Here is a 144,179-nt window from a genome sequence, read left to right as displayed (position 1 = left end):
AGCAGGCAGCACTGAAGGATGAGGCTGATTTATACCTACTGAGGACCCTGGGCGGCATTGATATCCACCCATCTGCCCATTTATGGGCAGTGACATCATCCCAAGAGGAAGAATAAGAATCCACTGGGATCCTCCAATGTACCATTGCCCATAAAGTAGAACCCCTAGGGGATATTGTGGAGAAGCATCAACTTCTTCAGATACACACGAAATGCACACGAAAACTCATCCCAATAACAAACTTAGTTGGTCTTTAAGGCGTGGGTGGTGCTGTGGGTTAAACCACAGAGCCTAGGACTTGCCGATCAGAAGGTCGGCAGTTCGAATCCCCGCAACAGGGTGAGCTCCCATTGTTCGGTCCCTGCTCCTGCCAACCCAGCAGTTCGAAAACATGTCAAAGTGCAAGTAGATAAATGGGTACCACTCTGGTGGGAAGGTAAATGGTGTTTCCGTGCTCTGCTCTGGTTCGCCAGAAGCAGCTTAGTCATGCTGGCCACATGACCCAGAAGCTGTACACCGGCTCCCTCAGCCAGTAAAGCGAGATGAGCGCTGCAACCCCAGAGTCGGCCACGACTGGACCTAATGGTCAGGGGTACCTTTACCTTTACCTTAAGGTGCTACTGGAAGGAATTTTTTTATTTTGTTTTGACTATGGCAGACAACACGGCTACCTACCTGTAACAAGAAAATAGGAATCCATTTTGACTCCTGAGTGGAGTACCAAAAATAGCAAATGTTTGCCTTCCTCTAACTCCATCCCATTCAAACTAGCATTGTGAAAGTTTCTTCTTCTGGAGTATTGCAGTGTAAGATTCCTTTCGGAGTTTCGCAATATAAACAGTGCAAGGCAAACAGGGGTGCTATCACTTAGGCCATTTTAACAGATAACACCACCATAATATCTTTTATGGCACCTCTTTAGAGGGTCTGGGACGGCAAATAATGCAGTCTGTTGACTCATGAACTGCAGTGCTGTGACTGCTATGTCAAAGGATTTTAGACTGGAAATTATTCAGAGTCAAGGATCTCTTCCCCTTTATGTCTTGCATAACGCTGATCATAGCAGCAACATCTAATAATACATCCCTCTGCAGACCGATATGGAGGTTAATGCCAAGCAATTCAACATCGTTTATACAAATCTCCTTTACCAGCGAGACTTAACTTAGCCAGTATCTCAGTTCCATCAGATTGCAACGTCAGCTCTGGAGGACAACAAAAATTACAATGCCGCCATCAACTCTGGAATGAGATTAAGGGACTCTGGAAACAGATGCCACACTGATTTCACACAGTCATCGGGCCAGAGGGGTTACTGTTAAATCTATTTTATGATATACTGAAAGGCTTTTTGCCAATGTCAACATCTCTGTTCTTCAAGTCCATCTATAATATGTGCAGTGCTCGTTTCACTCCCCAAAACCTTGACATAGCCAAAAACCAAGCATTGCTTACTCATCTCATATGATTAATTACTATTAACAATTATATCAGCCTACTAAAAATTTTAGTTCACCATCTGCCTTTTAACTCAAATAAATTAGTCTGTTAAATTTAAATACATGTGTATAATAGCAATTTCTCATTGTAGGTGCCTTTTAGATATATTAAAAGATGCTTAAGATTTATATGTAATTTAGCAAGCAAAAGTGACTTCTAATCTTTAGGTGATGGTTAATATTTACTTTTCATTTCCCTACTGGAGCAAGGCGTCAGATAAAAGCAGCAAAGACTACAGCAAATAAGCAAGTCTTATCAATTAGGTTTCAGGTTTCACTTTCCTGCTGTGAGAGATCTGGGTTTCCAGGATGAGTCGTCAATTCGCCGAAGGACTGAAATGGAAGCACCCAACCTTTTCTGCCGCATTTGCCAAAGTGAAACCTCCCATGCAAACTGCAAACTTTTCTTTACAAAATGTTTTCAAACACAATGCATACAAACATTGCATTTTATGCATATTAACTTATGTCTTTAACAGGATAGAAAGGAAAGCATAAGACACAACAGAGTTCCCTCCCTTGTGCCATCATCATTCATCCTAGATACCTTCCAATTGTTAGGAGCTGGATGGCTGTTGCACAGAGCCTCATCTAACTCATACATTTTATGCTGCAGAAATTTAGTAGCTCGTGGAGCTTTACCCTTTTATATATACAATATACCAATTTTTTGCACATAGTAAGTCAGTTTTAAAAAAAAAAAAACAAAAAAACAAAACCAGCAATCCAACAATGCATATAAATAGGGACCGGACACAAGATGCAGCCCTGTGCAGGAAAAGCTTGATGGGCCCCAAACCATGTCCGTGTCCATTGAAAATGGATTCCACCTAGTAACATTAATAATAATAATAATAATAGTAATAGTAATAATAATGGCATCAATCACATCTGTATGGATCACAATGAACAGGGAACATTTCACAAGCTAATACTGAGCAGCCTATTTTTCTCCTGGCCAATTACTGACGGAAAAGCATCTGAAGGGAAGTAGTTTTTCTTTCCCATTAAATTCTGTCTAAATACAAAAAATATTGCACCATTACCTAGCGAATTGTTTTTTAACATACAGCAGTTCATCATCAGGCAGATACTGTCATGGCTTGATGTTTGAGTCATTATACTTATGAGATTTAATTTTTAATGATGCAAAAATTATGCATGGTACACAGCTCCTTTTCTTCACACCGAGAGACTGTGATCTGATTGCTACCAAACTACAACGTAAATCAGAGTTAGCCAACTTTCATATTCTCAGAGACTATTCGATTCTTCAGGCACTCGTCCTCCTGGAGCCAAAAGCCATCTGACCCCATTGTGGATGGTGAGCTTCCGTTATATAATATACGGCCTCACCTAGCAAGAAGGGCATCAGGAATGCATACAGATGGTGTTAAGGCCATCAATTGATGGAGCTTCCTGAGAGATCTCCTTCGGCAAGTGGCAAAATAAGCATGTGAAGGCTTGTGGGCTGCAACCTGAGTGTGGGCCAGAAGTGAGCTCTGTAAGGAATATGCTGCTTTTCCATTGTTTTTCCATTATAAATGATGCCTGATAGAACAATAGCATGCATAGAATCTGATAAGGGTTGAAAAAGCTGAGAATGTGTAAAAAGTAAAGGTAAAGGACCCCTGGACGGTTTAGTCCAGTCAAAGGCAACTATGGGGTTGCGGTGCTCATCTTGCTTTCAGGCTCGGCACACATGTGTGACGTCACACATACGTGTGACACCAGCCCCAGCCCCGCATCTGCCTCATAAGTTGGCACATACTGTATGTCTCTCATGCAGGAGTGGGGAACATTTTTCAGCCTGGTGGGCAACCTTCCAGGTGTCATTATTCCTGGGATGCAGTAGATTATCCTAGAGGGCTCTGTGCTGGGGGGGAAACAAAAGCAAGGGCCAGTCAGCTGCTTCTAAGATTCCACCAGTTTAGTGACAGTGCAGCATCATGTTGATATTTGAGAGACCTCACCAGTGTGTGGCAGACATCTGAAGGCAGCCCTGTACAGTGGTATCTTGGTTCTCAAACTGAATCCATTCCAGGAGGCCGTTTGACTCCCAGAAACGTTTGAAAACTAAGGTGCGGCTTCCGATTGGCTGCAGGAGCTTCCTGTACTCAAGGGGAAGCTGTGTAGGAAATTAGGCTTCCAAAAAACCTTCACAAACCGGAACACTCACTCCTGGGCTTGTGAAGTTCGGGAGCCAATTTGTTTGGCGAATAAACCGTTCGAGAACCATGGTACCCCTGTACAAGGGAATTTTAATGGTTGATGTTTTATTGTGTTTTTAATATTTTGTTGGAAGCCACCCAGAGTGACTGGAGCATCCCAGTCAGATGGGTGTCATGTTGTTGTTGTTGTTGTTGTTGTCTTTGTCATTGTCGTTACCGTTACCGTTACCCAACTGAGGCTTGTGCCAGCGTCATTCTCCATAGCTGGGACTGCATGTCACAGCATGGAAAGCTCCCAGTGACTCAACCTCTCTCTCTGAGGAGATCTATTCTGAGTCAGGCTGTATGAGTTGATGAGAACTTATTCCAGTTGGCCACTCCGATATAAAACACACTTTGTTTTAAAGGAAAGTGGTGTTTGCTAGCATGGGAAAGTTAGGGACTTTGCATTGTCAGAAGCACTGCTTTTAGGACTTCATAGGAGCCAGACGCTATCAAGAACAATTTTCCTAAAGAGGTTTTTGGCAATTTCCCTGGCCATTTTGCAAAAGCGATATGAGACCAGCATCTTACGGTTTGCAGAAGAAGGCCTATGTTCAGCTGCAGGGAGAAAGAGATTTTTTCAGGTTTCGAAGTATGCTGAACAATGATACTTAAGTATTACAATATGGCTTGCTAGTGAAGAACTGACCTTTTATATATAACTTATATGTGCTTTGAATAAGTTAACTTAGACAAAGATATTAACACCAGACGTCCAGGAGTCCATCAGCAGGAAACTGGAATTGAAGCTCTCCTGTCCTGCAAATCCCATCTGAAAACCTTCTTCATCCTGGACAACTTGGCTTAACAGCTTAGTTGACCACTTCTGATAGCTGCCATTTTGTTTCTTTTCTCAGAAAGCGTCGTTCTGTGCCAGGAGGATAGCAGCAGATGGAATAGCCATTGCCAATGGGGCTGCCCTTTTTTTGGCCACCGTTTTCTATCCTGTAATGACACAAAGTCTCAGGATTACATGAAAACAAAATGCTGGCCGCTAAGAAATACTTGTTCTACTGCTACCAGAAGGAGAAGCGAAAAGCTCAGGGCCCCTCCAGACATTGGGAGGAATTCAGCATAGTACTTGGGTATTTGTTTCATCCGGGCAAGCATTTCAACAGGACTTCTGCTGATGAGACTCATCGGTTGAATCCCACCCATTATTTTTATTTTGCATTTAGGATGGTATCAGCACGATTAGATGCAATCCTTTCTACACCATTTGCACCTTAAAATGTTTTGAGGCAGGAGCATGGCTCCGTTTGCAATAAGTTCACATCCCATAAAGTCCTGTTGAAATCCTCTAACTTTTTGTTCTTTCCCCCCCTCACTTTTATTGGGCTACAGTGCAAGAGTGGCCATTCAGTCAGCAATAATGCAATGCGGGGAAGCATCTAATAAAGGGGAATGACGTGTGGACATTCCAGTATAAATCCTCTGTAAATGAAGTATTATTAATACACCCACAAAAGACACACACCAAACCACCAGGTTTCAAGACAAATGTGAGTACTGAGACAAATGAAACACTAGCTAATGGATGAAATGTGAAGCAAATGAGATTTTAAAAAATGAAACACAAAGAGAAGGGGCTTCCGGTAACAAAGATGAATGGGATCCTGAAATGTAAAAGACTTGCGCACTCCTAACAAATGCATCTCTCTAAAGCACTTGAGCATTGCTCAGTTTATTGAATTTAATTTGGTTTTTTGTGGAAATGGTTGGGAAAAGAAGTCAATCAGGAATGCTTCTTGGACATGCAGTTTTGTGGCTTCTTGGACATGCAGTTAAGATAAAACAAAAGTGTTCACTTCTTTAGTGACACCACAGAATACATCTCCAAATGTTTGCAGACTTTCTATAGAAAATAACATTGCCTGATCCAAGGGCCAACATGCAAAGAAACAGCACAGTTCATGCGACTTCTCCAGACAGTTTTAAAATTGAGGCTCTGAAGAACTTACATGCCAGTGTGCAGTGTGAATCAGACCGAAATAATGTGTAAATTCAAATTTCAGTTTTTTACCTATTTGAAATGTGTGTGTATGAGATTATTATAGTATACTAAAGTAAATAAGGAAGAAGAAAAAGGAAAGAACAGAAAACAAAAATAGAGGAAGAGGATACATAAGGGGAGGGGACATGTTTAAACGAAAAACAGAGCGAAACAGCAATAACAAAATAACCATAAAATATAACTAAGGCTACAAAACACTATATGTCATATATGTAGTTGGATAAACTTTTTGTTTCCCTCAAGTATATGTTAATCCATGTGTCACTATGGTTTCACAAATACATTCCAAATAACATTAAATTTGTCCATGCATAATCACCGTTTGAAGACCATTCATTCAGGGGTTGCAAGAGTTGTCATATTGTCTATCCATTGATCAAAGGGCGGGGGGCATATTTTTGTCCTTCCAATGTATCAGTAGCAATCTTTTTGCAGATGTGAGAGCATGGAGAATCCATTTACCAGCTGTCAGGCCCCATATATTAGGTATATAATTTAAGATGATGCTATCTTCTGAAATTTTTAGCTCTTCCCCCACAATAACATTTATACAGCCTAATACTTCTTTCAAAAATTTTGACAATACCAGACACTGTGTAAACATGTTTCAAGGAATTTCCCGCAATGCAACTCCAACAGCAAGTTATTATTGATAGACCATGTTTTATGCAATTGTGATGGAATCCAGTACACTCAAAATAGAATCTTTCATTGTATAAAATGTGGTTTATTATCTACCGAAGGGAGCAAGATTTCTCAGCAGCAGTCAGAGGCAGGAAACAACCCCTGTGGTTCCTGGCCCTACCTTACTGCTGCCAGCGCTCCATCTCGATCCTTGGCTCTGTGATCATCTGGATTCCCTGACCTCTGGGCTGTCTGACTTCGTATGTGGATTCTGCAATGGAACTAGGACATGTGGGATGTGATACATAAGTAGCAGTCAAGTACAACATTCCTTGTTTTCCTAGAGAAGACATGCAGGGGAATGTTTGGTCCAGCTAGACGAAAACTTCCTGTTTCCTCCTGGCCTGGAGCATCCTTCCTCTTGCTTGTGACTAGAGGTGGGCGTGACCTTACCTGTTCAGGTAACAAAAGGGCAAGGCACACAGCACGCTTCCTTCTTTTCGACTCTTCTCCATCTTCCTTTCGTCGCGTGAGCTGCAGTGACTGCTAGTCTGCAGTGACTGGGATTATCCCCCCCCCCCCCATATGGGGTAGATCCAAATGTACATACTTTGTAACTAAGTCTGCCTTCAGGATCCAACTGTGAACTGATGGTGTGAGTAAACTTCTTTTATATACTTTACACAAGATTGTGGCGTGTTCACTCTTTGAAGAGGGATATACGGGAACTTACCAGGAACCTAATATTGAGAGGCTTAAACAAGCCTGCAACCAACTACCCGCTATGCATTTAAAAGAGAAATGTAAAACTCTGCAAAGTTATAGAACTTGCTAGCGCAAGTTAGGAAGTATATTAATAAACAATATATCCTCTCCTGCCTCCCTGAACATTCCCACAGGACAGGGCTACGACATGAATCTGGGACCTTCTGCAAGCAAAATATGCCTTTCTTCCCTCAGCTGTTGTCCCTCCAAGTTCACATGCTTAACTTTCTCCTTCCTTCTGTGACATCTAGTAGAAATTCTACAAGTCTTGATGTCTCATTATTCCACTTGTCCTAACCTATGCCCCAAATCATTGACTACTCCTACCCCCATAATGATGCCAAAATACATATACAGTCGCACCTTGGAAGTCAAACGGAATCCGTTCTGGAAGTCCGTTCGACTTCCAAAACATTCCAAAACCAAAGCACAGCTTCTGATTGGCTGCAGGAAGTTCCTACAGCTAATCAGAAGTCGTGGCTTCCAAAAACCGTTCAAAAACCGGAACACTCACTTCCAGGTTTCGATCAGGAGCCGATTTGTTCGGGAGCCAAGGCGTTCGGGAGCCAAGGTACAACTGTACATATTTACACTACAGAAGGGAGAACCTACAAGGCCAATGGTCAGGGATGATGGGAGTTGTAGTATAGCAACATCTAGAGGGCCACAGGTCGTCCATCCCCTGCTGTTTTCCATGGCAATTGTGCATTTTATGTAATATCTAGTGTGGGGAGAGGGGTTCACAGACAAGTTTGGGTTAAATTCCTTTGCCCCTTTACAAATCCATGGTTATTTAGGAAAAGAGAAGTTCTCGACTCTAGAAAGCTATGTTCTTGTTTCAATCACTCTTTATCACATAGCTTGAACGGCACAATAATTAGTTCTAAGGTTTCCCCCCCCCTCCCTTCTTTCCTTCTAATTCAGCCCCAATAAAAAAAAAGTTTACTTTATGAAGGCTCCTGATATATAACATTTAATATTCCACAGAAGGTAGCTTATTATGGGGCAGTGCATTACCGTATATCCTTGAAGGCTCCTGACAGGCAAAGAAATGTAGCGTCCCCATTGTGAAAACAACCAGGCTGCTATCAATTTTGGTTCCTTCAGCGCTTACATTTCAGTGATTAAGCAAGTGAAGCAATATTAGGTCACTGACCCTATAACTCTCGGTGCCTCTTTATTGCATTTCCTCATCAGATCTTTCACATCCTTTATATGAGCCCATCAACAGAAATACAGCAGAGACTCTTCCTCTCTCCTCCTCCTCCTCATAAAAGGCTTGTACAGGAGAGAGGAAATCCCTCTGCTTTGGTAGATATTCCTCTAGGGCAGGAAAGCATGAAGACCATTTCTCTTTGGAAGCCATAAGATGCTGACTGCTCCCGTTGCCGCTTAATTTCTTCCATGTTTTTATTTGCGGGGGTGGTTGGGAGGAAATATCTGTGGGTCCAGAAGCGCCTATAAAAACCAACGCACATCACCAGTGTTCACCATTAGATATGGCTAGGTGGTGATGACTTCACTGAGGGCAAATGAAGTCAATTGATGGAGAGGGTAAGAGAGGGCGATTGAAATGCAAAGGAAAACAGGGAATGCAAAGGAAACTTATCCCCCAAAAGTGGGACTGTTTAAAACTGCAAGACAGTGGTGGCTTTCTATCTTGATCGACTACAACTCCCTCATCCTTTCCCGCTGGCCATACTGAATGGGGATGATGGGACTTGGAGACCAAAAACATCTAGAGGGCCAGAAATTCCCCACCACTGCTGTAGAAAGCGTCACTGAAAAATTGTGTGTGGTTTTCTCTCAACCCGCAAAAGAAGTTGGAAGTTCCATGAACATGAACCTAGATGTTCCAGCCCATTCCTACTAAATAATAATAATAATAATAATAATAATAATAATAATAATAATAATAATATTTATACCCCACCCATCTGGCTGGGTTTCCCCAGCCACTCTGGGCAGCTCCCAACAGAATATTAAAAACACAATAAAACATCAAACATTAAAAACTTCCCTAAACAGACACAGTGGTACCTTGGGTTACAGACGCTTCAGGTTATAGACGCCGCTAACCCAGAAATAGTACCTTGGGTTAAGAACTTTGCTTCAGGATGAGAACAGAAATCTCACGGTGATGGTGCAGCAGCAGCGGGAGGCCCCGTTAACTAAAGTGGTACCTCAGGTTAAGAACAGTTTCAGGTTAAGAACGGACCTCCAGAACTAATTAAGTTCTTAACCAGAGATACCACTGTATCTTCTAAAAGTCAAATAGTTGTTTATTTCCTTGACATCTGATGGGAGGGTGTTCCACAGCGTGGGCACCACTACCGAAAAGGCCCTCTGCCTGGTTCCCTGTAGCTTCACTTCTCGCACAAAGGGAACCACCAGAAGACCTTCGGAGCTGGACCTCAGTATCCTGGCTGAACGTTGGGGGTGGAGAGCTAGGGTCAAACCACACTCCTAACAGAACAGACCTTGCTTTCAAAACCTACTGAAGGAATTTCAAGGCGGGACATTCGAGGAAGTTCCCTCTGCAGTTAAGAGCAAACAGCATTGCCCTAGAAGCAACGCGAGTGGTAACCCTCAAGACTCTTCTTTCTGTGGCTTTGACGCAATTTTTGTCACTGCAGCAGAGGTGGAGGGGGTTGGGGATCCAGTGCTTTATGATAATGACTTTGGGTGATAAGCAGGCTGCTTTTCTGATTATTTCCAAAGGCAACGAACAGGTTCAAAGTCTTACATTATTGAACTTTAATTAGGAGCCTAGTTTGCATATATTTTAAATGTTAATCACTGTTCAGCCAGCCAGGGAATTTTGATGGGTCACAACCCGCCTGCTGTAGGAATCGTCTGTAGCTTTCAACTGGTACTTGTGCCCACAGCCAAACAAAATAGTCTGTGCATGGATAGCAGTGAGCCCTCTGCAGCAATGAAGCTTTGCTAGAAAGAAAGAAAGGAGAGAGATTTCTGAAAGACAGGAATTTAACTAAGGGCCAAATGACACGTTGCATACAAATGTGTGATCGCAACACTCCATATCTACCTTGTTTGCGGAAAAGGAGATTCAGAAGAGGGAGACCCAGGGTCAAACCATATTTGGGCCCTTAAGTAGGGGGCAGTTAAGATAAATTGATAGCATGTGGAGGTGGAGGTCTGGTTTGGGACCCTACTATAGGGAGGTAGGAGATCCTAGTTAAGATTCAGATCAAGTTCCCTATGTCACAGATTTGCACTGGGGGGAAGATCTCCTAATTAAGCAAGAGAAAATTGCCAGAATGGGGGACCCAATATTTTGGAGAGTCTATGGTGTTCAAGGGTGCAGAGTTGGCAATCCCTGTTTCATTTTAATTTTTAAAATAGTTTTTATTTGGTTTTACAAATTCATTCACACGTTCACTGTAAAAAAAATTCACAAGATTCTTCTGAATCTCAAGACTTCCCTCCTCCCCTCTGTGGGTTCTTTAAATAACTTTTTAACTGGAAATTATAAGTCCGTCCAAATTAAAGTCCTCCATTGTATCCAAAATCTTTGTATCATTGCAAGAGTTATTTAAAACCTGCCAAAGAGTTCAAGTGTTTACAGTGGTCTTTCAAGTATAATATAAATCTGCCCCATTCTTTGGTGAAGTTTTGATCCTTTGGGGTTTCTGATTTTCCCGGTTAGTCTTGCCATCTCTGTGTAGTCCAATAGTTTCATCTTGCCAATCCACCCTGCTAGGTGTCTTCTCGTCTTTCCAAATCTGGGTGAGAAGCATTCTTGCAGCTGGGCAGTCCCTGTTTTAAAAGTCGTTCCACTGAAATCGCGTCATGCTATTCAGCCGCAGAATGTGGCTCCCACATTCCACCTGCTACCAACTTCTTTGTCCTCCAGACTCTTCACTTTTTAAATCAGAGACAATTCTTCAAACAAATGTTTCCACATTTCTTCACTCCCACCCCCCGCCGACAACCACCCCGACAATTTTTATGAGCAAGGACAAACACTCGAAGAGCGCAGTTACACCGAGTGCTTGAAGACAGAAATGATTTCCTTAAAGTGGTTAATCATGCTTTCGAAAACCTACTTTCTCTGGTGACCTAATCACATAAATCATAGCAAAAGGTTAAAGACGAAGTTCAATTGCACCAAATTACGTGTGGTGCTTCTCCAAAATGGATTACTTCCTATTAAAAAGGGAACATATTTCACTAAATATCCATATTTTTTCAGGCAACTTCAGGGTTCTGGCCTCTAAGGGTCAGACTAGACGTGACGGCGCGGCACACCTAAACCTATGTTATTATTATGTAATAATAATAATAATTTAATTAATTAATTAAGTAATATACCGCCCTATACTTGGAGGTCTCAGGGCAGTTCACAGAACAAAATCAAAATATAAAATCAAAATAAGAACAACAACCTAATAACCCCCACCCAAAAAACCCACCACATTTATTATTATTATTTATTGAATACACACATACACACATACACACACACATATATATGTGCTGTATCTATAAAAAGCAGAGGTGGGTGGAAGGTATTTAAAAACACAGCAGAGGGACAGGGCCGGCCCTATTGTCAGGCATAGTGAGGTGGCCCCCTAAGGCAGCTTCCTGGGGTGTCATGAATGATTAGTTATTTAATATATTATGGATATGTTTGTTGCCAGGAAGAGGCTGTTTTCCAACTGGAGCACTCATAGGCCTGTGTTTCCCAGTTGTTAGTGTTTATATTACCTTTTTTTAGATTTGCCTTGAGAGAGTCTTTGAACCTCTTTTGTCGACCACCAGCATTACGCTTTCCATTTTTAAGTTCGGAATAGAGAAGCCCCTCATGGAGGAACTCTAGGATGTTGGAGCTATTCCTCACTGTGGGGTCTTCTTTGCTCTGACTATGCCACACTAGGTAGACCTTCCACATTGAACTGTTTATTCTGCATGTTGATGCCTTGCATGAGGCCAGGAGTGTGTCTCATGCTTTTAAGCAGGTGCTTGTTATCCTAGTATGAGACTTGTGGTTGTTGTTGTTATGGTTGTTACTGTCGTTTTATAATGTTCTCCTGTTTAAATATCCTGCTTTATTGTTATTTTAAAACTACTGAGAAGCCATGGGCTGAAGAATAGGGGCACAAGAGCGCTAAAAGCAAAACGAAATGTGCTGCGTGCTGTAAGGAAAAGCAAAATATGCACACACAAAAAACCTTGCAATTACCAGTGGATAATTGCCTGAGGGAGGATTCCTCCCCAGCCCCAAATATTGATGGTGGCCTAATGCTCTCTATAAACTGAAACGTCTCTGTAAGTGAATAAGCAATATTGAGGAGCTATATACCCGATTAATATTCTTTCCGTTCCAAAATAAATACTCATAACTCAACAGCGAGTGGTGACAATTTTATGGCAAGCAAGGTTAGCTGCCTGCGTTGTTTTAAGATTTACATATGAGAAGGTGAAAGGTAATCCTTTAAGGACAGGCCAGTTACCAAAGGAATTGTCACACCAGCTGACTGTTGCTACTGCTCCTCTATCAGATGGCACCTCCTTGGTAAAAGCTGCATCAAACTTGGAGGTGGAAAAAATAGCTACATATTTGGTATATCTGTGCATGAGCATTACATGTTTTCTCTACACTTGGTTGCTACATACTTGATAGGGACGTTTGTGGCGCTGTGGTCTAAACCACTGAGCCTCTTGGGCTTTCCGATCAGAAGGCTGAAGGTTCAAATCCCTGTAACGGAGTGATCTCCTGTTGCTCTGTCCCAGCTCCTGCCAACCGAGCAATTCGAAAGCACACTTGTGCAAGTAGATCAGGGGTCAGCAAACTTTTTCAGCAGGGGGCCGGTCCACTGTCCCTCAGAACTTGTGAGGGGCCGGACTATATTTTGGAGAGAGAAAATGAACGAATTCCTATGCCTCACAAATAACCCAGAGATGCATTTTAAATAAAAGGTCACATTCTACTCATGTAAAAACACGCTGATTCCCAGACCGTCCACAGGCCGGATTTAGAAGGCAATTGGACTGGTTCTGGCCCCCAGGCCTTAGTTTGCCTACCCATGAAGTAGATAAATAGGTACCACTGCGGTGGGAAGAAAAACGACATTTCCATGCACTCTGGTTTCCGTCACGGTGTCCCATTGCGCCAGAAGCAGTTTAGTCCTGCTGGCCACATGACCTGGAAAGCTGTCTGTGGACAAACGCTGGCTCCCTTGGCCTGAAAGCGAGATGAGCGCTGCAACCCCATGGTCGCCTTTGACTAGACTGTCTAGGGGTCCTTTACCTTTACCTTACATTCTTGATGTCTAGCAGTATCATACTTTATACTTGACTCTGTGAACTGACTGGTGCTGGAGGAGACTCTTGAGAGTCCCGTGGACTGCAAGAAGATCAAACCTATCCATTCTGAAGGAAATCAGCCCTGAGTGCTCACTGGAAGGACAGATCGTGAAGCTGAGGCTCCAATACTTTGGCCACCTCATGAGAAGAGAAGACTCCCTGGAAAAGACCCTGATGTTGGGCAAGATGGAGGGCACAAGGAGAAGGGGATGACAGAGGACAAGATGGTTGGACAGTGTTCTCGAAGCTACCAGCATGAGTTTGACCAAACTGCGGGAGGCAGTGGAGGACAGAAGTGCCTGGCGTGCTCTGGTCCATGGGGTCACGAAGTGTCGGACACGACTAAATGACTAAACAACAACTGTGAACTGACTCCACTGGGAAGCATTGTTTTGAGTTTCATGATTATTTCATGAGTATTAGAAAATCTTCCCATAGGTCCAAGATGACTGGTGAGCCCGGCCCTACAGGAAGACAACTATTGGGGAGCTATAAGTTCCAATGACTGTGTGCATTAAAAAGCTGATTTACTTTGTCCTAACTTTGCAAAGAAGAGAGATCCCTCTGGTCGAGGTTAGTCTCTCCCCAATCCCCTGACAAGTCTGCTTAGATACAGATTTCCATTTCTGAGTTTTACCCTCGTTATTGTATCATCAGATTAAGCTTTGTTTAAATACGTTTCTTTTGCCAAGTCACAAAAACCCTCAGAATATTTGCAGTCCTTTATGGCATCCAACTGTCAGGGCAATTAAACAGAATCTACCATTCTGCATACCAGTATCATCCAGTATTGTCGGCGAGAGGTTTAGAGGAGTTATAAATATATATTCATTATACCTTTCAATTTTGCATCTCATGACCTGGGAATTGCCTGCGTTTAATAGTTTAATGCATCTTGCAGCCATTGATGTAGAAAAATTAATGTAAATGAAAATAAATTGGGTATTATGCCCAGTAGGGAAAGCCCCCTAAATGATATCCCTCATCTAATTCATTGCTACAGCCAAAGAGCAGCATTCTAATGCAATGCAATTTGTTCAGAGTATAGTACAAAATGCATTTCCCATTAACGATTTGCCAGAGAAAGGAATAACCCATAGCACAAGCTCCACTTGGAAAAAGCATTATCCTCTTTATGGATATCGGACACTTTCGGCTAGGATAGCCAAAATATGTGGAGCTTTTTAAGGCTCAAGTCATAGATGCTAAAAAAAAAAATCCCTCACAAGGAGTTGTCCTGTTGTCACAGACACAGTGCTGAATTTATGTATAAGCTAAACAAGCTAAACAAGCTATAGCTTAAGGCCCCACTCTCTTGGAGGCCCCCCCAAAAAATTAAAGGGAAAAAACTGGGTGTACATTTCCAAAATATAAGATAAAAAAAACAAATAAAATAAAGCAACAGTGTTTTGTGTTGTGTAGGCTCCTATGTTGTAAGTCATGGACCCCGCCTGCTAGCCTGCTCCCTAAAATATCACTGGTTTGCTCATTTCTATATATAGGGTGCCTACATTTTGCATGGACTGGTTGCATGGCAACATGGGCCAATGGCTTTAGATACCTATTAGGTCCATAAATTGCCATATAGCATATATTCAACACACAAAAACAGCAGCAATTTGTTGTTGACAAAGGACAGCTGGACATGTAAAGGGCCCCATTACCTTCAGTAGCTTAGGGCCTCATCAAACCTAAATCCGGCCCTGCACAGACACATGGAGGTAGCAACTAATGGCCAGAAGAAACATGCAGCTTCTCAACAATTTGCATGAGCACAGAGTGAACATTTGCTTTCGGTGCCTGTACAATGCACTGTGAGGAAGCTGAATGGCAGCTTTGCCAGAAGTGGCTTAGTCATGCTGGCCACATGACCCGGAAGCTGTATGCCGGCTCCCTCGGCCAGTAAAGCGAGATGAGCGCTGCAACCCCAGAGTCAGCCACGACTGGACCTAATGGTCAGGGGTCTCTTTACCTACCTTTAAGGAAGTGTGGGACATTCTGGGATCAAATCAGAAACCGGGACAGCTTCTGTAAATCTGGGACTTGGAAAATAGGGACACTTGCAGGGTCTGCAAATAAAAATGCAATAAAGAAATATGTCTTGCACTGTAAAATAAAGTCTCGGTTAGATTGAAAGCTTCTTGGAGTGAGGCTCTGGCCTTTTTGGATATACCCCAAGCATAGGTCCACTGATGCTGTCGTATAAATATGAGAGTGACTAACATGCTATGATTTTACAAGAGGTACCTCGGAAGAGAAAATGGCAAGCAAAGCTGTCCTACCACTGCATGAAAACAACACAGAACAAAGACCCTTTATTTAATTCAGAACTATTTTTAAAAAACAAAAACACCATCCCCACATACACTTCTGAAAAGCGCATATTAAAGTTTCCACGATACCCCCATGTTGCTGGATTCCTTCATTAAAATTCTAGTCCTATAGAGTTTAGTGACCTTATCCGCAGACATCTTATTCAATATTGAAATTGATTTTCTTCACCTTCTCATACAAAGACCCAGGGGCATATACTATGTATTCTCAGCTATACCTGTGTAAAACTGAAGTAACGCCGCTGAAATCTGTGGGAAGAATCCCCGTTTACACTGGTAATTAGAACTGAGTGTGGCCTTTGGAGCGGCCCGGGATGTGAAAGGTAAGCCCCGATGGGATTTTTCTACAAAGTGATACAATAAATAATACGAGCATGAACTACAAAATGGAAAGTTTCTCCTTCCGTTCCCTCTTCTTCTTCTTCTTTTTACTTTCTTCACAGGATTCGTGCCTAAGCTCATTACCAAAAAGCTAAAGAAAATAAAATAAAAAAGTAAATACCTACAAGAAGGTTTTATGCTGGTGGTCAGCAGCAGATGTAAACACACACATAGTTGGTGGCATTCGGTGAAGTTTAACTCAGACGAGACGCACTGAAATTAATTGACATTTTTGAGGGTCATTTTAGTGAGTCTACTTAGTGCCATTTTTTCTAGAAAAAGAGATGCTGGAATGCACCTTGTTCTCTTATAATGGCAATGGTGCCCACCTGAGATGTCTATAGCATAAAGACTGTTTCTTTTTCATCCATCGTTTTCAGACACAAGTCTTTAAGTGAAGCTAACATAATATAGACAGTGGTGCCTCGGTTTTCAAACGTCTTGGAAGTCGAACATTTCGGTTTTCAAACACCCAGAAGTAAATGCTTCCATTTTCAAACGCACCTCAGAAGTTGAACGGCTTCCACTGAGTCCCCCCCCCCCCAGTTTTCTCAATTGAATTTGCAGGCTGCCCTTTGTGCCTCAGTTTTCGAATGTTTGAGAAGTCGAACAGTATTCCAGAATGGATTACCTTTGAAAACTGAGGTACCAATGTGTGTGTGTGTGTGTGTGTGTGTGTGTGTGTGTGTTTATGGCTATTCTAAAGGTGAACTGTTTTGAAAACGGGGGAATTTGTAAAGCTGCACACCAAAAAGTTTGCAGCTGGGCACTTTTAAGATTTTAAACATTCATTAGGCTGATGCAGAGACTGTATTTCCAGGTGTAAGTTTGTCATGCAGAGTTCCTGCTGTTGGAAAACAATTCATTCCATGTTCTGGTATAACCTTTACATTGATTACGAATATTCACCTTGGTGAATATTCTCTTAAGATAAGCGATGAAAGAGCATGCTTACTAGTTTAATAACTTCTGTAACTAACCTTGGACAATGCATTAAGGAATTGTGACCTTCACCTTGTTGCCTGTTGATGTTCTCAGAGACCATGCTCTTGTGACATGGAGAAGGGGAGTTGGGTGAAATTGTGGCATGGAGACATAGCACGACTAACTTCCGCAGGGAGGTCAGTAGGTGGGAATGGAAACAATGGATTGGCAGCAGGGCCAGATTTAGGTTTGGTGAGGCCCTAAGCTACTGGAGGTAATGGGGACCTTTATATGTCCAGCTGTCCTTTGTCAACAACAAATTGTCGCTGTTTTTTTGTGTTGAATATATGTTATATGGTAATTTATGGACCTAAGAGGTATCTAAAGCCATTTGCACATGCAGAATGTAGGCACCCTATATATAGAAATGAGAAAACCAGTGATGTTTTAGGGAGCAGGCTAGCAGGTGGGGCCCGTTACGTACATCATAGGAGCCTACACAACACAAAACACTGTTGCTGTATGTAGGTTTTATTTTATTTGGTTTTTTATATTGTATTTTGGAAACGTACATCCAGTTGTTGTTTCTTTTACTTTAAATATTTTTGGGGCCCCCAAGAGAGTGAGGCCCTAAGCTACAACTTGTTTAGCTTATACTCAAATCCAGCACTGACTGGCAGGAGTCAAAGGAGGTCAATGCAGAATCAATAACACAGGATTACTTCAGAACATTTTTTGGGCGCAAGAGGAGGAGCCAACAGGCCAGGACAAAACTGCTCCAAATGAACACTGACTCTCAAAAAGCTTGTTGCTACTTACATTTAACTTCCTATTACCCACATTGTGTTGTAGAAAGTTTCTATTTGATTATGTAATGCTCCGGTCTGTAGGATAAGGTGATTTTTTTTAAAGTTACTTGAGACATTTTGCCCCTCTGTTTTAATAGTCAACATATATATTGATATATGTCACTCTGATGTGGACTGTGTTACTAATTCCTGGTTATCATGGAGGTCAGTTTGGTTTTCCTTATCAATGTGTTTGCTCTATGCTCCAGCTTTTAAGGAAGGTTATGAAATCAACCTGTCTTATGTATTGCTTATGTATCAGTTTCTGCAACCTCTATTTAACAGTATATTTGCACGATATTTTCTTTTGCTTCCCTTCACTGGACCGTGTGAGAGTTTTCTACATTGCTACTGGCATTTGACAATATGCTTTTAAATATATCTTTTAATCTAGTCTAGAAGCGTTCGTGAGTTTTTCACAGTTTCTCCTTTCCCCATATAACTTTTTGTCAGTATTTATTGGAATATTATTAGGGGCTGGTAACCAAAATTAAATTGAATTTCCCCCTTCTCATATCTTTGCTTTATATGCTGTCCCTTACAAAGCAACATGGTGCTTTTAAAAAATAAAAATCCCCACGGTGTTTATTTTTTGAATTGCAAACTGTTTGGAAGCTGCTGTCAGCTATGTCCCCACACACAGATTTTATTTTTTCTTCTCTTTTTTGCTATCACATTCATAGTTTTTCTTCTTCCTCACTTGGTATGCAGTGGGCTCTAATCCACAAAATGCTAAGTCAATTTGTCTCCAGTAGAGTCCTTTGGGCTGATAGAAGTCACTTTGATCATGAAGAGGATTTGGAAAGGGAACAAAGAAGGATGCAATTATCCCCAATTCACCCTTAAACCCCTATTACATCTCCGCCACTGTTTCAGAGGGTCCCCCCAAACATTGGCATGGTGGTGGGGACTTAGGCAAAAAGCGGCAGGAAAGTGGCATTTCTTCTGCTTCATCTCCCAATCTGCCAGCTCAGACAAGTGTCTCATAGTAGGGCCGGGCTCTAATATAATAATACAAATGCCTTTAAAAATAACTCTACATGAATATAACTCTACACGAACTTTCCAATTTCCACTTCAAACAAAGAAAAGTAGACAGCGCATTAACCGGATGGCACTGAAGAAAACATCCAACTTTCACTTCAGTTTCCATTGCAAACACAAAAAGATAGCTTCCACTACGTGAGACGGAAGAGCTTATTTTGATTCGTATGAAAGAGAGTGATTCATTTGAACACCTATGGCAGCCTTGATCCCCATTCATCTTGAGGCTTTAAGACAGTCAAATGAATGACTCTCTCCTGTTTTCATTTCTTCAATTAAGAGATTACATCTCCGATCCAAAAGATTTTTAATACAAATGTATTCATTTTTTTCTTACTTTTTTTTTTTTAGTTTGATGGGATTTCTTTTCATAAAAAAATGATTAAGTTTCAGTCATATTATTTGCAAGTAATGGATTGGGGTTTTTATTGCGATTGAATCATTGTTCATATTATTATTTTTCCTTCTCCACTGTATAAACAGCTTTCTTCTTATTCTGTATATACACCAACCTCATAACAGGCAGCTGCAAAGCTATCCCCTTTATATTACTACTACTACTACTACTACAGTGGTACCTCTGGATGCGAACGGGATCCATTCCAGAGCCCCGTTCACATCCTGAAGCAAACGCAACCCGCGTCTGCGCGTGCGCGGGTCGCGATTCGCTGCTTCCATGCATGCGTGTGAGATCATTTTGAGCATCTGCACATGCGCAAGTGGCAAAACCCAGAAGTAACGCATTCGATTACTTCCGGGTCGCCATGGAGCACAACCCGAAAACTCTCAACCTGAAGCATATTCAACCCAAGGTATGATTGTACACTTGTAGCTGCTGCCCCTACCTGCTCGTCTTGACCGTTGACCCTTGACTTCCTGACGAAATGTACTGGGAGCCAGTGTCCTGGCAGCACTTCCCAGTTTCAAGGCATAGGTATCTACCTTCGACCCATGGCTGCCTAGAAGTTAGATATAGGCTGCTGCAGAGGAAAACACAAGGAACATAATTGCACTTAAGAACTGATAGCTGGTTTAAATTATCCTTTTGTGCATGCTTGGTTGGGCCCATCACCCGATTAAGACATTAACAAGGTCTTAGTATTTGGCATTACTAATTTTGTACAGGACCAAAGAAATGCCCAGCCATAAAATCAAGACATTTGTAGAATGTTAATTCAACTCCAATGAGCTATTTATTTTTTTTAAAAAAAAGTATTTTCTTGTGCGTGAGACATTTCAACATTTTCTCAATCACAGCAGAATGCCTCTGAAATGCCAGAGTGGTTTTAGCTAATTGCACGAATAGGATTCTTCTGGACTTTTTCCTCTCAGCTCTTTGCAGAAAGATTTAGTGAGAGTTAGAAAAGAGAACATTTGCTAGAGCTCGATGAGATATCGGGGATGTTTTCCAGGGATACTTCCCTATATTATATCGGCATCACATTGATTCACTGTTCTATTCAGCCGGAGAAATATACAATGGGTGGCTACAGTTTGAAAGTGGAATAATTTTTCCCTGGACCTTAGATTACATCTTATCTGGCAAAAGCTGGTTTTTCAGGCACACTGGACTTCCGATTGCGTCTCTCAGAAATGCATTGCAATACATACACTGATGCCTGGTGGTGTGGTGAGGCATGGAGAACATTAAAATTTATTGTTTCAAAAGTTGGGTGTCCCCCACTCTCTTTGCCGAGCGGTAGCAAGAGTTCAACGGCATCTAGGCATTCCCCCAGGTCTGCGTTCCTTTGGTTTCCCCAGCCACTCTGGGTGGCTCCCAAAAGAATATTAAAAACAGAATAAAACATCAAACATTAAAAACTTCCCTAAACAGGGCTGCCTTCAGATGTCTTCTAAAAATCAGATAGTTGTTTGTTTCCTTGACATCTGATGGGAGGGCATTCCACAGGGCAGGCGCCACCACCGAGAAGGCCCTCTGCCTGGTTCCCTGTAACTTGGCTTCTCACAGTGAAGGAACCGCCAGAAGGTCCTTGGAGCTGGACCTCAGCATCTGGGCTGAACGATGGGACTGGAGATGCTCCTATTTTGTACCTTCCCCATCCCTAGGCAGAGTCGGCAGAATTGTCATCCGTCTCCAGCCTGTGTTCTTAACTGGTTGCTAGGATTAAGGAAGAATAAGTACTTTCCCTCCCTCTCTCTTATGCGAAAATATTGCTCCATTGACATTCAGATGTCACATTTCCCGTTCTGATATTTCATTCTGAAGCTGAAATATATTTGGGGCTGTGTGAGATCTTATCTACACAAATCTGTTTTCTTTTTAAGTTCATTTTCAAATGACGAGGAAAGACGACCATTTTTCAAGCAGTAAGTCAGCAACTGTCTCCTTCCTGGTGCACTGCAAACTCAAAAGGGGCTTGGGGTGGGGGGGACCTATGCCAATTGCCATCTTTTTTATTATTACTCTTAAAGATGATCAGCAATCATTATGTCACCGTTACTCCTTACTCCTTTCCGGTCCTCCCTCCTTCCCCTTACTTTCTAAGAACGATGACATACCCATAGAAACTCAGATATACCGGATTTATTAACCTGAGCCAGAAATGCTCCCATTCCACACACATGTGTGAGCAATATTCTAGGGACATTATAATTCTGTGTCCAGGGCAGCTTTCTACGCTGGCTAAAACCCTACCTGCCTGTGCATTGTCTTGCCAGAGTGGTGCATGCTCTGGTTATCTCCTGCTTGGACTACTGCAATGCGCTCTACGTGGGGCTACCTTTGAAGGTGACTCAGAAACTACAACTAATCCAGAATGCGGCTGCCAGACTGGTAACTGGCAGTGGCTGCCAGAACCCTATAACAATGGTCCTAAAGAATCTACATTGGCTCCCAGTACGTTTCCGAGCACAATTCAAAGTATTGGTGGTGGGGTGGTGGTGGTGGTGTTTAGTCTTTTAGTCGTGTCCAACTCTTCGTGACCCCATGGACCTGGGCACACCAGGCACTCCTGTTTTCCACTGCCTCCCACAGCTTGGTCAAACTCATGCTGGTAGCTTCGAGAACACTGTCCCACCATCTCGTCCTCTGTCATCCCCTTCTCCTTGTGCCCTCCATCTTTCCCAACATCAGGGTCTTTTCCAGGGAGTCTTCTCTTCTCATGAGGTGGCCAAAGTATTGGAGCCTCAGCTTCAGGATCTGTCCTTCCAGTGAGCACTCAGGGCTGATTTCCTTCAGAATTGATAGGTTTGATCTTCTTGCAGTCCATGGGACTCTCAAGAGGTTCCCCAACACTGTTCTAGGACAATGATAAACTGGAAGGCTGTGCATTTAGAACTCTGTAGCATTCCAGAGGCAGCAGACAGGTGTGCTTCCCTTATTCCTGGGATCCCCACACTTTTCCCAACATGGCTTCATTGTTAACTGTGATTAGTTCTTAAAAAGGAACAATTCTGTGTGCTTATAAAGGGTGCAGATCTTTAATATCATGGTTGCATCCTGCCATACAACACAGGCCCTCTGCTATAGTCCTGTGTGAAACTTCCCTGGAGCAAATAAAAAACACCCCACCACTATTTTGAGAATGATTGCAGACAAAAAGGAATTGCAAGGAAAGCTGCAAGGACAATAGGATTGTAGCCCCAAGCAATAAGGCAACAGAAAAGAGGAAGAAGACAAAAGAGAAATGCAGATATATCTCTCATCTGAGAGCTGTGCATTTTATCGAAACAAAGAGAGACTCATGACAAATCATTCTTCATCTATTTCCATGGGCACAATGCATGCCTAATAAATTTGCTCACCAATCTCCTGCAGTTACCAAGCAGTAGAAGAATATACAGTCTTGTGGGGGGGGGGGCAAAGTCAGAAATGCCTTGCGACTCTTTTATGCAGGTAAGAAATCTGTTTTATATTAGAACAAACAAACAGAACCCAACATCAAAAAGAATTGCATTACTGCTTTGTTAACAATAAGCCTTCTTTGGGCGTTGCTTTATGCGCACGATTACAAATCACTGTGACGGGAGAGATTACACAGGAAAGTGAGGAGTCTGAATCCTCCGATTGACTTAGATTTCCAGTTCTGCACCTGGTTTACCAATATACAACTGGTTAGTTAACCTTTCGACTCTTCCCGGTTGCTGTACATGAAACATGGTTTGGGTTACACCCCGTGATGTATCTGACGGAGCGTCTCCAGCCCCATCGTTCAGCCCGGACACTGAGGTCCACCTCCGAGGTCCTTCTGGTGGTTCCCTCACTGCGAGAAATGAGGTTACAGGGAACCAGACAGAGGGCCTTCTCGGTATTGGTGCCTGACCTGTGGAATGCCCTCCCATCAGGTGTCAAGGAAATAAACAACTATCTGACTCTTAGAAAATATCTGAAGGCAGCCCTGTTTATGGGAAGTTTTTATTGCTTGATGTTTTATCGTGTTTTTAATATTCTGTTGGGAGCCACCCAGAGTGGATGGGGAAACCCAGCCAGATGGACAGTGTATGAATATGTTGTTGTTGTTGTTGTTGTTGTTGTTGTTGTTGTTGTTGTTGTTGTTGTTGTTGTCGTCATCATCATCGTGATAAATCAGGGAGCTATTTACAGAGGGTTATTGTGACTGTGTGAGGAAATTGGAATAATCAGAGAATTCAAGTAACCAGATTCTGGACAGCTGGCATAGCAGGATTCCAGTGTTATAAAATGAGGCAGTGGAGACCTTATTCAGTCTCAAATGTTGAGGTGGTGGACAAGTGGCCATCCAGATGTCAGATTCCAGTTTCCATAAGTCCTGCTGGCGCATGGCCAATGGTTGGGGATGATGGGAGTTGAAGCCCAACATACCCTCCCAACATTTCTCCAATGGAAATAGGGATGTTCTATTCTATTATTATTATTAATAATAATACTAATAATAATAATACCGCATCCATCTGACTGGGTTGCCGCAGCCACTCTGCACAGCTTCCAACAGATATAAAACATAATAAAACATTTTTAATAACTTCCCTATGCAGAGCTCCCTCCAGATATCTTCCAAAGCTTGTATAGTTATTTATCTCCTTGGCTCAGGGGGTCGCATAATTCCATACCCTCCCACATTTCTCCGATGAAAATAGGGACATTCCAATATCAAATCAGAAACTGGGCCAGCTTCAGTAAATCCAGGACAGTCCCTGGAAAATAGGGACCCTTGGAGGTTCTGGTCCAAAAGCAACCAGGGGACCTCAGCTTTCCTATCCCTGCTGTAAAGTAAGTAAATTCCAAACTGAGTCTTGGTTGCCCTGTGAGAGTCTTGCTTAGAATGCTTAGTAGGGTTATCAGATGTTAAATGTGACAAATATTATGCCTGAGTGTATCCTTTCAACTTGACAGCTCAGGGAAGTCACCTAGCTTTAAAAATATTATAAAATCAACTCCTTTGCCAGTTTCCTCCATTCCAAAGCTATTTTCCCCTTGAAAGAGACTCCAGGAAGTTACCAGAGGTGACAATTGCTGAGCTGATTGTTGGCCAAGGAAAGCCTAATCCCATCACCAAACTTGCCAAGGGGCCAGACATGCAAAGGAAGTTCTAGTGTACTTTGGGTGGTGGGACTTCCGGAGGTATTTGCCTATGCTAATTTTATACCTGAGTCTTGCCCTGCCATGTCTGCTTATGCTAATCTTGTACCAAGGACTTGTCTGGACATGTTTGCCAAGGTTAAACTAGTGTAACCCCTGTCTACCCCTCCCCTTTTGTGACATGTCAGTGATGTAGCAATGATGCTGTATGAACTGTATTCTGGGATATGGTGGGAAAGTTTGAAAAGTCTTTGTCACCCCATCCTCAGGGTTCAAAATTCCTCTTTGAACCTGTTGCGCAATAAACTTTGGTCTACAGCTATTTGCTCCAGTTGGTGGCTGGACTCCTTCCTTTATTCCGCAGGGACCCGCGGGCTCTGCCCGACGAGCTGGGTGACTGAGCAGCCTCAAACCTAGATTTTTCCATAACAAATATTAACATCTGATTGTTGATCATACAAATGAAAAAAGCAGGGAGACCATTCTGATCAGTTTTGCATTCACATTACTAATCTGATTGAAGCAGGAGCTGCTGTAAGCCACATGTGTGAAAGATCTCTGATACTCAGAGCTATTGGGTGATTTCTTTCCTGTTTTGCTCCAGAGTCCTCGCTCTGCTCTGCTTCATATTCGACTTCTGAAAACCTTGCTTTTAAACCAGATGGAGAGAACTCTTGAACCTTGTAACTGCTTTTGAATAATGAGCTCTGAATATTATGTTCCCTTTAATCCCCTAATTAGAATCCCATATGCGATCAATGAAGGCATGTTTCTTTTGCTCTTTCCCCCTTCCCCACGCTTTACAGTAGTATACAAGGCACTTTCTTTTAACACTGCTCTGTGAAGAATTTTCCTGATGCTCCAGCAAACACAAGGGTGAATGCTCAGAGTACTACAGGCGAGGTGCAGGGACTACTTTGCATAACAGTCTTCTTCCAAGTGTGTAGATCCCAAAGTCTAACCAGGAGCCCTGTCAACAGACGTGAATAAACTCTCAAGTCCTAGCAAGTGAGACAAGAGATCTGCTTTCCTGCAGCTTGTAACATGGGAAGACTGAGGGGGGGGGGAGAGAGAAATTAAAAATGCTTCTCACCCCTGAAGCTTCCATTATCCAAGCTGTTCATCAGAGCCAAAGTTGCTGTGTAAAATCAGCTGTGGATTTCTACAGAAGAGAATCAGCTCACTCAGGGCTAAACTACAGTAGCTGTGAAGTTAATTGCATTAATGTCATTAGCATGGCTTGCTGTTGTTGCTGTTGTTGTTGTTGTTGTTGTTGTTGTTGTTGTTGTTGTAATTTAATAGCAGCCAGGTAAATGCTTGAGCAGTCTCTGGACCTGGGGTGGGGGAAAAGTTTAACTCTTTTTCTCCCTGTCACAAAAATAGTCTCTCCTGAGCTGCTTTTTGCATTTCAGGGGAGTCTCTGATGGGAATTTCCTCTGAAATCCGAACAGCTCCTTCGGATAATAATAATAATAATAATAATAATAATAATAATAATAATAATATATTTCTATCCCGCCCATCTGGCTGGGTTTCCCCAGCCACTCTGGGAGGCTTCCAGCAAAAGATTAAAAATACATTAAAACATCAATCATTAAAAACTTCCCTACACAGGGCTGCCTTCAGATGTCTTCTAAAAGTTGTGTATCGTTTATCTCCTTGACATCTGATGGGAGGGCAATCCACAGGGTGGGTACCACTGCCAAGAAGGCCCTCTGCCTGGTTCCCTGTAACTTGGCTTCTCACAGTGAGGGAACCGCCAAAAGTCCCTTGGAGCTGGACCTCAGTGTCCAGGCAGAACGATGGGGGTGGAGACGCTCCTTCAGGTATACTGGATCAAGGCCATTTAGGGCTTTAAAGGTCAGCACCAACACTCTGAATTGTGCTCAGAAACGTACAGGGAGCCAATGTAGGTCTTTCAAGACCGGTGTTATGTGGTCTCAGCGGCCGCTCCCAGTCACCAGTCTAGCTGCTGCATTCTGGATTAGTTCAGAGAGGCACAGCCTCTGTATGGGCGTACCAGTTCACACAAACAGCACTGCCTTTGCAAGTGTCTCCCGGCTGTGGCTTCATTATTGTCCCACATGGATGCCAGCCAGAGGTAGTTGCTCTGCATTTCTTACATTAGCCTTCAATTTGGGGAAAAGCTCAGACCCTCCAAATGCCCCTATTTTCCAGGGACAGTCCTGGATTTACAGAAGCCATCCCAGTCTCTGATTTGACCCTGGAATGTCCCGCTTTTCCTTAGGACGTCCCTGTTTTCATCAGAAAAATGTTGGGGGATATAGAGTTATGGAACCTCCAAGCCAAGGAGATAAGTAACTTTTAGAAGACATCTGATGGCAGTACTGTATAGGGAAGTGGTTTTTTTATGTTTAATGCTTTCTTTCTTTTTGTTTTTTGGCTTTTCAGAAATATTTATTGGTGCAATTGCATGCCACTCAGAATTTGAGCTTCTGGAAAAACCATTTCTTCTTGCCTGTAAGGTAAAGGTAAAGGGACCCCTGACCATTAGGTCCAGTCGTGGCCGACTCTGGGGTTGCGGTGCTCATCTCGCTTTATTGGCTGAGGGAGCCGGCGTACAGCTTCCGGGTCATGTGACCAGCATGACTAAGCTGCTTCTGGTGAACCAGAGCAGCGCACAGAAACGCCATTTACCTTCCCGCTGGAGTGGTACCTATTTATCTACTTACACTTTGATGTGCTTTCGAACTGCTAGGCTGGCAGGAGCAGGGACTGAGCAACGGGAGCTCACCCCGTCGCGGGGATTCGAACCGCCAACCTTATGATCGGCAAGCCCTAGGCTCTGTGGTTTAACCCACAGCGCCTTTCAGAAATATTTATTGGTGCAATTGCATGCCACTCAGAATTTGAGCTTCTGGAAAAAACACTTGTTCTTGCCTGTATCTCTCCTCAAATTTCATTTTGGCCTCTTGCCAGGCTTTACAATTCAGCGCAGGGTCCCTAAAGACATCCTTGTTAAGCCTTTTTGCTAGGTATTTTAGGTCAAGACATACCAAAATAAATAAGGACTTTATTTATGTATGCCACTACAGCAGCAAGAATGTTGATTGCACAAAATTGGAAGACTGGAGAAATACCAACTAAAGAACAATGGCAAGAGAAGTTGATGAACTATGCAGAACTGGCAAAAATGACAGATAGATTAAGAGAAAAAGACAACAGCAACTTTGAAAAAGAATGGGAACCATTTATATTATATTTGCAGAAACAAAGAAAGTCAATAGACTTGATGGCAGGATTTAAATAAACATTCACATTATTAGTATTAGAAAATGTTTAGAAAATAGTGAAATATTATAGTGTATTTACTTTTATTGTTATGTTTTTAGGCTTGATGTTATGTTATTAATAACTTTTTCTGTTAGGAAAACACAAGAACTACCAACAGTGGAAGATTGGCAGATGAAGATGATGGACTTTTCGGAGCTAGCTGATCTGACTGGAAGAAAGAAGAGGAGTTTCAAGAGGACTGGAGGGAATTCAATGACTATTTGAATAAATATTGTAATATAAAAAATTAGAAATTACTTGAAAAACAAATAGGCCTAGGATTAAATTAAGTTTGTTTGTTTGTTTGTTTGTTTTAATAAAGTTTTTTATTTATACAACAAGATAAAAGAAAAAAAAACACAAATACCAAATTACAAAAATAACCATAGACACATAATTTTCTTAGCAAACAATAAAACATCTATTGGTCTTAACACTAAAGACCCAACCTCCCGTCTATTCCATATTTCAAATTCATATTACTTATTGCCAATACACACTTTTATCATAATTAAACTTATTCTCAATAAATCTAATTTCTTGCAACTATTACTGAAGTTCCTCGAATGCTGCAACAGAATTTAAACTACTATATTAATTTTTCAGATATTCTTTGAAAACCTCCCATTTTCAAACAAATTCCTGTTTTGATTTATTCTTTATTTTTTCTGATAAACCATCTAATTTGGCACATTCTGTCAGCTTTTGGATCCAATCTTGTATAGAGGGGATTTCATTACTCTTCCATTTTCCTACAATCAAAACTCTAGCTGCCGTTGTCACATATAAAAAGATACCCTTCCTCTTTTGTGGAACATCCAAATCTGTTATTCCCAGGAGATAGGCCTCTGGTTTTTTATTGAAAGAGATCTTTAGCATTTTTTGCAGTTCTGCATGGATACCTGTATTTTCCTACATATCCACCACATATGGTAGAATGTCCCTGAGTCTCCGCATCTCCAACAATTACTTGACACATTTTTATACATTTTTGAAAGTTTCCATGGTGTTAGATACCATTGATGTTGCATTTTTTGAAAGTTCTCTCTAATCGTGTAACAATTTATGAATTTCCAATTGATCTTCCATAAATTTTCCCATTGGGCCATGGTTATTGAATGGCCAAAATCCTGGGACCACCTCACCATTGCCACTGTTACCTCCTCCTCCTTGACTGTCCAGTCAAGGAAGAGTCGGTAAGTTTTGGAAAGAGTTTTTCTTTTAGAATTTACAAGATCAGATTCGAATCGGGAAATTTCTGTTGAGAACCCCTTTTGTTTGTCAGATTTAAATTTTTCAAATAACTGATGGTATTGGAACTAGTCTGAAATGTGTTCTCTTATTTCCTCAAAGTTTTTTAAATTTTATTTGGTTATCTTCATTTTTTAGAAGTATTTTATATGTTGGCCAGCTTTCCTGAGTATTTTTCCGTTTTACTGCTATGGCTTCTATTGGAGAAGTCCACCACGGGACTTTAGACTCCATCAGGTCTTTATATTTTTCCCATACAGCAAAGAGTGACTTTCTTATTATATGGTTGGTAACATTTTTATGAATTTATGCTTTTCCATATATCAGGTAGGCGTGCTATCCCCAACGGTTGTCAAAACCTTCCAGGTCCAGGAGGTCCGGATCCTGCAACGTGCACCAATCTTTTAGCCAGGTGAAACAGGCTGCCTTGTAGTAAAGTTTTAGGTCGGGTGGGGATCTCATCTGATCTCGGAAGCTAAGCAGGGTCAGGCCTGGTACTTGGATGGGATTAAATTAAGTTATAATCAAATAAATGGGATTTAGAATGTTAAGAAAAGTGAAGAAGATGGACTATAATTGAAAATTGTTTTAGTTTAATAATGATATTGGAAAGCTGTTACTTTTAATTACAAGGAAACTCAGAAGGGAGGGATTTGAGGAAGTCAACCAAGATATTTAAAAGGTTGGATTTGTGAAGAATTAAGTTTGTTGTTATTGTTTATCTGTTTATTATTTTCCCCCTTTCCCCCCTTTCTTTCTTCATTTTTCTTTTTCTGTTTTTGTGTATTATTTTGCTTTGTGGCTTGTGTTATCACTGTGGAAAATCTAATTAAAAAATTATAAAAAAAATAAAAATAACTTTTTCTGTTAGGAGATAGCAAAGTGGGTGAAAAGAGAAACAAACCAGAAGCGGAAGTTGGGGGGAGACCTGGAGGGGAGGGAGGGAGGAATATAGTAAATGTTATAGTAAATGTTAAGAAATTGAGAGGTATTTAATGAAGAAGAAAAATAAATAATTTTTTTAAAAAAAGACATCCTTGTTGACAACGGTCTTGTCAAGGGGACAAGGTTGTAATTGTAGACCTTCACAAAGGACTTGATCTTGGAACACTTGGCAATCTTCTTCTTGACCATTAAAGCCCTTTGTGGCTTAGGGCCCTTGTATCTACGGGACCGCCTCTCCTGGTCTGCCCCGCAGAGGACCTTAAGGTCCATGAACAACCATAGTTTAGAGGTCCCAGGCTCTAAGGAAGTCAGACTATCCTCCACCAGGGCCAGGGCCTTTTCACTGATGGCTCTGACCTGGTGGAATGCTCTGTCCCTTGAGACCAGGGCCCTTCAGGATTTAACATCCTTCCGTTGGGCCTGTAAGACAGAGCTATTCCACCTGGCCTTTAATTTGAATTCAGCCTGATCTTTTATTTCCCTTCTCTTCCCTCCACCTCCCCTTTTATGAAGATCACCCACTCTGAGACTCCACAGCTAATTCTCCCCTGGCCTCCTTGCTGGCCCAAGTAGGACCAATTCAGCCAGCTAGCCTGGGGATTATCTAATTGATTTTTGATTTTTGAATTTTATTGTTATACATGTTTTTTATACTGTATTTTATGCTGCTTTTATAATTAAGTGTTTTAAGTTTGTTGTTAGCCACCCTGAGCCCGGTTTTTGAACTGGGAAGGGCAAGGTATAAATAAAAACAACTTCTTCTTCTTCTTCTTCTTCTTCTTCTTCTTCTTCTTCTTCTTCCTCCCCATGCTGGCCATCACTTTGTGTGGGTAGCGATCAATGCCAGCCAGCAGAGCATGCCTGTAAGGGCAGTCAGAGGTGCCACCATCCATATTATTAACAATAACAGCTTTGCGTCCAGAGTAACACCCAGCAAGGACAAGGACTACTTTCTTTGGTTTCATAAACTCACCCATCTTGGAGCTGCAGCAGCAATAGCACCCACACCGGAAGAGGAAAACATGTTTCATGCTTTCTTATGTTTTAATACATGTTGGAAGCATGCCCCATATTGGAACATATATGCACATGTGGTGGGAATGTGAAAAGATCACAGATTTTTGGGACATCATTTATAACGAGTTAAAGAAAATGTTTAAGATCCCATTCCCTAAAAAACCTGAGGCATTTCTATTAGGACTTATGACAGTAGAAATTAAAAAGAAGTTTAGACTATTCATGTATGCATCAAGTGCAGCAAGGATTCTAATAGCAACAAATTGGAAGAGCAAAATCATTCCTCCAAAGATTGAGTGGCAAGCCAAAATATTAGAGTACTTACAACTAGCAAGACGTTAATAAGGAATGGATAATAATTAAGGAATATCTCAAAGGGTACTGTGACAATAAAAGATTCCTGGCAGATATTGAATGAGCCATGCAATATAAAATATTTGTTGGAAAATGTCAAATTAGGTCAAAGAAAAAAAACTTTGTGTAACTGTCCGACGCTTCGTGACCCCATGGACCAGAGCATGCCCAGCACTCCTGTCTTCCACTGCCTTCCGCAGTTTGGTCAAACTCATGTTGGTAGCTTCGAGAACACTGTCCAACCATCTCGTCCTCTGTCGTCCCCTTCTCCTTGTGCCCTCAGTCTTTCCCAACATTAGGGGCTTTTCCAGGGAGTCTTCTCTTCTCATGAAGTGGCCAAAGTATTGGAGCCTCAGCTTCACGATCTGTCCTTCCAGTGAGCACTCAGGGCTGATTTCCTTAAGAATGGATAGGTTTGATCTTCTTGCAGTCCACGGGACTTTCAAGAGTCTCCTCCAACACCGTAATTCAAAAGCATCAATTCTTCAGCGATGAGCCTTCTTTATGTTCCAGCTCTCACTTCCATACATCACTACTGGGAAAACCATAGCTTTAAGATGATGGAATAGGGCACCCCTATTTTCATCAGAGAAATGCTGGAGAGTATGAAAGCTAGATGTGGGAGAAAGCAACCATGATGAATGCAAAAGAGGCTGACGGAACACACCAGCAGCTGTGCCCATCTATAAAGCGAGATTGCTGCGAACAATTTGGCTCCGTTAACTGTAACGATTGGAGGAAGCCCCCCATTCATTCATCTTTTGGTGCTTTCCCACCAAAGAGGCACCCAGCACTAGAAGTGTTAAACTAAGAAACCCCGAATGTTTAATCTGCTAGAAACATACGAGAAGAGCAATCATATCTGGGATAAGTAGCTCAGAATGAGGTATGCCTGATTGCTTTAGGCCATGCTGTTTGTCAGTCTTTTAAAATTCAAGTCATTACCAGATGCTGATCTGCTATAATATTGTGATATTTTATCTGATTACATTTATCTGATTGTGCCATATCTGCTATTTGCCTCCCCATTTTTCCATGTATATTAAATGCAGGTGGTTTTATTATTCCGAGAGCTGGAAAGTGTTGACTGCTCTGAATATAAATGGGGATATTATATCATTAACTTGCTCTGAAATGCAGGCCCGTTCAGTGTGTAAATCACATGCAAGGTACCTTGCGGAGACACAATAAACCATAATGTCTTGAGAGAGAAAGCAATGAGGAAAGGATAAGGAGATAAAAATTTAAGGCATTGTTAAAGAAGGATAATCTTCATAATCCTATTTAGTTCTTTCCAGCTACTATTTGTTGATAATGGAACCTTTTCTATTCAGAACTCCCCCCCCCCCCCAAAGTTCATTAAGCATCTCTTGGCAGAGTTGTTGCTACATGGAATGTTATCAACAATATGATTGAAGAAAAGTCGGTCTTGGTGGACCATCAAGTGGCTTTCCGAGCTTACTAAGAAGATTGTATCACTATATGCTGGGATAATATATAGACAACAACCACTTGGAGTCTTCCTGGCAGCCTGTATTATGTCTGACTCCTCTTTGGCATCATTGTGGATAAAATGTACAGTCATACCTCGGGTTACAGATGCTTCGGGTTGCGCAATTTCGGGGGGGGGGGGATTGCCCAGAGTTGTTGAGCTTTTTTAGGGGATTGCTGAAAATCGCTCACCCACATGACCTGCACTGCCACTCACGTGCGTTGCAAAAGGCACCAATCGTCAATCCCCACACTGGCAGAAGCCCCCAGTTGCCCGCCCAATAGCCACAGCGACAGCCAATCAACACTAGCCCTTGCCGCAGCAACCAATAACACGCCCAATAGCCACTGACAATCTCAGGCTCGCGGCAGCAACCAATACCACGTCCCCCTTATGCACTATCCATGTATAAGACAACCCCAGATTTTGAACATAGTATTCTAATAAAAAACCCTTGTCTTATACAGTGGTACCTCGGGTTACAAACACTTCAGGTTACAAATGCTTCAGGTTACAGACTCCGCTAACCCAGAAATAGTACCTTGGGTTAAGAACTTTGCTTCAGGATGAGAACAGAAATTGTGTGGCATTAGCAGCAGGCCCCATTAGCTAAAGTGGTACCTCAGGTTAAGAACAGTTTCAGGTTAAGAACAGACCTCCAGAAAAAATTAAGTTCTTAACCAGAGGTACCACTGTACACGGAAAAGTATGGTATATCCTGCTCAAGATAAACCTTGAGTTCAACATGGCTTGTTCTTGGTTTACCACTCATGGTTTGTCTGGTGGGTTCAGGTGAAACACTAAGCTCAACCATGGATTAGTTAGGGTTGCCATATGCCTGGATTTTCCCAGACATGTACGGGATTCCAATGATGGAATCCCTAGATCAATCACTTGTTATTGTTTATTTAGAGAATTATGGTTTAAATAAGCTGGCTGTTGGCCGTAATTGATGGGACAGAATAAGCTTCGGGGGAGGGGAGGATTTCAGGAAACGTCTAGGTTTTTGAAACTTTCCCAAACAAAAAATGTTGAACAGGACTAAGGGAGGGGCAGCTTCACTCTGAGATGTCACACATTTGCTTGCTCACACTCAGCCGCAGTGAAAACTGGTCCATGAAAACTCTTTCCCTATTAAGTATAGTGATTTAATTCACTGAAACTAGGTATGTTAAAATGCATTGCTGTGTGTTTAATTCTGGAATGTTCCCCAGGAACTCTCGTGTGATTGGTTAATTTTGGGGCACATGGGAGGTATCTTAATCACATTTTCCATTTTGTTTTGTGTGTGAGTGACTTGACTGTAATGGCTGCATCTCCCCGAACACTGAAGAAGAAACAGTGTTAGATAACTCTCCCTCTCTCAATGCAGTTGAGAAGAGGAGTGCTGATGTTTCTGTGTGAATGTATGTGGCAGAAAGAAGTTGATGCTCTCCCAAAGAAGCAGTCAGGAGAAGTCTGCTGGAAGGAGAGAGTGGGAACCTCTCAGAAGGAACTGCATGGTCCGGCTGGGTCATGTGCAGAAGGCTGAGAGCAAATACTGGAAAGAGAGAAAGACACGGTTTATTTGAAGGTTTAAGGAAGAAGCTGTCGTCTTCAACTAAAAAACGAAGCCCGTGCTTAGATAGTGTGTGAATGCAAACACTTTGCATATACAGTGGTGCCTCGCAAGACGAAAAGAATCCGTTCCGCGAGTCTCTTCGTCTAGCGGTTTTTTCGTCTTGCGAAGCAACCCTATTAGCGGATTAGCGCTATTAGCGGATTAGCGCTATTAGCGGTTTAGCGGCTATTAGCGGCTTTAAAGACTTAAGGGATTAGCGGATTAGCTGCTAAAAGGCTATTAGCAGCTTAGTGCCTTAGAAAAAGGGGCTGGGGAGCGAAAAATCACAGGAACTTGCAAGACATTTTCGTCTTGCGAAGCAAGCCCATAGAGAAATTCGCCCTGCGAAGCACCTCCAAAACAGAAAACCCTTTCGTCTAGCGGGTTTTCCGTCTTGCGAGGCATTCGTCCTGCGGGGCACCACTGTATTCTTCTTCAGCTAAATGTTCTGCAAGTAAAAGCTGTTGAATATTTTAACAAGTGTTTGGACATTGTTTCAATTCCAAGAAAGGAGTCAGCATTGCACATGACGTTGGCTTCCCAGCTGCAATTTAGCTACTCTGCTAACATTTCCAACATATCCAGGTCTCCCTTCTAACAAAGTAAAAGTCAATGTTTTGTTGTTGTTTTTAGTGCGCAGTTGGACCCTGTGAGAAATAAGACCTCAAATGTAGAGTAGGGTGGAAATGTGCAGTTAAAAAGCTGGTAATGTGTGATTTGGAAAAAATGGAGGAGGGGAACTACCATATTTTTCGCTCTATAAGACGCACCCACCATAAGACACACCTAGTTTTTAGAGGAGGCCACATGACCCGGAAAAACTGTCTGCAGAGCAGACAAACGTCGGCTCCCTCGGCTTGTAAAGCGAGATGAGCGCCGCAACCCCAGAGTCATCTGCGACTGGACTTAACTGTCAGGGGTCCTTTACCTTTACCCTTTTAGTTGATAAGAACTCCTGACTCCTGTCAAGAAGCCACCACTGATACAAGGTGTAAACAAGGAGCAAAGTGTGCTTTGTGTTCCTGTTTTGCTTTGCTTTTTAGGTTGTCTGATCAGGAATTTGTACAATTGGAAAAAATCTGCTTTAAAAAACTGTGGTCAAGGTCCAATTTTTTTATTGAAAGCAATACAAAACATTTCTGACCCACTGGTGACAATTGGTAGTGCCCACCCCATGCAAACAAACAAACAAATGTTTGGATGACTTGTTAAAATGTGTGTTTATCTTGCAGGAGCTTTAAGGAACACAGAGGTTTAAAAATCTGTATAAATACATCTATGGGGCCCAGTCATTTATGCACTCTTTTTTCAAGCATTGATATGAGAGTTTAAATTTTCATTATTCTGTCCCATTGTGTGGCTAGGAAATGAATAAGGGATTCTTTGGACTGAATGCCATTCTGCTGCTAAACACTGCAAAGGAATGAGTTCCCAAACACATATGGTTTATAACCTATTCCGATGAATTCACATTAGAAATAGAGCCAAACCTTCACCTATACTCCTTACAAAAGCCCTTTTAGCAAGTCGTTCATGAATATCCGGCTTTACTTCATTGGAGGAAATTACATTAGCTGCAAAAATATCTTCACACTATTACTCCATTATCTGTGTTTATTTATATGCTAATGTCCTTCGTAATGTTTACGCTGTAAATACATCTTATTTTAGTTTTCCATTGTCGGTAGTGAAGTAGAAGGCTCCTGAACTGACCTCACATGAAGTCCATGTGAAAATTCATTTAAATGATAACGTTTATATCGTTGTGGCCGTACAGCTACTCCAGACATTATCGATCAATTAATGATTTACCAGAATGCACCTAACGCGATTGCAAAGACACAAACTGGATAGCTTTTCTGCACCAGTGATATGAGGAAGAGCTTTTATAGCACAGGGCACAGTTTCTTCTCTTGCCGACCAAACTCACAACCTGATACCTCACGAGGTGAAGGATATCTCGTAAAAAAAAAAAAAACAACATTCTGCAGGCTAAGTGGCTGAGCACTTGTGGATGTCAGATGTCAGCTGATGGCAACATCATTGTGGTTTGTTGGCTCTGAGAACTATCTTAGGAGATTGTCAAGAGATCTGTCAAGAGATTGCGATCTACTCCCACTAGAAAAGACTGGCAGTGATCTACCAAAGTTTTTTAGGGAGCCAAAGTTGTTGAGCTTACAGTTATACCCAAATTAAAGTAACCACCAACCCCAACTCAACAGTTTACCAACCTCAACCCAACAAACACTAAACAGAGGAATCAAAATTAAAAACACTGTAAAACATTTTAGCCAGTTGCCCCAACACAAAAGTCATTCCAGCATTGTCCCTCCGGCCTCCCAGGAGTCTCTTCTAGCTGTTCAAGGTGAGTCTGGGCTCCCCCACCCCCCAGGCCAGGTGGAAATGGGCCTTGCCCTCCCCTCACTTTCACAGGAGATGGACGGTCCCATTTTCAGCCCACCCTTAGCATTAATTTGCCCAATCTTTCTTTCTTTCCTTTTCCTCAAAGGCATAATAAGGCCTGAGGCCATCACCACCTTTTGTGTCAACAAATTCCATGTGTGATAAGCATGCGTTGTGAGGAAAAAACCTCCTGATTTTTTTTGTTAATTACTGCAAATTTTATTTATTCCTAGTACTTCTGGGCCTTTAAAAGGTCCGTTGTAGCTGCAATAAAAGAAGAAGAAGAAGAAGAAGAAGAAGAAGAAGAAGAAGAAGAAGAAGAAGAAGAAGAGATTGTTACACTATTAAATATTTCTCCTTACTAGGTGACAAAAGAGAAGCTCTCTCTTAACTTGATGGCAATGAAAGACAGAGGATGAATCATTGCTTGGGGAAACCAATTTATTTAGTCACTCTGTTCTGCTGTTATTTATTACTTGTCAGCACATGCTGTTAGTTCAATTAAATATAAAAACTCTGATGTTCTCGGCTGGCCCTTCCCCTGTCTCCCCCTCCCCTTCCCAATGCCTCTTTTTTTTTTAAAGCCCCCATACCAAACAAGAAAAATGACACAAATATGCAATACTAAAGCAGAACCCTTTGGGTTTATTGCACTTGCCTTGTTTTAATTAAGCATTGTTTATTAAACCTTTTGCAGCGGAGGTAAGGAGATTATTAATCTTTTTCACTAGCTGGAGATAAAAGTTTGCAGGACATTATAAAAAATATAGTTTAGAGTTCTCCGCCGAGATAAACACGCGGAGCGGGGGGGGGATTAAAATGAGGCCGCAAGACGAAGTGTTGATTATAACACTTTATCAATACCAACATGAGAAACCACAAGAAGTGAACCGCCGTAGTACAATATATATCTATTGCTTTGAGTATGTAATGGTGTGGGGGGTTTAAAAAACAGAATATGCCATTTCACTTTATAGAGGGGGTGTCAAAAGAAGGGGTGTTTTTTTTGTTTTTGAGAGAGGGGTTCTGTTTGTTGTGGGGTTTTTTTTAGAGTACTCTGATTAATGATGTCTATTTCTTCCCTACTCTTTCCAAAAGGGATTTGCAGGGGGAGGGTGTTGCAATTTATATAATTCCTCCATGTGTTCCCCAAGGTGTAGAAACAGATGCCCCAGTCACAGCCACATGGAAACATATTTCTTAAGAGGATGAGGAACTGAAGATGCAGAGGATGTTTTTGCAGTCCATTCCAGCCACTGGGATTGCTTCCAAGATAACTGGCAAAATCGGTATTTCCTTTTGACAGGGAGTAGAAAGTTTGCAGACCCTCCAAGTGTCCCTATTTTCCGGGAAAGTCCCGGATTTACAGAAGCTGTTTCCCGGTCTCTGATTTGATCCCGGAATGTCCTGCTAAGGCAGACTTAGTATATACATGTGGGTCTGTCCCATATGGGAATAGTCCGTTTGTCATCTGTTGGCTAAAAGCCAACAGAACATCTCTAGCTAAAAAGCTGTTGGTCCTACGATGGAGGAAGTCAAAGAGAGAGAGATGGCTGTGTGCCTTGTCCTTTTGTGTTACCTGGACAGGTAAGGTCACGCCCACCTCTAGTCACATGCAAAAAGAAGTATGTCCCAGCCCAGGAGGAAACAGGAAGTTCCGACTGGCTGGACCAAACATCCCCTTGCATGTCCACTCTAGGGAAAAAAGGAATGTAGTACAGTGGTACCTCGGGTTACATACGCTTCAGGTTACATACACTTCAGGTGACAGACTCCGCTAACACAGAAGTATTACCTTGGGTTAAGAACTTTGCTTCAGAATGAGAACAGAAATCATGCAGCAGCGGCGCGGCAGCAGCGGGAGGCCCCATTAGCTAAAGTGGCGCTTCAGGTTAAGAACAGTTTCAGGTTAAGAACGGACCTCCAGAACGAATTAAGTACGTAACCAGAGGTACCACTGTACTTGACTGCTACTTATGTATCACATCCCACATAGGGGAGGTGGGAACTACTTGACTGCTACTTATGTATCACATCCCACATAGGGGAGGTGGGAACTGCCCTCATGTGTTACAATCATACTGAGATCTCCTGGTCAAAATCTGGTGGAACTTTAGCACTATTCTAGTATCACTACAGGGAGAAAATTTGGATCTTTTGAGTGATTTCCGCTCTTAATGTTGAAATAACAAGAGTCCTGCCACACACAGAGACAAAGAAGCACATTTCGGTTGTTCTTGCATACCTAAGCTTTCTTAAACAAACAAACAAAAAATGCCAGCACAATTTATAGCCTCCACAAAGGGATTTGCTGTTCACTTTATTCATGCCAAACCTAAGGTCTCAGGCGAGAAGTCTGCAGTTGAAAAAAAAATGGTCTGCATTTGCACACATCACTGGGGGGAGATTTCTCCCACCCTGACTTCCTTCCCCCACTCCACCCATAAAAGCTCTCGCCTTTCAAATCAACTTTCTCATCAACTTTATACGTTCAATGTGTCGAACTCTGCCCACTAATTTGGGGGGCTTATTAGAGCATTCAATGATAAACGTATATTACACCTCAAACAGCTTTATGAGGCCTGCAGTTCTTCATCGACCATAGATCTTAACCCTGCCATGTTCATTCCCTTCGGCCTATTGATATTTAATGAACACTAGTGACAACATTATCTGCGTTTGCCGCAAAATAGGGGGAAGAAGTGCCTCTGGGTGGGCATGTAAGCTCTCCTGTCTCCTTCCTCCCCCTTTTTATTTCCTTATTTAAATAGGGTGGGAGCATCACCAGAAATCCAGACAGGACTCGTCGGTAGCACATCCCCAAGGAAAATACAGTTTCACCTCACCACCTTTAAATGCTTTTCAGGTAAGGAGGCTGTTTCTGATAAATGCACAGCAAAGGGCTTAGTGAGCAAATGATGGATTTCATTAGATATCTTATGCAGGGCAGTTAATTAAAGGTGAATATGTTTTCCCCAACATCCTCAAACAATAGGAAGTTCCAGGGGCAGCCTTTTTGAGGTATTTATAAGTTTTCTATAAGAACATAACTGGGGGTAAGTGTCACTGAACTCAATAGCACTTAGCCCTATGTAGAAAATGCATCGGATTGAGCTGGTAGGTTTCTCGGCAGAGAAAAAGAATACTAGATACTTACAGTGCTTTTTTGACATTTGCAGTTTTTCCAAAGATCAAATCTAATAAAGGGGAACAGATAGATTTCCAGGAAATAACAGCATTTTAAGGAGAGACTCAGCAGACCCTCTGAGTGTCCCTATTTTTCAGGGACAGCCCCGGATTTACAGAAGCCACCCTGGTTTCTGATTTGATCCCGGAATGTCCCACTTTTCCTTAGGACATCCCTATTTTCATCATTGAAATGTTGGAGGGCATGGAGTTAACCGACTCCTGAGCCAAGGAGAAAAATAACTATACAACAAGAAGACATCTGAAGGCAGCCCTGCACAGGGAGGTTTTCAATGTTTTATTGTGTTTTTATAGATGTTGGAAGCCACCCAACATCTATATATATATATATTATTATTATTATTATTATTATATTATTTATATATATATATATATATATATATATATATATATATATATATATATATTATTATTATTATTATTATGGAATAGGGTTCCGTAGTTCCACTGGAGAGTGAAAGTAGATAAATAGGTACCACTGCGACAGGAAGGTAAACGGCGTTTCCATGCCAGTGTGGTGTAGTGGTTAAGAGCGGTGGACTTGTAATCTGGTGAACCGGGTTTGATTCCCTGCTCCTCCACATGCAGCTGCTGGGTGACCTTGGGCTAGTCACACTTCTTTGAAGTCTCTCAGCCCCACTCACCTCACAGAGTGTTTGTTGTGGGGGAGGAAGGGAAAGGAGAATCCTAGCCGCTTTGAGACTCCTTCAAGTAGTGATAAATAGGGGTATCAAATAGGGGTATCTTCTTCTTCCATGCACTCTGGTTTCCATCATGGTGTCCCGTTGAGCCAGAAGCAGTTTAGTCACATGACCTGGAAAGCTGTCTGCGTACAAACGCTGCTCCCTCGGCCTGAAAGCGAGACGAGCACCGCAACCCCAGAGTCGCTTTTGACTGGACTTAACCATCCAGCGGTCTTTTACCTTTACCTATTTTCATTGAAGAAATGTTGGAGGGTATAGGTTATTGGATCCTCTTCCGTCAGGCCCCTTCTTGTCTCCCAGACTGCAAAACTCAGGATATATATCTTATGTTGGCAAAGCATGTTCTCCATCATGGAGAACACGTGTTGTGGTGGGGGCAACCAAGACATCCCTCTTTTGCTGGGTGGGTTAGTATAGATGGCCACAAATCTGATTGGGTACCCCTCAGTCATTGGGGAGAATTTGGTGTAGCAATTTTATGAGTGACTGTTGAGGGGCTGTTTATTCCCTGTGCGCAACATTGAGCTTCCTCTTTACACTGCGCTCATCGGATCACCCGCCCACCCTCCCTATATTTAGGGCTGTGCGTTGACCTTGCTATGCCTGCCATGGGGTCGTCTGCTTTGGGGCAGGGGCCTGGTAGGAATTTTGCCATTTGGCTGATTGGCCAGTGCCATTTGGTTTTTGCCTACTGCGTAGCAAATCATCGCAACTTGTAAGGTTGCGTTTAGGTATTGGTTCAATTTGGTTGGTGGAGGGGTAAGGATAGCTTGTGTGCATGCACAATCATTATTTACGGTGCTCCTCCGACCCAGAAGTGCGCCGGAAATAGCGTGTGCACACACGTATGGGCATGCGCTTCCCCGCCCTCCGGCCCGCCACACGATCGGCGCTGGAGACACCGGCCTGAGGTGCGGTAAGTTTGCTGACCCCTGCTTTGGACACTTGAACTACAGCTGAGGCAACCCTTAGCTTTGTATCTTCTCTATGAGTTTTAATTTTTCCTGCGATTAAGGCACAATACAACACCCTTATGTCAATCTGTGCCTGCCCCGTCCTTCTCTCTTTTCCTGCTAATTTCATGGAAATTAGAAAGGGTTGGGGGTGGCTTTTTCAATGTCCCGGTATTATAGTACTTAGCATTCATTTACTGCTTCGCTTGTTCAAAGTGTTTTTTAAACAGTCCTGTGTTTCCCGTGAAGTGTTGCCCCTACAGAACAAGGCAGGCTGGGTCAGTGGTAATTAAAGAGATTTTTACGTCACCTTTTGACTAATAAATGCCCTTGTGATTCATTTCTATTGATCTTGTAAGCACATAGCAATAATTAGACAGACAACAAAAACACAAATGGGGAGCAAGGACAGGCGTAAATTTATAATGAAATGCTCTGAAAAGCATGGGAAATCAGGACAGGCTTAAGCTGGCAATTAAATAATGGCAATGACAATTCGAGGGAAACTTTTCGACAGAGGTGGTTCCCACAACTGGGTTGCCACCAAAGAAAATGAATCTCTCTCTCTCTCAGCTGCAGACGGAAGAGGCACCTGGAGGAGGGCCTGAGATGATGATCATAATCAGCAGGCAAGTTGATATTATTACAATATTATATTATTACAATGCTCCCTTGGTTCTCAAACGCCTTGGTACTCAAACAACTTGGAACTGAAACACTGCCAACCTGGAAGTAAGTGTTCTGGTTTGCAAACATTTTTCGGAAGTGCCACATTTCCGTTTTGAGTTTTATGGTAACCCTGACCCTGATCCTAACCCTAGTGTTTTTGCTATTTATTTTGCTTTTTTGTTTCTGTGGCTCTTTTTGTTTTGTTTCTGTGACTGTGTGGAACCCAGTTCAGCTACTGATGGATTGACTGTGTGACTGCAGTACATTGTTTATTGCTTTCATTTTATGGATCAATGGTCTCGTTAGATAGTAAAATTCATGTTAAATTGCTGTTTTTAAAAGCCTGAAACGGATGAATCCATTTTGCATTGCTTTCTATGGGAAAGTGCGCCTTGGTTTTGGAACGCTTTGGTTTTGGAACGGATTTTCAGAACGGATTAAGTTTGAGAACCAAGGTACCACTGTATTATATATTATTATATTATTAGAATTAAATTTTTAGAATTGATTTATTAAGCGCCTTCTAAACCACCGTCTTAAGGCAACACGTAAGTAATTAAAAACTGTTAAAACCACAAATGCACATGGGCATAGCATGGAGAGGGCCTGGGGGGGCACAGTCCTGGGAGCATGGCTTGGAGGGAGCGTGAGCCAGGTGCCCCCATGCAAAGATCCCCGCCCTGACTGCCGCCGGAGGTCTCTGGAGCCCAGAAGATGGCAACATTTAGTATTTTTTCCTGTTTAATTAATACCGAACTTGGTTGTTCTGCACATATTTTAAGGTACCATTTTACACCCGGGAACCAATGGGTGGTAACAACTTAAGCTTTATTCAAAATAGATTCACAGAAATATTTATTTATTTATTTGTACCCTGCCCATCAGGGATGCGGGTGGCACAGTGGGTTAAACCACAGAGCCTAGGACTTGCCGATCAGAAGGTCAGTGGTTCGAATCCCCACGACAGGGTGAGCTCCCGTTGCTCAGTCCCTGCTCCTGCCAACCTAGCAGTTCAAAAGCACATCAAAGTGCAAGTAGATGAATAGGTACCGCTCTGGAGGGAAGGTAAACGGCGTTTCCGTGCGCTGCTCTGGTTCGCCAGAAGTGGCTTAGTCATGCTGGCCACATGATCCCTCAGCCAAAAAAGCGAGATGAGCAGCACAAGCCCAGAGTCGGTCACGACTGGACCTAATGGTCAGGGGTCCCTTTACCTTTACCTTTACCTTACCCCGCCCATTTGGCTAGGTTTCCCCAGCCACTCTGGCCATGGACTAATCTGGACCCTGAAAGCATCATCTCAGGCCCTTCTTTGTGTGCCTCTCCCATGAGAAGTCTGGATGGTGGCAACACAAGAACAGACCTTTTCTGTGGTGGCTCCCCATTTGTGGAATGCTCTCCACAGGAACCTCATCTGGCACCTTCCTTGCTTATTTTTAGGTTCCAGGCAAAAATGTTCCTCTATAACTAGGTCTTTGTTTGATTAACAGCCATTTAAATGTGTTTGTGGTAGAGTGCTTATCAGTCTGTTTTTCTGTTTGTGCTCCTATTTTTTATTTTTATGTTGTGAACCACCCAGTGATCTTCAGGTTGATGATATACAAAATTCAATAATAATAATAATAATAATAATAATAATAATAATAATAATAATAATAATAATAGGTTCATTAATTTCAGTGGGTTTACCCTAAGTAAAACCTACTTGAATATCACCCATTGTGACTGGATACTTAAAAAGAACCACCTAACATAAACCCCATTAAAAAAGATATGCTTAGGATTAGATGCGCATCAATTTAAATAGGGAAGAGTTAACTAAGCACCTGCTTCACTCATTTGAATAAATAAATCTCCAAAGTGCTTAAATTTGGCTGGATTCTAGACTAAAGTAATTCATCTGAACTAGCCTCAAATGTTGATTCACTGAAGGTTTATCCTAGATTTGGGGAGAGGAGCCTTTAATCTCTGTTAGAAAAGTCCTCATATTTAAGTGCCAACAAGTGAAATTAGGAGAGGAAGTGGCGACATCTTTATAAAAGGGACTATGCCACCAGAAGCGTTTATTATCGTATAGCAGGCAGGATATAAAGACACCCAAAGATTCCCTTTTTATAGGCACTAGCCATTAAAAGGCTTTGGAAACGACTGACTTTGACCATGTATTTCCAGAGGAATCTTTTGGAGCACATGAAGAGACTGGAAAAAAACCAGCCAAGAACCAGAGATGATAACTTGTCCTCCACAGTTTAATAACCATGCAATATTTACAGTTATACTCTCTTTGCTTCTTTCCCCCTCTGACTAGAGAGTCACTTTGATTAACTGGTATGCAGCAAAAAACCTTCTTCACAGGCTTCAGACTTTTCTTCACCTTTTATGTATCCTGTTTACATATTTTAATATTAATGGAAAGAAAGGACCATAAAACATGAGACTTGACAAAAAAAAATTGCAGTATTTTAACATTTAAATTTGGCCATAAATAAAGTAAACATAATAAACACCTTTTTTTTTTTTTACCCCTTCTGCACATATTGCAGATTGACTTAGCAATAAACACGAAGCTTTATATTATCATGACTAAACTGCAGGGCTTAATAACGAGGTTTTAATTTGGGATCTGGGCTCCTCGCGTGGCATTATTTTCCTTTCCTTTTGGGGCAAAGTCTGAACCTAATACAGCGTCTATGGCAGGGGTCTGCAACCTTTAAGACAAAAAGAGCCACTTGGACCCGTTTCCGAAGGAAAAAAAACTGGGAGCCGCAAAACTCATTATAAAAATAACTTTTTTGTCAATTTTTTATTATTTATTTGTTTGACCCCTCAGAATTACTCCTCCTCATAGAAATAAACGTTAAATTAACAAGTAACCTTTTTGTGTGTGTGTGTTCTTCACTCCCCTTCAAAACAGTGACCAGCCTACATGCCCCCTTTCAATGCAGTGACCAGCGTACATGCCCCTTACAATGTAGCGGGCGGGCGGGAATGTGACGTCGGGATGGTGCGTGACTAACGCACGCACCGCCCCCATGCGATGTCACAGCCAGTACAGCGCCCGCCACAGTGGGGAGTGTCGGGGCACACAATGCGCCTCCTCCCCTTGCTAGTATCCGCTCCGGAGCCGTGGCAAAGGTTTAAAAGAGCCACATGCGGCTCCGGAGCCGCGGGTTGCAGACCCCTGGTCTATGGCAAGTTCCACTGTGAAGCTCTACAGGTCTTAGAAGAGCATTAGTCAGGAACACTACGGGGGCCGGGGGGGTCTGGCAACAGACATGGAGAATTTTGCTGAAGGAAGAAACATCCTCATGTGAGTTTTCATGCATGCCCCAATTATGCCAAGAGCGGGGAGATCATGTTGGATGCACACACACACCCCTCCCATAATGTGCTTTGAAGGTGAAAGGTAAAGGACCCCTGGACGGTTAAGTCCAGTCAAAGGCGACTATGGGGTTGTGGCGCTCATTTCGCTTTCAGGCCAAGGGAACTGGCATTTTGTCCACAGACAGCTTTCAGGGTCATGTGCCCAGCAGGACTAAACCGCTTCTGATGCAACAGGACACTGTGACAAGTGCCAGAGCGCATGGAAACGTCATTTACCTTCCTGCCGCAGCGGTACCTATTTATCTGCTCGCACTGGCGTGCTTTGGAACTGGTAGGTTGGCAGGAGCTGGGACAGAGCAACGGGAGTTCACCCCGTTGTGGAGATTCAAACCGCCGACCTTTCGATCAGCAAGCCCAAGCAGCTCAATGGTTTAGACCACAGAGCCACCCGTGTCCCTATGCTTTGAAGGTACTGGAGCAACCTTCATTTTGTTGTTGTTGTGGTTGTTTAGTCGTTTAGCCGTGTCCGACTCTTCGTGACCCCATGGACCAGAGCACGCCAGGCACTCCTGTCTTCCACTGCCTCCCGCAGTTTCATTAAATTCATGTTGGTAGTTTCGAGAACATTGTCCAACCATCTCGTCCTCTGTCGTCTCCTTCTCCTTGTGCCCTCAATCTTTCCCAACATTACCTTAAGTCCTCCTAGATGGACTTGAAAAGACAACTCACCTAACTGTGCCCATGACGCATTTCTCACGTTACCCTAGTTTTTAACCAACTTGCGTTAATGCTTTCAGACAAACATTTAACCAATGTAAGCAGCAATCTGCAGTCACATGTACCATCTCAAGAGAGCAGGTAGGGAGCGACATGTTAGAATGTCAACTTCTAAATCTCTTTGCACGTGGATACCAGAAAGTGCAGACTCTCCTAGTGTCCCTATCTTCCAGGGACAGTCCCAGATTTACAGCAGCCATCCCGGTTTCTAATTTGATCCTGGAATGTTGGAAGACGCCCAGAGTGGCTGGGGCAGATGGGTGGGGTATAAATAATACCAAAGATATGGTACTACTAGGGTATGCTTGTGAAACATGAACCACTTATAAATGCCATCTCCAACTTCTCAAAAGATTCCATCAATGGTGTCTCCAAAAAATTTTACACTTCACCTGGGAAGACGGGCGAACTAATGTCAATATAGTGGAAGAAACAAAGATAACCCGTGTCAAAATGATGATTCTTCAACATCAACTTCGTTGGACTGGTCATGTTGTGCAGATGCCTGATTATCGTCTTCCAAAGCAACTACTCTATTCCAAACCTTAAAATGGTAAGCATAAAGCTGGTGGTCAACAAAAGAGGTTTAAAGACACTCTCAAAGCAAATCAATAAAAATGTAGTATAAACACCGAAAACTGGGAAACACTGGCCTGTGAGCGCTCCAATTGGAGAATAGCCTTTACTAAAGTTGTCATGGGTTTTGAAGACGCTCAAACTCAGGACACAAGGGAGAAATGTGCTAAGAGGAAGGCACGCTTGGAAAACCCTCACGATGATCAACTCCTGCCCGGAAACCAATGTCCCCACTGTGGAAGGACGTGTGGATCCAGAATTGGCCTCCACAGTCACTTATGGACTAACTGTTAAAACCGTATTCATGGAAGACAATCTTACTTGGCTACGAGAAGAAGAATGAAGAAGAAGAAGAAGAAGAAGAAGAAGAAGAAGAAGAAGAAGAAGAAGAAGAAATAGTACAATTATAATGCTGATGCTGGAATGGGACATCCCTATTTTCATTGGAGAAATATTGGAGGGTATGGAAGTGGTTGTCCCATCTTCTCCCTATATGCAGTCCTTCAACAGAAGGCTGAAGCAGTACAGTCCCAAGAACTCTGTATAGGTGACTTTTCTGCTTGTGGAGATCAGCTCTCCATGTGATCAGTTTTCCAGCCTCATCAGATTTGTACTGTGGAAGTATTTCTCATCAGACATAAGGGAGGCAGGCCCTGAAGAGTATTTTTCTTAAGAAACTTTCAGTAAGAGGCTTTGAAACTCCGTTTCAAGCTGGGCATAGTACTCTATATCACCAGCTTCACAGTTGAATAGTTTGAAACAATTGAAGGACATTGGTAGAATTTTTATTATGTTGCCTTTAGGAGACGTCATCTTTTTTTATTCTTATTGCTATCTAATAACCTGCCAGCTTTGTGATCAATGCATTAATACCTCGCAGCTAATTATTTCAAACCTGAAAGATGGCAAAAATCCTAAAGATATTTAGAAGCAAATTAACCAGGCCTCTGGTTTACTAAGCAGTTTAGGCAAAACATTTCCCTGCAACTGCAAAACACTATAATAAAGGAAGGAGCTGCAAACAAACCTGAATTGTTTGGAGGAAATGCCTATAATTTGTCTTTTAAAAGTGACATTTTGAAGTCTAATTATTGTTCTCTATCAAATCACCATAAAAACAGCATTAAAGCCTCATGCCAGGAATAATTGGTACTTTTGATTCTCGGGGGAGTTGCACCTTTTTATTCAGATCATCCAACTGCAGTCTTGCCAACACTGAAGCGGCAAAGAATCATTTAATGAAATTGTATTCCTTGGGAACTCGGGCGGCTTAATGAGGACTTGGAATTTTCCTGTCAACGACCAACATTTCCATGGATTTCCTGGATTGTGACAAAGAACAGCTATTCCCACGCCCCCTCCCTTTCTTAAGTTCTGAACTAGTTAGAAATAAGTTCAAGCAGTAGTCCCAGACACAATTACCTGGCAGGAAGTCCCATTCAGCTCAGTGGGACCTACTACTCAATGGGCGTTTACTATATTTGCATTCTTCCCCACCCATCTCAACCACAGTGGACACCAAGCCCATGGGGCGTCACAACTATGACGTAGTGAATTGAGTAGAATGGAAGGCCAGAGGCACTGAATTTTTGGCTCGCCACAGAAGTTCGAAAGAGCAACGTCTGCCCCTGTGGTTGATTTCTTTGTGGACATCCTAATTCTGTCCTGCACACACAGCTATTCCTGCTCCTGGTTCCAGCATCCTGTGCTGTGGAGATTAGGCCACTACGTCTAGTCCAGAAGATGTAGATAACCTATCATTTGAGAAAACACAAGGGACTGGGTTGGGGAATAGTCACTTGTGTGCTACTCTGTACTGGGAAACACCGGCCTGCGAGCGCTCCAGTTGGAGGACAGCCTTTACCAAGATGTTATGGGCACTCGAACTCAGGACGAAAGGGAGAAACGTGCTAAGAGGAAGGCACATTGGCAAACCCTCACCATGACCAACTCCCACCTGGAAACCTATGCCCCCACTCTGGAGGGACATGTAGATCCAGAATTGGCCTCCACAGTCACTTACAGACTCATGGTTAAAACCATGTTTATGGAAGACAATCTTACTCGGCTACGAGTGATTGCCAAAGAAAAAGATGGCTTTGTATTGGCCAACTTCCAGTCTTCCACAAGTGACTAGATCATGTGGTAAACAACAAGGCACCTGCATACCCTCCCAACATTTCTCCGATGAAAACAGGGCCATCTTATTCTTTTATTTTGGCCATGGGTCTAAACCACAGAGCCTAGGGCTTGCTGATCAAAAGGTCGGCAGTACGAATCTCTGTGACTGGGTGAGCTCCCGTTGCTCGGTCCCAGCTCCTGCCAACCTAGCAGCTCGAAAGCACGTCAAAGTGCAAGTAGATAAATAGGTACCGTTGCAGCGGGGAGGTAAACAGCGTTTCTGTGCGCTGCTCTGGTTTTGCCAGAAGCGGCTTAGTAATGCTGGCCACATGACCCGGAAAAACTGTCTGCAGACAAAACACCGGCTCCCTCGGCCAGTAAAGCGAGATGAGCGCCGCAACCCCAGAGTCATTTGCGACTGGACTTAACTGTCAGGGGTCGCTTTACCTTTACCTTTTATTCATTTATTATTTCATTATTCCCAGCCCATTTCACTGGGTTGCCCCAGCCACTTTTGGGTGGCTTCCAACATATATTAAAACAGGAAAAAAATTACACATTTAAAAACTTCCCTATATAAAGCCACCTTCAGTTGTCTTCTAAAGGTTGTATCTCCTCGGCTCGGGGGCGGGGGGGGCGGTCCACATAACTCCATACCCGCCAACATTTCTCTGATGCAAACAGGGATGTCCTAAGGAAAAGCAGGACATTCCAAGATCAAATCAGAAACCGGGACGGCTTCTGTAAATCCGGGACTGCCCCTGGAAAACAGAGACACCTGGAGGGGCTACATCTCTTCACACTAAGGAATGGAAGAGCAGATCAGCTTGAAACAGCCACACTGGTTTAAATTTAAGCTTCCAGGGTTGTGGTAAGTTTTACTGAATAAGGATGCGTATTAACTTGAGAGAGCTGTAACATATATACCTTATGAGCCATTGTGGCAGTGGATCTGTTCTTAGAACCAGTTGACTTTAAATGTTTCTTGAATCCCAAAGAGCAGTTTAGGATCTCGTCACCTGCCCTTTACTTACTCATTTTGTCCTCCACCTGCCTCCTGTCTTGAAGCAATCCCTAGCTCTCCAAGCAGTCAAGAACAAGAAGAATTACTGGAGACAAACTTAATTAGGCAGAATTCTCAGCAGCATCTAACTGGCTCACTCCATTCTTCTTTGCATTTGAACTCCGGCAAATATCCCCCAACTGCTGTGCTAAATGGAAAAATCTGGGGTCAGGGATGCCCCTTGCTGATCACCAAAAACGCCCCAGATTTATTTATTTATTCACAGTTAATGTAACAGTTGTGTCATTAGATTTATACCTCTATTATAACTGACGGCTGAAGGGGAGGTGTTTTTTTTTAGTGAAATCAATTGCACTTCATTTTTAAGACATTGTAAGGAAATCCACTTGCTAAAAAACAGTGCCCAGTGGCGAATCAATACAAGGAATGCCCGGGAGATATTTTAGATACTTTATTTTTCTAGACTATTGCTTCAAGAATTCACAATGGTCAGTGAAGCTTCTACATTCAGAAATAAACCCAACACTTTACCACTCTAGTACTGACAGCTGAGATTTCTGTTAAATCACAGCTGAAGAGATAGTTTTGACAATGACTCTAATTTCATGTGAAAAATTTGAAATGTATGAGCTTAGTAAGACAGAGATGGTATCTATCACAAGAAAAAGCTTAGATGCCTTCCTTGTTCATTCCCAAGTGGTGTCAACAACCATCTACAAAATAAAACACAGTATTAACACTTCCTTGATTATACCAAAACTCAAAGGCATTTAACTCCATTAACTTTTCTTCTTAGTTTCCCTGCATCATTTCTGGATCAGTTCCTTATCCCCCAAATTTCCTCCCTCACTTAACTGTCCCTTCTGCTCCCCAACCAAGGAGATGAAAAATCTCCATTTTTCTCATTCAAGCCAACTCGTGTTTCCTTCCAGTCTTTAATGCACGAAATTGATGGTCTCCATTTTTCACTCAGTTCAATGCTAGGCTCAGCAAGCTCTTCCTTTCTCCAACCCAAACATTCAAGTTTAAGGAGGCAGGAGAACAAAAGAATGCAATTTAAAATGAGTATTTATTGTTCAACCAGCAGGCACTAGCCAGCCTGCCTCTGCCCTGCTATACCACACCGTGCAACCTGCTGGAACTTCCACCCATTTATTTTAAAAAAAAAAAATTATCAACCTGAGCATGCACTGAAATGTATAGTCAAATGTATTTGTTAATACATGTTGACCTACCACACTTTTTGGCCATTTTCAAAGCAGCAGGTATTGGTGTGCCTTGCACCCTCATAAATTTTTATATGTCTTTTTTCCACCTGCAATCAGTGCAGACTTACTTCAAAACAAAACCTCAGGATACCGACATTTTAAGTCTTAGTCGCTTCGCTTCATAACGTACAGGATAGACACGTGTAACAACTACCCCAACTGCATATAAATATCTACTTTTGCATTGTCAAAACGTCCTATCTAGTCCTAGGAAAGGGTCTTCCTAGGCTGAGTTTACAAATTACATTTAACCATATTAAGTCTATAACTTAACATTAACAATGCACTTAAGGGATTAAAAATGAATTTGTAACATGTCCTGGAAAGCTGGACGCTACGCACATAACTACAGTCAAGCACCAGAAATTCGTTTTAAAGAGTGTGTTTTAGGATGCACCCACATCATTACTTAAACTCACTAAAAATAAAGGGAGACAGTAACTGTATTATGGTTCAAACTACACAGATTATGAATGCTCATGGGCTGGCACCAGAAGCTGCCAAGACCCATTAAGGGCTCCACAGACTGCACTACCATCTTGGCTCCCTTGGCATAGGGCATACAATATTTTGCTACATAAACTGAACCCAACGAAAACAAGCAATCTGGGTCTCAACTGCTGGTGCAAGGGATTTCTCAATATACACGCCCGATAGGCCTCCATCTCTAAGGAGCGGTAGTCTGTTTCTTTCTCCCCAACTGAACCTCCCCAGAATGCTGAAGTAAGCCCTGAGAAGGCCTTACATTGTTCCCCAATTATTCTGCAAAGCACCGGGATTTAGCAAGAGATGTATATGATCTACAGCCATTTCCCAATTCGTGTTGAGGGCGGTGGGAGGGAAGGGGGGAAATCCAACACAAAGAGAGAAAATGGCCAGTTGAGTCGAACAGCGTCAAGCCTCTCCACTTGTGCAAGAGTCACACAGTTCTGATGGCAGTGACAAACTGCTGCCAACTTCTTCAGCCATGGGTCAGGATACACAAAGGGCTTGAATGAGGAATGTCAAAACCGGTTCAAATATATTTTAGCACTGAAGGGAGCCGACATCACACCCATCAGAACAAATGCAGACATCTTGCAAATGAAACAGCCCTGGGGCTATTTTTTTACATCTCCGGCTTTCATGAGAGCCTTAATAGCCCTGGCTCGCATCTCAAGCTCCAGGAGTTCCAGCTGCTGTGCTGATGGTTGGACATCATCTGTTGGAGGAACCGCCAAAGTTGCTGCCTTTGGCTCCTTTGGGGAGGATTCTGCAAGCCCCAGGATCTCGTTCACGCTTTTCTCAATGTCCTTCTGGAGGTCGTCTATTGGACCATCTCCACTTCTGACAGTCCTTTCCAGCCCATCTGAATTATCTTCCTCATTGCATGGGCCTTCAATGTCACTGTCGTATGCATCTGCGTTGATGCTGAGAACATCGCTGTCTTCTCCTTTGCCTGTAACACAAAATTAACAGAAAGGAAGAATTCAGAAGCCCTTTAAAAATAAAATAAAATTGGCTTTTCATCTTGTGAAACATTTCCTCTGCATACAAATACTCCTTTGCATAGATTTAAGGTATAGGAAAGGTCATCTATAAATTAAAATCAACAGTTTCTCTCTTTCCTCCCCTCCCCCAGCTTTAAGACTGATCTAATTTAGACAAGTTTTAATGCATTTTTATTCCAATTTAGGAGAACATGCAGTAGACCAGAGCAGCAGCGCTTGGAAAATTTATTCCATCGTATGGAATTGCATGATCTATTTTCCTAATTAAAATGTCATAAGGTTTTATATCACAAGGACGCCTCTGCATTACAAAATGAAAGTTGATGTGGGGAGCCTTTGGGGCTGACTGCTGTTTATTATTTTAGAAGTGAATTTAATTCCTGAAGTGCAGTTTAAAAATACTCCTAAAATTCTCGTGTACATTGCAACAAAATAAAATGAGGGTACAGATATCAGCGTGGCAATACACTTATTAAGAGATATCTGTGCAAAGACTTTTAATGAAGTGTTTCAATTTAAGTTATCTCAAAAACAATTACAGCGTTCCTATTTGTTCAATTATGATTAAAAACATGGGCTGTGATCCAAAGAACTACTTTGGACATGACCTCAAGGTTTGAGAATTTTAAAAGGCCCTTTGAATGCCAAAGCTGCATTCTGCAGTAGTTCACTGGGCTTTTGAAATCCCAGCAGTTCCAAGGGAAAATAAATCATGGAAGATGGTGAACTAGGGTTCTAGAAACACAAGCCCCAAACTCCCTGAGGTGCACAGAACTAGGGTTCCCTTTCTCTGGACCCAGGCAATGGTCTTTAGGAAAATGTAACAGAACATGATGCAAGGAAACGAGTTTGAATCTGACATGACAAACACTCATAATAAAGCATATATTTCTTTTGACATCTTGTCCTCAGGTACTATGTACGTGTGATTATTTATCTCTGGAAGTTCTCCATTAACACTACTTATATTTGTTAAATGCACAATAAGGCATTACAAAATGTAAAAAGTGTTAAACTTATCTGATATGGAGAAATGTGTCTGATAGCACCCTAAGATGAAATTTTAATAAGCTGTTTATTACAAAATGGCATGTATATTTCCTTGAGAAACATAAAATCCGGGGTGTGACTATGAAAAAAATTACTGAAACTGAATTGTATCAAATCAATGGAACTGATCTACCAAGGACTGGCTCGCGCACACACACGCACACACACACATTCATTGCTCAATGGCTCTAGCATCAAATTATTTACTCAATATGTGAAGATGCCATCGCAGAGCCAACAATATGGACACAGGTGCCACCACCTCACCCCATCCACACAGTGTTTTCTAATGGAGTCAGTTCACACATATTCACATGAGGACACGTCAAATTACACACATGCACCTAGAAGCAACCATGTCATCAGGCTACGGTAGAGGAGAAATGGGACTTCAGAACCTCTCCGTCAGCTGAGCTGAGCCATCAGCAACATTCAGCTCCTCCTCTCTCCTTGAATGCTCTCCATTCCAGGTGGCCATTTCAAGAGTTCTACAACTAAGTACTGCTCGGGTTACCTTTTTTTCCTCCTCCCTCCCAATCCCTTTCCTTTTTTAGTTGCGTCCTTTAGACTGCAAGCTTGAAGACAGGGATTTATGGGTATCTGTAAGCCGTTCCATGAGCTTCCCCCCTTCTTTTTGCTGAACAGCAGAGAAAATACTTTAAATGTATGAACCAGCCCTTGTTCAATGTATGGAGGCATAACACATTCGCTGTGACACATTATATAGCCTAGGCAAAATTCAGAATTCACTACCTATATTAAAAAGCTGGATTCGAAGACTACTTAACCATTGGTACCTCTTAAAGGACATATGGCCTATTATGGTAAAGATCAATATGTTGCTCTTTGGGAGATTCTTTATGTGCAATGTTTTTAAAGAGACAATGAGAAAACCTTGTCAAGAATTTACACGCAGCCTGGCAACAGCAAAGTGATAAAACACACAACTGTTCATTTGCGCAATTTACTGCAGGAGGCCATGGCATTACGTTCCTCTGGAATGTGCGCATTCTCTGTAATCCTTACAGTTTAAGGCCTTGATACACAGATTTGGAGTTGGTTAGGCTGAAGGTTCACACTTGCCCATTTTTATCCATTCTGCCTACAATATAAATGTCACTAATAGCCGCCACAATTATCAATGAAACCTCAAGAGTATTAAATTGATGTGTGGATTAAAACACAAGATAGCTTTTCAGCTCACTCTGAAAAGTCTAAAGTAACGTGGCATTCATTTGAGAGCTCCTATATGCCATTTATGATAATAAAAGGACAGCAGTAGATTAGAACACTCTGAAATAATTAATGTGTTTATCAATACTCTGCTGTCATTTTCTTCTTGGAGATTCTGGTTTTTAATTAGCCCTTCCCCTCTTGGTCCCAAATATTTTCTTTTACTGGACGGCTTTTGCAGAACTTAGCAGTTTCCCCTCTTCTACCCTCTCCTTTCAAATCTCCAAGGCTTGAAGTGTTATTGATCTGGTACTATTGCTCATCAGCACCACAGTCACTGATATACTGGAAACCAATACAAAGCGGCCTCTGAATTGCGGTTCCCGAGGATCAAATAACCCCAGCCCTAGTAAAGCTCTGTTTATAAAGGGAATGCTGGTTAATCAGATAACAAAAAATTAAACCTTGGTATCCTTAAAATTAGGGGTGGTTGATTTGACTCTCAAATTTTAATCAAGATGTGATATAATCAGCTGCACAGAAAGAATGGATTCTTTAGACATTTCATGTGACTTTTACTATATTGCTAACATATCTGTTAGGGAAAAGCAAAATGCCATTGCCCATCTGCCTGTTCCTCCAGGGATCTTTCAGGAACCACATTAATTTCTTTAGCTCCCCCACCTACAAAAAGGCAATGGCAATGGTTCCATCCAGTATCTTCTGCTTTGTCAATGTGAAGATAGATGGTGCCAACTTTTATTACAGGGTGGATAGTTCTGACCCCTGAGCCACTTTGTGCAGAATGAAGTAGCCCCTAAGAATCTGGAAGCAGGTTACTCCAGCCTTTTATAACCATCAGTTGCAGCAAGTACGTTGTAAGTAACAGGTGCAGCAGGGATCCATGGCACTTTGGGGAAGAATCAGGGGTCCTGTGGACCTTGTTCTAGGGGTATCAGGGTTCATTTTCCTTCCATCCAATGAATGAACTCCATGTATTTCCAGGCAGGGGCTCCATGCATCACAAACTGAGCCCCCCCGCCACTAACTGCCTACTCCTTGGTCACCAATGGAGCAGGTGCATGGGGCTGCAATTCAGACCACAGTGTGCATCTGTGTGCTGCAAAGATGTCCCTCATTTTTAGTGCACAGAGACATTTTGTGGGATGGATCACGAGGAGGAGATGGTGAGACAAAGACGCATGGTGAGGACTGAGAGAGGGATCTTGGTTCAGGGAACTGAACAGCCCAATCCCATACTTTGATCTTGACCTCGGACACTTGCATGAATGGTTGGCAACCACTAAGTCATAAACAAGAACCATGATCCAGAGAAATTATGCAACAATGTCTGTCTGCCAAGACTCCCACAGCACCCAGAATGTCATAGATTTGTGATGTGTCCATACCATATTTGGCAACAGAATTGTATTGTTGATACTGCCAGGCTTTTCACAAATTGCTAATAGGCAAAGTTTCATTTTTGCAAAAGTCCCAAGAGGATTATTCACCATTCTTTGGCCTTATAATGAGAATGACAACAAAGAACTAGAAATACATGTGCTGGCCTCTGCTTATCATGAAAGTTTCTAGATTCTAGAGGCGTGTTGCTGTGCTGTTAAATATTTCAGCGCCTTTGGCTATAATAGTATACTGTATCACAAGGCTAGCTACATGGATGTGAGGGTTTATTTTGGAAAATGGGATGGAGTAGTAAAAACCTCTCCATACACATAAAAGGCAATATTCTCTGCTTGATCTTTATGCTGGGTACTTTCCATTCTCAGCAAGTCCTCTACAAAGACTGAGCAGCAGAATACATACTACTGAAATTAATCTGTGCTGGTTCCAAAATGAGTTGAAGGAAGACTAGTTTTCCTCTCAAGACAAAAGTAGGAGGAAAGGCTTTAGAAATTCTAGCCTGGCTTTTAAATCTTTTTAGAAAGAAGTATCGCAACTTTCTTTGTGTGTGTGTATGGGTCTTGTGTTTATGAGCAAGGAAGAAAATCTTTAGAAAAGCATATTTTCTTTGACTTTTTATGATATAACTGGTATCTGGAGGGGGAAGAAAAATCAATACCGAACACTAAGAGAAATGTATAATAAATGTTCTTCCTCTGCAAAATAGGAGGCAGCTTTCCATAAAGTAACTAGAAAGTAAACCATTCCACATGTAGCAGTTTTACAAATATTAGAAATATACATAGACAATTGTAGCCTGTAAATATATTATGAGGAAATCAGGAAAACCCATGCTTTTAAAAAACACATACAGAATAACACAACTGATTCAAGAAAATGTGAGAACAAAGCCAAGCTAACCTTTAATCGTGTACTATATTATTGCATAAGAGCCTGACCAACTTAAGAGTTATTAAGTATGCTGTATGTTTGCAAAATCAGATCAACTGAACACAGCATTGATCTGATGAGCTTTAAAATGCACACAACAACAAAAGGTGAAAGAAGTTAGATTACATTAGTCTAATTATGAGGCAGATGGTCAAGGCTATAAAACTCTAAGTCAAACGGCCACAGTTGGGGTTTCTTGTTCCTCTGACAAGTCTACCAAGACCTATGAAACAATGGTTTTTAAAGCAGCTGTTAGAAACTTATGCAAAATATGCCATCACCACAGTCTTCTGAGGAGCAGTTCTCAAAAACAATCAAATAGTGAACTTTGATCCGCAAGGCGTAGTTTTTACTCTTCACCACACATTGCCTACAACAAGGCAGGCATGAACTCAAAACATTTTCCGACTGCTTTTAACTTGCCAGAGAAGTGTGTGAAAGATCAAAGAAATGGGAATCAATAGGATTAAGGAATGGAAATTCTTTTGCTTTGCTGCCGGGCACTAGTCCATATTTACTTAATGCATTGTTCAAGTGAACAGAACATCTCCAAAGCGAGAATACATTCTCAACGGAATAAGCCTGGTTCAAAGTTCAGAAGCAATGTTCCAGCACGCTCCTCTCCTGTTGCCAAAGGCCAACGGATCCAAGTGAAAGGGCACTGACCCGAGGGAATGAGACAAAAGTATTTTTTATAGAAATCATTTATCCTTCTGCTGGAGAATAAGAAGTTACCTAAACCAGGCTTAAAGGTACAATCAGGCTGGGCTCTCTCCAGAGTTGAAATCTCCATGGAAGTACAATGCACAATAATCACATAGCCCTACTGCCCTAACAAATGTTTAATTAGCTGAACCGCTTCATTTCCCCCCCTTTTTTTTGCAGCTGTAATTTTACATAGTAATAAAAGTCTCTGATGGCATTTTTCTCATTATCTTTTTCATTTTGATAACTTGTATTTATTCTTTCAACTAGGATTGCGAAATTCATTTCCAGGCACTTAATTTCTCTTTCTTAACCACTTTTCACTCATTTCTGCTTACCCCTTGGCTCTCGTACTTTTCATCTTCAGCATCAGACTGCAGTGTGGAGGAAGAACAGTTACTAAGTTTTACCATTTATGCCTGCACAGTCTCAAAAAAAGCTCTTTAAAAGCTAACATCCTGACTAGCACTGTTGTCATTGCCCAGAGCCATCACGAAACCAGTGGCTGATAAAGTCATAAAAAGGACAAAGAAGCAATCACCTGCAACAGTCATCAATTCCCTCTGATAGCAGAGAAGGAAGAGAGGAAGTCTGCAGGAGACATGTCAATTCAGAGGTCATTCCAGAGAGTGCAACAAGCAATATTTAAAGCAGTCTTCACAAAGTCACAGCATCCTGCTAATCGCTTGGCTGGCTTATGAGACCATTTTAATCAAGTTCAATTCCCCCTATTAGCTATTTTTACCATCTTTAAGGAAGAATGGGGCACTTCTTTCTAAAGAGATGTAAGTAATTACTGGGGATATTTCCTGTGGCAATAAGATGCAGAATGATCCTTCCCCATGGCTTGCAGCATGCCTGTCATCACTAGGCAAAGAGGTGAAAACGTTGGCAGGCACAAACCCACACAATACATTAAAGGTAAAGGTACCCCTGCCCATACGGGCCAGACTTGACAGACTCTAGGGTTGTGCGCCCATCTCACTCAAAGAGGCCGGGGGCCAGCGCTGTCCGGAGACACTTCCGGGTCACGTGGCCAGCGTGACATCGTTGCTCTGGCGAGCCAGAGCCGCACACGGAAACACCGTTTACCTTCCCGCTAGTAAGCAGTCCCTATTTATCTACTTGCACCCAGGGGTGCTTTCGAACTGCTAGGTTGGCAGGCGCTGGGACCGAACAGCGGGAGCGCACCCCGCCGTGGGGATTCGAACCGCCGACCTTTCGATCGGCAAGCCCTAGGCACTGAGGCTTTAACCCACAGCGCCACCCGCGTCCCCTTACACAATACATTAGGACCTCACTATTTGGGTTCACACTGGTGTTTCGCTGATGGGTTAAACCCAGACAACCAACAAAACAACTCCTTTTGTTCCCTGTGTGATCCTAAGTCCACTCTCTTCTCCTTTCAACCTTCTTGCTCCTGGGCGAACAGCAGAGATGGAGTGCGAATTTTGCCCTCGTCCCAATAGTTTCCTTAAGTACCGCACCTTTTTCTTGTAGGAACAAAGGACAATCTTTCACTTACACGAAAGGAAGTAAAGGGGTATACTCAGGGGCACCAGTATGGATAGTGATTAAATCTGCGCTTGGTATGGAGAAATAGGAGCAGCTCCTTCCCATCATGTTGACGGAAGCTTGGTTACTTTGTGCAACGGGAGCTCCCGCTATATACTGCACCAAATAAACAATGCTCTAAATCTGGGACCCTATTGCACTATATCTCCCAGAGTCAAAGGGGAAAGGCTTGAGCCTGCCCACATGAAACAGCTCATAAAAGGCGGCCCCCTGGCATTCCTCCACACACTCTTGTGTACCTCCAAAGAGGGCACAGCTATGAAAATAGGCAGCTTGATTCTGAGAGGTCGTTGTATGGTTTGGAAAAAGACACCTTACTCCCACCCCTTGCTCAGATGGTAAAACAAGATGTCAGAGGTGGATGGTATGCTAGGGAAGACGTATCAAGAACAGGAGAAACAGGTTTGGGGAAAAGTCAGGAACTCTAGATTGGATCACTACTCCTATCAAATATGACAACAATACAAATAACACCCAGAGATGGATTCGATCTTCGTTACAGTCTAGAATGACTAAAAAACATAATCCACAGCCAAAGATGTAAAGAAGAACTGGCATCACAAAGTCATGTTTAGTGAAAATGTAAAACACACACACACACACAGCCCAAATGCTTGCCCAAAATGCTGACAAACTCCTGGGTTTCATTTGACAACTAGCTAGAGAAGGGGCTCCTAATGTCTGAAATTCAATTATAGCTTCCAAAGAAAGTTATTCTATCATGCATCATTGTTTCATTTGCAATCTATTATGTAGTATTTGCAGAGATGACCCAGAGCATTTGTTTCGAGGCAAGTAACATTACATTATTGCTACTGCTCTATTCAGAATGCCAAACGCAGAGGCGGCAATGTTTAAAGCCTTCTGCAGTTCCTACCTTGCTTTGAGTCCAAAGCTTCCAGTTTGTTGTCTTCCTTCAAAGAAGAAGTAGAATCTATACTATTGTCTTGCCTGAGAACAAACAATAATACATTTCAGTTAGTATACCTTTTATGTTTATAAAAAGAAGCATTTCATATCCATACTCTCGTGCCCCCACATTTCATTGTTTGCTTTATTTTGTGAAGCAGGCCTTGCTTATTTAGGCTGTAGTACTGATAATTTCCTTTCTTCTCAAGTTTCATAGGGCTGCCTGGAATGCTCTTCCCCAAAGATATTGGGCTAGTCCAGTTAATGTAATTATATCACTTTACAGGGTAAGCAGTGCCTGCCCAGTTGGGGACACAACTATAGGAATATGTCAATTTTTCTCAATCAGAAATCAGTTTTAACTGCACCCAAGAAGAGTAAACAGAACAGAAACTGAGTGTTACAGAAAACCTTGTTTTGAGGACAAGAAAACATCTCTGGCTAGCCCTATACACAACTCACCAGACCACCAAAGCTATACCAATATTTCCCCTACCATGTGACAAGATCTTGTTTTTATCAAAGGCAGAGCAAAATAACTCCACGAAGCCCGAGAAGAAAATTCAACTAATCCCTCCATCGTGGACTCAGGCAGTATGCATTCGTAAATAAACCATAAATCCTAAAGACAAAAAAACCCCTACAAGTGTCAATTTTACTTTCCCCCTCAGTGTGGTGGAGCAATCCAAATTAGACATGTTCTAAGGCAAGGAACATGTCTAATTTTTTACCTTTAAGGCAAGGAAAACATCCTCTTCCGAAATGCCAGCCTAACTCCTGCCTTCCAATGAGAAGAACCACCTAGTTGGAGTTGTCTGATCAAGCCGGTAGCCTACAGAGATATGCTGAATTAAGGTGACAAGAGCTGGAGCTACAAGTTCCAGGTTCAAATCTTGGCTCTGTCAAGAACTCCATTGTTTATTTCACACAGCTCACCCCCTAAAGATTAATAAGGAATCTGCTTTGCAGGACAGTTGTAAGGATTACTGAGATAACATACTGAGATATGTTAAATGCTTTGAAAACTTGGAAAGTACACTGTATTAACAGTATTGTATCCCCAGAGCTGCCTTATACCAAGCCAGACCACTGGCTCATCCAAGTTTTCCTACAGGATTATCACCAGTAGATGTCAAACCCAAGACCACCTTCATGCAAAGCATGTGGTTTACTGCTGAGCTACAGTGCCAAAAAACGATGCATTCCTTGTCCATTTCCCCAGAATTGCCACCGCTGTTTTTCCAAAAGAAGAACCTCGCTGAGGAACGAGAAAGAAAAAGACAACCCCCAAACACCCCTGAAAACATCTGTGCTTGTGAAAGATACAGAACATCAACAACAGAGACCCTAACTGTGAAGTATCTTTGGTTGATGCCACTGCTATCAGGGGAAGAATCTGGAGAGCAAGTTCTTTGAAAAACATCAATAGGAGGCAAGAGCTCCCCAGTAAGGCAACTGCAAAAACAGAGAGAAAACCTGTGGACGATAGGGGAACTGGGCACAGAAGCCCTGCCGAGGGATTACACGTAGGAATTTGCCCCACAAAACAGCAGATCCTAACTCTACTTACAGTGTTCATCAACACTGCTGCACAGCAATGTATTTATAACTGCTGAGATTAATACTACAACCACACTACTGAGAATTAATTTTAAAAGTAATCTAGTCTCTGACAGAAAAGGGGTATTTTCAGACATGAACCCACTGGATCATTCAGAAAGAAGAGCAAGGCAAGGATGCAACCTGCAAAACCGCAAGGTGCCGCCAAACTCCCAGACTTAAGAGGGCAAATCTTCAAAACAGCCTTGCGTATTACACAATCTGCACAAAAATGATAAAAAGATCACTGAACCCACATTTTGGAGTGGGATGGTGTGATGCTGGTTTAGCTATTTCTACACGTTCTCACCAAAATTTGACACATTGCTTTCTGTTTCAAAGGATGGGGAAATAACTCAGAAAGTGCTAAAAAGGATGACATTTCATCTGCCATCTCGCCATGATGTTCAACTGTCTTTATACAAAGCATGAAAGCAAATGAAAGATTGTAAGACACACTTGAGGAAACAGGATACAGCTCTCCACAGGATTTCAAAATCATGGAAGGCAAGTCCAATTGTTGAGTTTAATGAGCATTTTAGCCATAAAATTATTTTATATTCATCTAACCAATTTCATACCTCAGCTACTTTGTCTAAAATTTGTAATGTACGTATTATGTTAATATGCACACAATCAAAGCATCCAGCTTGCAGGGAGGAGTTAAATTTAACATTACAAGGTTAGTGTCATCCTAACTTACATTTCAGAGGTTTAGCTCTAATGGCGTGTGTCCGCCTCTGTTAAGTATTGTAACTAAGCTATGATTAAAGATAATTTTTTAAAATAGGGGTGCATATATAAGTGATTCATTTTTTTACCAGATCCCTGAAAAATAATCTATCTGTCCACAAAGAGGAAACCTTTTTCCTGATGCCCCTGTATTTGTCTCCACAAGCCTCCTTGACTAACTTAATACGGAAGCTGCCAAATATTCCAATGGGCTCCTCTCATCTCAAGTCACTTCTGTTCAGTACCAGGTGCTGCTACAGATTCAGCCCTCAAGGCAAAGTTTTCCTATTGAACCCCCAAACCTATGAAATTATTACCGATATTAAGACATTTACGCAGAACATATAGATGTGTGCGTGTGTGCAGGGCAGTAATCATTTCATGGTTATGAAGGAGAAAATTGATACTGGGTTCAGAATGAAACATTGGCTTCCATTCAAAAAACAACAACAGCAACTAAACCTCAAGCCTTTAATGTTTCAGAGGTAAATTTCAAACCTATGAGGAGAAGCAGAGTCATGAAAGAGCACCAAATGTGGGGAAATAAGTTGGATTTAGGCTACAGCAAGCATTTTGGCCAGAAGGCTATATTCACCCTTGGCCAACTCACTGGGAAAATACATGATGAGCAGAGCAGAAGAGGAAACTCTCCTCCCACAGCTGATGGGGATGCAAACTGGCCTCTCCTTGTTCATCAAATCAATCATTGGATGAATGAGGAGGAATTGGTTTGCATCCCCAACAGGGTGCTGGGCTGGGCAGACAGGCTGAAACTTCCTTGGCACAAAATTTTATTTATCCCGATCCAGAATATCTGAAGCTGTTTGGCGCAAGGTGTGTACAACCCTGAGCATCGGTACAGACCCAGCGCACTACAGGAAAAGGAACCTGGCAATCATGTCCCTGGCATTCGTACCCCTCATTCCTAACCAACCACAGGATGAAGACATCGGCTCCTAAATGAGTGATAATGCTGTTATCAAGTATTGCTCATTGGCAAACGGGGATGATCTGGCACAGTCATCTGGTTTGCAGAAGGAAAATGTATCAAAGGATGTCTGCTCTAGGATAATAAAGCTCCTGCTGTCCGGAGTCGTTCTGCCAAATTTCGTTCAGGAATCAGGATTGTTCATTTGGCAAGAGCCTCAACAACAAGTTCTTGATTTCCAATTATGCAGCTTATTTTAAATACTGGTCATGGAAATGGTGATTTTCAACATATGAGCTGTACCAAGTTTTCTGACCCCTGAACAGTGCACTGCAAAACTAGCAGCAGAAACTATGTGGTACCTGCTTGATATCAACCACTTCGGTAGAAAGGTACACATACTAATACAGACAATCTGCTGTCCAAAACACTTTGTCACTGAGCAATTCATATGCTGTCATAAAAAGGCTTCTTGATGTAATGGCGCAATTCTTAAGTTTAATACACATGCATTTTCTGCCATCTTGTGGCCAAATGTTGCATAGATTAGATGCTCTTTTTTAGATGCTTAGTATTAACCGAAATAACTAGCTGATATGCGAGTCATTTAGTACATCTTGTTCACACTGACAGCACAATCACATGCATTTCTACTCAGAAGTAATCCCCACTGAGCTCAATGGGGTTTACTCCCAGGCAACTGTAAAAACTGCTGTTTAAATGTTGATTCCCACCAAGAAGGACCCATACTATGCTACTAACAAGCAGCCACCGAAAAGAGGCTTGGTAACCCAAGAACTTCTGCCTTCTCCCAACATAACAAAATGAATCAAAATTATCCACGCTGTTTTAACCCTAGCAATTAACAGCCAACCTAAAACAAAAAGATCCTATTTGCAGCCATGGGATGGGCAACAAGCTGATTACAGGTAACTCCCATTTTGCACACGTTCAAAGCACGCACGACCCTGAACATGTGTGACATTTTCAGACCAGGAAGAGCATGGAACAGGCTACAGCAGCACACACAATTACCCAAATGCACCACCCCACCCCACCTCCGCAAATCAGGGGTTGCCTGTATGCAAACAGTCTTGGATTTGGTTGGTTTTCCTACTTTATGCCGTGATTTAAGAGCAGCTGTATACATACCTTTGTACCGTAGGATCTGATGGAGGATACAATTAGGATTCTCTGTTCAAGGCACTTTGGGCTTCAGAAGATTCTGCCAATTTAACTAACATTTCAACGGGATCTTACGAAGGCTCACTGGGTTTTTACAAATGCTCAGCAAGGTTCACGAAAGTTTCACCTGAAGTTTCATTTCACTAATGTTTTGCAAATTTTCCCCAGAGTTTTTGCAGCGGTTCAGCCAAGATTTCACCATGGGTTTATCTGGGATTTCACCAACACTTCAAAACGAAATTGTCAGCACAAACTTTTAAATAGACTCTCAGAGGACAGTTAAATTAAATTTGCTCATTACAATTACTTACTGGCTGATAGATTCAACTGCTGTCTTCTCTTCCCCACCATTAGCCTCTTCATCACTGTCGGAGTCATTTTCATTCTCACCTTGAAATACAACGTCAATGTGAGATGCTATACAGTGTGGCAGCATTTTTCTGCCTCATTAATACATGCATCAGTAAATACTGTTATGACTGTCAAATGAAGAGACACAGCCCACCTGCTTGACTAAGCTACTCAACAGAAACCATTTGGAGCTGTAGTCTGTGAGGGAGACAGTGGCCTGAGTTTTGAAGATGGCTGGCAATAAGGAACCATAGCACGTCCCAAGGCTATATTGTTTGGAGAGCCTGAGGTAGGGGGATACGATGCTTCAACGAGCAGCAATAAGTGTCTGGCTGCTTCTCTGCACCTCCATGCTTAACTTGGTATCTTTGCAAGCAAACAACTATTACAAACACAGAGTAAGTCTTCAGTACTTTCGCCACAAGGAAAAAGAATCCATGTAAAAGGTTTCCCCAGGAAATTTCTGTCACTCGGGTAAGAGAAAAAAATGCCACCCAGCTCAGGAGTCTTTGCCAAAGGAATAATAATCTTCTCTTACAACAAAGCCATTTATATTAAACTATTGTAGTAGTATTTGTACAGAAAAGAGGTATTCCGTTTTCTTATGCAAACACACATACACACACACATATGTAATACAGGCCACAGAGTCTGTTCAAGGACCTGTTCTCATACTAAAGCTCTGAGTAGTCTATAGATAGAACATATATTCAGCAACACATTTAAAAGTGTTGGGCAACTCCTGTAGCAGAAGTTCAGCACTAAAGCTAAAAGGGTAACTAACAAGGAGGAGATAAAACTATTTAAAAAAATTAAACACGATCACAGGTAAAGGTAAAGGGACCCCTGACCATTAGGTTCAGTCGTGACCGACTCTGGGGTTGCGACGCTCATCTCGCTTTATTGGCCAGGGGAGCCGGCGTACAGCTTCCGGGTCATGTGGCCAGCAGGACTAAGCAGCTTCTGGTGAACCAGAGCAGTGCACGGAAACGCCATTTACCTTCCAGCCGGAACAGTACCTATTTATCTACTTGCACTTTGACTTGCTTTCAAATTGCTAGGTTGGCAGGAGCAGGGACTGAGCAACGGGAGCTCACCCCGTGGTGGGGATTCGAACCGCCGACCTTCTGATCAGCAAGTCCTAGGCTCTGTGGTTTAACCCACAGCACCACCCGCGTCCCTCGCACAATCATACAATGCTCATTAATGTAGATAACTGATGGAAAGCTTATGGGGGCTGGTTTTCCAGTCCTCAGAGCAAAAAGGAAAGCCTATTATAACCACAAGTAGATATCTCTCTTGTGAGCAGCTCCTCTGAACACTGTAGCCATTAATTTTAAGTCTCTCTATAACAGGGTTCCAAGTCACGACTGCCCTCATTTGCTCAAAGCTTCTCTTCCGATCTATCTTCTAGGTAATTGCCATGCTTCTCTGCTACATCAAGCATCCATGTACAGTACTTGGTGTTCATTAGGAGCTCCAATATGATACAGTATTGCCTACCTTCAAGAATTCTCAATAACTTCTTCTCAGACAGGAGCTCCAACTGTTCAAGACAAAGCCTTTTGATTTCTTCTATTGAACAGCCCTACGGAAAGAGAGGGGGGACTGTTATAAATGGTGCTTGCAATTAGCCAGATGCCATGCGCATTTTGCACCTGACTACCGGCCACTTGCGACCAAGCAATCCTGGTTTAAGGTGCCATTTGGCACCTAGCTTTTATATGTGAGTTTCTAACACTAGTTACACACTAAGGGCCAGATTCAACTAGTTGAGCTAGCAGGAGCCACCAGGAGGAGTCCTGCTAGCACAGCAGGGCTTTCTCCCATGTGCCCTGTCCCCTACCCCAATTGTCTGGAAGAGTTGAGAGAACTTCCAGAATGAGAGGTTGGGGAAGAGGGGAGACTACTCCGTTCAGTGGCAGGTGATCTCCTTAGTGCTTGTTTGAATTTCACCTTTCTTTTTTTAATAAAGACGATAACAACAACAACATCATATTTTTTTATTTGTACCCCGCCCTCCCCGGCCAGGTACATACAATCTGGACACTAAACCCAAACTTAAAACATATGATCTGAATTAAAAAAATTATTAAGACGGTTTTGCAAAAAGACAATGTTAAGGAAGTAGCAAAGTATGCCAAATCTGAACCCTGGCTTTCTTCTTAGGTTTCCCAAGGCAGGCATTGCAGCCGGTTGTGCCTCTCTTCTGACGGAAGGCATTCTAATCCAGCAGGGGCGTATGTTGGCATAAAGGATAGCCCCCTGTGCACATACCCCAATCTGCTCAAGAGCGATGAAGGACCCCTTGAACGGTGTGGCAAGCGCAGCAGGGGATTGCAGGAGAAAGGAAGAAACTGCAAAAATTACCTCTCCCCTCTTTTTCACCTCATGGACGTTTCTGCTGGATCAAACAGCCTTCTGTCAGTGGGGGTCATACAATTAAATACAACCCAAGGGCACTTCTCAAATTCCCTAATGCTGGCAGTTGGATATGGATTATTCCAGCCACTGTTTCTCATTAGTATTGCTTGAGTAAAAAGAAGAAGAAATACAACTTTCTGAAAAATATCACTCTCACCCTAATAAGGCTTTCGGTATCTATGTTTTCACTCCTGGTAGGTAACTGTGTTAAGTCTGCTGAAGCAAAAGAACAGTCTTGTACCATAAGACTCTTAAACCTTTAATACATTCTTTTTCATAAAAATAATTCAGAAGACTTCTTGTTCGTACTTTACACTTGACAGAGAATTTTAGCGGACCAGCCCGTGAAGAATTATACAGGTAGTTTAAACCTTAATTATGAGAAATGGGGCTAATACAGATATAATGTAACTTTCCTGTAACACTACCCCTTCCTGGAATTAAATTTTATCATTTGCCAGCATCAAAGTAACTGTGATTAAGGTTAACCAAGGTTTCCCTTACCCTAAGATTTAAACTCACTTCAAACTCTTGTATGATTTATTAAAATGTGCTTCCCTTTTCTTCTTTTTTTGGAAGAATTAAGTGAAGAGAAAATAAAATTCAACCAATAAGTTTTGTTGATGTTCCTGAGAAGATCTGAGAAGTTAGAACAATGGAGTATGAGGCTCCTTCCCCAATGCAGGCTGGCTTTTCCAAGAAGCATAGCATTGCAGATCAATGTTCTGTTCTGAATTACCTTATCCAGCTGTTAGTGATCCCTCAAAAAAAGCAGTATGTCACATTTATTAATCCCTCATTTGCCTTTGATTGGCATCATCAATAAGAGGAGTAGCTAATTTTTTGCAGGCCAAGAAACATATTGACTTATGACCAACCTTCCCAGGTCTGCAGCACAAAAGTGGACACAGCCAACTGGTTGATATTTCCTACCATGAGACCCATGATGTAATTTCTGCTAAAGATGCCTAAATGGACATTGAACATGTAAAGAAATCCAAGTCTTCATTCTGGTACATTAAAATTGCATCTGATCACAAAAAGTGTTATTTTCCTGCACGAATTAATCCCCATTAGACATGCATTTACCCAGTTCAGTTTTTGAACTATGTCCACAGAACAGCTGACCAGTAAATTATTTAATAAGCCAACATATGACCATCTTTGTGTATGTTGATCAGGCCAGATCAAAGACATTGTATGTTGTATTTTTTATTGCCCCCTTATACAATCCACCTAGGAAGATTCTTCTATTCATTCAAAGTTTTTTTTAAGAAGGTCAATCAGATTATTTCAAAAACATAGGGCTGCAAGCTGATGTATACAACTTTGAAATCTAAAGGATAACATTCTCACCACCTGCACATGAAGAGCTATGGGCTACGTTATAGATCCAAAGCAGTGTTGACTCTGCCAAGGAGATTTTTAAAAATCTAAATTATCTGGGGAGTGTTATAATTTTAAGTTTCAATCATTTGCAGTTCTAAAATTTGAAATGTTTTAAACTTATCTTGAATTGTCTTTCTGTGTGTGTGTGTGATTTATATTGTAATAGACACTGGCTACATACAACAAAAATCTGACTGAGTTAACAGTGTTTTAGCATTTCCAGAAATTCCCATCTTCCCAAACTCCTTGCCTGATGGAATCAAGATTCTACATAATCCCATATCTATGGTAGACTTGTAAACAGCCACTTGTCTGATTACTTCCAAGTAGGCTGAGAAATTCTTACAAATTTCTCTTCACAGGCTTTTTAGGCCATGAACATGGGAACATGGGAGAACAAGGACTAACTAAAACATTTGGGAGGTAGCAACATTTCCAAGGCTGCTCTATGGAGTCTACCAGGGCCAGCCCACCCATGAGGCAAGGTGGGTCAACTGCCTCAGGTGGTAGCAAACCCTCCAAGAGTCCCTATTTTCCAGGGCCAGTCCCAGATTTAGAGAAGCCTCCCTGGTTTCTGATTTGATCTGTCCTGTTTTCCCTTGGGACATTCTTATTTTCATCGGAGAAATGTTGGAAGTTATTGGAGTTATGTGAACCCGAGCCAAGGAGATACAGTGGTGCCTCGCAAGACGAAAAGAATCCGTTCCGCGAGTCTCTTCGTCTTGCGGTTTTTTTCGTCTTGCGAAGCAAGCCCATTAGCGGATTAGCGCTATTAGCGGTTTAGCGGCTATTAGCGGCTATTAAAGGCTTAAGGGATTAGCGGATTAGCTGCCAAAAGGCTATTAGCGGCTATTAAAGGCTTAAGGGATTAGCGGATTAGCTGCTAAAAGGCTATTAGCGTCTTAGAACAGCTGATAAGCGTCTTAGATCAGCTGTTAAGCGGCTTAGCGAACATCTGTTAAGCGGCTTAGCGAACATCTGTTAAGCGGCTTAGCGAACATCTGTTAAGCGGCTTAGCGAACAGCTGTTAAGCGGCTTAGGGGCTTGGGGGAAAAGGGGGGAGGGGGGAAAAAAACCCAGGAATCGCAAGACATTTTCGTCTTGCGAAGCAAGCCCATAGCAAATTTGTTTTGCGAAGCACCTCCAAAACGGAAAACCCTTTCTTCTAGCGGGTTTTCCATCTTGCGAGGCATTCGTCTTGCGGGGCACCACTGTATACATACGCCCTTGGAAGGCATCTAAAGACAACCCTGTATAGGGAAGGTTTTTTTAATGTTTAATGTTTTATATATGTTGGAAGCCACCCAGAGTGGCTGGGCAACCCAGTCAGATGGATGGGGTATAAATAAATTGATATTAATATTAATAGGACATTCCTGTTTTCACTTGAGAAAATGTTGAGAGGGTATGTGGTAGAGGGCAGATCTAGCTTCCAAGCAATGAATGGCCGACTGCCACAGTAACAGCAATGGCTGTGGCACATTCCTTGGAGGCCGGATCTGCTCTCTCTGTAGCCCTGCTATGCCGCCTATACAGCAGCCTCTCTGCCCTGGAGGGGGGAGGTGCCGTTTTGTAGTTTTCCTCAGGTGCCAAAATGTATTAGGCCAGACCTGGTGTCTGCAGTGGAAGAGGAGCTCAGTGCTGGCAGGCAAAGTGTTGCTATGGAATCTGCTCTGCAACCCTAGGGATGAACTACAAGAAAAACAGCGAGGTTAAGGGAGCGTTTCTGTTCCCAGTCCAAATTTTACAAAATCTTTTTCTCCAGAAATGTTGAGACAAGATTAGTATATCATAAAAATGAACATACGTGCTTTTCTTGCCAACTGGAGCATTCTATGATATTCTTATAAATAGCCAGAATTCTTATTGTGTGGTTTTTACTTTATTTTTAAATCCTGCCTGCCCCCAACTTCAAGTTGCTTTATTTTCAAGCAAGGATGTCTTAAGTCTGTTGGGAGTAGTGTTCTTTTTTAATTATAAATTACTTATTTATAAACTGCCAGGCTGCCACACTCATCTCTGATGGTGTTATGTCCAATTAAAGAAAAATTTCAACATCCCTGTGGAAATGCTATAATTATATACTACATTATTCCATATGCCACAGTAATTAAGGTTATTTACATTTGCAGCCTGCTTCATTCCAAGGGCTCTACAACAGTATTTATTAAAACACACACATACACAAATATATAAACTCTGAAAGCCTTTGTAGCAGTCTGATCTCAGTACTTGCTAAACTAGCTTCTAAGTGCATAGGATACACACTGAATAGAGTTGCAAGTTTTAACTGGCAAGTTAATCAATTAAAGCTTAGGTTGATTAATCAGTGCAATACCATTTTAATAGGCAAAAGTACATTTTAATTGGTGGGGCTTTGAGGGCACATGCCAATTTTTAAGGCTAGTCAAATTCTTGTGTGCTACTGTAACACTCAAAGAGAAAATGGACTCACATGTTTCCTTTCAACAATTTGAAGCAGCTTTTGTTTATTACAATGTTTCATAAACTAATGATAGCTGAGACACACTTTCTTAGGGAACGAAAGCTTAACCCAAATTAAACACTAATAAGTAGCACTTACCAGTGGAGGAACCCATTCTCTGTGGGAGTCACTTTCTCAGTGCCTTCTGGTTGGGAAAATGCAGCCCCTAACTAGTGACTCATGCAGAGAATTGAGGTGCTACCTCTTCTGTGGCAAGAAGGGCACTTAGGGCACACAGAAGCCTTTCTCCAATACATTACATAGGGCAAATTAGAAGTGCTCTTGAACAACAGAATTTAGGAATTCCTGAGTTACTAAATTATAAATTATCATACTCCACTTTCAGTTTCTTAGAAAGATACCTACATTAAATGTTGTTAAACCTGCAAATTGATTTAGCAATAATCAATTAACCAACCCCTTAAAAAAGAAGATGCATCAACTAAAAATTAGTTGATAGTCCCAACGTGGAAAATTGTGCCATTCTGAAACACAGGCCATGGTATTATGCTGGCGAAAGCCAATATTTAAACATGAAATTTGGATACAGGTTCCCTCTTTATGGCAATGTAGTGTGACACATGTATGTATGTGTTTGTTTGTTATTGTATATTCTACCCTTCTCTCCCTGAGCTGTTTCCACACCAGCAGGTAATTATAAGAACTACTATGTGACTGTAAGAATGAGTGCTGATTTTTCTCTTCCCTCCTTATTCTCTTTCCCTTTTGTGTCATGTCTTATAGACTGTAAGCCTGCAGGCAGGCTTGTTTTTATTGATCTTACATAAACTGTGGGAGCCTGTACAGTTCAAGAGCAGGATCATAACACCTTCCATAAATATTTAAAAATATAAATGCAGGCACGGCTCCTTAAAAAGTGAATCTGACTCCTTTATATTTTTAACTGAATCTATGCATGTACAGTCATACCTTGGTTCTGAAATGCCTTGTGACTTGAATGTTTTGGCTCCTGAACGGCGCAAACCCAGAAGTGAGTGTTCTGGTTTATGAAAGTTTTTTGGAAGCTGAACGTCTGACGCGGCTTCCGATTGAGTGCAGGGAGCTCCTGCAGCCAATCGGAAGCCGTGCCTTGGTTTTCGAACGTTTTTGGAGTTGAATGGACTTCCGGAACGGATTCCGTTGGAGAACCAAGGTGCGACTGAATATACATCCAGTACCATAGCCATAATTAAAGAAAAAGAAAAAATGATCAAGGAAATAGCCATAGCAATGTTCTAATTAAAATTAAGGATTTCAGTGCGTAACAGAAAATGTCCCATTTCCAATGAAGCACCAAAACCTTTCAGAGTTTCCTTACTATCTCAAAAGCTAGCCAACTGCACATGTCAGGGTAATAAATTTATAATAAATATATACTGTTTAATTTCTACTGTACAGATGTCCACAGAAGGATAATGACTATTACACTACGTGCAGTTAAGCTACTGAAAACCCACTGAATGGAATTTAAGCAACCTCTATGGAGCCAACAGGGCAGCACACCTTTAATTTTTGAAATATTTTTTCAATCCTGATAAAATATTTTAACTGTGGAATGAAGAAGCAGGGTTAGATGGTATCAGAGTGGTTATAAATAAATAAAATCCAGAGCATGTAGCAAGAGGCTTAACCTTTGTTACAGAGCATTCAGATCACTCCCTATTCCTGATAAATGCTGAAACGGTTCAGCTTTCTCCAAAATTTGCCAGAATAGATATATTTCAGTACCTTTAAGATATCAGGCAGCATTTTCTGCACTTTCTTCTCTCCTATGATACAAAAGCACTGGTGTAGCATTTCCTTCTTATCTGTGATGTAGAAACTAACTGGCTTCAATTGCACGCTGAGATCTAATCCACCTTCTTCTAGGTCACTGGATTCTTCTTCCACATCCTCATTTTCTGGAATTTGTGTAGTACATTTTGTTTCCTAAATGATGACACAGAAAACTGTTTCAATCATGACCCAACACAAAACACTTGCTTATGTCGTAATATCGGCAACTAAGCTTTGACTACAGAAGGAACAGTGCAAGCCATTTCATGTCTACTCAGAAGTAAGTCCCACAAGGTTAGATGGGTCTTACTCCCAGGATATAGGATTACAGCCTGAATCAATGAAGCTTCTTATATAGGCTTCTAATACTGTAGTCTAAAATACAAATGCAATGTTTAAGATGCTCCATAAAGTTGGTGTTCAGTTTTGCATTTTGAAGTTACTTGAAAGATCATATAGTCAGCAAAATAAGTTTACAGGTGAATGCTGCAAAAGGAAATCCACGGGGATAGTTCTCTCTCAAAATATTATGCCACCCAGTAAAAGGAACTGAGAATACATTGGGGGGGGGGGCAGGGGGGATGAAACAACACATTCAAAGCACTTTGGTTACTATCTCTGTTTTTCTCACACCAGCCCTGTAAGGCAAGCCGGTACTGTCATCACAATTACAGGCTAGAGGTTGAACTCAAGATATAGTAGTCTGGCCTGTGGACACCTTGTGAATTCATGGCTGTGAAATTTGAGTATCTGGATCATATTTTTAAAGTTGCAAACCTACTTGGGAGTAAGCCTTAATTCAAAGTAAACATGCATAAGACTGGTCAGAAAGCTTCTCCCTAACACCAGATCTTAAGAATGTTAATGTAGCATACAATTAATGTACTAATAACTTCCTTGCAAAAAATAGTGATGCCTTCTAACTTAAAAAAAAAGCTTTTAACAAATTCTTGATGCAGGTTAGGTCTGTCAGTGGCTCTTAATCAGGACAGCTAAAAGTAGAACCATATTGGGAAGTGGACAGTCACGTTTGTGATTAGAAGTTACTGGAGTAAAAAAACACATGGGGATTATGCTCCACAGTTAAGCTGTCCAGATAGGCTGGGGAAACCCCCCCCCCCATGGGTGGGGTATAAATAATATATTATTATAGTATTAATAAGTTAGTTGGAGACAAAAATGTTAACCTTGCTAGGCTGTTAGTCAAATTGATCAAAGCAGTTCATAATTTTACCACCACCACTCAAATTTTCAATAAAAACGTTTTTGGTAGTTCTTATTTGATTTTTGTAAAGCTTCCCCCCCCCCCCCATTTTGGGTTTCCATCTTGTGATGTGCTTTATACAGATTCTGTATAAAGCTGGGTTACTCTAGGACTCTAGGGTCGCAAACAAGTAAACGGAACAGCTGTTCATAGCAAATGGACACAAGTCCAGGAATATGGGGAACTTTGCTTCAAAATCTCAAGAAGCTGAATTCAAACGTAATATATAATAATAATAATAATAATAATAATAATAATAATAAATGCCATCCACGTAAGCTGTGCTTTACAAATACTGAAAGGTGCACTCCCAGGGCTTTTAGAAAACAACTATAAGAAACGCGCGGGGGGGGCGTGGCCGCCAAGGCACCTTGCGCATGCGCATACCAGCCCTGCCCCGCCTTCCCTCAGGGCGGCCCAGGCGGCGGTTACCTCGGCCAGGCCTTGAAGCGGCTCGATGCTCCGGCGTTTCCTCTCGCTGCCTCCGCCTTCTTCGTCCAGGCAGCCCAGGCGGGAGCGGTGCCGCTTCTTCTCCTTCGGAAACTTGCGCCCCGTCATGACGGCGACTCGAGAGAACCAGCGTCAGCCGCGCCCTCTTCCCGCGAGCCTCTCGTCACAGAGCGAGCGAGCGGGGCGTCGACGGCGTAATATATCAGCGGCCCGACGACGCCTTCGCCCACCCGCCGTGCCTGCGTCGCGCTTTGACGACGTCACCCGCGCCGCCCAGCCAACGTAGAGCTAGTGAAGAGAGGAAGAACAGAGTGGCCCGTTGTGGAGAGGCCGGAGGTTCCGGTTCCAGCTGGTCCAGAGAGGGAGAGGTTGGAGTTCGAATCTGCCTTTATTGCATGTGGGAAAAGTGATAAACGATAAAATGATAAAATAAAAATACCCGCCTTGTTTCATGTGGAAAAGAGATTTTATTGAAATCTAAAATAAAATATATAATGGAATATAATATAATGGAATATAAATAAAATAAAAATACCCACCTTATTTCGTGTGGAAAATAGTATCCTTTAGATTTCAATAAAATAGAACATATAATATCAAAAAAAACAACACCTTATTTCATGTGGAAAAGAGGACCCTTTAGATCTTTATAATATATAATATATAATATAATATAATACCATAAATAAAATAAAAAACCCATATTATTTCATGTGGAAAATTGGATCCTTTAGACTTCTATAAAATAAAATGAAAATACCCATCCTACCTATACATGCTCCCATGTTGCAATCTCTTAAATACTACTTAATGCTGCAGCCCAGGTTGGTCAAGACTTCCAGGCCAAAGTCTTCTGTAAACCCTTCAGGTTGCAGTCAAAATTCAGCCTCCGCTCGACTCAGATTTCATAGAATCATAGTGTTGGAAGGGACACGACCTGAAGGTTATCCAGTCCAACCCCCTGCAATGCAGGAATTTCAACCAAAGCACCCAGGGGACAGATGGCCAGCCAACCTCTGCTTAGAAACCTCCAAGGAGTCCACAAACTCCCTAAAATATCACCATATACTATGTGTGTGTGTGTGTGTGTGTGTGTGTGGTGCCTACATTATGCATGGACTGTTTGCATGGCAACATGTGCAAATGGCTTTACATACCTATTAGATCCATAAATTACCATATAGCATATGTTCCGCAGAAAAACAGCGACAATTTGCTGTTGACAAAGGGCAGCTGGACATATACTGAGGGCCTTCTCGGTGGTGGCGCCCACCCTGTGGAATGCCCTCCTATCAGATGTCAAGGCAATAAACATCTGACTTTTAAAAGATATCTGAAGGCAGCCCTATTTAGGGAAGTTTTTAATGTTTGGTGCCTTATCGTGTTTTCAATACAGTGGTGCCCCGCAAGACGAATGCCTCGCAAGATGGTAAACCCGCTAGACGAAAGGGTTTTCCGTTTTGGAGGTGCTTCGCAAAACGAATTTGCTATGGCTTGCTTCGCAAGACGAAAATGTCTTGCGATTCCTGGGGTTTTTTTTCCCGCTCCTCACCCCCTTTTTCTAAGGCACTAAGCTGCTAATAGCCTTTTAGCAGCTAATCCGCTAATCCCTTAAGCCTTTAATAGCCGCTAATAGCCGCTAAACCGCTAATAGCGCTAATCCGCTAATGGGCTTGCTTCGCAAGACGAAAAAACCGCTAGACGAAGAGACTCACGGAACGGATTCTTTTCGTCTTGCGAGGCACCACTGTATTCTGTTGGGAGCCATCCAGAGTGGCTGGGGAAACCCAGCCAGATGGGCAAATATAAGCAATAAACTATTATTATCTCTTTTTTGATACAATTTATTAGACAATGTCTAGGAACACAGGGAAAACAAGCGACTTTGTTACACTTTGAAATGTTGCAGAGCTTTCAGCAGGTCTGTTGTAATAATTTACCCCTATGGCAAAGGTTCATCTAGGGTTTCTTAAAGGGGGTTGATACTTGACCCCCTTAGGGGGTCTAAGGGACTGGGCAGGGGCTCCTGGGGTGGAAATGCCCAATAAAGACCTGGGGTGGAAATGCCCAGACTCTGAGGTCCACCTCCGAAATTAAAAACTATCTGACTTTTAAAAGACATTTGAAGGCAGCCCTGTTTAGTGAAGTTTTTAATGTTTGGTGTTTTATTGTGTTTTTAATATTCGGTTGGGAGCTCTCCAGAGTGGCTGGGGAAACCCAGCTAGATGGGTGAGGTATAAACAATAAATTATTATTATTATTATTATTATTATGTAGTAAAGGGCCCCATTAGTAGCTTAGGGCCTCATCAAACCTAAATCCGGTCCTGTGTGGGGCTCATGTGCTGCTTGCAGGTTTCTCAAAGGCATCTGGTGGGTCCCGTGAGAAGAGCAAAGCTATACTTACGTTCTCTGGCCGTTCTCAAGACAACTCATCCACAATGTCTCAGCCTATATGGCTCTTTTGCCAAGGAATTATTCGCACGTTGCAGGAAAATATATCCTTCAAACCCCACCCACCCACTTGTCTTCTTCACCTGTGTACTCGGATGCAAGTTTTTACTTTTCAAAGACAATTCTTTACACAGCTCAAAGTGCATGTTTATTTTTATCTGTGCTATTTCAGTTCCAGACAGGTTTTATTTATTTATTTTTTAAAAAGGAACATGCGTTGTCCACTCGGTTGAGCACACTTTAGCAGCAGTGTTTGAATACGGTCAGAAACGGGTGACCTTATTCGGTGGAACAAAATGTAATTTGTCCAGACCGAAGCTTATTATCCTTACATGTTTAGCCAAGTTCGGAAATGCATCAAAGGAGAAAGCGATAGGGGGAGTTTTACAACATTAGCAGACTCCAACTTTGGTTATCGAGTGAGGTGTTGCTATCAGAAGGGGGGATTCCCCAGAATAACATTTAACATCGCTTGTTTGAATTTCCCAAAATAAAACGGTACGTTCTGATCTCAAAATACTTATTTGCATATTTAGTATTATTGCAGCTGTATTTCTAACTAGACAAGGACAAAAAAAAAGGGATAAACGCATGAGCTGCATGTGTCTGATAAGGAACTAAGAAAAAATGCTGACATTTAGGTATAAGGGATTAGACTTTAGAATGAACATCTCATCAATATGAATGAGACAGCTCAAACTTGGCAGCAATATTATTGCACTCTGGCTGGCTGCAGATAACATTGCACTTCCTTCAGCATTGGGAAGGTTATCGCCGAATCCCAAGAAAGATAAAACCATATATATATATATATATATATATTCCAAAGGAACATTTTACAGAGGGTCGAAAAAACAAAAAAGCCTGCACCACACACCAGAAAACTCAAAGTATATGTTTCCTGGCATACTAGACATTATCAGATAAAGTGGTTAAAAAAAAAAACACTATGTAAAAATTAAAAACGTTTGCATTATTCTGTTCCACAAGAAAAAGCTGGAACAATTAGTGTAGGTGCTATAACTTAAAATGCTGTGGTTGTGCACTGATTTCTTTTAAAATATGACATGAAAAACAAAGCTAAGAGAGCTCGTTCTTAAAACTGTCTCGGTCAATCGAGACTGCTTTGTTGATTTCTGTTGACATTTAATTCCAAACACTCAAAAGCTACTGCAGACTGACTCCCATGCATTGCAGCTTTGAAGGACAACAAATTCCGTATCAGTGCAAAAAAAGATTTTATTTAGGTTTTTTTCACTTAATGTCCAGATAGTTAACCCACAGTATTTCTTCTCTCCATTGTTGTAAAATATGAAAAAGTTTATCTTCAGCATAGCCATAGACTTTCAAGTGCTTTTTAAAAAAACGAAACGGTTAGAGCAAGTTAAGCACCAACCTACAGCATTCGTTTACCTTAGCCGGTTCCGATACAGAGGAATATTTCTTAATTTGAGAATCAACCCCCAGAGACTTAGCTAACTGTACAGCATCTGAATCACCACTGATCAATGTCCCAAGAGCCACAAGTAGTCTAAAGATAGCTTCGAGGTCTTGCACAATTTCCATGACTGTGCTGATCACTGATAAGCACTGAGCTTTCCCCTCAATGTTATTAATTTTATGTAAACAGACAGCGTAGTTCAGAGCCAGGGTGGCTAATGCAATGTGAATGTTCTTATTGCTGCTTATTTTCAGCTCTATTGCCTGTGACATTATCAAGTCCCCCTGTGACATCATGAGCTTCTGGCCCACTGGGTGGATAAAACAGTTGCAGAAAATTCTAAGGGCCAGCATCTGGTTGGCTTGCTTTCCTCCGGGGTTCAGGAATTGGATCAGGTGGCTGCTGAACTGTAGGCCATCCTTCTCGCTGCAGAAGCTTTCGTTCACGCTGGGATGCCTGATGGATAACCGAAGAATATCGAGTGCTGGAAAGACAATGTCTAGGGACACAGGGAAAACAAGCGACCTCGTTACACTTTGAAATGTTGCAGAGCTTCCAGCAGGTCTGTTGTCATAACCCCTATGGGAAAGGTTCGTCTAGCACAGGGTTTCTTAAAGGGGTTGATACTTGACCCCCTTAGGGGGTCTAAGGGACTGGGCAGGGGGTGGACCTGGGGTGGAAACGCCCGGACACTGAGGTCTGGCTTCGAGGGCCTTCTGGCGGTTCCCTCTCTGCAACAAGTGAGGCTACAGAGAACAAGGCAGAGGGCCTTCTCGGTGGTAGCGCCCACCCTGTGGAACGCCCTCCCGTCAGATGTCAAGGAAATAAACAACTATCCAACTTCTGAAAGCAGCCCTATATAGGGAAGTTTTTAATGTTTAATGTTGGAAGCTGCCCAGAGTGGCTGGGGAAACCCAGCCAGATAGGTGGCATGTTGTTGTTATTGTTATTAATGATGTATAGTAAAAATATTATTTATGAACTCTGAAATAAAGGGCATTAAGAATGTAGAGAGTGCACCTCCCTTGCCCATTGAGGAACTTCTGCGTAGGACAACTGCATCTAACATGGAGGTTCAGTTCTGAGGGTTCTACCTATACAGTGGTGCCTTGGTTGACGAACTTAATCCGTTCTGGAAGTCCGTTCATAAACCGAAGTGTTCTTAAACTAAGGCGTGCTTTCCCATAGCAGCGGGGGACTCAATTTACAAATGGAACACACTCAACAGGAAACAAAACTATGTTCTGCTTCCAAGGCAAAGTCCACAAACCAAAACACCTACTTGTGGGTTTGCAGCGTTCTTAATCCAAGTTGTTCATAAACTAAGCTGTTCTTAAACCAAGGTACCACTGTACATGAAAATCAGCTATACACAAAACCTTGAAACAGAGCTCAAAACTCTTGCTGCTCAGGAAATGCCAAGTGGACCAGGCACAAAGAGTTTTTAAGCTCTCCGCCTTGCCTGCATTTAACTTGCGGAATTTCAAGCAGCTTTTGTCTTCAACCATGCAAAGTTGAAATCACAGAAGTTAAATACGTTTAAGAGGCCATTGTAGTGTATTTTTAAGACGATTCCACAATATAATGGTATTCTCAGACCATGGTGCTGTACGAACAGAGAAGCAGGCTAAACAGCGAAGAACATGGTGACTCGACTCACAAAACCTACAGCCCAATATTCATATGCTTGTTAAAAGCCCATTAGGCCAATCCATCTCATTAGAGAAGATTTTTTAAAAAGTCATTATTTTCACTCGTTTTTCTTTTTTATTTACATTTTATCAATTGCCATTGCCGGGAATCAAAATTAATAAATTACAGTATTACATATTGATTATTTCTTAAACTTTTTCATTTATAGTCCTAAGAATTTGGGTTGGGGCTGATGACAATTTTATGAACTCAGCAGTTGGGAACTGATCTAGCCTGAATTACATCTCTCTATTTTAGGAAAATAATGGAATCCTTAGCATATTTATGTAACTCAGACAACTGAATTAGAAATGTCATTGCCATTAAAATAAGCTGGTGTGCGGGGGCGGTAAGTAGGATAGTCTTAAGATTAAACTTCAGAACTCTAATCAGCATAAAATCTTCACCCTATGGGCAATGGAACAGCATCCCCATCAGCCACTAATATATTAAACTGCCAGTCACCAATACAAAGAAATAAAATTATTTGTGGTATAAAAACTGGTGTATCTAAAAAGGTAAAGGTAAAGGACCCCTGATAGTTAAGTCCAGTCGCAGATGACTCTGGGGTTGTGGCGCTCATCTTGCTTTACAGGCCGAGGGAGCCGCCATTTGTCCGCAGACAGTTTTTCCAGGTCATGTGGCCAGTAGGACTAAGCAACTTCTGGCGAAACCAGAGCAGCGCACGGAAACGCTGTTTACCTTCCCATTGGAGCGGTACCTATTTATCTACTAGCACTTTGATGTGCTTTCGAACTGCTAAGTTGGCAGGAGCTGGGACCGAACAACGGGAGCTCACCCCGTCGTGGGGATTTGAACTGCCGATGTTCTTATTGGCAAACCCAAGAGGCTGAGTGGTTTAGACCACAGCGCCACCAGCGTCCGGTGTATCTAACAAGATGTGAAATAAGGTGAACTTTTCTAACTGCTACCCACCCATCTAATTTGCTGGACCTACTAGATGTCCCCAACAACAATTCCATACCATTTGGCCAGTTAATTGCCTTCCACAAAGTTTGCAGTTGCTGGGCTGTGGGAGCTTCAGAGGAGGTGTTGCAGGTTATAGAGAGCATCTTCTCCAGAAGATCTAAATCATCTTCAGTTAACTGCTGTTCAGCAGGGGCACTTCTGTTAAGTTCTTTCAGTTTGCCTGTGAGACAAATGGGAGATAGCTTGAAATGCTCTATTTGAACCTCTTCACGTTATGAATACGAAAATGAATTCTCGATCCAGTTCAATTCTATTGTTGCCTGTTGGCATATTTCATGTTAACCTAGTTGCCTAGTGGGCAAATCCCCATTGAAAAAACAATTTTGCTTCATCTCAAATGTGCTCCAAAACCTCATTTGCATTATGCGTAAACAGTGCGCTCTCTAGGATTTGTACAGGAAATATTTCCATGGCATTGCTTCACAATTGTCTTATGTTCCTTTCACCACACAAATGTTAAGATGTTTAAGTGAGAGTCTGGAAAAAGTTGTAGAATGAAAGGGAATGTATGAAACATATGATCTGTAGTCCAAAACAATTTAAGATTTAAACCTCAAATCATGAGACAGAGGCTGCAGTCTCAAGGTGTACTTACCAGGAAGAAAGCACCACTAAATTCAGTGTAAAGTACTCCCAAGTAAACCTATTGAGGTTTGGTGTGGAAGATGAGAACCAGGTGTTTACAATAAATTCAAAAGCATTTGTAATTGCTTTGAACTTCTGAAAACAAAACTAACAGTGGTACCACAGGTTAAGTACTTAATTCGTTCCAGAGGTCCATACTTAACCTGAAACTGTTCTTAACCTGAAGCACCACTTTAGCTAATGGGGCCTCCTGCTGCTGCCGCGCCACCGGAGCACAATTTCTGTTCTCATTCTGAAGCAAAGTTCTTAACCTGAAGCACTATTTCTGGGTTAGCAGAGTCTGTAACCTGAAGCGTATGTAACCTGAAGCGTATGTAACCTGAGGTACCACTGTTATAGCCCAATGGGAGAGGGAGAGAGAGAGCATGTGAACAGCGTGCCGAAGATCTCATTTTCAGACCCTCCAGGATGAAGATATTTGCACAAGACACCCAGGAGAGCCGCTGCTCAGCAGAGCAGACATTGCTGGCATAGACAGTCAGCCTGACTTGGTATAAGGCTGCTTCGTGTGTACCTCATTCTTGAGACTTGTAAGTCTCTGCCCTATCGATGCTTCCTATGAGGAGTCCCAGCCTGCTCTTAATTTTGAAAGTCTTACGAACTCTGAAAATCATGAAAGGTGAGAGGCTCACTAGGTAACCGGTGCCAAAGACAGTACTGCTTGCCTTAAAAAAATTAACATTAAACTAGGTTCCAGTTTTGGGGTTCCAGAACAGTGACCCAACTTACATGGCAGAGGAACAGGTAAGTACCCCTTCACTACATGCCTGAAAGAACATGCAGTGGGGGGGGGACAGTTGTATAAGTTGATTGGCAGCGCAGCGTTGTGGCACCGGCCGGGTGCGGAGAATGAACAAAACTTACCACGCCAGCAGAGCTGCGCTGCACTGCCTGCCTGTCCAGACAAGGGGGAGGCCAGCAAGATGAAACGACCCTTGGCGGACAAATCCCCCCCCCACGCTGGCCAGGTGGCCATTCAGCAAGGGGGCAGGGGTTGTGGCAGCAAGGCCAGAGACCCCCAGCGGCAGGCAGGCAGGCGGGAATGGGGATCCCTGCATGGGAGCGCCCGGCTCGCACCCCGTTGAAATTGTGTGCCTGAGGCTGGGCCCCCCTGCCCCCTCCGCTATGCCCCTGAATGCACAAATTGAGGATGACATGTAAAATTGCACCCCTCGCATTATCTGAAGCACACAGTGGAGAAGAGAGCCTGCAGAACCCATGGCAGATTGCGGCATGAGTGTTGTGTCAGCAGCAGGCTTGGGTTACACTAGAACAGGGGTCAGCAAACTTTTTCAGCAGGGGGCCAGTCCACTGTCCTTCAGACCTTGTGTGGGGCTGGACTATATTTGGGGGGAGGGGGAATGAACGAATTCCTATGCCCCACAAATAAACCAGAGATGCATTTTAAATAAAAGCACATACAGTGGTGCCCCGCAAGACGAATGCCTCGCAAGACAGAAAACCCGCTAGACGAAAGGGTTTTCCGTTTTGGAGGTGCTTCGCAGGACGAATTTCCTATGGGCTTGCTTCGCAAGACGAAAATGTCTTGCGATTCCTGGGGGGGGGGGGTTTCGCTCCCCACCCCCTTTTTCTAAGGCACTAAGCTGCTAATAGCCTTTTAGCAGCTAATCCGCTAATCCCTTAAGCCTTTAATAGCCGCTAATAGCCGCTCAACCGCTAATAGCGCTAAGCCGCTAATAGGGTTGCTTCTCAAGACGAGACAACCGCTAGACGAAGAGACTCACAGAACGAATTAATTTCGTCTTGCGAGGCACCACTGTATTTGGGGGGAGGGGGAATGAACGAATTCCTATGCCCCACAAATAACCCAGTGATGCATTTTAAATAAAAGCACATATTCTACCCATGTAAAAACATGCTGATTCCCAGACTGCCGTGGACAGGATTTAGAAGGCGATTGGGCCGGATCCAGCCCCCGGGCCTTAGTTTGCCTACCCGTGCACTAGCATCTCAGACGATTTCAGGAGTCTGTTTCAATATCCTTGCAAGACATTAATCACGTAATACAAATCAATAAGCTTGAAACTAACCTTCCTTTTTAATGCCTTAAGAACATAAAAAGGTTTGTACTGTACAGCTTTGCACAAAAGTCCATTTGCCACAAAAGCAGATCCACTGATTATGTTGCTGCTCATTGCTTGCACCCCTTGTCATCTATTCCAGCTGCATAGAAAGGGGAAAGTAGGCAGTGCTTTTAATGCTCCCAGCTATCCAGGGAGGACTGCGGTCAACTGAATACCACAGGGGCAAAATGGCAAGTACATTCGATATATTTAGCAATTGCTCCAGTCCTTACGATGTATCAAAATATTTTCTTCTCAACAGGGGGAGATAAGCAAAACTGGAATGCGCCTGACCTGCAATATTTCTAATTCACAAGACGCAAGTGGCTGCTTTATTATATTAAAAACACAAATCTTTTGAGTAATCCAACCTTCCTATGTTTTATTTCTCAGAAGTAAAAATAGGCTGAAAATAGTTTCAGGGGAGTAAAATAAAACGTTTTACGGGACTGATGTGTTTGAAGGATAATTGCTCACCCCAATAGTCATTTAACAAACCGTATAAATACACTCACCCATTATTTGTGTAGGGTTGGCCTGATCAAAAGCAACAGCTTCCTTCTTTGGAAAATAAATATTTTCATTTTTAGGTATAGTTAATTTGTAGGCACCCGTCCCTAAAAGGGAGAAATAAATTCTTAGAAACTTAACAGTATAGCTTTGCACCCTATAGCAGGGAAAAAACATTAGCTTAATTGTCACATATTATGTAGCTATTTAAAAGATTGCTAAACCGTAATTTAAATTATTCCATGTCTACATGTTTTTTATAAAAATAATGCTTTGTTCACTGTGTGGCCTTGACCAAGTAATTTAATCCAAGGGTACCTCAAACACCTCTCTGCACTCCTGGGAGAAAGCATGGGATAAAATCTAACGAATTAACTCCTACAGGAAAAATGGTTACATAAACAGCGCTTCATATCCTGAGCGTTTCAGCTTTTTAATTAGCTAACACATTTCAGAGACTTAAGTGGCCTCCAAAAAGGGAGCCCAGTATAATTAATTTTATTAACTCCATTTGTGTTTATCCATGCACTATTACAAAAGCCAGTAGCCACATTTCACACCCTTCTGAGAACAGGGATGGAGAATCTTTTGCAAAAAAATAAAAATAATTAAAGATTTTCTTGTGTGTCTCTACTTTCAATTCACACAAGTCTTTTTCACAGTTCATTTGCATTTGGTATGAGACACTGTTATCATATGTGGTTCGGGGAGGAAAGAAAGTTGATTTTATCTAGGCTCTCTTGCCTTCTTGAATAGCTTCTCTTCTAAGATTGTTGCAGCTTCATGGCAGAAAGGAGCTTTTCAAGGCAAAAGGCAGGCAGGTGAAAAACTCTGGGAGTCTTAGCGATACGACAACTGATAAGTTTCAAGGAGGGAAGCTTTTAGCATTGGTCACCTGTGAGATTTCTGAAAGCTCTCTTGGTTAGTAAACCAAGAGAACGTGCGCATGAATAAAATTAACAGCTTAAAACAGATCTGATAGAAAAATTTCCCCGGAGTCTTAATTTACTTGCTACAGTTTTATCTTACCCTTCCTCCAAGGAGCTTAGGGCGGTATCCATGGTTTGCCTCCTTCTCCATTTGGCCTCTCCTGTTTTATCCCAAACAACGGATGCTTCACTCGCCGCTGCCCCAAACACACACCTCTGGGCTGCTCACCCCATCTCTCCTTTCCTTACCCTACCTCGCCTTACTTCCACCCCAACTTTCCCTTTATCTGCATTTCTGCCATCTGAACTGCCATCTGAACTTACCCACAGGCATGAATAAGTGGAGAGATCAGCTATTATAATAAGTGTGGTCAGCTATTATAACACTGTGCTTGGTTTCTCTGATTAGAAGAAGCACAAAGCTTAGCTGGAGTGACGTGGCAACAAGATGGCGGGGAGTGGGGATTTGGTTATTTTGGGGGAGGAGGAGGGCAGATGTAAGTGACCAGCACGGAGCTTTGGCATACGTTTTCAAAATTGTGAGACGAATGATTTTGTTGTTGTTGTTGTTGTTGTTGTTGTTGTTGTTGTTTAGTCGTTCAGTCGTGTCCGACTCTTCGTGACCCCATGGACCAGAGCATGCCAGGCACTCCTGTCTTCCACTGCAACCCGCAGTTTGGTCAGATTCATGTTTGTAGCTTCGAGAACACTGTCTAACCATCTCGTCCTCGGTCGTCCCCTTCTCCTTGTGCCCTCCATCTTTCCCAGCATCAGGGTCTTTTCCAGGGAGTCTTCTCTTCTCATGAGGTGGCCAAAGTATTGGAGCCTCAGCTTCACGATCTGTCCTTCCAGTGAGCACTCAGGGCTGATTTCATTAAGAATGGATGCATTTGATCTTCTTGCAGTCCATGGGACTCTCAAGAGTCTCCTCCAGCACCATAATTCAAAAGCGTCAATTCTTCGGCGATCAACCTTCTTTATGGTCCAGCTCTCACTTCCATACATCACTACTGAAACTGGGAAAGACGAATGATTTCCTTACCTGTAAATGGATCAGCTCCGCTTGCAGGAGCTGCAAGTTCAGATGCTGAACCTGGGACGTAGCGACCTGTACCTAGAGAAAAACAGGAACAAAGTTGCATTCACATTGCTTAAACGTCTACAGTATGAAGTGTTTGGGTTTAAATAATAATAATAAAACAGCAACAGCAAGCCCACACACCATTTTTGTAGCTCCCATATTTGGATCCCAACATCTTTGCTAAGCACCAATGGGTTCTACACGGTTTTTACTTCTATTATTTCCAATGTGCGTATACATTGTTTTCCTAAAGAAAGCGCATGGGATTGGAGCCTTAAGTTTCCTGTGTGAGAGAGCCCAGGATTGAGTCTCGCAGGAATCATGATCATTACCCTTTGGCAATCATTACGTGCAAGTGCAATTTGTGTCTCAACTTCTATTCTGAACCTCAAACTCGGTCTTGAAGACTGTAAGCAGCTGGCTCCTGGAGGATGCTATGACTCATCCACCACAGTTGCCTTAGCGCCCAGATGTATGGTCGCCATCGAAACCAAAACCCTCCATTTACTTGCCAAGGAAACGCCTTGCCAAGTGCGATCATCTCCCCCCCCCCCCGAGATGCAAAGTTTTGTGAAACTGCTCTACAACACCCATACTCATCTGAATCAATCAGTGCCAAATGATCATTCTTTCAAGACACACCTGTAAAAAAAAAAGGTTTTGCAAAGAAAAAACAACAACCAACAAGCTACGACAAGTTTCTGGTCCAAACTTGCATTTAAATGTCGTGCCTTTGCTTCTAGAAATGTGGTGCTTTTTCTGTATAACAAGGGCTGAACATTCTAGGGCTCCCCTGGGTGAATACTAGATTACCCTTCCAACTCTACAATTCTATGATTCTAAAGCACATTTTTAAATAAGAAATAAAACGATTCTGAGCCAACATTATAGCTTTGCTCCCTGCCTTGTCCATCCGGAATTCCAATCAGCTCCATTTCACCACACCAACTGTAAACCCAAAACTTTACATTTATTCTCCCAGAAGGGAGAATAAAAACAACTCTGCCATCATTGACACAGTACCTGTAAACGGATCTGCAGCTGGGAGCCCTTCCCTGGACTCCGAGGAAGAACCTGGAACATAGCGGCCACCGCCTATGAAAAGATAAACCGAAGAAAAGAATGTGATCCATAAAAAGTGGAAAAACCAAGAATTACCAACAGTAGAAAAATGGCAAATGAAGATGATGGATTTTTTGGAGCTAGCCGACCTAACCAGAAGAGTCTGTGACCAGAAGGAGGAGGAATATCAGGAAGAATGGAATAAATTTAATAATTATTTAGTTAAATTTGTTAAGTTAAATTAACCGGAAACAGCTTGCAGATATTTAATAGGCTTAGGATTTTGTTTATGTTAAGTGATGAAATAATATGTTTAATTATATAAGGTGAAGATTTAAGGATGTTAATGTTTAAGTTAAATTTCATTTAAAATTGGGATTTTTGAAAACCGTCCTTTTGACATGCAATGAAATTCAACTAAGGGGAAGCGAGGAAGTCACTTAACAAAGTTAATAACGGTAATTTTCAATAAGGCTATGATTTATGTTTGTTATGTTTGTTTGTCTTGTTTGTTAGTTTATAATATTGTGAAAACCAATAAAAAAAATTTTTTTTGGGGGGGGGGGAGGAAAAGAATGTGAGTCCAAGAGTCCAATGCACTCTTATTATTAAAACATGGAGGGGAAACACCCCATTAACTTCGCTCCTTAATGAAGTGCCCATACTTTTAAGAACACGCCACTTCATCCGCTGCAAACAGAAAGGGAAATTATTATTATCACTTCTTACATTTATATGCCGCCCGCAGGACTCAGGGCGGTTCACAAGATAAAATTACAATATAAAGACACAAAATACATAATCAGTGTTCCGCAGTATGGCCAGGGGCAAAAGAACTCTGGCACGCTATTCAGCCACATATTTAACAAGGAGCGAGGTAGCAAATTTAGGACAGCTTGGAGCAATTCGTTACCTGTGAAAGGATCTGAAAATTCCGCATTCGTGGGTCCCAGCGTTTGCCCTTTGGTGTTATCTATTATGAATTTGGCCACCTGGTCCAGGAACATTGGATTTAGATCATTCTTCTGCAGGAAGTTGTATGCCGTCAGCCAGGGATCATCACTGATGTTGTAGGGCAGCTTGTGAGAGGGCCCACCTTCATTCACATCAATAGTAAAAACATAGTCGTATTCCTTTTTTAAGGAAAGGGAAACGGCGAAAGTGATTTATTCTTATATATACCATTCCAGTGCACACAGCCCACCAATAGGCTGGGCTGCCAGGGTTTAATTACTAAACGTGAGGGGTGAAAAATTACTTACCCTTCCTTCAAATAAAACCTTTCCAGACGTCTGCTGTGTGGCTCCTGATGAACCGACAACATCCCCAATCTTCATCCACCTCTCTTCGCCAGCACTCCACTGATAAGCTTCAACTTTCCCATCACTTTTAATAAGTCTCGTTTGTCCATCTCTTGTACCTTAAAACACAGAGAGGAGAAAATCAGCTGCGTGCCTGGAGAAAATGGTTTTAGTTCAGGGGGTCAGCAAAGTTTTTGGGCCTTGGGCAGGTTCATAGTCCCGCAGATGCCACGCTGGACTGGGCACACATGGGAAAACGCTATTTCCGGCGCAGAGGAGGCGTGCGCGTCAGCCTCTGCAGCCAATCAGAAGCAGCGGAAGCCCCGTCAGACGTTCAGCTTCCAAAAGTAGTTCACAAACGGAATAGTTTACGACGTTCGGGAGCCAAAACCTACGGGGAACTAAGCTGTTTGACTTCCAATGTATGACTGTAATCCCTAAACAAAAGGGTGGCAATCCATTTCGGGAACAGAGGACCATAACAACCCCCAGCCAACTCTCTGGGGCTAAAGTGTACAAGTGAACATGCCAAGAACTACATTTCTGAAGATGCTATCCAAAAGGGGACCAATGGGTAAGACAGGGTTGGTTTGTTTTACAAAAAATATAGAAAAATGACAGACCTGGGAGGCCTTGGAGACTACAAAAAACCTAAAAATATTTGGGAGCAGAGTATAATAATAATATTACAGGCTGAGGGAGCTGTCAGTTAAGAAAAAAAACTTAACTGAAAAAGATGGACAGTTTGTAGAGTCTTGGCATCACAAGAAAACCTTGGTGGGGAGGGGCAGATATAGCCTGCAGATTAGTCACTCCTGCCCTAAACCTTTTATTTACCAGGACAGAATAGATGAGGAGGGATGCATGTTTGCCAGATAAATTTAAAATTATACCTGGTTCGTCCAAATGCTCTCTCCCAGGAAGCTCATCAACACTGATGTCCCCTAAATCAGCAGTTTGAGGATCAATTTTTGCTTGAGAAAGTTCGTTTTCAAAAGCCTGGATCTCCTCCAGATTTGCTGTGCGCTCCAAAGACTCAGTGAACACTCTGATAATGCCATCACTGAAAGAGGAAAAATAATAATTGCATTATCTAGGAAAGCGTTCCCCTGCCCCTGCACATCCTATTTCCTTCTTACTGCTGTCCCCGTCCCCACCCACCCCTCTCTAAGAAAGAAATCCAGATTGCTGACCAGGTTTTATATCATAAGATTGATGCCTCATCTTAAAACCAATCTTCCCCAGGAAGCAAGGTAATTAATTTTAGAATAATCCAGTGAAATGCATCAAGTTGAGGACCTACTGCAAACTTGTGTGGTCTACATTTTTTTTAACCCTAGTGTTCATTTCAGTCACTGATCAGGTACAAAACAAGAATGCACGGCCAAACTGTACTCAAGGATAAGGCACAAATCTGTGTTAACTGATACTGAGTATATAGTCTTGGTCAGGGGTCAGCAAACCTTTTTCAGCAGGGGGCCGGTCCACTGTCCCTCAGACCTTGTGGGGGGCCGGACTATATTTTTTTTGGGGGGGGGGGGGGAAATGAACGAATTCCTGTGCCCCACAAATAACCCAGAGATGCATTTTAAATAAGAGGACACATTCTACTCATGTAAAAACACGTTGATTCCCGGACTGTCCACGGACCAGATTTAGAAGGTGATTGGGCCGGATCCGGATCCTGGGCCTTAGTTTGCCTACCCATAGTCTTGGTGATCATTCTGCTTTCCAATATGCAAGGTTCAACTCTGAGCTGACGTTCAATAGCTATCCACCCTCCTTGACAACACAATTTGTCATGCGCCAACCTATCCCAAAAATGGAAACGAGGGCAGGATCCTGAGTCAGAGCTGCTTGTTACAACACCTGGAATGGTAGAAACAACTGGGCTGGTGCTGGAGAAGGAAAGCAAGCTATCTATGTTTTTCTACTTTGTGGGTAGTTTTTGAGTATGTGCTTTCTTTGGGTTGGTGCACAATATTCCTGTTTGTTTTGTTTGCATACGTTACAAAAAAAAAAACACAATAAAGATTTAACAACAACTGTCTTCCAGTAATTGGCCAGGGATCCATTGGTGAACTATGGTCAAACTTCTGCCAGTTCTCAAAATGTATGATGGAACTACACATGCGTCTTTGAAACTCTGTTTTGTTCAATAATCTCCTTTGGAAGCAATGCTGTATCATAGTTTAGCATAACAAGAATATGTATCGGGTTCACACGTTCCACTCCTTACGCCTCTACTGCACTCCTCTAGGAGGAGTTCAGAAGCTTTTCCTCTCGTTTTTCATGCTAACGTAATGATAACCGAACCTCACAAACTGGGTTCAATGTTAACTCTACTGAAAGAAGTCAGCTTCAAACCATAGCATAGGAAACCGGCTGGTTTCAATTAATCATAGAGTTTAGCCACAGTTTATCGTTCAGACACACTGAACTGTGGTCAGTCTAAAAATGGAAGCAGAATCTTCCATTTCCTCTCTGGCTCTGCTTCAGAGAAGAGTAAGGAAGTGTGTGACCATGAGGCCAAATCGTTCCTTCTCGCGGCACAAAAATATCTACTCAGCCTGCCTTCAGCATTGTGCCTATTTATCTTGATGAACAGATGATAGGAAGCCGAAATCTGAATACCTTGCTCCAACGACAAGGTCCCCGTTGTCCAACACACAACAACACCAGATAGATTGAGCTGGAAGTCTGATTGTCTGTGTGCATTCCCCCTTTCTCCAGATCCTGAGCGATCGGTCTTCGCTAGTAGTAACAAAATCTAAAATAATGCAACATGCCATTCATTAAATTGAGAAAGATGCAAGTGGAAAGTTACCCTTCCCCTAGCAGCAGCACTTGTGTCTCAAAAATACCCCTCTCATCTTAAGAGCACCTTTGGATCAAATCCATCAGTTTGAAATTGGGGTAGGAAATGACAAGGAGTCAAAGCCACTTGCCAATCAAACCACTCCATGCTTAGCTAAAACAGAGTGTTATCATTAGAGTTTATCAGGTTGCAAAAAAGCTGAAGAAATATGTTATTTGTGTTTGTGCATAGCACTGGCATCCATTGACATCTTCAGCCGTCCATTGCAGGAATTTTCAAAGTACGTTTAGGGAAATCTGGGGATTCCTTAGCTGCCAGGTTTTACAAGAACTAAGCAAGCCTGGTCAGCTCTGCACATATACTGAGTGAACCCTCGATTGAAAGCCCAAACCCTAGATTGCAAGCCAAAACAGGGGTACTGTGGCAGATAAATTAATGTGGAGTCTTCTATGGAAGGGAGTTTGAAAACCATTACTCTAGTGCCAGTCAAAGAATTATAACTTACTCAGTTCTAAATCTACTTTTAATTAGAAGGCACAATCCTTTTTATAAAAAAAAAATGTATGTCTTGAGGACAGTTTCTTACCTTTACTTTGCGGGAAGACCGATATGCAGTATATATAATTGGTGTGGCCATAGTAAACCTCAAGACACTCTCCCGATACCTGCCACTTTCGAATGCTGGCATCGTTTGCACAAGAAAGAAACTCTGTCTCGCTTAAAATGGCTAAGCCCCTTACACAGTCTTCATGTCCTTTATGAAAGGAAAGATAGATAAAACGTAAGTCTCACTGAGAGCCTCTCCACATCTTATTGAAAGATGATATTCTCTAGCCATGAAATGCTTTATAAAACCATGTTCTTATGTGGTGTACTGAAAAGTAGATCTCACTTTAAAATTACTAGTAGCAAGCCATGTGGTCAGGAACAGGGTCTTGCTACTCCCTGGTCAGTGGTAAAGGTAAAGGTACCCCTGCCCGTACGGGCCAGTCGTGTCCGACTCTAGGGTTGTGCGCCCATCTCACTTAAGAGGCCGGGGGGCCAGCGCTGTCCGGAGACACTTCCGGGTCACGTGGCCAGCATGACAAAGCTGCATCTGGCGAGCCAGCGCAGCACACGGAAACGCCGTTTACCTTCCCGCCAGTAAGCGGTCCCTATCTATCTACTTGCACCCGGGGGTGCTTTCGAACTGCTAGGTTGGCAGGCGCTGGGACCGAGCAACAGGAGCGCACCCAACCGCGGGGATTCGAACCGCCGACCTTTCGATCGGCAAGTCCTAGGCACTGAGGCTTTTACCCACAGCGCCGAAATCGTCTCAAATATAGACCCATTGTATAAGTATCATTTGTGTAATTGTAGCCTCAGACTCATGAACACTACCTGAGTTCCCTCTTGAAGACAGGAAGCTACGGCTGGCACATAACAAGATGGCTCAGCTACTGTCCAAGCACAGGCTGCTGGGAAACATTAGACTAGTGGTTCAACATGAACATTATGCAAAAAACTCAAAGGCACTGTACCCTGTTCAAAGCATAAGAGCATGAAAAGGAATCTTTAGTGACACTGCTTACAGCACAGGACTGTCCTTTCACTAAAGGCATTTTAATAGATTCCTTTCCTAAATTTGTTACATGATAGGGCGGTCAAATATTTTTCAGAGGTTAATCATCCACTTTTTAACTGATCTGTTTACATGTCAGTGGGACTACATCTACACAGAGCTTGAATACAAGTATTGAGCTACTGAAGGGAACGAAAGGTACATTGTTAATGGAAAGGCAAACTTTATATTCCCCTTCCTTTTCAGGGTGCACTTTCCTTGCAAAAACTCAGAAGCCATTGGCTCTGTCACTTTGCTGTTTCAGGACATCGTCACTGCTGTGCCTGGCAAATGGCACCTCCAAATAAAAATTACTATTAACAATTTTCTGCTTATGAGCAAAAGGAACCCTCCCTCCCAAAATAGACTTGCTCATTGTGTTAGCTTTGTACTCTGACTTGAGCTAAGTTTTCAGTTCCAAAAACTGCTCCAGATAAGTGCTGACAGCTGGCTCTGCTAAGTTTCATTTCTTTACCCCAGCCTAAGTTTCTGTTCCTTGGCCACGCATTAAGTTTCATTTTCTGTTTCAGCAAAAGTACTCTGAATAGCTCCTGGCTCCTATCATGTGAATGGCTTGGCCCAAGTGATCTACATAACAAGAGGTAGCAGCTCCCATTTCCAGACCTTTTCATGGTGAAGAGGCGGTGAAAACCCATCAATGGGACTGTTAGTTCATAAATGCTTTGGAAGGCCTTGACAGGTATATCTAAAAATTCTATCCATACCCCCCAAATGTACCATATTCAGATAGCTATTATGCCAACAGCAAAAATCAGCCATAAAATAAAAACCAAAAGGTCTACAACACTTTGTAACCACAGATTTACAGTACAGCAATCCCTAAGAGCCACATAGAAAAGTGGGGGGAGGTATTCCATATGCTTTTAAAGATTGCAAGCGACGAGGCCTGGCTAATTTCATAAGTGAAATAATTCCACAACTGTGGGGCCACCACTGGCAAGGCCCACCATTTTAATTGCCTTCGATTTACTAGCCTTTATTACATAAAGTTAGTGAACTTGCCATTTTCTATTCCTCTAAGCTTTCAAGATAAAGAACCACACTAACTTCTACACATGGGGTGGGGAAGAAGAAAGAACCCACAAAACCCAGATCCTAGAATAAAACCTCTTTAATTCTCCGGGTGCGGAGGCACATTGCTAAGTTGCGTATATACACAGAAACTGTTTTAGCCAAGTACCTACCAGTAAAAGTTCTCTCGCATCGACCTGCCTTCCACAGCTTAATAGTTTTGTCAGCCGAACCAGTCAACATTAATCCTTGTTCAGGTAGTATCTTCACAGCCCATACTGCTGCAGTGTGGCCCTATAAAGGTGAACAACATGAATGCTGACGGAGACAATCTACATTTTCTGAAGTTCAAATAATCATGATCTGCTGATAATGAACTCTTGTCACCAGCAGAGTTTCTGTACCTGTAGTGTCATCATGCATTTGTCATTCAACCAGACTTTGGCTGTCGTATCCCACGAGCCACTAAGCAGGGTGCCAAACTTCCCAGATGAGAGGCTGCAAACTAGAACAGAAGATTAAATAAACATCGCCAAAATTCACATTTAATCTACTCCCCGATTTGCGTGAGCGTTGCGTTCCAGGACACTGTGCGCTTGTGTGAAACTGGATCACCCCATTCCTCCCTTTTAGTGACGTCTTTTATGATGTTCCCAGGTCACTTCAAAGTTCAGCGGTTTGCGCATGCGTGCCACTGTGCACATATCAGTTGTGCCTAAAACAGGGGTTGTGTGTAGCTGAGTGAGAAAAGGTGTTCTGATGTGCTAGCAAAGCAAAGCTACAGATTTTGGTCTATTTTCAGACGATACGCCATAGCAAATTTCACTAACCTAATTTTCATCCTTGGAAATACATGAGGTGATGAGAAGCTACCACAAACAACTGGAAAACAGAAGCAGCTTTTTTGACTGAAAAATAGCTACACAAGTAAGGTTCTGTCTTCTCAGCTGTTAACAGAGTGTGGAAAATATTTTTCTGTCTTGGCGATACTATCATCAGTCTCTCTTATTTTTTCATTAAACCAACTCCCAAGCCATATCTCCTACCTCCAGGCCCATTTCCCTAGAGAACCTCTAAGGTGCTAAGAATGGTGGAGTGCTAAAGACACACCTCTTTGCCCTGGCTTTTGACACTTGAGAGGTATATTTCTAGGATGCACCTTATTTCTACAATTTTAAACTGTTTTTAATACTGTGCAATATTTCCTTTTACTATTAATATTGTATTTTAATTATTGTAACCTTCCCTGTAACCATAGTGTGACGGGCAAGTAATAAATTCTAATAACAATAACAATATAATGTAACATTTCTAAAGGTCATAATGTTTCAGAAAATAATGCTAACGTCTGCTCATGATAAAACTTTACAAATCAAGTTATTTCTTAGAACACATAAAACCAAGCGACTTTGAGTCGTTAAGATTCCAAAAGTGGTATGTTGAAAATAAAATTTAAAAATCTGTGTATTCTTACCTGTGTTTTTATGACCCTTAAGGACATACAATGGTGCAGAGTTGTCCAAAGCGAAAATGCAAATATTGTTGTCATTACTGCCGGTGGCAATTAATCCACGTGGATAAAGCTCGCTTGGAGGGATGACACACACACAAGAAACAAAATTTGAATGGCCACTCATGCAGTGCACTTCCGTAAATCCTCTGTTGAGACTGGAGACAAAAAAGAAACCAAAGTTTTTATGTTCCTGTAGTAAGGGAATCCTACCCATTTAAAAAGCCAGGTAATATCTATCTGGTATCTAAATGCCAATGCATGTTCTAGGCATAGTGCAAATTTCAAAGGGTGAGCTTCCAATTTGCACCACTATAGCCAATTAGATTTATCATTGATCACATTAACACAAGCATTGGATTCATGCGCTCCTAACACCCCATGCATGTCTCCCCTCAGCCAGAAGGCAGAGGTTGGAAGCTTTTGTTTCCATTTCGACTAACTGGTGTGTTATGTATGAACTCATACAGAGAGGTAGTTAGCTTTTAACTGTATTAAATAATTGTTGTTGTTGTTATAATATTATTACAGTGGTCCCTCTAGCTGCGGACACGATCCATTCCAGGGTGCCATTCGCACCCTGAAAAGTCTGCAACTAGAGCGGTGCTTCTGCGCAAGCACAGAGCACGATAGAGTGCTTCTGCACATGAGCGCTTCTGCACACTTCCGGGTTTGCAAGCCATAAATACACAACATGAACCTAACGCAACATGAGCTTTGACTGTATTCTTATTATTATAGCTCTTTTGAACCTGCTAACTTCAAATCATAGTTAATAATTCTGGCTTGTTCAGACAAACTTTAGTTAAGGTCAAGCACATTCACACATAACAATGAACAAGAGAAATATTCCAGTCTACTCTTCATGCCTGCTGTACCAAAGATAGGGGGAGGGAAATTATGAGCAGGAAACTCACTCACATAACGCAAAACAGTGTTTTAGCATTACACCCAAATAAGCCATTGTGTTTGGACTTGGCCATGCATTAGTTGGCATGTCCAACAACTACATTCCGTCAGGGAATAACTGCGGTTATTCCTTTTTCAAAACATTTGTTTTTATACACAAAATCAGTGCCACTTCAATTCAAGGTCTCCTTTAAGACATGGCAAGGAATCTAGCTTGATAAAATTGATTAAATTCTTCAGAATGTCTTTGTTTAGTCTAAAAGACTAACCTTGTTTTGATGATAATCATCACTTCTCTGGAAGATTAGTTGTCTTTGTTTTATTTCACTTTAGGCCAACTTAGGAATCTTTATAATAAAATGGTGTTGCAATTCTGTGCATTCTCAGGGTTGCATCCAGTGGTGACTTTGACCTAGAAGAGCCACTGCTGCTTGCACCTGATTTTTGCCAATTCCTCGTATCCATTAGCTGCTCCTGAGAGCAGGAGAGTGGTACAGCATATGGCATAGAGGGTTGCATTTGGAAGGAGGAACTGGTAAAACCAATTGTGCTAGCTTAAGAAACTCCACTAATTCAAATCCACCATTATGATACAATCTATATCTTCAAAAATCCCTTCCAAGTTTAAAAAAAATGAGTGTTACTTTATACATAGGCTCAGACTTCATCTATCTGTATTTGTGAACTGGTCTTGACATTTTAGGGAGTTCAATCATGATTTTATGGCCCTGAAGAACATATATTTTTTGCTCTATAAGTCTCACTTTTTCCCTCCTAAAAAGTAAGGGGAAATGTGTGTGCGTCTTATGGAGTGTATGCAGGCTGCGCAGCTATCCCAGAAGCCAGAACAGCAAGAGGGATCGCTGCTTTCGCTGCACAGCGATCCCTCTTGTTGTTCTGGCTTCTGAGATTCAGAATATTTTTTTTCTTGCTTTCCTCCTCCAAAAACTCGGTGCGTCTTATGGTCTGGTGCGTCTTATAGAGCGAAAAATACGGTAGTTTGGCATATGTCAGAAAGAACCGTTTTCTCACAGAAAAGTCTAAGAATGGCCTTAACAGTTATGGCGCTACATAGAGTAAGGGGACATTTGATGGTTTAAAACAGGCATGCCCAACTGGTAGATCACTGGCTCCCCGAAAGAATCCCAAGAAGTTTGGGTCCCCTAAAAAAAGCTGAAAATTTTAACCCTGCACCCCCCAAAACAGGGCTCTATTCCTTCCTTTAAAAAGTGGGGGGTAGATCACTGCCAGTCTTTAACTCTGTGAGTAGATCGCAGTCTCTTGGGAGCTGGCCACCCCTGGTTTATACAAATTTACCCTGCTATCATAATGATTAAGGTTTTAAATGATAATTTTAGGTTATATGTTTCTGACTAAGTTTTAATTTATATATTTTTTAACTGTTGCTATATCTGTATTGTCCCTGTTATACCTAACTGCAAATTCAAATTTATCCCTATCGTGTTTTATGACTTCCTTGATATTGTATGTGGGCTGGAACTGGTCTGTGACCAAAATAATAAAATTCATTCATATTTTACCCTATTGACAGCCACACCAGGCCTTGACTCTTTTTTGTAAGCAAAAGCACTGGGTTTGTTCAGACTAACAGCCATTGCTTTGTAGTCTGTGATGGCAATTTCTTTCAGTAGCTGTTTTAAATTCAGTGAGGACCGTCCTGTATTATAATAATTTTTTTTAGAAGTTTAGGGATTGTAGCCCTCACAACACTGCTGCTTGCTGAAGTCTGTTTTTGCTCTCTCTTATGTTCCCACTTGTATGGGACGCGGGTGGTGCTGTGGGTAAAAGCCTCAGCGCCTAGGGCTTGCTGATCGAAAGGTCGGCGGTTCAAATCCCCGCGGCGGGGTGCGCTCCCGTTGTTCAGTCCCAGCGCCTGCCAACCTAGCAGTTCGAAAGCACCTCCAGGTGCAAGTAGATAAATAGGGACCGCTTACTAGCGGGAAGGTAAACGGCGTTTCCGTGTGCGGCTCTGGCTTGCCAGAGCAGCGATGCCACGCTGGCCACGTGACCCAGAAGTGTCTCCGGACAGCGCTGGCCCCCGGCCTCTTGAGTGAGATGGGCGCACAACCCTAGAGTCTGTCAAGACTGGCCCGTAAGGGCCAGGGGTACCTTTACCTTTACTATGTTCCCACTTATAACTCCAAGGTACTTCTCAAGCTGTTCATGTCTTTTGTCCTGCTGCTACTGAGTGTACAATACTTTTCCTGTCACATCCAGACCCCAGCGCTAGAATGTTCCATGACCAGAAGAACCTGATCTTGTCAGTCAAACTGTGGCCCAATAACTCTTGGCACAAGGACAGATAATAAATTACATGTATGCATGTGCATTATGCGCACACCATGATAAACACATAGATATACACCTGCATATTAGGCCTACACTAAAGATGAAAATCAACAATGCGCTCAAAGTGACCTAAGATCAAAGATGTTTTTCACAAACTTATTTTTTTAGCTTGGGGTTCACAACAACTGCAGTCAAACCTCGGATCCCGAACACCTCCATTTTGGAACGTTTCAGCTCCTGGACACCTAAAGCCCGAAAGTAAATGCTCCGGTTTTTAAAGGTTTTTCGGAAACCGAACGTCCGACACGGCTTTCGCTTGAGTGCAGGAAGCTCCTGCAACCAATCAGAAGCTGCGCCTCATTTGTCTAACATTTTCGGAAGCCGAACAGGCTTCCGGAACGGAGTACGTTCGACAACCAAAGTTTGACTGTACTCTTAAATATTTCCTTCCAAGTTACCAGGCAAAGTGCTTGGAATGTGGAAGAGCCTATTTCTTTTATTTCATTCGTCTAGGCCACTAACCTATGACAACATGGATATGTGCTTGAAGGGAGACTAGTCTGTGGCACAGCAGGTAACTTAGAGCACTTGAGTATTGGCCACTTGCGACCAAGTGAAGATGCCTTGGCCGACCCCTGACATCTCCACCATCTGGAAATCCAACTAATACCACATCCTGTAGAATTCCATCCATTCTATTTTATCGGCACAATCAGAATGAATTTCAGGAAACAAAATGCTTTTTCTGAGCAGGAGCGGTTAACGTTATAGCTCATTGCTGTCGCTTGTCTTCACTTACCCCACCCCCCTGCTCACAGTTGTGAAGAATATTCCAAGGTTATGAATGGTCTGTGTCACCATTAAGAAAGAGAGGTAGGAATAAGCCGCCAGTATATATATATACTCTCCCTGGATCTTAACCTAGCTAAAGGTTGTCCTCTGAACTAGCCAGATGTTTAACTAAGAATCAATCACAGTCAGTCCATCATTTGAAAAATAAGACTTTAGAGTCGTCTTGCCCAAAAATGGCATGTAGACATTACGATTTGGCAACTGCAACCTGGGTTTAAGGAGCCACTTATTATTATATATCTAAGTTTCTAACGCTACAGGTCACATAAAGAAATAAAGAGCCCGTCACTTTAGAAACCATTTAGATGTTTCAAATCACAAGCTGGCGACTTTCCTAATCTAAACAGTAACTTGTAAACGTGCGGCACGATTCACAACTCGGGTAACCACAGTGAGGGGGGAAAGTATTTGATCCCCCCGCTAAATTTGCCCGTTTGCCCTCTGACAAAGAAATGACCAGACCATAATTTTAATGGTAGGTTTATTGTAACTGTGAGAGACAGAATAACAACAGGAAAACCCCCAGAAACCCAGAAGACAAGTCAGAGATTAATGTGCATTATAATGAGTGAAATAAGTATTTGATCCCCTATCAACCAGCCAGATGTCGGAGGGCAAACGGGCAAATTTAGCAGGGCATCAAATACTTTTCCCCCTCACTGTAGGCGGTCCTAATCCCACTGAAATCAAATGGCCAACCCATCACACCCATCAACAGTGTGATGCAGCAGCAAAAAAGCTAATGCTATTCTACGCTGCATCAACAGAAGTCATAGTACCACTCTATTCTGCCTTGATCAGGCCACACCTGGAATACTGTGTCCATTTATGGGCACCACGATTTAAGAAGGATGTGTGCAGAGGAGTGCAACCAAGATTATCAAGGGTCTGGCAACCAAGCCTTATGAAAAGTGCTTGAAGGAACTGGGTATGCTTAGCCTGAAAAAGAGGACACTGAGAGGAGACACACAGCTGTCAACTTTTCCTTTTTTTGCGAGGAATCCTATTCAGAATAAGGGAATTTCCCTTTAAAAAAGGGAAACGTCGACAGCTATGGGAGACTGGATAGCCATCTTCAAATATCTCAAGGGCTGTCACGTGGAGTAGGGAGCAAGCTTGTTTTCTCCTGCTCGGGAGGGCAGGACTCGAACCTGCGCCCTCAAGTTACAAGGAAGGAGATTCCTGACTAAATATCAGGAAGAACTTTCTGATAACAAGAGCTGTTTGGAACGGTCTCCCTCGGGAAGTGGTGGACTCTCCTTCCTTGGGGGTTTGGAGGTTGGATGGCCATCTGTCATGGATGTTTTAGCATCTGAAGGCAGCCCTGTTTAAGGAGTTCTCAACCTGTGGGTCCCCAGATGTTGTTGGACTACAACTTCCATCATCCCAGAGTTCTGACCTATGGGTCCAACAACATCTGGGGACCCATAGGTTGAGAAAAGCTGCTTTAATGTGTTTTTGTTGGAAGCTGCCCAGACTGGCTGGGAAAACCCAGCCAGATGGGCGGGGTATAAATAAATCATCATCATCAACATCATCATTATTATCATTGAGATTCCTGCCTAGCAGGGGGTTTGACTAGATGACCCTCAGGTGTCCCTTCCAACTCTACAATTCCTTGGAGGTTTTAAAGTAGAGGTTGCTTGGCGATCTGTCCTGGATGCTTGAGCTGAGATTCCTGCCTGGCAAGGGGTTGGACTAGATGACCCTCGGGGTCTCTTCCAACTCCACGATGCTAACCCACCCCCACTCCGCCATGCCTCCAAACGGAGCCAGCAACCGGGAGATCCTCCTTTCAGAGGATCTCGAAACAGCCAAGGGAGGGGAAAGGCAGAGCAAAACTCCCCTTAAGGCTCCTTCCCTCCTTCCTTCCTTCCCCCCCTCGCCTTCCAAGACTGACCTGTCGGGCGCCCACAGCCGCGCCGTCCGGTCCCGGGACACGGAGACGAAGGAGCCGGCGGGGAAGGGAGAGCAGCTGAGGCCCCGCACGTCCAGCTCGTGGCCCACCAAGGAGCAGCGAAGCCGGTAGGTGCCCCCCGCGGCGGCCATCGCGAACAGCCCTCGAGCCCCCTGACACAGCAGCAGCAAAAGTGCCGGAGCCCGCCTCCTCCGCTTCCTTTCGCCCGCCCTCCGCCGGAAGCGCCGGAAGAGGCGCGACGCCCAGAAGGCACCGCGTAGGGGTGGAAGGGAAGGACTACATTTCCCAGAATGCAAATGGACGCGCCGGGAGCCTATAGGGGAGAAGCTGGGCAGGTGGAGAGACTACATTTCCCAGAATGCAAATGGAGGTTCAGGTACCAGCCAGGGTGGCGCTGCGGGTGACGCCAAGGTTGCAGGTTCGATTCCCGGCGTAGGTCACGAAGTTCCCCCCCCAAAAAAACCTTTTCGAGCCCATTCTTTGGATTTAGTACCAAAAATTTAAAAAAAGCTCTCAACAATTTTTGTGTAAAAAAAGAGGTCAGGAATCTTACTTTTTGAAATATGGCAACCCTACTTGATCACCATATATACATACATATACATATATATGTATGTATGTATATATACTCTCTCTCTCTCTCTCTCTCTCTCTATTTTGCCATACTAACCGTACCCAACTCTTAACACTTATTTGATTCCAAGTACAATGGGGGGGGGGGAATGGAGTGGCTCGCACGCGCACAAGACTCGTTCTTCTGCGCATGCGCCAAAGTGGGAGGGTGTGAGGCGAAAGCTGCGCGTAAATCTCGCGATGGAATACGGGAGCGTGAGGGAAGGGGAAGAAGCCGCGCTCGGCTTGGCGCCAGAGCGACTGCGCGGAGGGAGCGGCGCTGGGGGTTGGCTGGCGCAGTTGCTAGGTTACGGCTTGCCGTCGCGCGCGCGGAGAGGAGTTCGTGGATGGGAGGCAACCGTTAAATTAACGGGTCTCGTTAGCCCACTGCGTGTGCGCGCGGCGAAGGGTCAGGTAAGAGGAGCCGCGCAGGTTGGAGCGCGGATGCGGGAGTGCCGACCCTCACGACCCCCGTACGTGACATGCCTCAGCCCCTTCCCCTCCTACGATGGGCCCAAGTCCCCGCGTCACTCAGAAGGAGGCGGGGAAATGGTGCATGGAATTTAAGGCTGAGGGTGGTGGGCGTCACGTGTGAACGCTCTCCTTCGCGACACACGTCGTCGCAAAGTGTAAAAAAAACAAGCGCCCAGGAACTCAGCCCTCCTCCAGGGAGTTTTTCTTTTAAAGGGGGATGGGCTAAGGTTTGTTAAGGTTTCTGGGGAGTAAGGGACCGAGCTGCCCTTAGTATGTTGTTGGGCCATTTCTGGATTAATAAAAAATAAAACACAACATCAGGTTTGCTTTCAGAGGTTTTGCAATCTCTTCATGCCTGTATTACAGATACCCACAACATGTTTCTGTCGAAATAGTGCCGGGGAGGGGGGGGGAGCTGCCACTCATCAATAAAAATACTTAACTGAGGTTCTGCCCCCCCCCCCAAAAAAAGCCTCCCCCCAACAAAAATCCTGGCTATACCCATGAAACAGTGACTTGTATCTTTTCATCAATTGCTAGTGTTGTGTTTAAGATACTGTGTTCTGTGGTTTCACCCCCTATTGTAATTTCATATATGTATTCACAGAACTGCAGAGTTGGAAGGGGTCACGAGGGTCATCCAGTCCAACCCCTTGCAGTGCTAGAATCTATGGCCCAACGTGCGGTTTGAACTCGTGACCCTGAGATTAAGGGTTTCAAGCTCTACCCACTGACCTACCCCAGATTCATGTCTTTTATTTTCTTAATCTCAACCACATACGTCAAAGTTCTTTAGACTTTGCTCCATCATGAAATGATTCATAGATGATCTCTCACCCAAATATTGACTAGGCCACAACACCCATGGTTTTAGCAGGCTTGGTTCACCATGAGCTTACATTCCATGCTCAAGGACTGCAGGCAGATAAATTGTATTTTGATCTTCTGGCTACTGGACAGGGCTGGCTTCTAAATAATGACGGTGGTACATATGCATTTTATTTTATTTTATTTTTATTCCTACCTCCTACTGAAGACCTAATTCTAAACACGCATTTGATTCCCTAGTTACTGTGTTGAAGATAGCTGTTCTAATGGGCATATTTACTCTGCATATATGGCATTATGATTCCAATTAAAAAGCTAAAGAAAATTCTTGTTTTATTTAAAATATTTTTCTTTATCCATGACTTAAAAGTTCTCTTTTAATACAGAATACACATTTAGAGGATTCTAATATGTAATATATGTTTGTTTCTAAAGAGAAATTTGAAGAAAAGAGGAAAAAATGGCAAGTAATCACAAGCCTCCTACAGCTCGCCCGTCTTCAAGAGCAGGACTAGGCCTGGGAGCCAGACCTCCCTCATCCTCACTACGGCCTCCATCCGCAGCTCTACTTGGAGGAGGAGTAAGTTAAAATAAATCTTTTTTAAAACCTACTCTGTTTGACAAGTGATACAGTTTCATTGAAGAGTTTATCTTCATTTTCTGATTCCTAAGCTAGAGCCTTTTCTCTCCAGTGCAGATTACTTTGTTATTGTCTCCGGACATCATAATATACACACCTTGTGGATATTGTTTAACATAAGGAATTGTGTAACACAAAGGGATGGGTGTCTGCTCCAAGGATTTTATCATCTAAAAGTAGCAGCTAAAAACCAGTCTATTGTCCCAGGTTTGGGGCATTTTATTTTCCTATTTATCTCCACTGCTTTTTGTGGCTCACACTCCCGTTCCTTTTCCTTTTAGTTTATAAGCTTGTAGGCAGGGCTTCTGTGTTTGGGTGCTCGACGTGCTTATTGATAGCTTTATCTTGTTATTAATTGCTACAACAGTGGATTGGATCCTAACATGTGTGATAGAATCCTTATGATTAGTGGTAGTGAATTGCAGCAGAGCAGAAGGGTTACTCTTTCTCCAGCACCAGCCACTTTATCCCTTTTCAGGGTTTCAAAATCACCTCCTTCTTGAAGCTGCTTTTACTTTACAAAAAGTTTGTGGGTCCTATTAGGTATATGAGAGTCTTTAGGGTGAAGCTGTTAAATTAGGACCTTTGAGACCAGGGTTCAGATCCTCAGTCAGCTATGAAACTTTACTGGCTGACCTTGGGCCACTCATGCACTCTCAGTCTAACCTACATCACAGGGTTATTGTGAGGATAAAATGGGAAGGAGGACTGTTACCACCTCAAGCTCCTAGGAAGAAAGGTGGGATATAAATGTAACAAAAAATGTGTGTGCCACGTCATTTGGTTTCATTTAAATCTCAAGACCTCGGCCAGCTTATTGATAAGTAGATAGACTAGTTTTCTGATCCTCAGAATGACTGCATTCATTATTTTTTCTACCGATTCTGTTTTCGGTGTTAGATCCCTCCAGGAACATCAAGACCTGGTACACGTGGTGGATCCATAGGTACTGGTGTGGTTTTGTCCTCCCAGATTAAGGTTGCAGACCGTCCAGTGACGCAGCAAGGGCTGAGTGGAATGAAAACTGGAATGAAAGGTATTTTAAGATATGAAGGCATACAAACATTGCATAAGTTAGTCTTGTGCCTGTGATTATAAGGGGAAACAGCAATACACTTTACAGTGGTTTTGGCCTCATAGAGACATGAAATGTGTCAGAACTTAGGACTAGGCAAAGCAATTTTTTTTAATCAAAGCTCCATCCTGACGTAAGGGCAGAACTGAGCCAGCATCTGTGAAATCTCAGGTGGAACTTGGAAAACTGGAATAGCACCAGAAGCTTTAAACCTAGACAGGTCCTATATTGTTCAGAGCGTATGACATTACATCATGGATTATTTAAGAGAATATGTACATTACATTATTTACAGAGGATTTATTTATTTATTTAAGCCTCTCTCTGTCTCTTTATGGTGATTTTACCACCTTGCATGAAAACAACCACTGGATTCTTTAGTAATACAATTGTTTCTCATTGTACTGTGGTGTCGGGTAATAATTTGACACTTGTTATTTGTTAGGTCCACAGAGACAAATTATGGATAAATCCTATTACCTGGGAGTGCTCAGGTATGTGGCAGTTTTTTTGTCACCAGTGTTTGTGCTGTTTTTATATGATTGTGTCAAGAGCTACTGCCTTATTGGCAGTAATTAATTGGCTGTCAGCTTGATCATGCCTAGCTTGCAGTGTTTGGCAGGGACGATAGAGGTTTCTTAGCTCATGGCTCCTTAGCAGTAGCTCTTCCTCCTTTCATAGTCCAGCCAGCCCATTTTTCCTGCACTCAGCACAGGTATAGAGGACTGGCCTATGTTTTGTTTCACGCTTGTCTTATCCCTGCCTTCCCTACTGTTTGTCTGTACCAAATGCAGGCCTTTCCTTCCAATTATTTCCTGTTTGCTGGAGTAGATACTTGTGACCAATGTCCAACTGACTTTCTTTGCTTTACTGGGAACCTCACTGCTTCTAGTCACCCAGCTGTGCTCCACACAATCTGACTCGGAATCAGCATAGGGTTAAAACTACTTTTTGAAGTTGAGGTGAAAGAGATTTGTGTGGAACTTTCTACCTTCAGAAGTGCTGACCAAAGGAATGGTCAGGTCACTTAACAGATTAATACTTAACTGGCAAGTTGTCAATAGCAGGTCAAGTATAAACACAACTCTAAAATATTAGGGTTGGCTTCAGCTAATGAGTCCGTTAGCAAAAGCCCACACAAGGACTTCCACTTGTGCGTTGGGGTTCCCACCTCCTCCCTTGCACCCCCCTTACAAAAAACCAATCTGTTGTAGAAAACAACTATACTGATCACTATGTAGCTATTTTTAAAATTGGATTCAGCATCTGAAGGCTCCTAAACAAACTCTACCTTGAGGAGTTGTGCTGCCTTGCAACTCATTTGCCCACCTAAACGATAGAGTAGCATATGTGGTTCACAGAACGTGCACCCGTCATCTTTGGGGTAGTCCTCTTGCTTCCTCACTCTCTTCCCAGAGTGACCTTCCAAAAAAAACACTAGATACTGAGCAGAGTTTTAGCATTATGTGGGCCTTTAGAAATGTATAAATTGACTAGGCTGCACTGGGCCATAAAGATTAAACCAGACACCCTTTTTATTAATAGCTTTTGATTGGATTGAAGAAACAAAAACAAAGACAGTCATACAATGCAAAGAAAATTGTAATTCATCAAGACGTGTTCTCTGTGTACAACTGATGAGGCGGGGGGGGGGGATGTCTGGTAGTCCAAACCAACCCATTTGAGCAAATAGATTTGTATCAAGAGTCCAGATATCAAGGAATTCACAATCTTTCTCGTGTTTATGGAAGATCACCTTTTCATATGCTGCCAGCTGAGTCATGTTCTCTGCCCACTGTAGGATTAGGGACTGATGAACTAGACATTTATCCAGTACTGATGAACTAGACATTATCCACCATAGGTGCTCTTAGAAGCCAGTTAAATTGTCCCTCTGTCAGGTTCCAAAGGACTGGTGCATAATTCAATAAATCACCGGCACGTGCAAATCTGAAGAGGTGTCCAAAACCATATTTATGTGGCAGATGACCTCTGACTCAAAGCCTGTGGCTTTAGAACAGGCCTAAATTATACTTAACATAAGAACTATTTTTTTCCTACAGGAGCAAAATAAATGAACTCACCGCAGAAATTAACAAGCTTCAGAAAGAAATCGACATGTATAACCAGGAGAATTCTGTCTACCTATCTTATGAAAAAAGGTGAGATAGATTACACTTATTGTCATAGTATTGTAGAGTTGGAAGGGACCCTGAGGGTCTTTAAAAACTTTTGTGTTAATTAAAGTCAGTGGAATCATGTACACAAGTAAATTTGGATTGGAAACAGCAAGCTTGCAACTTATGTAGGGTTTACGTTCCAAGGATCATGCCTAAAGTCAAAATTACATATACAGTGGTACCTCGTTTTGAGTCTGCCTCGTCAAGCGTCCATTTTGTTGAATGTCTGTGGCAAACCCAGAAGTACAAGAACAGGTTACTTCCAGGTTTGTCGCATGCACAGAAGAACTAAATTGCACTTCGTGCATGAGCAAAAGCACAAACGGCTCCACATGCATGCGCAGAGTGGCACTTTGTCGTGTGTCATTTTTGTCTAGTGTCCAGGGCTCCAGAACAGATCCCGGTCGCAAAACAAGGTACGACTGTCGTCAGAACACATTGGGTTCAATGGCAGATGGGATTGCCAAAGTCTTTTTTCCTGGATGTCTGCCCCAATTTATTTATTTATTTATTTGCCCAGCACATAAAGCTTCATGCATGCAAGTTAAATACATGTAAGTTGCAGGCTTACTGTATGTTAAAACTTGAGACTTGCTTTGATTACATTTTATCACATAAGCTATGTTGTATAGTAACTATTCTTTTCCTGTTCTCTTAGGGCAGAGTCTTTAGCTAGTGAGATCAAAGAGTTTCAAGGACAACTAGCTGATTACAATATGGTATGTTATTGTTTATATTGCTAATATTTATATATATATTACATTGAAAATCCTGGATCTGATTTTGAATTGCAATTGTATACCTGTTGGGAATAAAACTAGCAATTAATTGGGTTTCTGTGTTGTTTTAGCTGGTGGATAAACTTAATACCAATACCGATATGGAGGAAGTAATGAATGACTATAACCTGGTGAGTATTAACATTGTTTTGTAACAGTATTAGTTTTGCCTGATTTGCTTATTGTTCAACTTGGACTGCTGCTAACCAGTGATGCTCAGTAGCTGCTGGAAAATGTTTGAAAACAATTGTAATTGGTTCTCAGGATGAGTGTAACTGCATATACTGTTGACCCAAATACATATGCAGAGTGACATTTCAAAGTAGCATCTTAGTTAATAGAATGAAATATAAAAAGCTACAATTCTTCCAAACATTGGATCACAATAGAAAGGACCTACACAATTTAAATTTTCAATTAAATTTTTTTTACCAGTGAAATGAGTAGTTGATACTAGTACATGGAAATTTTACTGATCAACGGTTTGGGAGAGGGGAGCAAGAGCTGGTTTTAAACCATCCCCACCCTCCAAAGGACCCCTTCCTGCAAAACATCTTATCAGTGAGATGCTTGCAATTTATTTGAAATTACTTGTGCTTGCAAACTTCATCTGTTGCAGTCAGCATCTGTAACTTCAAATTTGCCTGTGGCATACCTTGCTGTCATTACAGCGCAGTACCTGGCAAGGATCTTTTTATTTCCCTGGGTTGTTCAATCCTCTGAAAATTGCTGTTGTGGTGTTTGGTGTTTTTAATCCTGCTGACTGCTTTTAAAGTGCTCTTTTACTTTGTAATGTTTTAATGTTATCGTTTTAAAGTTTGTTTTATTTTTTGTTGGCTGCTCTGAGAACCTGTTAAATGGTGGGATAGAAATCAAATAAATAAAAATAAGTAAATTAATATTTGTGGAGATCTGATACTTCATTCAGCTATGCCAGGTGTGGGGAACCTTTAGCCTGCCATATGTTTCTGAACTTCAAATCCTATCATCTCTCTCTACTGACAGTCTTGCTGAGGCTAATGGGAGTTTTGTAGTTCAGCAGCATCTGCAGCACCAAAGCAGCCCCTGAGCTATATAAACCTTTTACCTATAGACACATTCCACCCATTATGCATGTAAATTAGTACAGACGCATTTGAAACTGCCCTTAATTCTGATTTATGTTCCATGTCTCAAACATATTTTTAGGATCATGTTGTATTTCTTGAAAATCATTTTAAGACTGATCTATGGTGTATAAGCTATAATAGCAAATTCAGTTGAATTAAAGACATTGGCTCTAGAAACGGGAAATTTATTTGCTGTAGATATAGCAGAGCTATTCTCATGCTGTTGGTGGCTGTGTCTTTTTAATAGTTGAAGGCTCAAAATGACCGTGAAGCTCAGGGCATAGACATCATTTTTACAGAAAGACAAGCGTAAGTATATGAATTTTTAAAAACGAAACTAGAAAATAAACCAATGCATAGAAATGTTCTGTATTGTGTTATAATGCCATTCATAAACCCCTGACACTTGTCTGGTCTTTGTACTCAAGCAGTAGCAGGTGTGTGCTGACCTTTCACACTTTAGATTATTATTATTTATTGAATTTATATACTGCCCTATACAGTACCTGGAGGTCTCGGGTCCGTTCACAGAAAAGATCAACATAAAAACCACAGTATATATAATCAAAATAAAAACAACAACCCAATAACATCCCTCCCCCCCCAAAAAGAGCCATGTTTTAAAAGGGCATAGGATGTCAATCAGATCAACCCAAGGCCTGGTTAAAAAGGAACAGGAGCCACTACCACGAAGGCCCTCTGCCTGATTCTCTGTAACCACTTATCGCAGTGAGGGAACTGCCAGAAGACCCTCGGAGGAGGACCTCAGTGTCCGGGCTGAACGATGGGGTTGGAGATGCTCCTTCAGGTGTACTGGGCCGAGGCTGTTTAGGGCTTTAAAGGTCATCACGAACACTTTGAATTGTACTCAGAAACGTGCCGGGAGCCAGTGTAGGTCTTTCAGGACCTGTGTTATATGGTCTTGGCAGCCACTCCCAGTAACCAGTCTAGCTGCTGCTTTTAAGGCTTTAGAGATCAAAACCAACACTTTGAATTGGGCCCAGAAACTAATTGGCAGGTGGGCCGGGATTGACATTGTATTCTCAAACTGTCTTCCCCACTGAGCAACCTGTCTGCCAAATTCTGCACCAGCTGAAGTTTCTCAATGCGGTCACCACATGTAATGTGTTACAGTAATCTAAACTAGAGGCTATCAGAGCATAGACAACAGAAGTTAGGCTATCCCTGTCCAGACAAGGGCACAGCTGGGCTACCAGTTGAAGTTGATGGAAGGCACTTGGTGCCACAGAGGCAGCCTGAATCTCAAGCGATAGCAAAGGATCCAGGAGTACTCCCAAGCTACATACGCGCACCTTCAGAGGTAGTGTAACCCCATCAAGAGCAGGCAGCGTCCCAGCCATCCAGTTTAGGGAACCCCCACTAACAGTGCCTCAGTCTTATCTAGATTGAGCTTCTGTTTATTAGCTCTTGTCCAGACCATTGCTGGTGCAAGACAGTGGTCCAGGGCATCCACACCAGCACCCTACTCAGTGATTTCATGTAGATGTTAAACAGCATAAGGGGTAAAATGTACAACAAAGCAAGTCAGTTTTAAATAAATAAAAATTCAGCTCACCATCACAAACCCCAGAAGTAGCATATAGGATAAAAGATTTAATTTAACACTGAACCCCGAGGAACCTCAAATTGAAGGCTCCAAGGGGCCAAAGAACACTCCTCAAACATCAGCCTCTGGAAACAACCATCCAAGTAGAACTAAAACCAGCGCTGCGCAGTGCCACCCACCCCTAATGCAGACAGCCACTCCAGAAGGGTACCCATGGTATCAACCTGTTTTTCTGATTTTTTTGTTCATTTAAAAGTGCAAACAAGCATTTTTATTTATTTTATTTATCTTATATCGGTCATAGTTGTATAGTGCAACAGAAGCGAAACTTAGTTTCTGTTAATTAGAATTATTTTAATTAATTACATATTTCTGGATGTTCAGAGACAGAAGATGTTATTTCTTCTTCATTGATGATCGGATTCTAAACTCCAGAGGATGCCTCCTTAATGATTTGTGTAATGACTTCCTTAGCATGCCAGACCCTTGTTTTGCCTGTTTTTAAATATACAGCCGTTCTTTGGAAGTCGAACAGAATTCGTTCTGGAAGTCGGTTCGACTTCTGAAACGTTTGGAAGCCAAGGCACAGCTTCCAGTTGATTTCCGATTGTGCAGGTGTGCCGGAAACAATAGCAGATGCCGCACCGGACATTTGGCTTCCAAAAAAAGTTTGAAACCTGGAAGACTCACTTCCGGTTTTTGATCATTCGGGAACCGGAACGTTCAAGTCTCAAGGCGTTTGGGAGCCGAGGTACGACTGTATAGGGCTACATTTCTCTTTCAGGTACCCAAGCAAAATGCCCTGATTTACATACAAAAAAACCTTTGATCCTCCAACACCATTTCACCAATAGTGGTTTTCTGTAATGATGCCAAGATTAAATAGTGCATATTTTGATTAATCACAAGCAGCAACAGTTTGGTTTTTTTAGCCCATTGCTTTATAAAGCTACAGATATGACAGCCCTTAGCACATATTTCAGAATGGGGCAGAGAGATTCAGACGGCAACATTCATAGTAACTCTTCATGTATCAATATATTTGTCTTCAATAAATCCATCTTCTTCTGGAACAAATGTATGAAATTGTTCAAAAACCACAACCGATTCTTCTTCATTGGTACCTGGTGTATGTGGGAATGCGCAGTTATGAGATGTGAAAGTTTCTTCAAACATCTCTGGTTCGTCTTCCTCCAAACGACTATGATTATAGCTAATCAAATAACGGTACCATACTGGGAATTTGATGACCATTCCAATCAGCAGTGAAATGCTGATAACAACAACCAGGACACCAATCAGAAAGGTCCAACTTTTGCCAGGACGATGAACATCCACACCTTAAAATAAATCAAACATCGTTTTAGTACTTTTCAGTATAAATACAACTCTTACTCCATTTTTCCTCATAAGGTTACCTATCAGAAGTTATCAAGTAACTTCCCTCTCTCCATAGAAAAATAAAGGGTTGGAGCTAGACTCCTTCCATTCACAGAAGTGAGTTAAATCCAGCAGAGGTTCCCACTCTGCAAATTGCCTGCTTCTGTGGGCAGAAGGGGTATAGGTGATTTTTGCAAAATCCCATCCCCACTGCAACTCCTGGTACCACCCCCTATTCTGTTTCTCAGGGTTCCCTAACCTTCCATATCAGCTTTTCAGAGGTAAAAAGAGCTGCAGGGGAAAAAGAATATACAAAAGTCACTTTGCACTTCAGTCCACTGGAGAATCAAGTTTGTGGTTTTGCAATTCCCACACCTGTGACGCCAACACATCATCTTTAGGACATTTGACTATTAGCCTTTTAAAAGCAGTGTTTTAGTAAAGTTTGGCACTTGACTGAACATATTTCAGTAGTTGCTCTGTTAAAGAGTCCTGAAGGCATCTGTCATTAACATAATTGTGGGAATTCAACTGGTACAGTTAAATGGACATTGTGCTGTGTGCTTGGATCCCAGGTACCTGCCTCATTCCAGGTCTAGCTATGTCTGTTTGTCTGTGACTAGTGACCCCAGATAGACATATTCATCCAAATCAGTGGAAGAATTCATCAAGGTTAATGAGGCCCTGGGCAAGTATCTTGAATTAGATCAGCTGAGCTCTAGCTGCACCAGAAACAAGTTTAACAAAAGAATTTGAACTTTGTGCTCCCAATAACGCATGACTGTCTGGGTTAATCTGACGTTTACCACTATGCATAAAAAACTAGAAAAGGCTATATCGCAATTATATATAGTCAGCATAACTTTCAGCATATTACTTGTTTTAAAAGACCATTCAAAAGCTATTTTGGTAATACATCTAATATTATTATCAATATATATGCTAAATATTCTAATTTATATGAGGATAGCATAGAGACTGGAGTCTATAAACCAAGCCAAGGACTGGCTCCTTGTTGAATTTTTGCTTAAAATACACAAGGCTGTGCAAGTTCTTCTTCCTGAGAAATGTAAAGGAAATGGTGGAGCTGCTCTTAACCATGTTTAAGGAGAAGAATGCACAGTTACAGGTTTGATATAATGGCAGAAGAGGAGGGGAGCAACCTTTACCAATTGCCCGTTCACCTTGCAGACCTTTGCACCCTATGAAAATCGGCTGGAGAGGGTAGGGGGATTGTGGGAAGACTACAGAACGGGTGGGGATTGGGCAAAAATAATGTTCTTCCTTCCACCAGCAGGATTCCTCTGCTGGATCAAAAGCTATCCATGAACAGAGGGAGCCCTACTTTTAGCAGACAGCTAAATTTGGATTCAATACGCATTACTTTAAATTCTGTATCAGTGCACTAAATGATCTTTAGTATTGTTTCTGAAATGCATGGCTTCTATAGCCATATGGGCGCTGCCGGTAAATTAAATGGAAATATACCTGACATTAGTGCTTTTCTATTTGTACCATTATGCAGAGATAGACTATCATTAGTTGGATTAAGAGAAGTGAAAGATAAGGTGGTTGCTTCAGTCGTCATCTCTCTTTTCTCACAGTCAGTTATAATTGCTGTCTTGATAGGTTGTTCTTTCAGGCTGATTGGAGACGTACACACAGTACCGTTCTCATTTTCTGTAAATATAAACATTTCAAAAAGATTAAAGTTTTTGGTCTGTGCTGACCTCAAAAACAATTTCAGACAGTATAGTTTAGAACTTTAAAAATAATCCATGAGACCATCTAGTGTTATAGGGTTGCCAGAGGCAAATATATTATTTCCAACAATTATTCATTCCATGAAAATATTCCTGGGCATAAAATATATGAATATATTCAGTATCACCTATAATACTCTCAGGCAGGTTTGACTGTGCTATTCATCTGTTTAATAGGAGTCTTAAGGCTGGGAGTAAGTTGCATTGAACTCAGTGGGAATAATTCTTAGTAGGTGCATATAGGATAGCACTGTTTTTTTTTTCCTGAAACCACATTACTTAGCACATTTCTAGTTCATAGGGCAAACGCCTCTTTTCCTATACAAAATCTATTGGATGAATAGGCAATTTTCAGACATGACCATGACCTTTTCAAATACCAACTTAATGTATGTGCTCGACATTTAGTTCATATTTTATCTTTTCGGTGTGCTTTTTATTGACAACTCCTTTTAGCATTTTTGGCTCTCAGTCTAAAGGAATCCTTATCTCAAAAATAAAAGATGTGAGGATAGCTAAATTCATACATCAATGGAGTACACTTAGTCCTCCTGAAATGGAAATCGTATAGATTAAAACACCAATACATTTTTTGATACTTACCCATGGTTACTTTAGTGGTCTTCAGCCAACTCTGTAAACTAAGGAGGTCACATGAACAATTCCATGGATTTCCAATTAATGTGATTTTGGTTAAATTAAGGGATACATTTGCATCAAAATATCTCAAAAGGTTATTTTTTAGGTTTAAGACCACCAAGCTCTTTAGCAATACAAACACACTGGAATCTAATTGCACAATTTTGTTATTCTGTAGGTGCAAAATCTTTAGTTTATTTAAACCAGCAAATGCTGCTTGTTCAACTGTACTGATAGAATTATTGCTGACATCTAGAACTGCTAATTTTGAAAGTTTGTCAAAAGTAAAATTACGGAGAATAGAAATGGAATTGTTGCTTAGGTATAATTCTGTAATATTCATGTACTTTTGAAGATTTGTGGTATCACTTTCATTTAGAGTGATGCTGTTGTAACTGAGAACTAGTATAGAAACATTTTTGTCTAGGCCAGGAGGAACAGAAGTATAGTTTTTTGCTGCTTCCTCGCACTTAACCTGTTAAACAAAGAGAGAGAAAATGTTACAAATACAGATTGGGGAAGATTACCAGGATAAAACAGATAATATGTTCATCAAGCTCTCATATATAGGGATATGAAAACTTTTCTAAAACATATTGATGTTATTGTTTGTTGTAAAGGAAAATTCTGCTCAGCTAATCTTCAGAAAGAAAATCAGAACAAGTGACATTGCAAAACACAATCCTACACCACATTAAAAGTGTATCATCAATATAGAAACAAAAGCAGCAGCACAAAACAGCTATATAACCATAAATAAAGCTACAGCTGTTCAGATTTGTGGTCCTTCATATTAGAGTCAGCTATATGATCAATATGTGAAAGAAAATGACCAGAAAAAGTAGTTCAGGCTGTAGGAAAACAGGCCTGCTCCTTTTTTGTTGAAATCTTGGGGCTCAAATAAAAAATGTTGGAGTTAAACTCTTTTCTACAGTAGAATATTGAGCATAGAAATCTGAAATAACTGAATCATTCAGGACTGAATATAAATGCTTTGGCAGAGAGTTGTAGGGCTAAAGGGAACTTTTATTTAAAAAAGACCATCTATTTCCCCACCTCACTTAATGCAAGGCACATCCCATACCAGCCTACAAGGACCAAAAAAAACACTCATGGAATATTTCTTCCTGGTGTTAAGAAGGGAGTACCATGAAATAACTACCGTATTTTGCAGGTGATAAGAATCATAATATGACTGGTTAGGCACTGTATTCTGTGGGTTTTGGATCCTTCACATACCGTACTCTATCATATATATTATTGGCATCCATCTGTCTCGAAAGACAATGGAGTTCGCCTCCAGGGGTGAAGTCAAATCACCACGTTAGCTGCACCCAAGTGACCTCCCCAGGGTGCAAGTCTGGGCAGTGTGTATGGTATTCTCAGACAACCAGACCTTGCTGGTGTGGTCCAAAGGAAATCATAGCAATATCTTTGTCACCAGCTTGGTGGCAGGAGTTGCTGGAAGGAAGTACCATCCAACCGTCTTAGGGACTGCACTCCGGATTTGTGTAGGGTTTACCCACAAGCCTTTCCTTCTGAAGATATCCTGCAAGGCAACGGAGGTCCTATCATCTATATGAATGTGATAATTTCTGCCACCCCACCCCAAAAGAGGAGTTAAAATAGCCTTAGGCTGCAGTTTTAAGTACGCATAGGAGTCAACCACATTGAACACAATGTGGCTTTCTTCATAGAACACATGTAAAGAATCGAGCTCTTAATAGCTTTATAGGAAAAGTAGCCAAGTAGCTTGATTCGGTTATGAAGCTTACCATTTGAGAAGCAGCAACTGGATGTAAAAAGAGAGCTGCAACCAGTGTCGGGAGCCAAGCAAGCTTCATATTCTGAACCTGTGGGTACACGTTATCACTTGAATAGTATTGAAGCTCAATTTGATGATGAAAAAGAAGTTCACAAAGAGCATCATAGTTGTGATTGCAAAGCCAGGTGAATCAACAGGATTTGTAGAACTGAGTAAAATATGGAAATGTAAACTATATATCATTCATGCTATGAAATCAGGCCTTTGTCATCTGTCAATGTTCAAGAAATTATTTCACCTAGTGTTCTTTTTTTAAAATATTTTTTAATTAAAATTTACAATTTAATATTCAACACATTTATCATATAAAAGAAAATAGAATGAAAGAAAACTCCCCCCACCCTGTGACTTCCCTCAACTTCTCCTTCTGGTTCTTTAACAATTTGCTACTTCTGCTTAAATTTTCTCATATTTTTCATCTTTTGGCTGAATGCTCTTACATTCTTATCATTTTTATACCACATTTTCTTTCAGTTACTTCTTACATTTAATTAATTTCCATATTGTTGTTTCTTAACCTTTACTCTTGTTTTCTTAATTGTAAGTGTTTTACTCAAACCCTGCTAGTGAGTCCATTTCTTTACAATATTTCTGTAAATACATCATGAACGATTCCCAGTCTTTTTAAAATCTCTATTGTCTTTGTCTGGTTCACCTAGTGTTCTGATACTTTAAAAAACGACATAGCTGTGATCTGTTGAGGTGTCCTGTAGAAATACAATAAAAATTATCCAAGTACTGGTGTTCTTTCATCAGATGTCTTAATACAATCGCTATAGCTGTTGCCAAATATTAAAGAAAGAAACTGCAACAGCTATTCAGTACTTCAGATACTTAGAATCTTTCTTCCTGCCCATCCTCCCTCCAGAGTTCTGAAATGGCGCCACTGATCAAGGCTACACAAGACATGAGCCATATCTATTGCACTGGTGCGAACTGCTTGACCCTTCCCTATAGGGAAAAGTTTGCAAATCTCAAAAGATAGAGAAAAGCACAGCCGGCAGTATCTAGAAACATTGGAGCACCCAAACAATAACAATAACCTCGCAAAACCCACACAAAAGTTGTAGTGTCTCTTGTGAAAACTTCCTCCTTTTAGTCCATGTATATATGTATTAAAATCAAGTAAAATTCTTCAGGAATTAACATTTATTTCTGAAGTGTTCCATTAAAGGCCCTCCGTTATTTAAGAAGAATAAAACGGGCAGCTTCCCTGTTTAAACTGAGGGGAAACATTTGAAAAATATTTTCCAAGCTTCCAAAGATGTCCTCTTGCAAAGCCATCAAGTGAATTCATACAGCTTTGAACCAATATAATATTTAAACTATAATCTTAATATTTGGGTTGTGAAACAATGTATTTTATTATACATTTGTTAATAAAACAAACATCTATACGTTTGATAATACTAGCAGTTTACCCAATCACTTACCTTCTTATTTTTTCTCTGGAACATCATATACATGTTTGCGTGTATCCTTGTGGATTAAAAAAAGAAGAGTACAATGTGAACTTCGCTTGGCTTCAACCTTTGTACCCTATTAGCAAGCACGTCGTTTAAAATAAGGAACTTCAGGATGCCTTTAGCAAAAGATTGACTTGGGTTCATATGTGACTTAATAGACTTGCAGCCAATAAGGAAGTTTTAGAATATGATCAGGTATCATGTTTATGACATGAAGTGAGGGCGAAAGAGCAAGTTTACCCACGGTTAGAGTTTCCAATAAAACATGATTGTATTGGAAACAGAGAGCCATGGGTAGAAGTTTATTTTTTAGTGGGGTACAGTTACCAAACATCAGACATTATAAATATACAAAGTGCATATTAAAAGTGACAGCTAAAAGCCTTTGCAGTTGTTAACATGCTGATCAGGGTGGAGGTTAGGTATAAGTTACATTCAAAGAATTAAAAATCACCTTTAACTTTTATATGTCACATGTATCATTAAGTCAAAACCAGTGAGAGGAGAAGGCACTAAACATTTTGGATCAGTTCTGATTCAGCTGTGACTATAGTTGCAGTAACCTATTTGACACCCGTGTGCCGGTTCATCTCCGGTTCACATGAGAAAGTATAAATATTCATATTATGATAGTGATTTGCCTATGTGATAGAGTGGGTGTGATCATTGTAATATTGTGCCCTAATCTTCCTATATGATAGTTCTATCTTTCGGCAATGGCTTTGGCTAGATTAAATGAATAAATACAGTTGTACCTCAGAAATCAAATGGAATCTGTTCCAGAAGTCTGTTCGACTTCCAAAACATTCGGAAACCAAGGCATGGCTTCCGATTGGCTGCAGGAAGCTCCGGAAGCCAATCAGAAGCCGCGTTAGACATTCAGCTTCCAAAGAACATTCGCAAACTGGAACACTCACTTCCAGGTTTGCAGCGTTCGGGTGCCAAAACGTTCGAGTAGCAAGGCATTCGTCAACCAAGGTACTAGTGTAATATGATACTAAATAGAGTAATTCTTTAATGTCTGCTCAGAAGTAAGGCCCATTAACTTCCATGGGGCCCAATCTCAGGTAAGCCAGTATCCTAAATGTGTCAGAGAGAGAGTGCTAATAGCTGAGAAGGAACACAGGGGAAATACGGCTGATAACGTAATATGGAAAGATGTAGTGTGATGGAAAAAATATGAAGAGCAATTTTTACCAAACTGATCCTGTTGCTCACATCGCTGCTGCTGCTGCTGCTGCTGCTGCTGCTGCTTGCCAGATTGTTTCTCTCTCTCTCTCTCTCATCTTTTAATGCTTTTAATGCCACCCAAACTTGGATACTCAGAGCTTGCAGTTCTGTACAGTGCCATAGGCCTTACCAGCACAGGTGTACAGACCGGGATTTTCCCCAGGAAGAATGTGCATGCTTCACTTAGCTCAAAGGTTAGGGAGAAGGTTTCAGTAACAGCTGTAGAGAGTAGCCAAGCTACTGCATGAGGGTCAGGGCACTCTCACCCTTCCCCTGCCAAGCTGTTTCCCTCATAATCTTCAATAGTAAATTTCAGCCTTAAAGCTTCCTGCAGCTTCCAAACCCTTAAAGAAGGCACAGTACAAATGTTTTCCGCAAGCCCAACATGTATAACTTCCTTCAAGATAGTGTATCTGAAGAAGTGTGCATGCACACAGAAGCTCATACCAATTGGTCTCTAAGGTGCTACTGGAAGGATTTTTTTTTTATTTTGTTCCTTCAAGGCAGGAGTTCATGTGCTCAAGCTAGCCTTATTTACATAAGCACTGGCGCACAACAGAGGGAGGGGTCAGACTCACACCCACAATCCCCACTCCTGCCCTCTTCAGTTCTCTCTCTTTCTGAGATCTAGTATCTTGCAAAATGCAAATTAAATGGAGAAGGCTTATGCCCCTACAAAGTGTGCCTGTGGGCTCTGTTCAGAAGCTTAATGCAGAAAAGGGTTGGAAGCAGAGATGGTGAGCATAAACCTGGATCCCCTTTGACACATTCACTGGGCTTGCACTCTTTATAAAGATTTGAGGATTGATATTATTGCCCCTCTATTATTGTGCATGCCGAGTTGTTCAACCATTGCCACTGTGTCCTTTCTTTTAGCAGATCAATATGATCAGATGACAGCAAAAATTGCAATGTTTTTAGCGGGGCAATTGATGTAAACCCCCAAAATGTATTTTCTATAGTTAAGTTTTTACCTCTTTCTTCAGTACATTTTATTGCATTGCATTGCTTTGCTGTGGCTAGTAAAGGTAAAGGCGACCCCTCACCATTAGGTCCAGTTGTGACCGACTCTGGGGTTGCGGTGCTCATCTCGCTTTATTGGCCGAGGAAGCCGACGTACAGCTTCCGGGTCATGTGGCCAGCATGACTAAGCCACTTCTGGCAAACTAAGGCAGCACACGGAAACGCTGTTTACCTTCCCGCTGGAGTGGTACCTATTTATCTACTTGAACTTTGACGTGCTTTCGAACTGCTAGGTTGGCAGGAGCAGGGACCGAGCAACGGGAGCTCCCCCTTTTGTGGGGATTCGAACCACCGACCTTCTGATCGGCAAGCCCTAGGCTCTGTGATTTAATCCACAGCACCACACGCATCCCATGCTGTGGCTACTTCTGTGGCTAGTAGCTGATGCAAATAAAGATGCTTCTGATTCATTCACTGGTCATGTGAATTGGAGTGTACTGGTCTAAAATGCCATATATATAAAATCAGTGACCTCTTGTTTGTTGTGGTGATGGTTCTGTTCTGGTTTGAGGTCAAAGAAAATCTTTTAATTGATGATTGAGCTTCTCATGTATTTGTGGGGCAGGGAGCAAAGTAAGCATTTGATTCAGATTTAGTTTAACTCTGACACTTTGGTTTTGATCAGCCTACAGGCTAAATAGGAAAGTACTTATGCTTTTCCTCCCTGGAATTTTTCAGCAGATGGGAGTTGAAGTAATTTCCTTGTTCCTGGTACTCATCTGGTAGTAACAGATGAGAAAATGGGCAGTGGCAGCAGTGGTTAGGAGAAAAGGAAATGGTGTTCTCTCCATGTTTCTTTAGCACCTGTCAGAACGAAATGCTAGTAGAGCAAGCTGAGTACTTCTGTGTAAATCAGAGATTTGAATAACCTTTTTTAAAAAATGAAACAGATTTACAAAATATTTGCTTTTGTGATGCAGCAAAGAAAATCTCATTCAAGCTGTGGAAGATGACATCCAGCAGGAAAAGCAGGCTGCGGAAAACATAGTCAAAAATATGTCTGAAGAGGATCAAGCTAAATACATGGAGATGAAAGTGGCAAATGAAAAGCTCTTGCAGGTGACGCTTTCATGTCTGAACTACATCTTGATGAGCCCCAGCACAATCAATAAAGCATTGATAAATGAAAAAGAACTCCTGTAGCAGAAATCCAACAGCGGAAATCCAAAAGCTGAAATCCTTTTATGTAGGATAGCATGATCTTGACTAAGCTGTCAACTCCCCATATTTTTTGGAGGGGTCCATTTTCTATGCACGTACCCTCTACAGTGGTGCCCCGCAAGACGAATGCCTCGCAAGACGGAAAACCCGCAAGACGAAAGGGTTTTCCGTTTTCAGAGGTGCTTCGCAGGACGGATTTCCCTATGGGCTTGCTTCGCAAGACGAAAATGTCTTGCGATTCTTGAGGGGTTTTTTCGCTCCCCAACCCCTTTTTCTAAAGCGCTAAGCTGCTAATAGCCTTTTAGCAGCTAATCTGCTAATCCCTTAAGCCTTTAATAGCCGTTAATAGCCCTTAAACTGCTAATAGCGCTAATCCGCTAATGGGCTTGCTTCACAAGACGAAAAAACCGCAAGACGAAGAGACTCGCGGAACGGATTCTTTTCGTCTTGCGAGGCACCACTGTAGTAGCTTTCATTAACCAAACACGCCGGTCCTGCTTTCCAAACACAGTGTGTTCCTAGGAAATTGTTCGTTAGGCGAGCTTTCGCTTTATGAGCTGGTGATTTCCAGTATTTCCTATATGAACATTTCTGTTCCATTATTTGTCCTTTCTCTCTCCCTCTCTCTTCCACTGCCTCCTGCTGTTTGACCAAACTGGCAGTGGAAGACAGGAGTGCTTGGCGTGCTCTGGTCCATGGGGTCACGAAGAGTCGGACACGACTCATCGACTAAACAACTCTACCTCCTTGGTTTCTGCCTGAGACTACTGCCAAACAAAAGAAAAACCAAATTGTCTGATCCTTCCTGCTCCCTCATTTGTCTGATCTTTTCTGCTCCTTGATGTGCCCTATCTCTATCCCTCACTCCATGGTTTCTGCCCAAAATGCTGCCACCGCCAAGATAAACACAAGGAACTGGACAAACTCCAGCTGTTTGGATATCTGAACCAGTCTTTCATTTAGCAAAGGTTGGGTATAACTAATTATGTTCAGGTAACAGATTTCTGGTAATGAATATTCCAGTAGCAGGACCTGCATACTAATTTATTTTACTCTTGTAGGAATTGTGTGCTTTACAGCAAGAACTGGATGCTGTGAATATAAAAGAACAGTCTCTAGATGCTGTATGTATGACATTAAATTCTTCAATTACAAAATGGTTGAAATTTGAGGGTGTTTAAAATTTTGTTAATGAGAAAACAAAAGCTGGCATAAGTTGTTGGTTTTTTTGTTTTTCCTGTACCATTAAGAAAATATGGCCAAAATCTCATGATAGCCTATTGATTTATTTGGACACTGATATCAATTAATGCTTGTAATAGAAGCCATGGACTTTGTTACTCAGTGGTTGTAGGCTTTTTATTTTTAGTTCTACTCAGTTTTATCCAGGATGTATAGTTTTGTTTTTATCAAGTTTTAAAGGGCATTTTATTAAATACTATTGTTCGTATTTATATGGGTTTTTTTTTTGCAAACAGTATTCAGGGATATATATTTCTTTATAAACAAATCATAAATAAATTGTTACCTGGCAATTTCAACACATGAGCACTTTTGGTTGATGTACAAAAATTCTTAACAGATCACTTACATGACTTTATTCACAACATTTTTCATCACTTTAGTAATGAAGTTTATCTCTTCAGGAAATAGCACACTCCCAGGTTAAACAGGAGGCTCTGCAACTGTATGAAAAGCTTCATGGCCTTGAGGAACATCGGAATCAAATGATGGCAGAGGACAAAAGTATGGGCTCTCCACAGGAGGAGAGAGAGAGATTGCTAAAACAGGTATGTAGAGTGCTAAAACAGACAGAAATGAAGAGATTTTGCAAACAAAGGGCAGTTGAAAAGTGAAAACTGGGAGGTCAAGTAAGCACCTCTGTCCAAACCACCAACTATTGATAATGACGCTAGAAACAGAAGTGACAGATGTCATTTATTATTATTAAGTGGTTTCCATTTTTAGCATAACCAAGTAATTTTTAAAAAATCTTTATTGCATTTTTTAAAATTCCAGAGAAAAAAATAAATTGAACATCCAAATATACAGAAAGACAAAGGAATTTTTTTGCAGAGACCAACCATCTTTAGTTTTCCATTGTTATTTAATGATTATATATTTCTTTTTTTCTTTTTTTAAAGGTGAAGGAAGACAACCAAGAAATAGCAAGCATGGAGAGACAGTGAGTGCTGTTCCATATTGTTCTTTTAGACCCTGTTCTGAATATAAATGCAATTCTCTTATCTATTTCTCAGCTCAACTCATATAACCAGCTTGTATAGTGCAGCTGCTTATAGGCTATATAAAGAAACAGACCTTGTGTTTTTTGAATGCCTCGCAAAACACTTCTAGTTACAACGTATTTTGAACTGAGATATGATCTATTTGGGATGACTTGAACTGTTACTAAAGTGCTAAAAGCAAGTAGTATGTAAAGCCAAAGACTGTATTTACTCAACTAAGTTTCCCCCCATATCTACTTGTTCATCTCGTGGCAATTTACCTCATTCCAAGGGAAATTTGGCAGAAAGGAGCTTAGGCAAGGTGGAAGATTTCCAGGGTTCTTAAACATGCAGAAAACCTCGGCAGGCACAGAAGAGAAGTAGACCTCATATAGTCATCCCCTTCATGTGTTTTCTGTCCCTTGTTCATAATGGCTAAAGATGGCTGTAATCAGGCATCCCCAAACTCGGCCTTCCAGATGTTTTGGGACAACAATTCCCATCATCCCTGGCCACTGGTCCTGTTAGCTAGGGATGATGGGAGTTGTAGTCCCAAAACATCTGGAGGGCCGAGTTTGGGGATGCCTGGCTTTAATGAGCAGTACAACTAAAACAATGGTGCATTCTTCTATTATAGCAAACAGTGAAATCCTATATATGTTTGCCCCATTGATTTCAGTGGGACTTACTCCCAGTAGGTGAATTAGTATAGGCTTGCAATCCAAGTCATTATTATAATGCTGATTAACCAGCAGGTGGACCCATTTGTTAAGTTAAACAAGACGAGATCGCTCCTTTGGGATAATCAAGTTTCTGTTTAAAGTTAAATACATTGAGTCAGTCCTGGAATGCTAAGAACCGAAGAGATGTTAGGGAAAGAAACTAAAAGATGTTGGAGTTTTACATTTGTTAACTTCACTCACCTTGCTATTTCCCTTCCAGAAAATGCTTGCTAAATGCTGTACTTTTTCAGTTTTCATCATTTAGTTTTTGCATGGTTTTAGGCTGACAGACATAAAAGAAAAAATCAACCAACTTAACGAAGGAATACGGCAGCTTGACATGGATTTAGAGGAGCAGCAAGGTAAAATAGACAGGACCTATTAACCTGTTTTTTAAAAAAAACATTATTAAGGAGGGTATTCAACTAAGTTTTACTCAAAACAGGCTGATTGAAATGAATAGACATGAATAATTATTTTCAATAGGTCTACTCTAAATAAACTTTATTTCATAAAAAATTATATACTGTTTGATAGTTTAAAAAAGCCCTGAAATCAAAATGAACAAAACAATAAAAATATTAGTCAAAGCAGTTAAAACATTCAGAAAATTTAAACCAGCAATAAACTAAAAGCACATCAACATTCTAGTTATCTGGGTAAGCTTGTCTGAACAAAAATGTTTTTAGCAGGTGTCAAAAATGGTACAATGAAGGTGTCTGTCTGATATCAATAGGCAGAGAGTTCCAAAATGTAGATGCCATCTTGTTTAGTTTTTCTTCCATGTAGTAGATCTGATTCAGAAGTGAATTTGTGATTTCCCCATTCATTTATGATCTCTGGATTGAGGGTACTGAAGATCCGCGCGCACAAAAATCTGCTGTTGGCAGGAAGGTTTCTTCTTGTTTTGAAGGACCTCAGGGGGTGAGAATAGTGAGCGAAGATAACATGATGACGTTTCTCCTAGTCAGGGCAGTGTGTGCTCTATACCAGAATAGGCCAGTTTCTTTACTAAGTCCAGTCCAAATTCTGTGATACAAATCAGTTTTGCAAATGGAACAAGTATGCACATATTTGCTTATTTTGCATAGTATTATTTCCAAGAATGGCTGCTTACCCAGACTAGGGGTGGGTGGTAGTTGTGGCCTGTTGCCACCGGAGCAGCAGCCACCAGGTTGTCTGCTGTTAGAAAATCCCCAGGCCAGCTCCTAGGCACCATGGGAGTTCCCACCTCATCACTGTCATTTGACTTTGGCAAATCCAGCTGAGCCTGTGGGGCAGGGCATGCGGAAACAGACTGGACTGTTGCAGTCTTCTCTCTGGCCTGCTACCACCCCATATATAAGCAATGGTCCAGACTTCAGCAAGAACAGCAGTATCCTGTTGGCGTAGATGGGGTTATCGTTTTCACTACAGAATGCAAGGTTTATGGATGATGATGATGATGATGATGATACCCCACCCATCTGGCTGGGTTTTCCCATCTACTCTGGGCAGCTTCCAGCAAAATATGAAGACATAATACAGGACCATTTGCAGAATGTGTATATATACATCTCTGAGTACGTGTATATTATTGAGAAAAAATATTTGAGATGTAGACAATTGTTAATTTAGCCTGAATACCGTATTTTTTGCACCATAACACTCACTTTTTTCCTCCTAAAAAGTAAGGGGAAATGTCTGTGCGTGTTATGGAGGGAATGCCTACAGGTGACATGCCTACGGATTTTCCTCCTCTGAAAACTACGTGCGTGTTATGGTCGAGTGCGTGTTATAGAGCGAAAAATACGGTATATCCAAAGGGGCTTATTCCTAGTTCCTGCTAATCACTAATCTGTTAAGGAACTTAAATAGTATTGTTCTTTCTTAATTGCAAACTTGGTACTCCCATCACTGCTTAATTTGGTCTCTCCGTTTTCAAATAATAGTAATAATTTCTTCATTCTGCTTTTGTCCTTTTTTCTTTGCATATTGCTTTTGCATTATTTTCTTGTATCATTTGGATGACTATAGACGGTAAGAAATAGATTGCTTTGGTGATAGCTTAGCAAAAACAGCACTCTCCGCTTTTACACGAGTCTGTTTTGTTTCTTGTGGCAAGAGTAATAAAACAAAGAAGTAGAAATATTCTCTAGATTTTTTAAAATGAGTCCAGGAATACATTCATGGTCCTCTAAAAAGTGGGGTAGACTTTTTCAGGGCACTTCTGGTAAGTTTTCCTGTATCATGAAAGGGAGAGTCAGCCAGGAACAGGCTCACAGCTGCAAGGAAGTTCAAGGAAAATCATGATCCCTTGGGGCCAGTTGCATATGTTTATAATTTGTATATGTTAGATATGAAGGAAAGCTGAAGGGATGTCGATACAATACTATTGGGGAGGAAAGAAGATGTTGGAATGCTTGACTCTAAATGTATCTATATTTAGCTTATCCTTTCAAATTTTTTGCTTATGAAACACAAGACATCCACTGGAATAATTTTTATATATTTTAAAGACTGAATTAACCCTATTAAAATACAAACAAAGTATACAAGGTACCTCCTCTATCTCAAGCACTGAATATTTGCTTTAAATCAGATTTCCATACATGGATTTTGGTCAGCTCCTAAATGTACAAGATTCATTGAAACAGGTCAAAGAACAAAAGGTATAGGAATGGATCGCATGCGGTACTAGTTGAAAGATGCTTGCACAAAGGGTATTTCCCATACCAGCTACTCACTGCAGCCCCTGTGCCTCCCTAAAGCCTCTTGGGATGTGATATGAGAGGTTGTAGTAAAAGGGAGAAATGGAAAATCAAACAGAGACAGTTTGGGCTGTGAGTTCCGCTGAGTTCAGTAGGGTTTATCTCCAAGTAAATGAGAAGATCGCAGTCTTAAATTACTAACTGTTTAATTTTAAAATGGCATTTTTGTAGGTGAGAAGAATCTGAAATACAAGGAGTTGAAGAAAAGAGAAGAAAGCATGGACAGTAAGTAGACTCAAATGTATGTTGACTTGCATTGTCAAAATGAAGGCATATCTTAATGCACATTTCATTTGCATTAATAGCTTTTGGTCACCTGGCATGATCGCTGTTCTTAATTTAGCAACCTTAGCCCATGACACTTCCCCACATAGCCACTGGCTTTGCAGCAGTGTATAGAGCAGGCATGGCCAAACTTGCCTCCAGCTGTTTTGGGACTACAACTCCCATCATCCCTAGCTAAGAGGACTTGTGGTCAGGGATGTTGGGAACTGTAGTCCAAAAACAGCTGGAGGGCCAAGTTTGGCCATGCCTGGTATAGAGCAATGATTGATTGCTATTTCAGGCATTCAGATTATCAGTCAAGACATTCCTCTTGGTTTGTAGGCTTCATTCAGTGTTTTTAAGAGCACAATAAATTGTGGGAAATTGAAAATAAAATATGTCTGGGTGTGTCGGAAAATGCTGTATAGATACATGAAAAAGATTGTGAAGATCAAATAACAGCAGTTTTTAAGTTCCATATGGCCTTCTTAAGCTGCTTTTGTATAAGGATGCACCTGTAGATTTTGCTTTTGTCAGGAGACTATCCTCAGAGGAGAACTAGATAAGGAAGGCATTTTGCGCACCTTTACAGTGCTCAGTTGACTTAAAAGCTGCCTTCAGCATGCAGGAACTCTGATGTAGATTTGGAGCTGCCATGCATGCATGAGTCAGAGCAGGGGTCAGCAACCTAAGGCCCATGGGCCACAATTGGCCGACGGGGGTCGTTTAACCGGCCCCCGAGCCGCCCCCGAACCAAGCCTCCCACTCGCTGCGCTAAACCGGCGCGGGCACTCACTTCCACAACGCAGGAAATTGCGTCTGCGCAGCCGCCGGAAATTGCAGGCATGCGCGTGATCTGACCCACACCTAAGCGAGGTAAACCTTGCCAACTCCTGAGTCAGAGCTTCCCTCTTTGGACAAATGTCCACTGCCACCCACACAGCCACCTTCTCCACATTGGAAAGTTTTGCTCCTGCAAGGGTGACATACCGTATTTTTCGCTCCATAAGACGCACCAGACCATAAGACGCACCTGGTTTATGGAGGAGGAAAACAAGAAAAAAAATATTCTGAATCCCAGAAGCCAGAACAGCAAGAGGGATCTGGCTTCCGGGATGGCCTCTTGCTGTCCTGGCTTATGGGATAGCTGCGTGCAGCTTCTCCCGGGCTGGGGGATGAAGGCTCCCCCCTGCCCGGAAGTAGCTGCACGTGGCTAAGACAGAAGGCTCCCCTAAGAGCCATGCTCCCTTTAAAGAGCGTGCAGTTCATGTGTTGGGGGCTTTTCCCCAAGGAGGGAGAGGGGCAGCCCTTCTCCCTCCTCGGGGAAAAGCCCCCAAGAGCCGCACACACGCTCCATGCGGCTCTTAAAGGGTGCGCTAAGCAGAGCCTCCCGCCTGCATTCGCTCCATAAGACGCACACACATTTCCCCTTACTTTTTAGGAGGGGAAAAGTGCGTCTTATAGAGCAAAAAATACAGTATATGCACCGGAAGTAAACTATGCATCATGTCACTGGCATAGTCTTAGAATTCTGCAGGGCTCTGATGGAGCGCTTCAGCAGTGGCACAAGAGGGGGACGAGCAGAGCGGCAGCACTGACCTTGTGGCATTGGGACCACGGCAGTTCCCCCCGGGGCACAGCATTGTCCTCCCGGCAGCAGCACTGTTTCAGCTTACTCGAGCCAGGGCAGTGACACGGTTGGAGGAGGTCCAGGCTGGCAGCATTGATGCCCGACAAGGGTACTTCTCTGCAAGCGTAAAACATTTTCTGATGCATAGAAGAGAATAAGAGGGCAGCTTTTTATGTGGCTCTTCATGTGAGCTTTGACTGTCCTGTCATTGGTTGATCACCACATCAATATTAAAAGGTGAATAAAAGGCTGCAAAAACCAGCTCACATTCTAGATATTCCTTACAGATAAAATTTCTTGGTAAAGTTCCATTTAAATTGCTTTAAGATGTTTGCTTATATATATTTTAAATTGCTTTTAAATTCAGAATCCTTATAGCTATAAGTCACATTTCAGGACTTTTCTGCTTTTCCTTTTATAAGCAGCAGCCTCCCTTATCTTGTTTTTCAATCTTTAGACTTTCTTGAATCTTTTGAAGAGGCAAAGAACCAGGAACTAGAACGGAAAACACAGATAGAGGCCAGTATTGTGGCAATTTTAGAGCATTCAAGCAGGGTGAGTGGCTTTGGCTCCAATCATAAGCTTGGAAGTAAGTTCTGTTGACTCTGCTGTGATTTTCATTTTACTTTTATTGATTTTTATGCAAACAAATCCAAATGAAAGCAAACTAGAACCAAACAAAATAACAACCAACTTATTTTAGGCATTTCACTGGGAACACTTACCCAAAAAGTACATCATGTCAATCCAAGAGCATTAAATCACTTACTATTTACCATCTTTGCAATGATACCAAAGGAAAAGCATAATCTTCCTCACAGGTAATCCTATTTTCAAAGGAAAAGAGGATCAACAAGTAAAAAAAATTGGGTTGGCGTGTGGAGTCTGATGGTGTTTTTCATTTTATTTGTGTGGAATTCACTAGGATTTTTCTGCTACGTAAATGTGGCTAGGATAACATTTTTAATCCTTTTTTCACAAGAATGCACATTTATTCCTTACTTTAGAATAAAGATGAAGAGATACCAATCACAGTTATTAGTACTTTCCAAATAATCTAATTGTTTGGTGATAATTTAATTAGTTGCTTTTATTCTCCAGAAAGCATATCAAGTTGAAGCTTACAGGGGTTACTTGACATATAAAAAGTTTACAAGTATGGCATTAACATGTGGGGGGGGGGGAGAGAGAGAGAGAGACTGTAGCATACTACCTTCCTGACCCCTCTTATTCTTGGGGCCAGTGCAGAGATAACACAGACTTCCTGTTAACTGCAGTTAACAAATGAATAGTTAGCTTTGGAAATGTATGCTCCCTAACCTCATTTCAATCTTTCCCTTCTGTCTTATTTCAGACTCTGAAACCCATTAGAAATCATTGTTTCGGATCCTAGTTAAGAGAATCCTGTTTAACCGTAACTTTGGTTAACATTGATACCAGCACGTCACTTAACTTGGTATAGCATTGGGGGGGGGGGGGGGGAGGATCTGCTTCAGAATGAAGAGGGGTTTGGTTCCCAAGGCTGGCTCCTGTTTTGTTTTTTGTTTTTAATCCCAATTTAGGGAGAACCATTATTGCATCTTTTTCTTCCTACAAACTCCACCCTCCTTTACAAACAGAACCACCCTTGTTTCTTCTGCCGACACCTCAGTCTTTAATTGCACTAATAAACCTTTTATGCCCATGAGAAGAAGCAAAACATTTCATAGTTTACTTCCATCACATATGGCACTAAAACTAGGCAGATGTAGTTACTTATCCTCTTTCTAGCTTAATGTACAGTACAAACTGCACTTAGAATCATTCCCTGTTTGTATAACCTCATATGTTCTTATTTTGTCTAGTGTATCAAATCCCCCCCCCCCAGTCAGACAATTTAAGTCGATAAAACTATTATTTTAACATTATTACACCTTTGGCTGCATTAACTAAGCTTGGTTCTCCTGTGGATATGCTCATTGTTCTGTTGCCTTTTTTTTCTTTCAAGAAAATGTCATTGTAATGGCTTTTATGTGCAACTTTCATGGGTTCAGCTTTTGTCACTCAAGGTTGCTTCATGGAGGAACAAGCATTTTCACTTTTTAAATACTGCATGCTACAGTAAAATAACTTAATTTACGCTGCTGGCTCCTGCTTATAAAACCAGGATCTGATTGTCACATTCGCAGTTTGGAGTTGAGTTGCCCTGGCTTTGGAAAGCAAGGTATTCCATAGCATGTGGAGGGAAAACATTTACTGGGAGCAAAGACTATCCTCACTTGAACTTTCCCAAATTGCATCGGCCTCTCGCCTTTTATTCACCCTTGGCCCTGTTTCCCCAATCATAGGTGAGACAATACAATGGTCTGTAAAACTACAACATTCTCCTTTTTATATATGAACTCCAAACAGCTAAAATGTTTTTCCTAAAGGGATTTGCTGTAGCTGACTTCAGCAGTATGGAAAAACACCAACCACTCTCATTGTTAAGCCACCAGTTGGAGCAGTCTATTTGGGGTATGTCATCTTCCACTACTTTTCTTTAATCACGCAGAATGTAAATCGCATGAAGCAGATATCTTCTGTAACAAACCAAGAGCTGAAAATCATGCAGGAAGATCTCACTTTCAAGTCAAGTGAAATGCAGAAATCACAGAGTACTGCGAAAAACCTGGGAACAGGTATGGCAAGCGAAGTGTACATTGTATTTATTTACAAATTTCTCTCCCACCTTCTAGTGCAAAAAAATGGCCTTAATGCAGCTTACAAGAATAAAAACCAATAGAGCAAAATTCACTGCAGAAACCAAAACACCATATCAGCAGATAAAGAGATAATATAAAACCAGCAGATAAAAGTCATTGAATATCTTGAATACCAATAAAAGTCCAAATGAACAGGATAGATGTTGTCTTGCACCTAAAGGATAATGGAGTTTGTCCCAGGCAAGCTCTGGGGAAAGGATTTTTTGCATGTCCCTACAGAAAATACCCTTTATCAAAGAGCTAGCTGCCTGACTTCAGAAAGCAGTACTGCCCAGAGAATCCTGGTAGAGATTATATTAATTGACAGTAAGGTTAGGATTTTTGAAAACTGGTTTTCATCTAGTCTGACCTTTGGTCCAGCTACTTCAGTATGATGCTGACCAGCATGGGCTCTTCAGAGTTTAAGACACGAATCTTTCCCAGCCTAGGGATGCTTGGGATTGAACTTTGGGACATTTAGCATGCAGGATGTGTGTTCTATCACAGCTACAATTCTTCCAATTCTACTTTGGAGAAGACACTTTTATAGAAAACATGGCCCTAGGCTAAAACCAGCAATGGTACTTCGTTTCTAAATTCAGTTTAAAGCCAGTAAAAATCTTGTAATACTTTGAGTGATGATCAGCAAATTTAGTCATTTTTGTCTTTTTTTTTAAAGAATTTTATGAGATACATGATCTGTGTCATATGCATGTGCTCATATTAGTGTACGATTTATATTAAAATACCCAGATATAAACACATACAGCTACCACAGGAGACAAACTTCATTTGACAAACCCAAGAGTCCAGATACTATCCAAACTGATTTGTTCATGCTGATAGAACTATCTACTTAGCACTATGTCGAATATATCCCTTTAGATGCATTCCAGTCCCCTGCTTATGTGCATAGAAAACAAGATTTGGTGCCTCTGTGCATAGAAATTATTTCCCAAAGCTCTAAATCACGAATGGACAGTTTTGACGACAACAAAAAAAGTTGAAAGATAATTCTTGTTAAACTATTGTTTATATGTTTCTCTGCCCATGAGGCCTGGCAATTTGCTTTATTCTTCTTTAACATATAGGAAGTTGGGATCCTGAATTCCGATTTGATTCTGTGCTCCGTGCAAAAGAGCCTTGTGGACCCATGTAGTGCTGTAGAAATGCACCTTGGGGCTACAGCCTCACTCTTTGTATAAAGATCATTGCACAGAGCCTTCTCCTTCCCTCCCCAAAGGAAACTCCTGTGAGTAAACACATTTGCTGATGGCAGCATTTCCCAGTAACATTTCCCTGGGTCAAAGCACAAAGCAGTTTTGTCTCAGAATTTGCTACTGTGTACACATTTGCTTGCTGAAGTCTGACTTAGTGGCATATCAGAAGGAACTGGACTGCATCCTCTTCCTGTCTCTTCCCAGAGAGAAGGGTTGTTATTTTTTTTCTTTCCTTTTTCCCTTTCCTTTTTTTTTTCCTTCACTGTAGGATGGCAGTTGGATGGAAGAAAATCCTTTACTTTCTCCAGATTATTTTACAGGGGAAGCCAACCTTCAGCTAGTAAGGTCATTGTTCCATCTAGCTCTGTACTGTCTGCAGTATCTCATCAGGGGTTCAGGAAGGATTTTTTTTGAGCCTTGCCTAGAATGCAAGGGACTGAACCCAACACCTGCATTCAAAGTATGTGCTTTGCCACTGAGCCACAACCCATCCCTTCTACAGCTCCTCCTTCTGTAGAAAGCAGGTCATGTTTTAAATGCATGCACAAAGACATATGAAACTGTCATATACTCTCAGTCTGCCCACCCAATACTGTCCAAGGTCTCAGGCAGAAGGTATGTTAGACCCTTCCTAAGACCCTTAGAAGTGGAAGCACCAGAGTTGAAGCAGAAACCTTGTTCGTGTAAAGCATAGGCTCTTGCCACTGAACTATGGGCCATCCCTGTTGTAGCAGAGGCTGTGAGTCTCTGAGGAACACTTACCTGAGATCAGAATCCACATACAAAGTCAGACAGTCCAGATGTTAGGAAATCCAGATGATCACAGAGCCAAGGGACAAGATCACTGGCAGCAGTAAGGTAGAGGGCTGGGAACCACAGGCATTATTTCCAGCATCTGACAACAGCAACAACAACAACAACAATTTATTTATTCATACATACATACATACATACATACATACACACATAACCCACCCATCTGGCTGGGTTTCCCCAGCCACTCTGGGCAGCTTCCAACAAAAGTTTAAAAATACATTAAAACTTCATTAAAAACTTCCCTAAACAGGGCTGCCTTCAGATGTCTTCTAAACATCAGATAGTTGTCTATTTCTTTGACATCTGATGGGAGGGCATTCCACAGGGCGGGCACCACTGCCAAGAAGTCCGTCAGTCTGGTTCCCTGTAACCTCACTTCTCGCAATGAGGGAACTGCCAGAAGGCCCTCAGAGCTGGACCTCAGTGTCCAGGCAGAACGATGAGGGTGGATATGCTCCTTAAGGTGTACTGCTGCTGAGAGCTCTGTTTAAGAAGCCTGGAGCGAGCTGGTTCTCATCCGTGCCTTCAGCTCTGTGACCTTGAAGGCTGAGCAGGTGTGTGTGGAGTCTTTTCACCTTCTCCCCCTTCAGGCTGCTGTTCAACAGGCAAAGCTGACTCCTGGCCCGTGACAATCCCCATAAAGATATTCTTCGGTACATATATACTGCCTCTCCTTCAGTCATTTGGGACTTCTCAGTTTAGGAAAAGGAAAAGTAAGAGGGGATATGATAGAGGTGTATAAGATTATCGATTATCGGTAGTGACCGTCCAGTGATGAGGTTGTATATGTGTTCTCTGTCCGGATTCCTGTGTGTTAGTGCACAGCTGCAAATAACAGCACTGGGTATACAGCCATTTGCCCTTAATAGTTCCTGGATCAATATGATTTCTTGAGCTTCTTCGTTCATAAGAAAAATTCACACGTTTCCCACCCTAAAACTGCACTTTGTTTCTTGCATATTGCATCTGCCTTCATCACACTCCAATAAATCTGTTCAAAGCAGTTAGGGAATCAGATGCTAGCAAATCTATTTGGGGGTAAATTGTATTCACTAGAGCACTCCTTTGAAGAGGTAGCATGTATCAAACAACTCAAATACCTTGTAGGGAAAACAATAGAATAAAAAAAAAAACAGCCAGTGAAAATAATAAACAACCCTATTCCAATCATGTACCCGTAGTTTCTAAAATCTTATTACAGTGGTACCTCGGGTTAAGAACAACATTCATTCCGGAGGTCTGTTCTTAACCTGAAACTGTTCTTAACCTGAGGTACCACTTTAGCTAATGGGGCCTCCCGCTGCTGCTGCACCTCCACCGTGCAATTTCTGTTCTCATCCTGAAGCAAAGTTCTTAACCCGAGGTACTATTTCTGGGTTAGCGGAGTCTGTAATCTGAAGCATCTGTAAACTGAAGCATCTGTAACCCAAGGTACCACTGTACCCACTTCTGGGCCTATTTTTAAAACAACATTTCTTAAAAATAAAAAAGCCTGTAATACATTTTCATCATTCCCTGCCACTCTCAGATTTTAGTTCATCACAAATATATCTGAGCTATACCTAAGAAGTCAACTTCCTAAAGAGCAAGTGATGGCACCCCAGGGAGATACTAAGTGCAGTTGTAATAGCAACTTAGCACGATAGCCACTATTGCCGGCAACAAGCAGTTCAAATAAAAGGGGACCGTGATTTTTGTTTGTTCAGCTTTTCCTGAATGCTTAGGGCTGGTAACAAAAATCACAATGTCTAATATAAGGCACCAAATGCCCCTAAAGAAATTCCTTGGGCCATTCTTTATTTTTATTTTATTTTTTGCTTAAATCTGGATTAAGCTCTTATACAAAAATTACTCAAGGAGAAGAACTGCTTGTCACTACTTCTCTATGCAATTTTTCAATCCAACACATGGTGGAGAGGTTAGAATCATGCTGCCATGCACCTCTGTTTTACAGCATGCTCAGCTGATAACTGCACATTAGGCACCATAGGTGCATAAAGGCATATACGTAAAACATTATTATTATATTATATTATATTATTTATTTATTTATACATACCCTGCCCATCTGGCTGAGTTTCCCCGGCCACTTTGGGCTGCTCCCAATCAAGTGTTAAAAACAATACAGCATTAAATATTAAAAACTTCCCTAAACAGGGCTGCCTTCAGATGTCTTTTAAAGAGAAGATAGCTGCTTATTTCCTTCACATCTGAAGGGAGGGCGTTCCACAGGGCAGGCGCCACTACTCAGAAGGCCCTCTGTCTGGTTCCCTGTAACCTCACTTCTCGCAATGAGGGAACTGCCAGAAGGCCCTCGGCGCTGGATCTCAGTGTCCGGGCTGAACGATGGAGGTGGAAACGCTCCTTCAGGTATACTGGGCCGAGGCCGTTTAGGGCTTTAAAGGTCAGCACCAACACTTTGAATTGTGCTCGGAAATGTACTAGGAGCCAATGCAGATCTCTCAGGACCAGTGTTATGTGGTCCTGGCAGCCAGTCCCAGTCACTAGTCTAGCTGCTGCATTCTGGATTAATTGCAGTTTCCAGGTCACCTTCAAAGGTAGCCCCACATAGAGCGCATTGCAGTGTGACATGTACACAGTTTTTCAGGCCTAGACACACCTGACTATGCCTCTAGGCCCCTTTGCAAACGCAGCCTTCAGCATGGAGGAAATAAGAGGCCACACATAAGGACCCAGTTAATGTACTGGAAGCATTTGATCAGTCAAGAGTTTTCAGGCCTGGGCAAGTGTGATCTATAACATGAGTGGGAAAACCACTGGGAGCTCCCATCTAAGAGCTGGACGTAAGGGTAATAAATATGCCATCCAAATTGCAGATATCAAATAGACTCAAAGGCAGAGAGGGTCAGCATGACCTCAGTCTCTTACTAGACAATAAAACAAAAATATGCATGTTGAGATTGACCATGTTTATTTTAGCACATGCTTCAGCTTAAGATACTATTGATGTGCTCGCCCCCACCCCAAATTACCAACAGTACCGTTGAGGGTCCTCTATATTATACCAGTCGAAACAATCCTTAGGAGCAGGTCACCTAGAGACTTTACAACACTTTTCATAGTTTAAAACTAAAAAGGGCAGCAGGATCTTTTTGCATAGTTTTATGGACAAATGTAAGCTAAGAACAACAATGCTAATTCCTCTTTGCCCGTTTTTGTTGCAAATATGTCAACACTAGTCTTAGCGATACCACTACTTCATCACATAATGGATATTTGTATGTAAAACTTAAGGATGTACTTAAGAGCTTTCCTGGACTAAGGCCAAGGTGAACAAGGCAGGCAGGAGTCAGTTGTCTCCTTGAATAAGTAAATGTACGATTCACTTCTCTCTGTGCTAGAAAATAATCTCCATTGTATGTCAGTAATGCTTTTTGGCTCTTTCTGTTTCAGACAGCCAACGTCTGCGGATGGACCTCCAGAAAATGGGCCTGCTGGAAGGCAAGATGGTTGATGAACTGACGTCTCTCAAAGAAAAAATAGAGCAAATGACCAAAGACCTGGAACTTTACAACAATCTTCCAGCTCTGAAAACAGCAGGAGAAGAAAAGAAAAAGGTAGTTAACAGTCAAAACATATTAATAACATTTGCTTGAGACTGAGTTATTGAAATATTCCAGCTGCATCTTGTTAAATGTTCTGTCGTGGTGTCCTTTACATACTCGTACACTGAGGCATGGTGGAGTTGTGTCCCAAAGGTGTTAACAGCTTGTGGCTACTCACATGATCCATCCCCCAGTCAGGTAGTTATGGTAGCTGCATACCTGCCACATCTGCATGGAAGAGTGTCGTGTGGACCAGTAGCTCCTGTGTGGCTTGTCATTTCTCATCAAAACTGAGTAAAAAAATGCTTTGCTTTGCTTTTTTCTTTTTATAGAGAAAATAAATGGCACCACTGTTTTAGATCTAAAACTGAACATAAATTAAAACACATCATAGAATCTTAGAGTTGGAAGGGCATCCAGTCCAACCCCTGCAATGCAGGAATCTCAGCTAAAGCATCCATAAGAGATGGCCACCCACCCTCTGCTTAAAAACCTCCAAGGAAGGAGAGTCCACAGCCTCCCGAGGGAGACCATTCCACTGCCAAGCAGCTCTTGCTATCAGAAAGTTCTTCCTGATGTTTAGTCGGAATCTCCTTCCTTGTAACTTGAGGCCACGGGTTCGAGTCCTACTCTCCAGAGCACGAGAAAACAAGCTTGCTCCATCTTCCATGGGACAGACCTTGAGATAAGCAACACGTAACATTTCCTGTGCAACTACAAAGATTCAGAGGCACTTGAGTTGAGTTAATTTGGCATCCTTCTGCCTCGGGAGACAGTGGAAGAGAGCACCTTCAGGGGTCAGGTCAAACCGTTTGGAGCGTTGTACGGCTGTTATAAAGGTAAAGGGTAAAGGGACCCCTGACCATTAGGTCCAGTCGTGACTGACTCTGGGGTTGCGCGCTCATCTCGCTCTATAGGCCGAGGGAGCCGGTGTACAGCTTCCGGGTCATTTGGCCAGCATGACTAAGCTGCTTCTAGCGAACCAGAGCAGCGCACAGAAACACCGTTTACCTTCCCGCCAGAGCGGTACCTATTTATCTACTTGCACTTTGACGTGCTTTCGAACTGCTAGGTTGGCAGGAGCAGAGACTGAGCAACGGGAGCTCACCCCGTTGCGGGGATTTGAACCGCCGACCTTCTGATCGGCAAGTCCTAGGCTCTGTGGTTTAACCCACAGCACCACCTGCGTCCCTATAACGGCTGTTATAGTAGAGACCAATATGGGAGAAACGTGTTTTGGGGCAGATGAGGGCATCCAGTTTTGCTGCTACAGGTGCGCCAGGGCATTTATTCTCTCTGCATTCCTCCCAGCAGTCATTCCTCCTGATCTTTCTGTGGCCACACAACCTGCCAGTCTCCAGGCACTGCGATCATCTGCAAGCGATTCCCATATGGCGGGGAATCGTTTGTCAGCCTTAATGTCACATTTGCAGGCATCTTTGTCTCTGAGTATCAGTTGCTGGGGAAAACGAGAAGAGTACTATAGTGCAAATGTCTTGCTTGTGAGCTTCCTGTTGGCTTGAGGTTGGCTACTGTGAGAAGAAGAATGCTGGACTAGATAGGCCTTTGGGCTGACCCAGCAGGGCTCTACATATGTTCTTGAGCTTAGCATTTATTTTAGTTGTTCGTTATCTGCAGAAAGTGCTTTATTATCTGCATGCCTTCTATTGTCTTGAACAAAAGCTTTCAAGGGAAAGGTATAAGAAAGTAGCCAGAGTACAATATTATGCACAGAAAGAGGAAGTGTTTCACAGTTCAAAAAAAGAAAGCGTATTAAAGAGGGATGGAGAAACTGTGGCTCTCTGGTCGATGTTAGGTACCAACTTCCATTAGCCTCAGCCAGCTTGGCAAATAGTCAGGAATGGTAAGAGTTGTAAACTAAGAACTTTGGGTGGCCAAATGGTTTGTTATCAGTGATGTACCAGCCGTGGGTTTTCATTCGTAAAGAAATAGAAAGCCCTTGTGTTCTCAGACACATCTTCTATTTTTCCATTTCAGAAAGATTAGCCAACTTGCAAACCAGTCACTACAGTCAACATAACACAGTCAAACAAATCAGTCCATGCATCTTTCACACGTGAACCGACCACATACTTTTTCCATGCCGTCTGTCATATACACGATTATATGCTTTCATGGGAATGAGTGCCAGATGCTTAGATTCAAGCATAAATGCTTCCCCCCTCTCTGAATTTTAGAAATAAGCTAGAGCACTTTTAAGATGAGTGCTTTTTAATGTTCCATTTTTTATTATTTCCTTACTCTTAAGAAACTGCAAGAAGAGAAAGAAACACTAACGAAGCGCAGGAATGCTTTCAAGAAAACCATGGAGCATCTGAATAGAGAATATGAAAGCTTGAAGTTGCAGCTGCAGGAGAACGAGACACATTCACAGGTACAGTTGAAAATGCCTCTTGCCTTTTGGTGTTGCCTTTTCCCCACCTTTTTGGAGTTTTGAAACTTTTGTATAATATGTCTATGCATACATAAATTGCTTTTTTACAGCCTCTTTAAATAACTTCAAAATCTTTAAAATGTGGAAAGACATAAGATCTCTTTCCAAGAAATGCTGCTTGCGGCAGGACTAAATTTGAAAAAAGAAACACAGAACTCTTCCAGTTATGAACCAAAGAGCAATAATATTAATATTACAGCAGATACATAAAATGATATTAGAGTAATTGAGATGATTTTGGAGAAACTAGTTCATACTGAAGAAAAAAGTGTGAATGTGAATATGTACCAACCATGCCAAATCTCAGGCAAGTCTAATATTTCTATAATTCTCTGATGTTTGTACTCTTTCACTCCTGCCATTCTGTTAATGTCCCTGAGATTTTATTGTTGTGAAAAATGACAGGTTTGCTGGGGGGGGGGGGGGGACTGAGGGCAGAATTTGGCAGAATTAAGAATATTCAGCTCCCAAATAGTTGTGTTTTCTTTTTGCACATTCATGGTTGAACAGTTGAGTGTCAGCGATGCAATATATATAATAAGTGGGACCTGCAACAACTTTTTTGCACTGTGAAATGTTCCCTGTTTAGGATTCCATCCACTTCATCCCATTCTTCCCTAACGCCAACACCTCCAACCAGCTTTTCCTCCCAGAATTACTTTTGCAAACCTTGGGTTTCCTCTGATCCTGCTGATAATTCCCTTTTCTACATGAGTGTTAACTACTTTGGCTACATAAACAACCACACTCAGAGACTGACGACAGGAAAGTAGAGGGAACGGTGGAAACCAAATGGGATTTCACGATACAATTTGTTAATTTGAAAGGCTCAGCTGTATTTATGCTGAGTGTGGCACACAAGTCACCCTGTAAAATGTATTGAAGCTTTTCTTTGTCACCTGTTGTATCCCAAAATCTACTAGCCATCAGAGGCTCAATAAAGTGCATTGAGCTCTTTTTCTGAGCAGAAATTGTGGTGGGCAATTGCTGGTTTGGAAGGTGTACCAAATAGCACTACACTCACATACTAAATGTTAGCTTCCACACAGCTATTCTGAAATATTCATTGCAAATAGCTTGCATGTCTTGATGGCACAAACTTTGAACAGTAGCACCAGCCAAACAAATCAATGCTCTACAAATTGCATTGTTAGGAAGCAGCCATCAATATAATAGCCATATTGCCTTCCTGTTGATGCTTAAAGTGTTGTCGGAGTCCCAACATTTAGCCTGCAGTCTTACAATCTTCTCAACGCAGTCCTGCTCTTATCATAGCTTTTGGCATCAGACAGGAAATTTAGCTATGGAAATGAGGAAGTTTCTTCTGTGCAGTTCAGGGCCCAATATAGTTTCAAGATACGTTGCATGATAAGCTTTACATAGTCTGAAAACAGTTGTTAACCAAAAAGAAACACAGATAATGAGAGTTCAGTGTCATGCATAAATCATAGTCTCCACACTCTAATAAAAGACAATATTCTCATGGCTTGCATGGATTGCAAACCATCTTTTCGATGCAGTGTAATTACAAACTGCATGTGGTTTGCTGGAATCCTTATCAGTTCTTGTAATTTCTCTACAGCTCTGATTAAGCATATGAAAATCGTTGAGACTCAACTGATTTAGTAAGGCTACTGACATAGACATACTTACTAGAGAGTAAGCCCCAGTGAACCTAGTGGGACTTCTAAATAGCTATGTATAGGTTTGTGCATGTTATCTGAATTGTGCTTGATCTTCTTTACTTGGTAGAATGCTTTGGGTGGAAGGGCAGAATATACATTTAATAATCAATAAATTAAGTAAATTAAGGGGGGTTGGTTGCTACGCAAGTGGCTATTTTTTGCTATCATTTTTTTCTCCATTTTGTAATTGCAGCTTACGAATTTGGAAAGGAAATGGCAACACCATGAACAAAATAATTTTGTCATGAAAGAATGTATCCTTTTTAAAAAAGAGAGAGAGAAGATGCTGAAAATAATCATGGTAAATAAGAACATAAGCAGGTGCTTAAGTCTCTTAAATCAGTTGGGCTTGCTTAACATTTTCTGAATCATGCCCATTCTCAGCATTCTATTCTGAAAGCCTGAGGTACAACGACTTATTCCACATGTTACAGATGACCATCATATGTCTTGACGTTTACATATATAGATAATTATATCCAAAGAAAGGGACTGTTTTATTTGTTCAACAGGAGACAATGGCTATAAAGAGACCTTTGCCAGGAAATTATGGATGATATCCAACCTTAGTCATAATCTGAGTAGACCCATTAAGTTGTTTAAGTCGACTGATTTAAATGGGTTTACTCTGTGTATGACTAATGTTAGCTCTCACCTAGTATCTCTTCCGTTATAGTTTATCTGAGGCATTTGACAACCTTAAAGCAGTTTGGTTTGCTGAGATATCATGGCGGGGGGTGGGGGTGGGTGGAATTGCCTTCCTTTTGTACGCTCAGAGCCCACACAGATGACCAAACTGCTTTTCTCACTCACGATCATCTGTATCATCCTGCAAAATCTCAATGTGAATGGTGCAAATGCATAGTAAAACAGTTGTTTTTCCAGGTAGGAACTGTTGTACATGGAGATTTTAATATCTATAACTTAGGACACAATCCATCTAACAAACTGAAATCATGCACAAGGGCTTCCACTTGCACAATGGGGTTTTCCCCCTTTCTGCCCCCCCCCCATTTATTTTTATTTTTATTTTGCTTTGGGGGTTGCAAGGACCCCCAGAATAGCAGGGGGGGTCATTCTGTCTGGCAAACAGATATGCTTGTGCAGACCAAATGTTTATTTTGGCGTGACATTGAATTCTACCCTCTGATGCTCGTTGGAGAATTTTCCTTATCTTTTTATCATCAGTTATAGCAACGAAAAGTCAGGAAAGTGATTACCGGCCTATAATGAAGAATGTGACAAAGCAGATTGCAGAATATAACAAAACTCTCATCGAAGCTTTACAGAGCAGCAGGACCTGATCTTAGGCACGTCCTTCACATGTCCGTGGACCAATGAGAAGAATTATTTATAGTTCTACACACTCCCCCAGTACACAACAGCAATATCTATGTGCATTTTTCATTCTGGCTAGTTAACAACAACCAGGAATTTGTTTCTTTAAAATTAACGTCACTGGATTTAGTCCTCTATTCTCTGCCAATGGTTTATTGGAAACAATGTAATTTACATCATTTTGGCCTTACTAAGTTAAGAAAATAATTCTATCCATCTTATTTTAAGAATTTTTAATAAGGGGAGAGGGGTGAATTGTAGGTATAAAATCAGATATGTAGCAATAAATAATTTTAAAAACTCAAGGGCAAATTATCCAGCATTATTTTCAAGAGAATATTATTTCATAGGGATCACATGCCATAGGATACAAGTTCTCATGCCTCAGAATTCAAGAAAATGGGTTTTTGGCTATACTGTGAACATAAAATTGTTTCTAAATTTATGCATGCGTAAAGGAGAAATGTGTTTATTTTACCTTTTAATGCGAACCTACCTAATTTTCAGTTCCCAAACTAATACATTAACTGAAACACAGCTATCTTTCTGCCTTACCTGAATCTTTCAATGCAATTCTCCAGTCAAAAAATA

General features: G+C 41.8%; 4 protein-coding genes and 1 long non-coding RNA gene across 11 annotated transcripts; 2 read left to right on the top strand and 3 right to left on the bottom strand.

The window, feature by feature from the left end:
• Positions 1 to 50,637: 50,637 nt before the first annotated feature.
• Positions 50,638 to 75,563, bottom strand: CAAP1 (caspase activity and apoptosis inhibitor 1). The gene is made up of 6 exons (XM_083420601.1): positions 75,289 to 75,563; positions 73,545 to 73,745; positions 67,022 to 67,106; positions 65,479 to 65,557; positions 60,692 to 60,765; positions 50,638 to 52,907 (listed from the first exon to the last, which is right to left on the bottom strand). Exons 1-6 carry the CDS (start codon positions 75,412 to 75,414, stop codon positions 52,570 to 52,572), a joined length of 903 nt encoding a protein of 300 aa, XP_083276727.1. The 5' UTR covers positions 75,415 to 75,563; the 3' UTR covers positions 50,638 to 52,569.
• On the top strand, positions 50,642 to 61,360 carry LOC310668081. Its single transcript, XR_014506611.1, has 2 exons — positions 50,642 to 59,160; positions 59,533 to 61,360. It is a non-coding gene; the product is annotated as an uncharacterized lncRNA (long non-coding RNA).
• A 3,415-nt stretch (positions 75,564 to 78,978) lies between the features above and the next one.
• On the bottom strand, positions 78,979 to 102,665 carry PLAA (phospholipase A2 activating protein). The gene is made up of 14 exons (XM_083419819.1): positions 102,426 to 102,665; positions 96,419 to 96,612; positions 95,349 to 95,449; positions 95,118 to 95,238; positions 92,899 to 93,066; positions 92,129 to 92,264; positions 90,388 to 90,557; positions 89,456 to 89,613; positions 89,107 to 89,326; positions 88,155 to 88,226; positions 87,093 to 87,164; positions 85,127 to 85,228; positions 81,878 to 82,042; positions 78,979 to 79,699 (listed from the first exon to the last, which is right to left on the bottom strand). The coding sequence occupies exons 1-14, from the start codon at positions 102,572 to 102,574 to the stop codon at positions 79,134 to 79,136; spliced, it is 2,394 nt and encodes a 797-aa protein (XP_083275945.1). The 5' UTR covers positions 102,575 to 102,665; the 3' UTR covers positions 78,979 to 79,133.
• Positions 102,666 to 103,258: 593 nt separating this feature from the next.
• Positions 103,259 to 143,893, top strand: IFT74 (intraflagellar transport 74). 6 transcript variants are annotated; one of them, XM_083420060.1, is made up of 20 exons: positions 103,259 to 103,469; positions 104,793 to 104,937; positions 105,898 to 106,033; positions 106,518 to 106,566; positions 108,136 to 108,234; positions 108,911 to 108,971; positions 109,103 to 109,162; positions 110,388 to 110,449; positions 121,954 to 122,092; positions 123,256 to 123,318; positions 123,841 to 123,984; positions 124,339 to 124,379; positions 125,424 to 125,503; positions 128,063 to 128,116; positions 130,243 to 130,340; positions 132,319 to 132,445; positions 137,959 to 138,122; positions 140,380 to 140,505; positions 142,444 to 142,504; positions 143,439 to 143,893. In XM_083420060.1, the coding sequence occupies exons 2-20, from the start codon at positions 104,818 to 104,820 to the stop codon at positions 143,552 to 143,554; spliced, it is 1,800 nt and encodes a 599-aa protein (XP_083276186.1). In that variant the 5' UTR covers positions 103,259 to 103,469; positions 104,793 to 104,817; the 3' UTR covers positions 143,555 to 143,893. The 6 variants fall into 6 exon arrangements, with proteins under 6 accessions (XP_083276186.1, XP_083276185.1, XP_083276188.1 ...); XM_083420059.1 differs by having other exon boundaries at positions 103,264 to 103,528; XM_083420062.1 differs by having other exon boundaries at positions 103,291 to 103,469; positions 104,744 to 104,937.
• LRRC19 (leucine rich repeat containing 19) lies at positions 112,047 to 118,869 on the bottom strand. Of its 2 annotated transcripts, none has more exons than XM_083420441.1 (5): positions 118,748 to 118,869; positions 117,265 to 117,342; positions 115,454 to 115,964; positions 114,576 to 114,767; positions 112,047 to 113,047 (listed from the first exon to the last, which is right to left on the bottom strand). In XM_083420441.1, the coding sequence occupies exons 1-5, from the start codon at positions 118,778 to 118,780 to the stop codon at positions 112,734 to 112,736; spliced, it is 1,128 nt and encodes a 375-aa protein (XP_083276567.1). In that variant the 5' UTR covers positions 118,781 to 118,869; the 3' UTR covers positions 112,047 to 112,733. The 2 variants fall into 2 exon arrangements, with proteins under 2 accessions (XP_083276567.1, XP_083276568.1); XM_083420442.1 differs by lacking the exon at positions 118,748 to 118,869 and adding an exon at positions 117,970 to 117,990.
• Positions 143,894 to 144,179: the final 286 nt, after the last annotated feature.

Source organism: Podarcis tiliguerta, assembly GCF_965153285.1.
Source record: "Podarcis tiliguerta genome assembly, chromosome: 17".
NCBI classification, from domain to species: Eukaryota; Metazoa; Chordata; class Lepidosauria; order Squamata; family Lacertidae; genus Podarcis; species Podarcis tiliguerta.
The sequence above is the reverse complement of the archived record's forward strand: the minus strand, read 5'-3'. Positions and strand labels throughout refer to the sequence as shown.

Coding starts and splice junctions, on each gene's coding strand:
- CAAP1 (XM_083420601.1), bottom strand. CDS start 75,414: ATGACGGGGCGCAAGTTTCCGAAGGAGAAGAAGCGGCACCGCTCCCGC. Junction 65,558..67,021: donor GTTATTGAGAATTCTTGAAG/GTAGGCAATACT, acceptor TTGTATTTCAAG/GTGAGAATGAAAATGACTCC. Junction 52,908..60,691: donor AGCTTTGGACTCAAAGCAAG/GTAGGAACTGCA, acceptor TTTGTGTTACAG/GCAAAGGAGAAGACAGCGAT.
- PLAA (XM_083419819.1), bottom strand. CDS start 102,574: ATGGCCGCCGCGGGGGGCACCTACCGGCTTCGCTGCTCCTTGGTGGGC. Junction 89,614..90,387: donor AGAGCATTTGGACGAACCAG/GTATAATTTTAA, acceptor CTGTGTTTTAAG/GTACAAGAGATGGACAAACG. Junction 87,165..88,154: donor AGCTGCAGATCCGTTTACAG/GTACTGTGTCAA, acceptor GTTTTTCTCTAG/GTACAGGTCGCTACGTCCCA.
- IFT74 (XM_083420060.1), top strand. CDS start 104,818: ATGGCAAGTAATCACAAGCCTCCTACAGCTCGCCCGTCTTCAAGAGCA. Junction 122,093..123,255: donor CAAATGAAAAGCTCTTGCAG/GTGACGCTTTCA, acceptor TTACTCTTGTAG/GAATTGTGTGCTTTACAGCA. Junction 124,380..125,423: donor ATAGCAAGCATGGAGAGACA/GTGAGTGCTGTT, acceptor GCATGGTTTTAG/GCTGACAGACATAAAAGAAA.
- LRRC19 (XM_083420441.1), bottom strand. CDS start 118,780: ATGTATATGATGTTCCAGAGAAAAAATAAGAAG. Junction 114,768..115,453: donor GACCACTAAAGTAACCATGG/GTAAGTATCAAA, acceptor TTATATTTACAG/AAAATGAGAACGGTACTGTG. Junction 113,048..114,575: donor TAGAAAAGCACTAATGTCAG/GTATATTTCCAT, acceptor ATTTATTTTAAG/GTGTGGATGTTCATCGTCCT.